Below are 144179 nucleotides of genomic sequence, written 5' to 3'. Positions count from 1 at the left end.
GCCTCCCTAATACTTAACTGAGCTCCCTCTCAATCCAGCGATGTTGCATGAGAGCTATGAAGTCCGGGGACTCTTCCCCCTGATTGGCTAAGATACAGCAGGGGGCACCATTGGCTCCCGCTGCTGGCAGTCAAAGTCAGTGAGCCAATAAGGAGAGAGAGGGGGCGGGGACAATCTATGGCTCCATGTCTTTAAATGGACACACAGAGCAGCGGCTCAGGTGCCCCCAAAGCAAGATGCTTAATATGGGGCCACTCGGCAGGAAGAAGGTGCCAGGAGACCTGAGAAAAGGAGAATCTGGGCGGCTGTTTGCAAAACCATTACATAGAGCAGGTAAGTATAACATGTTTGTTATTTTTACACAACAAAAATAAAGAATTTAATATCACTTTGAGCTAACAGTGAATGCCAACCCCCAATTTCTATTCGAATAGATTTTCCACTCTGAAAAATAATCTTTCTGGTTTAACTTTTCATGTACAGTAAAAACACAGTTCTAACAGGGAATCAAGATTATCTAGTTTCCCTTGTAGTATTGATATATCTGAAGTCTGCTACAGCATACTGCTCATGCCAATATAACTATATTACTATATAAGCATTGTTATGTAGTAATCCTATACACTAGTGTAATAAACAATGACCCAAGGCCTATAATGGTAATACAATTGCAGGTGGGTGGTTACCCTCTTACAGTACATTCCAAATTAAGGTTTATTTTTCCCAACATCTTGTAAGTTGTCTGGTTTTGGTTCAATAGTCATAAAGTAGGAAGCAAGAATCCCTGAGCAAGAATACAAATGTTGTGAATGCAATAATGACCCCAAGTTAAGAACTTTACCATTGTACTGCAAGATAGCAGCACAGCTCAGTTGCTGTGCTTCCATAGGTACCTACATACTAATACTATGAGTATAAATAGAAATTATCAGAAGTTTCCTGTGCACCACTAGACATCACCGATGTATCCCCTCCAGCTTCTTTCTCTGTGCTGTGCCTATGCCTACATTTTTACTTTTCTATACACCTTGAATTAAACTGATGCAACCTACAAGCAATTAAATGTTATTTCCATCTGTAGTCACGCTTAAACAAGTGGAAATCAAGAAATTTGGTTCAACCTTGAATCTTAGGGCTCGTTCACACAAGTATTCAGCTCCGTGTTTTGTGCAGAGGCATTTGTTTACTTATTTTTACTACCACTTATATTAACTTGCTGTCAACAACGTACTGCAGGCAAGTGGCCACTGTAAGCAAAGTGCCGTATCTGTACATTGCTGCCGGGTTCAGGGGCATGGGCATGCGCCACCCCCGATCGGCAACCACAGTGGGAGCCTGTCAGCAAGTCACGGACAATGATTCACAGCTGGAACCTGCTGATCGGCTGTGTGCAATCACAGCCCATAGCCCTGTGTTGATAAACAACACAGAGCCTAGTACAGAAGGAGTGAACTGTCAGTTTTCTATCCCTGCAAAGCAGGGGGGAGAAACTGAGAGATCTAGTAGTAAAAGCAGCCCTTGATTGCCCTAGTTGTTAACCCCTTCACAGTCAGTGTCATTAGTACAGCGAAAGCGTATAGTATGATCATTGTATTAAAGCCACTGGGGATGTCAGTGGCAGTTAGTCAGTTCTCCCCCAGCATCCATTTGTGTCAGTGTCAGATTGTCTGCCACACTATCGCAGTCTCATTAAGTTGCTGATCACCCTCATTAGTAGTATAAAAAATAAAAAAAGTAGTAGTAGTATAAAAAAATAAAAAATTCCATCGTTTGTAGGCACTCTATCTTTCTTGCAAACCAATCAATCTACACTATTGGGATTTTTTTATCAAAGAGATGTAGCAGAATACATTTTGGCCAAAATTTATGAAGAAATTTGTTTTTTTAAATTATTTTTTTTTTTCAAACTTCTTTTCCTTTTTTTGTTTATATAAAAAAAAAAGCCAGTGGTGATCAAATACCAGCAAAATACAACTTTATTTGTGAGCTTAAAAAATGTAACATTTGGGTATAGTACTGCATGACTGCACAATTTACGAGTTAAAGTAGCGCAGTGCCAAATAAAAAAAAATGGCCTGGTCAGTAAGGGGGTAAAATCTTCCAGAGCTTAAGTGGATGTAGGCTGTCTACACACAGCCCAGCTTTAGGATAGAAAAGTAGCAAATGGCGCTTCATGCTCTCAGGGGCTGCGTGCATGTGTGAATTAACCTTAAAGCAAGCCACAGGTGGAAGGGAAAAAAATCACTCAATCCCCCCCCCCCCCCCATCTGATATTGATATCTGTCTACTGGCTGTATGTGGTGGCATCTACAGGCATCAAATCCAGTCACAACTGTCATCCGATGTCTATGGGTGCCTTTAGGTTGGCCATGGGTGGGCAGATGTCTTATTAAGAACAGTAGGCCCATTTTTGCATGTCCTTATTTACATTGACAAACTGCTAGGATGTCTTTGTAACCTCCTCTACTTAACAGATGTATGGATGTGTCTCACAAGATATGAGACTTATACCTCTTCCACCACTGAAGACAAAACAAAAAATTTTTGCATAGGGCATGTTGCAAAATCTCTGGAAATATTGGTGCTTCTGAAATCTATAGAGGTATTTCCTTTAGCTGTTGTGGTAGGTTTCAGCATGCCTTGTCAGTAGATTGGTCTTACTGCTAAAAAAGAGGTCCTGTCACCATACAAAAATACCCAGTAGGGTGCCCAGCAAAAGAAGAAGTAAATACCTACCTTTTAGGTAAATACCTTCCTTACCTACCCACACTGCCCTGATGCTGTGAAATCTTCCTCTGAAGTTCCAGGTTTGTTGATCTTTAAAGTCCTCCCACGACTTTCACTGCTGCATCCTGCACATTACTGGATACAGTATTGACGTGGAGATCACCAAGAAGAATCAAAGGAGTGCTGTGTATAGCGACAGAGTCACTTTATATAAAGTGTATAATGGCGCTTTTCCACTGCATAGAACCGTACCGGCTCGGCACGCTTTTGTGCTTTTCCACTGCGGTACCGCATGGTATAGGGTCGGAACAGTTCGGTATAGGTTTGCTTTTCCACTGCATGGAACCGAACGGTACGGTACGGTACGGCTCTGAAAAAACAGTACCTACTCGATTGTGGTTCCAACAGGTACCAAACTGGTACCATATCCCACAATCCTTTGCATGCAGTCACTACTAGCCACTGATTGGTCAGAGAATCACACCCACCCCGTTGTTATCCCACCCACTTAACTTTAGTACTACTTTAGTGGAAAAGCAAACCTATACCGTACCGTACCGAACCGTTCCGACACTATACCATGCGGTACCGCAGTGGAAAAGCAAACCGGGCCAAGCAGGGCCGAGTAGAGCCGAGCCGGTACTAGCCAGTACTTGCAGTGGAAAAGTGCCATAAAATGTAATTTTGTGTTATATGATATTTTCAATTATGTTGCCTAAATTAGGCAAAGAATATTAAAACTGTGGAAGACTTTCTCCACTGTAGAAAATTGGTTATTATGAAATGGCTACATGTGTGTTATCTCATATGTCGGTATGATAGGAAATCTAAATCCAGTGTCAAGAACTTTTCTCCAGCGTTTCACTTTTACAAGGCCTAGCTGGAAACATGGCAACAAGGCCTAGTTGTACAAATTCTGCGCAAATCAAAGTGCCATCATAGTTGATGCGGAAACCTCTTGTTAAAGGTTAATTAGTAAGCTGTAACCCTTTGACATCTTTTATATGTTTTATGGCGTGTGACGCCAGTAGCTTGCAGGCAAAGAATAATGGGAAAGATTGTAAATACATAAAATAGCAGGGATGTTCTTTAACTACATAGAAGTAACTACTAGAAGTAATTCTGCAACACAAATTGTTTATTTGAGCTCAGAGGTTGAGAGATGATATAGCATATATGCCATAATAAATCATTTTACTCCGAGTACAAACAAATATTACATTGGTCAAAATTCACAATGCCATATACGATATCATTTTACTTCGGGTACCAACAAATATTACATTGGTCAAAATTCACATTGCCATATACGATATCATTTTACTTCGGATACCAACAAATATTACATTGGTCAAAATGTTCTAAACCACTAGCAATTCATCTAAAAGTAATTAAAATATGAAATATAAAATATAATATAAATAAAAACTACAGTATATGCATGGTTTCAGAATTTTAAAGAAATTTTGTGATAATACCCAAAATATTATGTAATCTCATAATAATAATGCCATTTTTATGTATTATATAATCTAAAATAATATTAAATAAAAACACATAGGTTTTGCTACTGATTTGGATTAGGACCAGAACAGTCCTCAAATATATATATATCTGCTCCTTCCTAATGTCGTTTGCGCGCAAAAATGAATCAACCACGTTGACACAGACAGTTCAGTCAAAAAGTTAATTCTATTTTAATTGTTCCTCTTTTGTCCTTATAAAGACTGAGGAAAATCCATTACAGGAAATAGTCATATATAATACGTATAAGCTAGCGATTGGAGTATCTATGTATCTAAGATTTTCTTCCAGGATATGACAGCCTTCTCTTGGGAGTGGAGTCTTTCTCTGGAGTCACCATCTTGCTTCTCCGAAGGGAGGGGTGATCTAACAATCATTTTTGAGTAAGGAATAAAATGCAGCGGTAACATATATATACAAATTGAGTATGCATCACAAACTGAGATAGGCATTTCACTTTAACCATCAATTTCAGGATTACATCCATTACACTACTGGCAAGAGACTTCAAATTCCCTTAGAACAGCCATTCTCAACTAGGGTTCCTCGAGAATTTTAAAGAAACCAAACTGGTATAAGTGGAATCCCAATGTTTCTCAATCCCCAATTATGTACACAAAGACAGAAACTAAGGGCCCATGGGATTTTGAAGAGACACAAAACTGATAAAATACATTAATTTATTACATAAAAAACTACATACAAAAATGCAAAGAAAAAAAGATCCACAATATCAAAGGTGATCATCAGTAAAAAGGAGTATAAATACAGTCAGGTCCATAAATATTGGGACATCAACACAATTCTAATCTTTTGGGCTCTATACACCACCACAATGGATTTGAAATGAAACAAACAAGATGTGCTTTAACTGCAGACTTTTAGCTTTAATTTGAGGGTATGTACATCCAAATCAGGGGAAAGGTGTAGGAATTACAATAGTTTGTATATGTGCCTCACACTTTTTAAGGGACCAAAAGTAATGGGACAATTGGCTGCTCAGCTGTTCCATGGCCAGGTGTGTGTTATTCCCTCATTATCCTATTTACAAGGAGCAGATAAAAGGTCCAGAGTTCATTTCAAGTGTGCTATTTGCATTTGGAATCTGTTGCTGTCAACTCTCAATATGAGATCCAAAAAGCTGTCACTATCAGTGAAGCAAGCCATCATTAGGCTGAAAAAACTAAACAAACCCATCAGAGAGATAGCAAAAACATTAGGTGTGGCCAAATCAACTGTTTGGAACATCCTTAAAAAGAAAGAACGCAACGGTGAACTCAGCAACAGCAAAAGATCCAGAAGACCACGGAAAACAACTGTGGTGGAAGACCGAAGAATTCTTTCCCTGGTGAAGAAAACACCCTTCACAACAGTTGGCCAGATCAAGAACACTCTCCAGGAGGTAGGTGTATGTGTGTCAAAGTCAACAATCAAGAGAAGACTTCACCAGAGTGAATACAGAGGGTTCCCCACAAGATATAAACCATTGGTGAGCCTCAAAAACAGGAAGGCCAGATTAGAGTTTGCCAAACAACATCTAAAAAAGCCTTCACAGTTCTGGAACAACATCCTATGGACAGATGAGGCTAAGATCAACTTGTACCAGAGTGATGGGAAGAGAAGAGTATGGAGAAGGAAAGGAACTGCTCATGATCCAAAGCATACCACCTCATCAGTGAAGCATGGTGGTGGTAGTGTCATGGCGTGGGCATGTATGGCTGCTAATGGAACTGGTTCTCTTGTATTTATTGATGATGTGACTGCTGACAAAAGCAGCAGGATGAATTCTGAAGTGTTTCGGGCAATATTATCTGCTCATATTCATCCAAATGCTTCAGAACTCATTGGACGGCGCTTCACAGTGCAGATGGACAATGACCCGAAGCATACTGCAAAAGCAACCAAAGAGTTTTTTAAGGGAAAGAAGTGGAATGTGATGCAATGGCCAAGCCAATTACCTGACCTGAATCCGATTGAGCACGCATTTCACTTGCTGAAGACAAAACAGAAGGGAAAATGCCCCAAGAACAAGCAGGAACTGAAGACAGTTGCAGTAGAGGCCTGGCAGAGCCTCACCAGGGATGAAACCCAACGTCTGGTGATGTCTATGCATTCCAGACTTCAGGCTGTAATTGACTGCAAAGGATTTGCAACCAAGTATTAAAAAGTAAAAGTTTGATTTATGATTGTTAATCTGTCCCATTACTTTTGGTCCCTTAAAAAGTGGGAGGCACATATACAAACTGTTGTAATTCCTACACCATTCACCTGGTTTGGATGTAAATACCCTCAAATTAAAGCTGAAAGTCTGCAGTTAATGCATGTCTTGTTTGTTTCATTTCAAATCCACTGTGGTGGTGTATAGAGCCAAAAAGATTAGAATTCTGTTGATGTCCCAATATTTATGGAACTGACTGTACATACAAATAGTCACTTGTATACAATATCAATGGTGATCATCAGTAAAAAGGAGTATAAATACATACAAATAGTCACTTGTATATTATAGCATGTCAGAAAATCTTTCTCTGCAGACATGTGTTCTCAAGAAATGTTATCAATACAAACAATTTAGTAGCAATATACTGGTACTGTTTAACCACTTAAGGACCCCCGCCGCAGATTTACTGCGGCAGGCAGCTCCTCCTGCCCAAACCGACGTAGCTGTACATTGGTCGCGCGCCTGCAGCTAGGGGACAGCCCGAATTGCCACTGGGCACCTGCGATCATTCCCCGCTAAGAGAGATGGATGGTCAGCTGTTGTAAACACAGCTGACTGTTCTTCTCTCTGGAATGATCACAGAGCTCCTATGATCCTTCTATATAGGATCACAGGTCTCTGTGATCATTTCACAAGCCCAACCCCCATACAGTTAGAAACACTCCCCTAGGCTTACAATTAACCCCTTGATCACCCACTGTTTTAACCCCTTCCCTGCCAGTGTCATTATTACAGTAACAGTGCATATTTTTAGCATTGATTACTGTAGTAATGTCACTGGTCCTCCCAAAAGTGTCAAAAATGTCAGTTAGGGGTCCGATCTGTTTGTCGCAGTCCCACTAAAAATTGCAGATTGCCGCCATTACTAGTAAAAAAGAAAAAAAAACAATAAAAATTACAAATATTTCCCGTAGTTAGTAGACACGATAACTTATGCACAAACCAATCAAAATACACTTATTGCAATTTTTTTACCAAAGATATGTAGCAGAAAACAAATTGGTCTAAAATGTTAAAAAATGTACATTTAAAACATTTTTTTTTTTTTTTTTTGGGAATGTTATATAGCAGAATGGGAAAATTATTTTATTTATTTATTTTTTTTTTTTCAGAATTTACGCTCTTTTTTTGTTTATAGCGCAAAAAATAAAAATTTCAGAGGTGATCAAATACCACCAAAAGAAATCTCTATTTGTGGGAAAAAAGGACAACAATTTTATTTCGGTACAGCGTCGCACGACCGCACAATTGTCCGTTAAAATAACGCAGTGCCGCATCGCAAAAAATGGCCCGGTCATTAAGGGGGCAAGTCCTTCCGGTCCAGAACTGGTTAAAGGGCAAATTAAAAAAAAAATAAATAAATAAAAACCTTAAACCACAAAAGCTGCATTAAACATGCACAAAACTGGGCTTGAGATCTGTTCACTTACAATCAATTGGATAAAAATGATTTGTTAAATGTTTAAATATTTGTGTATATATTATCCAGTGCAACAAATGAAGGCCACACAATGCCCTAGATAACTGTATTCATTGTCATGTAAGCCCAGGTTCATACTGGGGCTGTTTTGAAATTGTGCGAGTTCAGCTGAACTCACACGATCTCAAGCCGGCATTTTAGTCTGATTTCGGGGGTGATTTCACAGATATCTGCGTGGGTTCCTGCACAGATGTCTATGGAAATCGCCTGCAAATCGCCAAAAGTAGTACAGAAACTACTTTTGGGAATCAGTGCGGAGCCGCAAAGTGGGCATCGCACCGATTCGGACACTGCCATTGCTGGCAATCGCCTCTGATTTGACATGCGATTTGACATGTCAAATCACATGTCAAATCGCACCAGTGTGAACATGGGCTAACTCATACACTGATCTGTTTCACTCAGATTTAACATGGAGCAGGCAGATAGGAGAAATGTATATAGTATAACCTTGGATTGCTAGTAACTTGGTCTGTGAGTATTTTTGAAGACAAACTAATTATTTTTTTATAAATTTTAACTTGATAAACAAGCGAGGTCTTGCAATACGAGTAGCGTCATGTCACAACTAGTATAAAAGAGAAGAGAAATCCCATTTTAGTTAGTAAGAGCTGTCTTAACCCCTTAAGCCCTGGAAGATTTTACCCCCTTCCTGACCAGGGCCTATTTTGCAATTCGGCACTGCGTGAGTTTAACGGACAATTGTGCGGTCGTACGATGCTGTACCCAAATGAAATTGGCGTCCTTTTTTCCCCACAAACAGAGCTTTCTTTTGGTGGTAATTGATCACCTGTGCGATTTTTACTTTTTGCGCTATAAAGAAAAAAAGAGCGTCAATTTTGAAAAAACATCAATTTTTTTCACATTTTTTTATTTGAAATTCCCCAAAAAAAATGTAAAAATCAAAATTTTTTAACATTTTTGGCCAATTTGTTTTCTGCATATGTTTGGTAAAAAAAAATCGCAATAAGCGTACTTTGATTGGTTTGCCCAAAAGTTATTGCGTTTACTAACTAAGGGAAAGATTTTTGTCATTTTTGTTGTTTTTTCTTTTTTCGAGTCATGGCAGCGATCTGCGATTTTTTTTTTGCGGGACTGCGACATTGCGGCAGACAGATCGGACCCTTGACTGACATTTTTGACACTTTTGGGGGTACCAGTGACATTACTACAGTAATCAGTGCTATACATATGCACTGTTACTGTAAAAATTACACTGGCAGGGAAGGGGTTAACTTTATTGGAGAAGGAGGGGTTAAGTGTGTCCCTAGGGGCGTGCTTCTAACTGTATAGGGATGTGGCTTGTTGTGTAACAACAGAGAAATATGATCCTGCATAGCAGGACTGTATGATCTCTGTTATTACACAGGGGAGAATGACAGGCGGCTGTGTTTACATCAGCCGCCTCCCTTTCTCCCTCTCCACGGGGAGATCGCGAGTGACCGGCGGACATCGGGTCCGCTGGTCACTCGCGCGGATGTGTTAGGGAACGAGCGGGGGCTGGAGCGCGCCTCCGGCGGTGCGCGCTCGCCCCCTAGGGGCTCACAGACTAGCGACGTAGATCTATGTCACTTTGCCTGTGAGGGGCTGACTGCCGACGTAGATAGTTGTGCCGCGGTCGGCAAGTGGTTAAAAAGCACTAATGAAGTTCTTCCGACTTTAGAAGTTTCTTGTATTACTTCAAGGCGACTTTTATCTGAATTATGCCCATAGACTTTAAGGAGGGTTTGTAGAAAGAAAAACCACTTATGCTCAAAAAAGCTCAAAGAAGCTCAGTAAAAAAGTGCACAAGAGCACAAAAAAGCACAAGCTTCTTCAAGCTGAAATAAAAGCTCAAATGCCTGTAAAAGCAGCCTTTTTCTTTTAGCTACAGTGTGCACAAGCCCTAAGTCGGATCCTCATCTTAATTGATGTGATTTGGATCCGACATTAAAGTAATAAGCAATATTACCCAGGCATTTTGAAAGTTGCCCTGAAGTTACATTGCTATAATCTTTTTATATGGACTATAGACTGAAGGACTTAGGGCTCTTTCACACGGGCGGTCCGATCAGATCCGCCTGTCAGTTTTTTAGGCAGATCTGATCGGATGCCCCATTCAGCCCTATGGAGCAGCGGATGTCAGCGGTGACATGTCCGCTGACACCCACTGCCATCCGCATCCGATCCTGTCCGTGAAATCCGGACGGATGGAAACCCTATTTTACATCCGTCCTGGGGATCGGATGGGATCGGATGAGAGCGGATAGGCGGTCCGCTCTCATCCGATTCCCCATAGAGAGTAGCGGGGGCTGTGACACCTCCCTCTCCGCTCTGCAAGCGGAGACGGAGCTGTCATCCGCCGGCTCAGCGGGGATCGCGGATCGATCCCCGCTGAGCAGCACGGATCCGCCTACGGAGGCGGACCGTGTGAAAGAGCCCTTATGAATAAATGGTTATGGAACAAATCATCTGAGTTTCCTGGGAAATGGGGAAATTTGCTTTGATATACGATTGCTTTGGATTACAAACACATTTCCAGAACGAATCATGCTTGCAATCCGGAGGTTTTACCGTATATTGCTATAGTAAGAAGTACTCTTGTCATATCTTCCCAGAAATTATGCCATCCATAGGCAGTCTATATTTCCCCGATGAAAAACACAACTTTACTCACAGGTAATGATATATTACACTTTGCAGTGATGCTTAGTAAGATGAAAGTTCAGTGTTTTAGACATTTAGACATAAACAAGTAACTCCTCTGGAAACCAATTAAATCAGAGATAGCCAGGGCAATGAACTGCATATATATATATATATATATATATATATATATATATATATATATATATACACTGTATATATATATATATATATATATATATATATGTATGTATATATGTATATATATATATATATATATATATATATATATATATATACATTTACACTCACACACACACATATATATATATAATATAATTTGCACTGATGCGAATGGACTTCAGTCTATTTTCTCTAGCTAAAGAATAAAATAGGCTCAACTGGGACCCCTAGTGCCCAATAGTGTCATTGCTTTCAAGTACCAGCATTACCTTTACTCGAGCATCAACATAAGTGGACATTTTCCAGACTTCCAAGTAAAAGTAAAGCACAAGTGTCATATATATTAAAGTTTTATAGAATGTCATTAATTGTTTCATGCATAGTTCAAGATGGCCATAAATTGTCAGATTCCTCCATCCACACAAGTGGTGCGGATGGAGGAATCCCCCTCCACCGGAACATTGTATTCTGACACTGGGACATGCCGCTGTCAGAATACACCAAACAGTGGCTACAGATAGCATGTTTTCCCATCAAAAGGATTCAATCAAACGATCAAACTGATTCAAAGTAGAGACTACTTCATTTTGTTCGGTGTACGGTCAGTTTTAGTGAAGTGATAAAAAAAATATCTATGTGCACTCGGTTTACTTTAAAACAATCAGTTCTCTGCAGATCATTTTAAACAATAGGAATGGCTTCTGCATACAATCGGATGAATGAACTAACCCACTTTGGCATTAGAGCAAGTTTTTTCATTTTTTGCACACATGTAAAAATCTGCCTTTTTGGTCATAAAATTATTCAAAAACCCCCATAACATTATATATTTTCAGAAAACAGAGACTCTGTAGAATAAAAAATTGCATTTTTGTATGGTGCATGATATTTGCGCAACTGTTTAATAAACATATACAATATTATTAGGAAAATATATATTAAAATGAATGTTAATATTTGCACAACTGTTTAATAAACATATACAGTATTTTTAGGAAAATATATATTAAAATGATTGTTAGTGCCCACAAACACAATATAATACCAAATCTTTAGTAAAATATAAAAGATGGGGTTGCGTTGAGTAAATAGATACCAAACATGTTAAGTCTTAAAATTATGTGCGCCTGCGATATTGCAAAAAACTATGGTAACCGAAGATGTCCATAGGTGACTCTTTAAAAGCCTTTACCCGTCATCATTTTGGAGTTAACCTTAAGCTCTGATGCTAGAATTATTGCTTTTACTCTGATTTTCACGATTCCGGTTTACATATATGTTCACACCTTGAGCACATATTTGCATTTGAGGGTGTATGCAAAGAATGTGGTTTATGTTTAATTTTTTTTTTTTTAATTATTATATTGCTTTTTTTATTTAGCATTTTTTGCTAATACAAAGAGTTAACAAACCCCCATGTAATGGCATTGGGCAGACGACAGGTACTTTATATGGAGACACTTGGGTTCTAAAATCATCTCCAAATCATCTGAGCACAGTTATGCTACGCTTGTACTACATATACTATATTACCAAAAGTATTGGGACGCCTGCCTTTACACGCACATGAACTTTAATGGCATTCCAGTCTTAGTCCGTAGGGTTTCATTTTTGAGTTGGCCCAAAGGTGTTCTATCGGGGTTGAGGTCAGGAATCTGTGCAGGCCAGTCAAGTTCCTCCACCCCAAACTCGCTCATTCATGTCTTTATGAACCTTGCTTTGTGCACCGGTCCAAATCATTTGGTGGAAGGGGGATTATGGTGTAGGGTTATTTTTCAGGGGTTGGGCTTGGACCCTTAGTTCCAGTGAAGGAAACTCTTAAGGCGTCAGCATACCAATACATTTTGGACAATTTCATGCTCCCAACATTGTGGGAACAGTTTGGGGATGGCCCCTTCCTGTTCCAACATAACTGTGCACCAAGTGCACAAAGCAAGAGCCATAAAACCATGGATGAGTGAGTTTGGGGTGGAGGAACGTGACTGGCCTGCACAATGCTGACCTCAATGCGATAGAGCGGAGGCTACGAGCCAGGCCTTCTAGCCCAACATCAGTGCCTGACCTCACAAATGTGTTCTGGAAGAATGGTCAAACATTCCCATAGACACACTCCTAAACCTTGTGGACAGCCTTCCCAGAAGAGTTGAAGCTGCTATATCTGCAAAGGGTGGGCCAACTTAATGTTGAACCCTACGGACTAAGACTGGGATGCAATTAAAGTTCATGTGTATGTAAAGGCAGGCGTCCTAATACTTTTGACAATGTAGGGTATGTCCAAAGAGCAGAATTAGTTAAACATGGGTTTGTTTTCACTGTACTTAATTTTTCTTTAGTGATTTGTGTTGGTCTTTGTCTGGAGGGACCAGAGCTTATTACAGCTGTCATCAAATACTGACCCAGTTAACCTGGCCATACAATGAGGAATCTTGTCACTACGTTTGATAATGCCATTAGAAACTTGACAAAGTCTTTTGAAAATGCTTCAAAATTTTGTTTGCGTTTACATTTAATTTTAAAATGAAAGAATGTCCCAATCAAAACTATATTTACTATTAAAATTTTATTTGTTGGAGAAAAAATTCTCATCACTATAGTCAAAAACAAAAGTCGTTTTGACCCACTAACCATTAAAAAATAAAGGAAGTGTTCCAATGAAAAAAACGAATTAAACAACTTTCTACTGATATATGGCCACCTTTACATTGGTAAATTGATCAGAATCAAGGTGTACTTCCAGCTATAAGAATAGATATCAGTAAGGTATTTTAATAGCCCAAGGCTGATCTGCTTTCTAGATAGCAGGGGGGCAATGCCACAGCCCAAATGGAAGCAAATTTAGCATTGGGACAAGTTGTTTTTTAAATGATTTTCCTAAAATATTTTGTTATCTACATATATTAAATATTGGCCAGAACAGCACCGCTTTAGGCTGGGTTCACACATATGCGATGCGGAGACCAGTGCGATTCCTGTGCCGGTTCCTGCATTGCATCTAACTCACAGGTAGTTCACACTTCACTCTGCGAACCACTGCGAGTGTAAATAGAAAGTTAATGACACCCCAAACCGGTTTGCAGATCGCAGCACGAACTGTGAAACGGACAGGAATCAGAACGCATGGGTGTGAACACCCATGCGATCCAATTCCAGTGCGGACCAAAAAAAGGGTCCTGCACCATTTTGGTCCGAATGCGATGCAAATTCAGCCATACAAACTGTATGGTTAAAATCACATCGCACATACATCGCATATGATCTGCACAGCAATGTGGTGCGAATCACATGCAATGTCTGTCATCACAATAGTGTGAACCCAGCCTTAAGGCTCTTTTCACACTTGTGTGACTTGGGATCCCTGCTCCTGGGTACTCTCCGCCATATAGGAGAAGCCTTGTACTTTTAGCATTGAATGAAAGGCTTCCTCTGATTGGTTGGAATGGAGAGGCAGGTGGATGACGGTATGATGTCCACCTCAGCCAATCAGAGACAGCCTTGTATTAATTTTAAAAAAGTGAAAACAAAGTGCAAGGCTTTTCCTGTATGGTGGAGATGTGGTTTAGGCAACTCTCCCTATATCCAGGAATAGAAGGGAAGTCTCTGGTACTGCTGCCAGAACATAGCGCCACTTACCGTATGTAGCACAAGCTACTACAGTATACTACAGCCTAAGTGGTGGCAAGTCCATTCTAGCCTACATTTAATTGGTTTGTTACGAGCGGGCCAAACAAATTATTTAAAATGTCAGGAAAGCTAGAATCATTTTTAATAAAAATACAGTACATGAAGAAAAGTATTAACCACTTGCCGACCGCCCGCCGCACTTTTACTGCGGCAGGCTAGCTTGGCTGCACATAACCACGTAGGGGTACGTCAGTTCATGGGAGTGGTGCAGGGGTGCGAGCGTGCGCTGCCGGCGGCACGCTCCCGCCCCCACTAGGCAGCGGGGATGGCGATCCACCGGACCGAATTGCCGCCGGGCACCCGCGATCACTCCCCACTGACAGAGAAGAACGGTCAGCTGTTTAATAACACAGCTGATCATTCTTCTCTCTGAAATGATCACAGAATGCCTGTGATCCTTCTATACAGGATCACAGGTCTCTATGGTCATTTCACAAGCCCATCCCCCAAACAGTTAGAAAACACTCCCCTAGGCTCACACTTAACCCTTTGATCACCCCTAGGTTAACCCCTTCCCTGCCAGTGTCATTATTACCGTAACAATGCATAGTTTTAGCACTGATTACTGTAGTAATGTCACTGGTCCTCCCAAAAATGTCCGTTAGGGGTCCGATCTGCCCGTCGCAATGTTGCAGTCCCGCTAAAAATCACAGATCCCGACATTACTGGTAAAAAATAAATAAATAAAAAATACATAAATCTTTCCCCGAGATTGTAGTCACGATAACTTTTGCACAAACCAATCAAAATACACTTATTGCAATTTTTTTTACCAAAAATATGTAGCAGAATACAAATTGGCCTAAAAGGATGAAAAAATTTGATGTTTAATTTTTTTGGGGGGGGGGGGGGGGGAATGTTATATAGCAGAATGTGAATTTCTTTTTTTTTTTTTTCAGAATTGTTGCGCTTTTTTGTTTTCAGCGCAAAAATATAAAAATCACAGAGGTGATTAAATACTAGTGATCAACCGATATTGTTTTTTTTAATGCAGATGCCGATACCAATATTTTGGTCATCGGATATCGGTATCGGCCGATATCTGCCGATATTTTCGGACATGTAAAAAAAAATGTATCTATTTTTTTTTTTCTAAAGGTACTCTTGTGGAGGAATCTGGGGGACCCCAAACCCCTCCTCGGCACCAAAAAGCATTTAAAACGCCATGTTTGGCTGTTTTGAATGCTGACAGTTTTTTTAATTCGGCGCCGAGTACCGAGCTTTTTACATGGAGATGCAGTACACCGGGTCTTCTCTTCGGCAGCGGCGGCGGTGGAGGTAGGATGCCCGGGTCTCCCGTCCCACCAAACTATAGAAGGCGGCGGGAGGGGGGGGGGACATCCCCTCCCACTCCTTGTAATGACAGTCGAGCGACTTCTCAGCCGCATCGGTTGTCATTACAAGTAAGCCGACGATCGGCTTTGGACACCGGTACCGGGGTGATGCCTCTAGCTGCAGGCATCACCCCGGTACAAGCACTTTCACTAAATATCGGCAATATCGGTAAATCCAAAGGCCGATTCCGATATATCGGGGAAAGTGCATATCAGCCCCCGATATATCGGTGTTGCTGATAATCGGTCGATCCCTATCAAATATCACCAAAAGAAATCTCTATTTGTGGGAAAAAAAGAACATCAATTTCATTTTGGTACAGCATTACACGACCATGTAATGTTCTGTTAAAGTAACGCAGTACCGAATCGTAAAAAATTACCTGGTCAATAAGGGGGCAAATCCTTCCGGTCCAGAAGTAGTTAATAAATACAGAGATGCAATAATGTGTATCTTTTATTCCTGTCTGGAGTTCAGCTTTAAATTATAGTGATTGATTCACCAGCAGAGAATGTTTGGTGAATGTCACATTCACTGCTATATAAAAATCCTGCATACATACTTTTAGTCGTAAAGGGCTAATATCGCTATGTCATATGTAAGAGTATAAGAAAAAGGTTGACATTTTTACCAAAAAAAAGGTGAACTAACACCTTACAACTTTCCTACCCCACCCCTGGTTAATGCTGCACTTACCTCCATAGGTAATTGTCGGTGCCAGAGCAGTGGTCCAGGGATTTGGAATCTCAGCTATCCTTTGCCTACTTTTCAGGATGGATCAGAGGAGCGATTCCAATTGGTCAAAGTGGTCACGTGTCAGTACAAGACCAGTCAGAATCACTCTGATCCATCCTGGAAGCCCTAAGAAAAGGAGGGGAAGAGAAGCTGGGTTTTCAAACCTCTGAACTGGTGCATCAACTGCAAGGGCAGTGACTGCTCATCACCCACAGAGGTAAGTACAGTGGGGACCAGGGGTGGGGTGGGGAAGATGTTAGTTCACCTTTTAACGTTTTAAATATTAATAATCATTTACTTGCTGACCTCAAATGGATGTCCTTCTTATACCACCCAGATTCTTCTACAGCCTGTACCCTTGTATTGTTTATAGACCAACTCCATGTTTACATTTTTAAGTCTTTACATTTTCCATTTGTTTTCAAAACCTTCATACTGGTACACTTAAAAGAGCAGTACATGGATGTCATGGTGATATAAAACATACCTCAATATGAATTTACTAAATAAGGAATTCTGTATATATGCTTCATCAAGCATAACACTTTCCAAAAATGAAATTGTTCATTTTGCCATGAATGTAAAACAGTGCACCCATCCCTTTAAATCAAATACCAGCGTCTCCACTGCCTATTGACTCTGGAATTTAACAGCTGAATGGCACGGCGTGGCTTTGCCTTATGTTTACGCATGGTTTTAGTCTTCAGGGGGCTTTATAAGGACACTGGGGTTGGTGTAAATATTTTCAGAATAGAAATGTTTTAGATGAGATGAATCTGTCATAACCATAATGCTTCGTTTCCACTGAGCTGTACAGTTCGGTACAGTTCAGTAGGGTTCGGATCGGTACAGTTCAGTACGGTTCGGAACGGTACACCTTGATCAGGCTTGCGTTTCCACCGCCAACAGTACCTAAGCTCAACAGTACCTTAACAGTGTAGCTCCACCCTGTTGGTATGGTACTAATGTGCTTGGTACCCCAACGAAAGGGTCCCAAAAATGTGGTACGGTTCGGAATTAGGGTACCATTCACAACTTTTGACAATGGAAACAGCAAAAATTGCGTTCTGTACCGAACCGAGCCGTACTGCTTAGTGGAAGGGAGGCATAAGTGACCTGAACAGGATGCAACAGTACAGTGAGTCTGCCTTTATCCTTACACTACCCCAGGGGTGTATCTACGGAAACTTGCATCTATGGCAAACTCTGAAATTGCTCCCCTGTCCAAACATCTGACACCCATATTTCAGATAACTGAACCCAAAAATGAAAGTCAAAATAAATAGTCTTTTATTTAAGAATTTAGCCATAACAAACTGGTTGATACAAAAATGTACTTTTCCGACTTTTTCTTCTGCCGTTGCCAGGGGCAACCGGCCCAGTAACCAATGGCAAAATCCCGGATGAGCCCCCAAAGTGAATTTAAACAATCACCTTGTAAAACAACTCATTCAGTTTAATATAAAAATGAAAAGCAAAACATTTTTGTATAGATATAAAGAAAAAAACATTATAAATACCTTTTTTTCCCCTTTTTTTTATAAATTATCTTATTCCCTCTGTTTTTAGCTGCACAAGAGCTGGGGGAGGAGAAGCAGCAGTACATTGAGCTTCCCAGTGAATGGTTGTGCAGGGGAGGCTTGTCAGGACAAGTCTGATCATTGCAGGAGAGTACACTGAGTTCCCAGTGAACTGACCATGTTGTGCTTTCCTGCTTAGTATGGTCAGTTTAATAGGAAAGCAATAGAACTAGCAGGAACACCAGGGATTTCACATAAATGAAGCAATACCAAAAGAACAGGATACTTTCTCATACAAGTACTTGGTACAGAAAGCACACATCAGGAATATGAAGTGTTGGGGTAAAAAACACTTCAACTCAGTGTACTGTAAAAGCATTCTGATGTGACAGTGCAGTCCCTGCAGACTTCAGTTGGTTGCCTGAGCAATGCTCAGATGAATTACTCTATGCATCACAGTGTCAGTCTCCTCAGTCTCTGTAATCTCCACAAGTAGGCAAACTTTTACATCAGAATCTAACCTTTTACATCTAAAGCCCCCTTTTCATGAAATGCCCACCCTTCTCATCAGGAGCCCCATTCACATCAGATCCCCCCTTTCACAGCAAGAACCCCCTTCATATCAAATCCCCCACTCTTTCACATCAGATTCCCCTCTTTCACATCAGAAGCACCCTTAACATCAAATCCCCCCCCCCTTTTTTCACCTCAAGTAACCTCTTTACATCAGATTCCCCCCTTTCACATCAGAAGCACCCTTAACATCAGATTCTCCCTTTCATATCAGAAGCCCCCTTCACATCAGATTCTCCCTTTCATATCAGAAGCCCCCTTCACATCAGATTCTCCCTTTCATATCAGAAGCCCACTTCGCATCAGATTCTCCCTTTCATATCAGAAGCCCGCTTCACATCAGAATCCCCCCTTTCACATCAGGAGGGGCCTTCATGTTAGAATCCCCCCTTTCACATCGGAAGCCCCGTTCACACTAGATTCCCCCTTTCACATCAGGAACCCCCTTCATATCTGATTTCTCTCTTTCACATCGGGAGCCCCCTCCCCTTTCCCTTCAGGGACCCCCTTCACATCAGATCCCCCTTCCCTTTCACATCAGGAACTCCCTTCACATCAGATCCCCCTTCCCTTTCACATCAGGAACCCCCTTCACATCAGATCCCCCTTCCCTTTCACATCAGGAACCCCCTTAACATCAGATTCCTCCCTTTCACATGAGGAACCCCTTCACCTAGATTCCTCTATTTCACATAAAGAACCCCCTTCACATCAGATTATTCCATTTCACATAAAGAACCCCCTTCACATCAGATTATTCCATTTCACATAAAGAACCCCCTTCGCATCAGATTCCTCCCTTTCACATCAGGAATCCCCTTAACATCAGATTCCTCCCTTTCCCATCAGGAACCCCCTAGACATCAGATCCCCCCTTTTACATCAGGAATCCCCTTCACATGGGATCCCCCTCCTCTTTCACATAAGGGACCCCCTTAACATCAGATTCCTCCCTTTCCCATCAGGAACCCCCTAGACATCAGATCCTCCCTTTCACATCAGGAATCCCCTTCACATGGGATCCCCCTCCTCTTTCACATAAGGAACCCCCTTAACATCAGATTCCTCCCTTTCCCATCAGGAACCCCCTAGACATCAGATCCCCCCTTTTACATCAGAAGCCCACTTCACATCAGAATCCTCTCTTTCACATCAGGAGGACAGGTCACTTTAGAATCCCCCTTTCACATTGGAAGCCCCCTTCACACCAGATTCCCCCTTTCCCATCAGGAACCCCCTAGACATCAGATTCCCCCTTTCACATCAGGATCTCCCTAGACATCAGATCCCCCCTTTCACACCAGGAACCTCCTTCACATCAGATCCCCTTCCCCTTTCACATCAGGAACCCCTTTATATCTGATTTCTCTCTTTCACATCAGGAACCCCCTTCACATCAGATCCCCCTCCCCTTTCACATCAGGAACCCCCTTCACATCAGATCCCCCTCCCCTTTCACATCAGGAACCCCCTTCACATCAGATCCCCCTCCCCTTTCACATCAGGAACCCCTTTCACACCAGATCCCCCTCCCTTTTAAATTAGAAACCCCCTTAACATCAGATTCCTCCCTTTAACATCAGCAAGCCCCTTCCCCTTTCACATCAGGACCCCCAATCATATTTGATTTCTCTCTTTCACATCAAGAGCCCCCTTCACATCAAATCCCCATTCACATCATGAACCTCCTTCACATCAGATTCCTCCCTTTCTCATCAGGAACCCCCTTCACATCAGATCCCCCTCCCATTTCACATCAGGAACCCCTTTCACATCAGATTCCTCCCTTTCACATAAAGAACCAGCTTCACATCAGATTCCCCCCTTTCACATCAGAATCCCCCTTTATATCTGATTCCCCCCCGATCTCACTGTCCTCAGAGCTCTCCTCACACCACTGCCCTCAGAGTCCTCAGGCCCCTGACATCAGAGCACTCAGAGCCCACTGACATCAGTGTTCTACTTTATAAACAATACAGCAGCATGGGAAAAACTGGGAAGTGAAACAGGTCTAGATGGAGGTGGACTTCTTTCCGCTTCTGAATGCTAGGGGAGAGGCTGAATGCCACCTGCACTGGATTAGCACCAAGCATTTCCATGGTGCATGCAGGCCAGTCATGTCACACCACGAAAACACATGATTCTGTTTGGCACTGTTACATAGAGGACTCTGGAAAATCTTGGATTTCACAATATAATATGGCTATTTTGATCTGCTGATCAGATGGGGGTGCTTTGTGGGTGCTAGCAGAATGTTGAAGGGGGGGGGGAGTTTATCCAAGCACCCCTACACACGCTCCCCTTTTAAATGGTGCCCAGGGTGCATTACATACCCTGGATACACCACTGCACTACCCATCTACCAGCAGTATTTCTTTAGGCGCAGGCCCCCTAGAGCCTTAAAGCAAAATCACATGTACGTGATGTTGCGCTAAAGGGCCGCCGTGCCACAATATATGTACGGTTGGCAGTCTTTAAGTGGTTAAAAGACAAATTTTAATGTGAACCTGACATCTATGGTTGGTATTGGGTACATTACATTAACCACTTCCCGCAAACCGACGTACCTGTACGTCAGCTTGAAGAAGTGGTTGTACCGTGGTGATGCCTGCAGCTAGAGGCATCACCCCAGTACCGTTTTTTAGAGCCGGCGGTCGCCTTTCTGATGATAACAACTAATGTGGCTCAGTAGCCGCTAGGCCGTTATCATAAGGAGCGGGAGGGGACATCCGCCACTCTGCCTGGGTCTCCCGTCCCACCGGGAGACTCAAGCGACTAGCCGGCACGTCCCCCGGCTGGTCAGAGTCCCGAACGATGCCGGATTTGGCTTTGATCGAGTCTCCGATGAAGTAACCCAGGAGGAAAGTCACTTCCAGGTTTACTCGGCTGCCAATCGCTGATTTTAAAAAAATGACAGTATTCAACTATTTTTTTAAGTGCAAAGGAGGGATTTGGGGTCTTTTAGACTCCAGATTCCTCCCTAAAGAGTACCTGTCACTGCCTATTACTGTAACAAGGGATAGTTACATTATTGTACACGGTGTTCAAATCACACATGTGAGGTATCACCACGATCGTCAGAGTGAGAGTAATAATTCTAGCAAAAGACTTCCTCTCTAACTCTAAACTGGTAACTGGTAAAAGTTTTTAAAGCGTAGCCTATGGAGATTTTTAAATACCGTAATTTGTCGCTATTCCACGAGTGTGCACAATTTTAAACCGTAACATGTTAGGTATCGATTTACTCAGCGTGACATCGTCTTTCACAATATACCAAAAAAATTGAGCTAACTTTACTTTTTAGTTTTTTTTAATTCAGTGAAGTGTATTTAATCCCAAAAAATTGCGTTTGAAAGACCTCAAATACTGTGTGACATAAAATATTGCAATGACCGCATTAATTTCTCCAGAGTCTTTGCTAAAATATATATATGTATATATATATAAATAATGTTTGGGGGTTCTAAGTAATTTTTTAGCAAAAAATACTGATTTTAACTTGTAAACAACACGTGTCATAAATATACTTGGTCCTTAGATGGTTAATACAGTATTTTCTCTATACAGTCTTTAATTTCATGTTTTAGTTTATTCGAGCAGATTCATTTTTCTATTTTTTTTAACATCAATATTACATTCATCCATTGTTGTGGGGCCCTACTATTTGGTAATCCTGCACTAAAGGACAGGTAAACTGTAATATTATCAATTTTTGTCCTTGAGTTTATATACGCTTTAAATTGGAAGAAATGCCTAACTATAACTATTTTTAAAAAAATTCCTTCCCCTCAACCTACCTATCCTACCTATCCTGTATTAAAAAGATATGTGTACTTACCTATTTTTAAACCAATTCAGGCCATTCACATGATCCTGCAACTCCAGCTCCCCTGTGCTAGTGAGCTGCTGCAGGATTAGAGGAGGTAGCACCAACAATGGCTGGGGCATGGGAGCTAATAGGTGACGTCACCGTTCCCAGAATTCTCGGCCGTTGTTGAGAGCTCTGTCACACAGAGGAGGAGACTGAGCTGCAGGATCATGTGACTAGACTGGAGGGGAGTAAAAAAAAAGGTAAGTATACGGATCTTTTTTATGCAGGGTAGGCAGAATAGGTAGGAGAAGGAGGGGGGAATATTTTTAAGAACAGGTATAATTTGTTTTTTTTGTTCCACTTTAACCACCCGCCGTACAGTAAAACTACGGCAGAATCCCCTCTAGTTTTTGTCATATGATATAGTCCCTGTCTCACTGCTCTCACACATCTGGGAAATGGCGCAACCCTGACCTTAGTAAAGAGCTGATGACAATCTGTGCACATCAGTGATGCCAGTCAGTGCTGCCTTTCAGTGTTCATCAGTGCCTGCTCATCAGTGCCCCCAATCAGTGCCGCCTATCTGTGCCCATTGAAGACATCGTAGTGATGAAACGCGTTGGGAGGAGCTTGCCAGCGTCATTACGTCACACCCGGAAGTCGGAGGTCGGCCATCTTTTTGGTGGAAACCGAGGAACGTTCCCTACAGAGTGTTTTTACACGCTTTCTGCCTACTGTACCTTTGTTGGTACAGTAGGCAGAAAGGTACCAGGACAAGGTGAGTGGTGGCCTTTGTTTTTATAATAAAGCTGTTTTAAACATACTGCACTATGGGCGCATTCTCTTTAATATTTTCCCCATGCATGAGGTTGGTTGCCTGCCTGGAGATTTAAGGTGGACCGTTTCTGCCTATCATCTTATGTTGAGTACTGATACCTAAGGATTGGTTCTGCTTTGGCTGACTGGATTATGGATGTCCCCAGTCTTTTTTCCAAGAGAACGGAGTATAGTGGTCCCATAACCACTTACTGCTGTTTTGATCTCCACCAGTCGGTAAGAGTCAGTGTGTGGTGGATGGTATGTGTCTCCTTTCTGCTGTATCAAGCACTTGGGTGAAGAGTCCATAATCATGATTTTATCTGCTTAACCACCATTTCTATGGGACTTTTAAAAATTGGCCTGGGCAGGAAGGGGATGAAAGTGCTCAGCGTTGAAATGGTAACACACTGAGGGAAAAGTTTAATTTAAGGCACAACTAAAGGCTCCTGCGTGCCAGTACAAATAAGTACCAAATCCAGTTACTATGTGATGGACAAGCCTCAAAAAGAACACAAAAATCGTAATTTTCCTTTCCTGATTGAGCCCGATCTTCCTTCATTTGTGTCTCATATGCACTCCTACCGAGCCACTGCAGCCCACAGTGGGAGGGTTTCAGCAACAGAGGCAGTCCTGTCAATCTAAAAAGCAATGGACAGGACTGGATGTGGTCTGGTGCTGATTAACAAGCTACAGGTTTCTGAATCCGCAGTGACAACTGTTTGGGATAAAACGACAAGGTGCACAGGACATAGGACAAGGTGCACAGGACACAGGACAAGGTGCACAGAACAATGTGCAGAGGACACAGGACAAGGTGCAGAGGACACAGGACAAGGTGCACAGGACAAGGTGCACAGGACACAGGACAAGGTGCACAGGACACAGGACAAGGTGCACAGGACATAGGACAAGGTGCACAGGACACAGGACAAGGTGCACAGGACACAGGACAAGGTGCACAGAACAATGTGCACAGAAAACAGGATAAGGTGCACAGGACACAGGACAAGGTGCACAGGACAAGGTGCAGAGGACACAGGACAAGGTGCACAGGACACAGGACAGGCTGCACAGGACACAGGACAAGGTGCACTGGACAAGGTGCACAGGACACAGGACAAGGTGCAGAGGACAAGGTGCACAGGACACAGGACAAGGTGCACAGGACACAGGACAAGGTGCACGGGACACAGGATAAGCTGCACAGGACACAGGACAAGGTGCACTGGACAAGGTGCACAGGACAAGGTGCAGAGGACAAGGTGCACAGGACACAGGACAAGGTGCACAGGACACAGGACAAGGTGCACTGGACAAGGTGCACAGGACAAGGTGCAGAGGACAAGGTGCACAGGACACAGGACAAGGTGCACTGGACAAGGTGCACAGGACACAGGACAAGGTGCAGAGGACAAGGTGCACAGGACAAGGTGCACTGGACAAGGTGCACAGGACACAGGACAAGGTGCAGAGGACAAGGTGCACAGGACACAGGACAAGGTGCACAGGACAAGGACAAGGTGCACAGGACACAGGACAAGGTGCACAGGACACAGGACAAGGTGCAGAGGACAAGGTGCACAGGACAAGGTGCAGAGGACAAGGTGCACAGGACACAGGACAAGGTGCACAGGACAAGGACAAGGTGCACAGGACACAGGACAAGGTGCACAGGACACAGGACAAGGTGCACAGGACGCAGGATAGCATTGCTTTTAGGCAGTATCAACAAGTATTATTTGCACTTATTAAACAGGTGAAACAAAACATTTTTTAACATACATTTAACAAACCAAAGGGAAACAAATAGGGAAACGTGTTGTTAGAATTTACGTACTCTTTATTGTAAAGGTCATTTCTAACAGAATTACATTTTCTTTGCTATTTTTGTTTTGTTTTTTTGGTTAGCACTATGTCATAAACAATGGCCATACATTTTTTAAAATTAAAAACTGCTTTGGCTTTTTTAATCCTTTGTTGCATATCAGTGCTGCTGATCTCCTACAGCCTCTTTGCAACAGTCTGCTTGCATACACTTGTCTGACATCTGCATGCCATTTCTCAAGCAGGGGTTTTCTGATGGTAACAGAGATCCTTCCCTTGGAAAAGCATTTGACTGGATGACACTGGGGAGGCAGGAGCACACTTGGGAGACCTGGCACTATGTTATTATAAGCTGCAAGATTAAAAATTTTAAAATTACATTAACATGGTAAACCTTAAATGCAATTTTAGCACTTGCATTTGCTGCAAACTTCCCCAAAGAAACAAGTTTTGCTTTTTTTGTACAAAGCACCCATATACAGACTTGAAGCAATAAAGATTAAAGATGTTTTTTTAATACATAAGATGGTGGTTGTCAGATTCCTGAACTGATATTTTTTAGGTGGATTGTGGCATGATCTGGCATGCATACTTTTTTGCTCAAGATCAGTGTTGGTGTTGGGAGAAGAATCTCACCCTGGTAATGGGTTTATCCCTGTAATTGGTCAGTTAGGGAGCATCTTCAAAGGTTGTAAGGTCATTTAAAGCTTAACTTCAAGAAATAAATAAAATGTAAATAGTGCATTGTGTATTAATTCCTTACTTCTCAGTGTTGATTCCAAACACCTTTTCCTAAGACATCTTGCAGTGTAATGGATGAAAGTCACAGTTTATTCTATAATAATAATAATATCCTGCCCTGGGGACCACGAGGCATTTTCCCCTGCTTCTTAAGTTCTTGGGCATTGGTTCCCCCACCTCTAAAGCCTATGGGAGAGGACCTGGCCATTGGAAGCATTACCTCCACCAACAGGAGGTGTTCATATCACGCAGTCAGTAATGTAGACACTTAGGATTTATTTACACTTGCCTCCACCTCAACACACAATAAAGCGCCTACCACTTTAACATGCTTTTTGATGTACTTTTGATGCTTCTGCAATGATGATCAGTGATGTTTTGGTGGTTTCGATGATGCTTCGGTGGTGCTTTTTTGAAACTTTAATGAAGCTTGGCAGATGCCCTGTCTGTGTGTTAATATGTCATACCTGCAAAACCTCCAAAACAAAGCAAAGCTAAAGCTGAATAATAGCCTCTCAAAAGCTTCAAGTGCTTCAATTGAGCTTTGTCAAAGACTTCTATGGAGGCTTTGAAGACGCTTTAAAGCACCACTAAAGTGACATGGGCTATAATATTTGAAGCAAAGCAAAAATAATGTGTGAACAGGACTGTAAGTTAACCATTTTATTTAGTGCCAGGTGCTTTGATTGGAGTGCTTTATAAAAGTGTGTCTGAAGCCATATTTTGAAGCAAGTGTAAACGAGCCTTTAAAGAAGGACCCTAGAAAATAAACATAAGAAGAGAGATGGATCACATGACTGTGGGTTCAAGCAAGTAAAGTGGGCACCTGGATAGTTTTTTTTTTTTTTTTATACCAGCAGTTAGTTAGAGAGGTATGGGGTTTGCTAATATCATAGAGTTGGGCCTTAAAAATTTTAGCATAACTGGCTGGATAGGGCAGTGGTCATTCTCATGGCAATGAGTAGTTTTGGTGTCACAGTTCCAGCTATTACTGCAGCACTTCATCCCATATCCTCTTCTGACTGCCCTCTCCACAAAGCCAGAAGACAGAATACAATAAAAGCTTTCAGGTGAAAAGTCCAAAGTATATTTAATGGGTTTGTAGCTGTGTGAAGATGCTGTTTGATCTGGAGAGCTATTATGCTTTCATAACCAGACTCCTGTCTTAATCTTGCAGACAATCAAAGGAGCTTTTTCATATGGCAGTTTCTTGTGTGTTCAAGGTACTTATTTATTATTAATTAAATGTGAATGATCTGCAGTGGTTGTTGCTTGTAATAATATGCAACAGGTTATTTTTTATTGTCTTTTATTTTATTTTAGTCCAGTTGTCTTGTACATAGGACTGAGCCATGGAACCTGCTACCATATATGCTGTCATTTGATCTTTTAAAGGGTATCTGAATTTAGGCATAGCTATGTGAATATATATATATATATATATATATATATATATATATATATATATATCAGAGTGAAAGAAGCTAGATCCCCTGTCAACTTTTTATTTGTGTCCTTGTTTACTATGTGGCAAATCATTGCAAACCAGGGAAAATATTTCTAACAGTGGCCCCAGAAAGAAATAAAAACACATGAGAGGTTCTGATCCCTCCCCACGCTAGCTAAAACAAAATCAAAAACAGTTTTGGATAGACAGAAACCTTAATTACGTAAAATATTAATTACCTAAAATAATGCAGTGGAATGAAAAACTGAGAAAAAGACTGTCAGTTGCATCTCAATTCTGGTAAATTTACAGTATATATATATATATATATATATATATATATATATATATATATATATATATATATATATATATGTGTGTGTTATAGATAAAATATGAAAAGGGCCAACCTACTAGTGAAGAAAGTGCAAAATTGCAGATGTCACTGCAGTGGGTGGCTAATCTCTGGTATGTCTTACTTTGTATCTTTTGTTCTTTGTATCTGTTACACTCTTTGCTACTGTTTTGTATCATGCTTTACTGTTACTATGTATACATATGATACTTTGCATTTGTTTTTTATCCCTGTTTACTTTTGTACAATATATAACATATTTGGTGCACCTTTACTATAGTGGGTTTGCTTACTCTACCAATGATATACAGTATCTCACAAAAGTGAGTACACCCCTCACAGGTTTTTAAATATTTTATTATATCTTTTCATGTGACAACACTGAAGAAATGACACTTTGCTACAATGTAAAGTAGTGAATGTACAGCTTGTATAATAGCGTACATTTTTCTGTGCCCTCAAAATAACTCAACACACAGCCATTAATGTCTAAACCACTGGCAAAAGTGAGTACACACCAAAGTGAAAATGTCCAAATTGGACCCAATTAGCCATTTTCCCTCCCCAGTGCATTTGACTTGTTAGTATTACAAAGTCACAGGTGTGAATGGGAGCATCTGTGTTAAATTTGATGTAATCACTCTCACTCTATCATACTGGTCACTGGAAGTTCAACATGGCACCTCATGGCAAATAACTCTCTGAGGATCTAAAAAAAAAGGCATGTTGCTCTACATAAAGATGGCCTAGGCTATAAGATTGCCAAGACCCTGAAACTGAGCTGCAGCACGGTGGCCAAGACCATACAGCGGTTTAACAGGACAGGTTCCACTCAGAACAGGCCTTCACCATGGTCCACCAAAAGAGTTGAGTGCATGTGCTCAGCATCATATCCAGAGGTTGTCTTTGGGAAATAGACGTATGAGTGCTGTCAGTATTGCTGCAGAGGTTGAAGGGGTGGGGGGTCAGCCTGTCAGTGCTCAGACCATATGCCGCACACTGCATCAAATTAGTATCCATGGCTGTCGTCCCAGAAGGAAGCCTCTTCTAAAGATGTTGCACAAGAAGGCCCACAAACAGTTTATGAAGACAAGCAGACTAAGGACATGGATTACTAGGACCATGCCCTGTGGTCTGATGAGACCAAGATAAACGTATTTGGTTCAGATGGTGTTAAGCATGTGTGGTGGCAACCAGGTGAGGAGAACAAAGACAAGTGTGTCTTGTCTACAGTCAAGCATGTTGGTGGAAGTTTCATGGTCTGGGGCTGCATGAGTGCTGCCGACACTGGGGAGCTACAGTTCATTGGGGAAACCATGAACCCTTCAGAGACTGGGCAACAGATCAGTATTCCAACAAGATAATGACCCCAAACACACCTCCAAGATGACCACTGCCTTGCTAAAGAAACTGAGGGTAAAGGTGATGGACTGGCCAAGCATGTCTCCAGACCCAAACCCTATTGAGCATCTGTGGAGCATCCTCAAATGGAAGGTGGAGACTTTGGGCCCAATTTGGACATTTTCACTTAGGGGTGTACTCACTTTTGTTGCGAGCGGTTTAGACATTAATGGCTGTGTGTTGAGTTATTTTGAGGGGACAGCAAATTTACACTTTTATACAAGCTGTACACTCACTACTAGTGTCATTACTTCAGTGTTATCACATAAAAGGATATAATAAAATATTTACAAAAATGTGAGGGGCGTACTCACCTTTGTGAGATACTGTATGTATATATATATATATATATATATATATATATATACAGATTGTCAAAAGTATTGGGAAGCCTGCACATGAACTTTAATGGCATATCCCAGTCCTAGTTCGTAGGGTTCAATATTGAGTTGGCTCAGCCTTTGCAGCTATAACAGCTTCAACTCTTCTGGGAAGGCTGTCCGCAAGGTTTAGGCTCTGTTCACACCTGGAGGATTTAAATCGCAGACAGAATCGCTGTGATACTGCCCACGATTCCAAATTGCAGCAAATCACTGGTTGCGTTTGCGATGCCATTACTTCACTGCAAATTGCAACGTGCACTGCAATTCCGCCCATGAATCAAATTTCCCAGGTGTCAACGGAGCCTTAGGAGTGTGTCTATGGGAATGTTTGACCATTCCTCCAGAAGAATGTGAGGTCAGGCACTGATGTTGGGCAAGAAGGCCTGGTTTCCAGTCTTTGCTCTAATTTATACCAAAGGTGTTCTATCGGGTGGAGGTCAGGACTCTGTGCAGGCCAGTCAAGTTCCTCCACCCCAAACTCGCTCATCCATGTCTTTATGGACCTTACGGACTTGGCCACAAATGCCTCGTTTCCACTGAGCGGAACGGTTCGGGTCGGTACAGTTTGGAAGGGTTAGAATGGTCCGGTCTATTCAGGTGAGCGTTTCCACTGCAAGTCGAGCCACCAGGGGCCATGCAGCGTTTACACCAAATGAGGTGTTTGTTTTGCTCTTTCATTTGACGTGAGCATTGAAGGTTTCCTGTTCGCCAATCAGTGGAATCTATCGTGTGACGCCAGTAGCTCCGCCCTAACCGTACCGTACCATTTCCTATGGCCCTACATCTGAAGCAGGACCAGGAATGGTGCGGTTTGGTTTGGTTGTATGGGCCACTTTCATAATGGAAACACTCAAATTAGCGTACCGTACCGAACCGACCCGAACCGATCTGCTCAGTGAAAACGAGGCATTAGTTCATGTGAAGGGAACTCTTAAGGCGTCAGCATACCAAGACATTTTGGTCCATTTCAGGCTCTCAGCTTTGTGGGAACGCTCTTCCTGTTCCAACATGACTGCACACCAGTGCACAAAGCAAGGTCAATAAAGACATGGATGAGCGAGTTTGGGGTGGAGGAACTTGACTGGCCTGCACAGAGCCCTGACCTCAACCAAACAGAACAACTTTGGGATGAATTACAGTGGAGACTGCGAGCCAGACCTTTTCATCCAACATCAGTGCCTGACATCCCAAATGTTCTTCTGGAAGAAAGGGCAAACATTTCCATAGACACACTCCTAAGCCTTGTGGACAGCTACTGGGATTTGAGTATAGGAACTGTATATCTAATTTCTATTGCATATTGGGATGTGGGCTGTGCTGGAAGTTATTCAGAAACAGTTTTATAATAAAAGATGTGTTAATGATTATGAAGAGAACATTTAGTAGATGACATGTTAGGATGTGGGCTGTGCTGGGAGTTCCTAGATTGCAAAAAAAGTTTTATAATATAAGATATAAGTATCACTGTGTAGAGAACATTTAGTAGATGACATATCGGGATGTGAGGCTGTGCTAGGAGTTCCTAGATTGCAAAAAAAGTTTTATAATATAAGATATAAGTATCAATATGTAGAGAACCTTTAGTAGATGACATATCGGGATGTGAGGCTGTGCTGGGAGTTCCTAGGATCCAGAGAAGATGTATGTATGATTATGCAGAGAACATTTAGTAGGTGATAGATATGGACCTGGGCTATGCCGGGAGTTCCTAGGATCCAGAGACAGTTTATAATAGTATGTATGTATGATTATGAAGAGAACATTTAGTAGATGACATATCGGGATGTGGGCAGTGCTGGGAGTTCCTAGGATCCAGAGACAATTTATAATATAAGATGTATGTATGATTATGCAGAGAACATTTAGTAGATGACATGTAGGCATGTGGGCAATGATGGGAGTTCCTAGGATCCAGAGACAGTTTATCATATAAGATGTACATCTATGATTATAGAGAACATTTAGTAGATGCAGTGCTGTATTTTGGCCTAGGCCAACAAGGCCCAGGCCTAGGGCGGCACTTTTCAGGGGGGCAGCAAAAAAAGCCGCCCCCCCCCCCACCTGAGACTCTATTGGCCACTGGTTGCTAGACCCGCCTCTCTCACCCCCTCTCTATCACCCCCTCTCTCTCTCTCTCTCTCTCTCTCTCATCCCCCCCTCTCACTCTTTATTTCCCCCTCTCTCTCTCACCCCCTTCTCTCTCTCCCACCCCCTCTCATCCCCCCCCCTCCTCTCATGAGATCTCAGGAGTTAATGCTGGGACTTGCAGTCCTTCAATTTTGGAGGGAACAACATCAGTTAAAAAAGGAGTTGGGCATATTTACATAGGGGGGGGGGGCAGGGAGCCCAATTTTAGTCTTGCCTAGGGCAGCACAAAACCAAAATACACCACTGAGTAGATGATATATCGGGATGTGGGCTTTACTCTGAGTTCCTAGGATCCACAGGCAGTTTATATGATAAGATGTATGTTTGGTTATGAAGAGAAGGTAATAAATTGGTATCAAGGCTGTGCTGGGAGTTCCTAGGATCCACAGACAGTTTATAATATCAGATGTATGTATGATTATGAAGGGAAGGTAATATATTGGGATGTGTTCCTATGATCCAGATACAGTTTATATTATAAGATGCATGTATAATTATGTAGAGTGCCGGTTCACATTTCTGCGATGCGGGAACGCTGCGAATATACAGCGTGTTCCCGCATCGCATCTGCACCCCTGGCAGTTCACACTGCCATATGCGATATGCTGGGGGTGTCAATTAAAAGTTAACAACACCCCCAGATCAGATCGCATATCGTAGTGCGATCTGAAAGTTTGCACAGAATTGGATCGCACTAGTGTGAACCACCATGCGATCCGATTCTGCTGCGGACCAAAAAAAAGGGTCCTGTGCGTGTTTCAGTGCGATTGCAGTGCGAATTCTGCCATACAAACTGTATGGCTGAATTTGCACCGCACAGAGATCGCATGTAATTTTAGGAGCAATTACATGCAATCTCTGTGATCGCACAAATGTGAACCGGCACTTAGTAGATGGCATGTTGGGATGTGGACTGTGCTGGGAGTTCCTAGATTGCAGAAAAAGTTTTATAATATAAGATATAAGTATGACTATGTAGAGAACTTTTAGTAGATGACACATTGGGATGTGAGGCTGTGCTGGGGAGTTCCTAGGATCCAGAGATAGTTTATATATAAATATGTATGTATGATTATGAAGGGAAGGTAATATATTGGGATGTGGGCAGTGCTGGGAGTTCCTAGGATCCACAGACAGTTTATAATATAAGATGTATAATGAAGGGAATGTAATATATTGGGATGTGGGCTGTGCTGGGAGTTCCTATGATCCAGAGATAGTTTATAATATAAGATGTATAATGAAGGGAATATAATATATTGGGATGTGGGCAGTGCTGGGAGTTCCTAGGATCCACAGACAGTTTATAATATAAGATGTATAATGAAGGGAATGTAATATATTGGGATGTGCTGGGAGTTCCTAGGATCCACAGACAGTTTATAATATAAGATGTATAATGAAGGGAATGTAATATATTGGGATGTGGGCTGTGCTGGGAGTTCCTATGATCCAGAGATAGTTTATAATATAAGATGTATAATGAAGGGAATATAATATATTGGGATGTGGGCAGTGCTGGGAGTTCCTAGGATCCACAGACAGTTTATAATATAAGATGTATAATGAAGGGAATGTAATATATTGGGATGTGCTGGGAGTTCCTAGGATCCACAGACAGTTTATAATATAAGATGTATAATGAAGGGAATGTAATATATTGGGATGTGGGCTGTGCTGGGAGTTCCTATGATCCAGAGATAGTTTATAATATAAGATGTATAATGAAGGGAATATAATATATTGGGATGTGCTGGTAGTTCCTAGGATCCAGAGACAGTTTATAATATAAGATGTATAATGAAGGGGATGTAATATATTGGGATGTGCTGGGAGTTCCTAGGATCCAGAGACAGTTTATAATATAAGATGTATAATGAAGGGGATGTAATATATTGGGATGTGGGATGTGCTGGGAGTTCCTATCATCCAGAGACAGTTTATAATATGAGATGTATAATGAAGGGGATGTAATATATTGGGATGTGCTGGGAGTTCCTAGGATCCAGAGATAGTTTATAATATAAGATGTATAATGAAGGGAATGTAATATATTGGGATGTGCTGGGAGTTCCTATCATCCAGAGACAGTTTATAATATAAGATGTATAATGAAGGGGATGTAATATATTGGGATGTGGGCTGTGCTGGGAGTTCCTATCATCCAGAGACAGTTTATAATATAAGATGCATGTATGATAATGAAGGGAATGTAATATATTGGGATGTGGGATGTGCTGGGAGTTCCTAGGATCCAGAGACAGTTTATAATATAAGATGTATAATGAAGGGAATATAATATATTGGGATGTGCTGGGAGTTCCTAGGATCCAGAGACAGTTTATAATATGAGATGTATAATGAAGGGAATATAATATATTGGGATGTGCTGGGAGTTCCTATGATCCAGAGACAGTTTATAATATAAGATGTATAATGAAGGGAATATAATATATTGGGATGTGCTGGGAGTTCCTATGATCCAGAGACAGTTTATAATATAAGATGTATAATGAAGGGAATATAATATATTGGGATGTGCTGGGAGTTCCTATCATCCAGAGACAGTTTATAATATGAGATGTATAATGAAGGGAATATAATATATTGGGATGTGCTGGGAGTTCCTATGATCCAGAGACAGTTTATAATATGAGATGTATAATGAAGGGAATATAATATATTGAGATGTGCTGGGAGTTCCTATGATCCAGAGACAGTTTATAATATAAGATGTATGTATGATAATGAAGGGGATGTAATATATTGGGGTGTGGGCTGTGCTGGGAGTTCCTAGGATCCAGAGATAGTTTATAATATAAGATGTATGTATGATTATGGGAATGTAATATATTGGGGTGTGGGCTGTGCTGGGAGTTCCTAGGATCCAGAGACAGTTTATAAGATGTATAATGAAGGGAATGTAATGTATTGGGATGTGGGCTGTGCAGGGAGTTCCTATGATCCAGAGACAGGGGTCAGAGAGGGCTGTACATTATGTATGGGCGAGGACTATAGGGGATGTATAAATTGCAGGCAGCCCCTCCTAGCTGTACTAATACCTGCACTGCCCCTGATCCCCCCGGCACTCATCTCTCCGGATCTTAGCAGCTCTGTGTCCTGATCTCACCTGCAGCACCGATCCCAGCGCTGTCATTGTACTCCTCGCTGTGCTGGGACATCGCAGCCCCTTACAGGGCATTAGGATGGCCCGCCGGCTCGTGGTGACCCCAGGCGGATTCAGAGGACCTCCGATTGTCATCTGCTTGATCCATGCTTTCCTGACCTGTGTGCGGGCACAGCTGGCATCCCGAACCCTCAGTACCGATCACATCATTGTGGCCAACCAAGGACTCCGTGTCCCCTTCGGACGATCGGTGAGTGTGGACCCCGTGCAGGATCTGCTCATCCAAGTGCAGCCCGGAGACAAGTGTGTGCTGAATGTGCTGGACAATGACCCTTTATCCCAGAGACCGGGCTGGCTGTCCCCTAAGAGGTTCCCCTGTGACTTCGGTCCTGGAGAGGTGAAGTATACTCACCTGGGCTCCCGCAGTCCCCCCCGGGATAAAGTAAGACTACAGCTTAAATATGACTCTCCTACAGAGACTCTCATCATCCCTTTTGTCTTGGAGGTGGAGGTGATATTCCAGCAGTTGGAGATAGTCACTCGCAATCTGCCACTAGTAGTGGAAAAGCTGCATGGACTCAGTGTCCCCATTGACAAGAAAGTCTTGGGTTTCACCTATGACCCTGCCAAGGAGACCTGCAAGATCACCCCCCTCCTTGGCACAGGTGGCATACCAAGGTATGGACAGCTTGTCAACTTGACTTCCACCTCCCAGCAGGGCATTGACTGCCAAAGTTTTACTAGTTCAGGGTTTCGGTACCAGCACACAGCCCCTCACAACTCACCCAACAGAGACTACTTGCCCATGCTGGTGGAACTGACAAGTGGCAGTGGTCCTCCTAGACAGGAGCACTTCCATCTGACTGTCAGGATTAAGGAGGGGGTTGAGAACACCCCACCACATCCTAGTTTTGTTTCCATGCTTATGATGGAGGTGGACCAGTTTGTACTTACTGCCCTGACCCCTGAGATGTTGGCAGCTGAGGATCTGGAATCTGACCTTGATGATCTCATCTTCAACCTAACAAATCCTCTAGACCCAGACACCTCTGGGTACCTGGTGAGCACAGATGATCAGAACTTACCCATCACCTCCTTTTTCCAAAGAGATGTAACAGAGCTAAAGATTGCCTACCAGCCCCCATCCAGTGAATCCTGGCTAGAGAGGATCCTCCAACTAGAGATGCAGGTGATTGATACTGAGGGTGCCTCCTCTGAAACCTTTGCCTTTATGATTGTGGTCAAGCCTATGAACACTTTGGCTCCCCTGGCAACACGGAATTCTGGTCTCTGGCTCCTGGAGGGCCAGTCCAGACCTCTGTCTGGGCCAGGTTCTGGATTGAACAATCTGATCATCAGCGATGAGGACAATCTAGAGGAGGTGAAACTGAGTGTGGTGGGGGGGCTCAGACATGGACAGCTTATTCTAGCACATGGGAGCACTGCTAGTGACAGTGGGAGCAAAGGCTTTACTTTCTCACCTCAAGAATTGCACTCTGGTGTGGTTGTCTACCAACATGATGGCAGTGACACATATAGTGATAATCTCATTCTAAGAATGGATGATGGCAAGCATCGTGTGGAATTACTCTATCCCATCACTGTATCGCCTACTGATGATGAACCCCCTGTGCTCAATGCAAACACTGGTCTAAATCTACCAGAAAAAAGTATAGCCCTTATTTCACCTTTTATGCTCAGTGCTACAGACATTGATTCAGAAGATTCCACAATCCTTTTTGTGCTGCAGGAGCCCCACAGTCAACTTGGGGAAATAGTTCTTAGGCAGGTGGAAGAACCTGCTGGGGAGGAAGGTTGGAGATACCTTACTGAGGAAGCGGTGTATGAAAGAGTGGTAAGCCAATGGTACCAACAAGATATTGTGGATGGAAAACTGTATTACAAACATGTAGGACCACATAGTACTGAGACTGTATTAGATAAGATACTGTTCATGGTAATGGATGACAATGACCCACCTAACCAGTCTGTACAACAGGTGTTCACTGTACGAATAGAGCCTATAGATGACATTCCACCAGAGCTATTTCAAGGGACAACTTTACATATTACCGTTAAAGAATATGAACTAACGCCTTTCAAAAGAAAGCATCTACGCTACACAGATTTGGATACAGATGACAGAAACCTCAAGTACACTATACACAGTCACCCGAGAGACTCTGATCCCAATCACCCTGTTCTGACCGGCCACATAGTGCTTAGCGACCTCCCAGAGATTCCAATCATATCCTTCACGCAAGCCCAGGTCAACCACCATAAAATTTCCTACAGACCCCCAGAAAAAGAGCTTGGAATAGCCCCCAAAGTTTTGCAGTTTAATTTCACTGTAGAGGACGCTGCAGGAAATTCTGTTCAAGGAACATTCACTATCTTCTTACAGCCTGTAAACAACAAACCACCAGAGATAACCAACACTGGATTTACTGTCTCAGAGAGAGGTTCTTTTACCATTACTAAAAATGAACTTGATGCAACAGACCAGGATACAGAAACTAAGAACATTAGGCTTACATTATCTCAAGCACCTTTGCATGGTAATTTGCAATTTCACGGTGACTCCCTATCACCAGGAGAGTCGTTTGGCTTATCTGACATACAGCAGGGCCATTTAACCTATGTGCACAATGGAGATGAATCAATAGGGGACACTTGTTCATTAGTTGTCAGTGATGGCATACATGAAGTTCCCATAACAATGCGGATTAATGTTAAACCAGTGGATGATGAAGCGCCTACTCTCATGCTTCCTGGAGGACTTTTAGGATCTTCCTTAGAAGTCCTGGAGAGGGGAGAAACAGAGATTACCACCAATGTCATCCAAGGCACTGACCCTGATACCGATGATTTAATGCTGACATTTATTGTAGAAGAACCTCCCAAAAGAGGGGAAATATTAGTCGGTGGTGTACCTGCTGAAAGGTTTACTCAGCAGGACCTCCTTAATGGTGATGTGGTGTATGCACATACCTCAGGAGAGATAGGACTTCAGAGGCAGCAAGACTTATTCAACTTAACAATATCAGACCTTTCTAATGAGTGGGTCGTTGGAGGCAACAAAGTAAATGGTGTAACGGTTCATGTGACCATTCTGCCAGTAGACACTGAAGCCCCCATTGTAAAATTAGGAGAACAATTCTCTGTACTGGAAGGTAGCAAAAACCTGATTACCCCTGATCACCTAGATGCAGAAGACTTTGATACACCAAAAGATGACATATTGTGCACTATAATTGTGCAGCCAACATCAGGGTATGTAGAAAATATCTCCCCAGCCCCTGGTTCTGAAAGATCCAGATCTGGAACTCCAATCAGTGCATTTAGTATAAGAGATATTCGTCTTGGACATATATATTATGTTCAAAGTATCCACCAGGAAGTAGAACCTGTAGAGGATAGGTTTACCTTCCGCTGTTCTGATGGCATCAGCTTCTCTGAACGCCTCTTCTTCCCAATCGTAATTATACCAACAAATGATGAGAAACCAGAAATCTTTACCCGAGAGTTTATTGTTATGGAGGGTATGAGTCTGGTTATTGATACTCCAATCCTCAATGCTGCTGATGCAGATCAACCACCAGATGAACTTCTCTTTATTATTACACAACCCCCACAACATGGTAGAGTAGTATTGCAGCAATCTCCTTTTCCCATCCTTAACTTCACATTGGAGGATATTAAAGAGAGCTCCAGCATTGTATATGAGCATGATGACTCAGAGACAAAGGAGGACAGTTTTAACATTCTCCTAACTGATGGAGAACACAGTGTAGAAAAGAAAATCCTTGTAATGGTTATCCCTGTAGACGATGAGACACCAAGACTGACAATCAACGATGGTTTAGAGGTTGAAATTGGAGAAACAAAGTTAATTACCAATAAGGTTCTTAAAGCCACTGATTTAGATTCTGATGATTCATCTCTCATATTTGTCGTTAGATTTGGCCCCAATCAAGGCCTGTTGCAGCGGCTTGACCTAGATGGTTCAGTTGTGAGTAACATAACAGTAGGAATGAATTTTACTCAGGATGACATTGACAAAGAACTCATCCAGTACACTCACTTAGGCCAAGAAGGTATCCGTGATCTCATCAAGTTTGACATCACAGATGGGACTAACCCATTCATTGACAGATATTTTTACATCAGTATTGGTAGTATTGACATTGCTTTTCCAGATGTTATTAATAAAGGAGTCACTCTAAAAGAGGGTGGAAAGGTAACCTTAACCACTGACCTTCTGAGTACCAGTGACATCAACAGTCCAGATGAAAACTTGAAATTTAGCATTACAAGGGCACCTAGTCGTGGTCACTTAGAGAGCACAGATAAGCCAGGAGTCCCAATCACTACTTTCACTCAGCTACAACTAGCTGGAAATAAAATCTATTACATTCACACTTCAGAAGATGAGATGAAGATGGACAGCTTTGAGTTTGAAGTTACCGATGGCTACAATCCTGTTTTCCGTACCTTTAGAGTCTCAATAACTGATGTGGACAATAAGAAGCCAATTCTTACAATTCACGACCTCACAGTCAATGAGGGAGAGAACAAGCTTATCACTCCTTTTGAACTCACAGCTGAAGACCTGGACTCTCCTGACCATTTGTTGAGATTTACCATCACTCAAGTACCAGTTCATGGTCACATTTTGCTCAACAACAGTCGTCAGGTATCCACATTTACCAAACAAGACCTTAACGAAAATCTCATCAGTTACAAGCATGATGGTAGTGAGACAACTGAAGACAGCTTTTCTTTCACTGTCACTGATGGAACTCACACTGAGTTTTATGTTTTCCCTGACACCTCCTTTGAAACACGAAAGCCTCAGATGATGAAGATTAGAATTAACTCCCTTGATAACGGTATTCCCCAAATTGTTGTTAATAAAGGGGGTTCAGCTTTAAGAAGTCTTCCCTCTGGCCTTCATGGTTTTCTAATAACCAGTAAATTCTTAAGAGCAGAAGATCGCGACAGTTCCAACAAACTTCTCAAATACCGAATCACAGATGGACCAAAACATGGCGTTATTATCAACTTGGCACATGGCAATGCCTCAGTGAGGACATTCACACAGGGTGAGTCCATTTGACCATGAACTGAATTTATAGGTACAATACAAATGTTATAACATTATTTACATTCTAGTTTAGCTAGGTTTGTGTAGGTACATAAAAAAATGCGAAAAGTACTCTAACCTCTAGCAACCAATCAAAATTATTTTTTTAGCTTTACTAAACTTAAAGGTAATCTTTCAGAATAGGAAAATGGGGTACTTGTTTTTGAAGGGGGTATGCTCAATGGCTATCAGTTTGACCTGTCTTTCATTACTTACTGATTCTCTAACCTTCAGCATTCATGTGCATATTATGTGTCCCTACATCCAATATGATCATGCTTGTTCCTAGAAGTGACTCAAATTAGCAGAGCCAGGATCAGGGTGACAGCCCCAGAGCATTCATCTTCAAAAAGATGTTAGCTTGTTAGCTATCGCAGTTCATAATTACATAGAATTAGAATTAGAATCATTACCATCATTGAAAAATGATACACGTCCTTCAAGTTAGAAATTAATAAATAAATGTTTCCTATTTTTTTCCTAATAATCTTCTTTTTATAGTTTTTATTTTTTATTTTACTATAGAATACAGCACTTTGTATATTATTCTTACTTTTATAAAATATTATGCAGAGTTTACATAGTGTTGTAATTGAATGTAACAATTACTTTCTTTCAATATCTTTGCATGTCAAAAGGACAAGGAATGACTTTTACTTTTTTCTTTAGCTGACATCGATGACCTGAAAGTCTGCTATGTTCTTAAAAACGGTGACAATGCTACCAGTGATATCTTTCACTTCTCAGTAGAGGACAATGGTAAGTTTTTAATCTCATATTTTTCTACAAAATGTAATGAATTACAATTTAGCATATGTAAAAGACCCATTTATAAACTGTAAGACTCATAAATATTTGTATCATAGGTTTAGCCAGGGCTTTTTTTCTCAGAGAATAGGTGCAGGAACTCCCCCTTCTAAGTTACTTTGTGTCTCTGCCCTCTACCCACCTCCGAGCAACTAACCCTTGGTTCCACCCCTTCCAACCTCCGAGCACTGACCCTTGGTTCCACCCCTTCCAACCTCCAAGCACTGACCCTTGGTTCCACCCCCTACCCAGCTTCCAGTACAGTCCCTTTTAGAGAATATAGAGCCAAGTATAAATTTGTATTGGAATGTATCGGATTAGGTTATGATAACAAGAAAAGCAATAAAATAGATCCCCCACAGCCAGCAGCAATAGACCCCCAGCAGCAGCAAAAGATCTCCCAGCAGCCAACATCAATAGACTCCCTAGCCGCCAGCAACAGTGGACCCCTCCATAAACAGTAGATCCCTCCTAGCAACAATTAACCCTCAGTATCAAAAGATCCTCCATCAGCAACAATAGATTTCCATGCAAAAATAGATCCCCTCCAGCAACAATAGATCTCCCAGCAGCCAGCATCAGTAGACCTTCCAGCACCCATTGGAGGTGCCGGACCTGCGTTCCCCTGCGTTCCCGCTGAAAAAAAGCCCTGGGTTTAGCAAAATTATAAAATAATATGAATACTGTTACTATTATTATTACAGTAAACCCCCCTCCATTGCGGGGGTTACGTTCCGGACCCAGTCGCGAAAAGTGAAATTCCGCGAAATAGAAAAACCCTATTAAAATGCATTGTAGGCATGTTTTTTTACTGTCACTGTACGTGTAGAAGCATTTTAAGGTCTTTTAACACACTTTTAAAACAATAGAAACTCATTTAAACACATAAAAGATACTAAGAGACATAGCAAGAGCTATGGAAAACACAAAAATATTTAATTTTTAATGATTTATATAGTAAAATAACATTACAAAAAAAAACCGCGAATTACCGGGACCGCAAAAACTGAACCGCGATGTAGCGGGGGATTACTGTATTATTATTATTATTATTATTAATAATGATAATAATAATAATAATAATAGCTGTTATTTGTATTGTTGTTATTATTATCATTACTATTATAATCATCAGAATTGATTGTGAAGTAAGACATTTACTTAGGCTAGCAAACTTCTTGTTAAAGTAGACCTCCAACCAAAAATGTTTTTAATAGAACAATGAAGGGCTAGAACCTCTGTAACACTTTGATTGCAATCTATGCATGTTCTGGGATAATTTTCCCAAACATCTACTTGTGTCACTGGGACATTAGTAGAGTAGGTGGAGGTTAGAAGCTTTGTCATTTTTTTGCTGTGTTTTTCCTGGTTCCTGTTTTGTCTGCGAGAGGAAGTGAGGGGAGATCTCCCCAATGGGATGCAAATCGCCTTCCTTACCCCACCCCATCCTATTCTAAACACAAGAGAAAAAAAACAATCCAGCATTTCCACTTAAAAAATTATACCATGCAGCCAGTTTTTGTAATGTTTGAAAAATCAGAACTATTACGGAAAAGTGTATTGTATCTCATGTTTGGTATATGTGTAAGATATTGTGACTGGTCAGTAAACCTAAAATATAACTCATTTTATGTAAAGAAGCTGGTTAGAAATCTGCAGTTATGTAGATATGCAATGTCTATGAATATGTTTTCCAATGTAAGAACTGTAGTAGGGAATTCTTACTTATAGTTGATGGCCCACATTTAATCAGGCATTTCTCATATACATGGCATGATCTTCGGTTGGTTTCTATGGGTTAGTTGGCACTGTAGCTGTATTTATTCAATTAACAATCTGATTTTTTTTTTCAAGACACCAAGGCTGGCATGTCTAAATAGTTCATCCATGGTGTCTGAATGTGCACTCTCTAGCAACAGAGATTGCACTGATTATTCCAACAGAGCCAAGTAGCTTACAGAAAAACTATAACATATCAAATAGTTATTTGAAGACTTCCCGCTTTTAACTCTCTTAAGGTGGGATGTGTTAATGGTGCAGCGCTTTTTTTTTTTTAATTTTTTGGCAAGTTTAGGAAATTTCCCATTAGCAATTCTCTATGAAAGTGATAAGCTGAATAACTGCAAGGCACAACAGACATGGAAGTTACATCTGAAAATGAAGCACTCCCTGTGATCTGTTAAGTGTCCATTTACATCCGACAGCTTAATTGGAATGCAAGCATTACAAAAGACAAGAATATGTCCTCTGAAGTGTAGTATACCAGCCAGCTACAGGTCTGAACAAGTGCAGGGTCACACATTCACTTGACTAGTGACCGAACTGCTCTGAACTGTGCTCTGTTTGGTAATAACTAGTTCGCTGATGAAGGATATGGTTGAATGGCTTCTTTGCGTCACATTATTTGTGTGACTCTGTAGCAATCTAATATTCACTAATCTATAGTGTTATCAACCCAATTCTACTAAATATACCTCAAAACAAAGTAATAAATATACACCTTACATTACACTTTATTGATTTTTGTTATTTTTGAACCTTATTTTTGACTGTTATCTATAGGACAGGTAAGTAATCCACATTATTGATAATATACTGTATTTATATTTCTATTTACGATTATCATAAAGCAGCTACAAATAACTTTAATGCACTGCTTTGTAACTGTTAGGCCTCATGCACACAGGACATTTTGCTAACTCTCCTAGACTCCTTTCCTCCTGGCAGCAGAGTTTTTGCAAAAAAAAAAAAACGCTTGACGCTTGTAAACTCATATGTTGAGGCGCATCAAGTGCTTAGGCATTAATTCATTTCATTGACCAGAATAATATTTTTTTCTGGCAGATGAAATTAATTTATTCTCAAGGGCTAAAAACACCTAGCACTTAGGCACATTTAGGTGCGTTTAGGTGCATCAAGCTTTTTTTCTGCCAAGACTCTCCTGCTCCTGGACATACTGGCAGTGGTTTTTTTTTTTTTCTGCCTCTAAACTCCTCTAAACACCTTTGTGTGCATGGATACATAGGCCAACAAGCAGAGGCATTTTCTGGCAAGGAGAAAAAAAAAGCCAAATGCCCCTAGGAGCAGCAGAAGTATAGCACCCTCCTAGGTAGAAGCTAGTGAGAGAGTATCGTTTTTGGCTCTGTCTGCCTATCAGAGGAGCAGCAGGGAAATCTATATTGCTTTCTGCCTACCAGAGAGCAGGATCTGTGAGTTAGGTGGGCTCGGGGTGCTCAGTGTGTGATTCATTGGGTCTAGAGAGTGTTTCACACTGGTGCAATAGGGAGGAATTTTGGACAGTGGGAGGAAACCTGACCAATGGGTACACAGGCTTTAATACAGTCCGAGTGATTGGTAGAGACTGGCTGTCTTGGTGTATTGTGGGATACTGTATAAAAGCCAGGAGCACATGTGCTGCGGGGTCTTTGGCTGGTGAGTAGAGTCCCGAAGGGCAGCAGAGGAAAGGAACTGAACCCAGAGGTCCAGGAGAACTGACCGGAGGGGTAGAGACACTGGAGACCCTTGAAAAACAGTATAGTGAGTACAGGAGATCGTGTCTAGGGGCCTGACCTGAGGAGGGCCACCCCGGTGTAGGATAGTCAGAGGATGGGTGTCAGTCTGTGGAGTGAAAGGGGATACTAGGCAGGTATCCCGAAGATAATCTACCTAACTAAGTTGTCTGAACAGAGACTTGACCTAAATTTATCTAGTGGCAAGGTGAATCTGCAGCCTGGCTGCATCTCCAGATAGTAGTCCTCATCCATTGTGAATAGTTCCATTTGGAGTATCCCACTCTTCCCTTCTCCAATCCCTATTTAAAATAAAACAACAAAATCAACTACATCCCTCTGGACTGATCATTGACTGAGCAAAAAAAGTGAAGTGTTAATCTGTGGATGCCAATCTTGCTAACGGTAACCCAGGGGGACCCAAGAGTGTATTATCCAGCAGTCCTCAAGGGGGCAGTGCTACAGAAGAAACATCCAGGGTACTTCAGGCCTTAAAATGAAGACTCTGTTAATTGGAATATGGAGTCTGGATGACTGACATCCTCGCAGGATCGCTAGTTGCCTCACCATATTGTTGATTCGCTGACTTCAATACTTTCCGACTCACTGACCTGAAATAAGCTTGTAGTAAATGATGTCAGAACTCCTAGACTACACACATATTCTAGATCAGTAACTCAGAAATTACTGGATTATTTGCATTAGATTAGCATGACAGCCAGGGTGCTAACAGTTTTAGAAGGGATACGCAATGGCTGGCTCTATGAGTCTCTAAAAACATGTTTTCCAAATATACAATGATATTATAGAGAACAATGGTATAATAAAACAAAAAAGAATACTAACAGTTGGTCCCAAGTTGTTCTTGCATATGTGGTGCAGTTCTCATGAGGTAGTTGGCTACAAGTTTGATATTGGAGAGTTGCTGTTTGCTCAATACTCTACTGCTTTTGTACTTTACTGCCATTATCTTCCCTTGGCTTGTGTTTTTTTTCATGTGCCCCAGTGTACATATGCTACTTTTACATTTAGGCGTGCTGTAAATGTTGGCATATAGACATGCACATCTGTTATGTTGTGTGTAAGCATATTTAGTAATTGGCTGGTGTGCCTTTAAAAAGGTACTAGACCTTACAGTCTGTTTTTCTGATGCTAAATATATAATTGGCTCCTTGGTGCACTTGTGTAGTTTTTTTGAATTCCTATAGCCCACCCAGCCTGCTTTTATTGAACTCTGTATTTTCTAACCTTTGCTTGTCTTTTGTTTCTCATTCCTGTCCTAATGCCTGAATTTTGGATATCCTGGTTCTGGCATTAGGATTAACCTCCAACGATATTTCTGCCCAACCCCTTGGCTGTGCATCTATTGGCCTGCTCAATGGAGAGATCATTGCAATGCATAGGTGTTCACAGCCTGTTGCATTAAGGTGTGTACCCCAGAGCTCACACACACATGTGTGTGTGTGTGTGTGTGTGTGTATATTGTTACAGTGTCAGTCAGTAGGGCAGTGGACTTTGTCAGTAGGGGAGAGAACGGAGTCAGTAGTTTTTTATTGTTTTTTTTACAATTTAATTAAATTTTTATTTTTTTTTACAATATTATTAATATTTTTTTTTTTTTACAATTTGTTAGGAGCCTCGTTGAGGGGAGGCTTTGGTGAAATATCAGGGGTCTAAACAAACTTCAGCCACTCAGGTCTGTGCTGAACAGGTTCCTGTTCTTCACAAACTGAAGTTGAGTAGCCGGCAGGAGAGGAGAGGAGAAAAGGCAGCTGCGCTGTGGGGGAAGGTGGCAAAGGGGAGGCCAGGCAGTAGGGGGAATCAGTAATGCACGCAGTACTTAGGGTGTGTAACGGAACCGCAAGCCACACTGTACTTGTGGACTTGCCTCAGTATACGGCTTCCTCCCAGTCGTGAACATAGATATCAGATTTTCCCAGCCGCCCCATACAAAGCAAGCCGACAACTTAGCTTGTACTGGAATCTCCGTTTATTGAACAGTGACACAAAATTTATATACAGCATGGACCTCCCCCTCCTGATCAGATTACCACACACAGGTCAGGGGGTTGCCTGATTACATTATCCTATGCAGATGAAATTGTATACAGAAATAGAATTAACCTGAACTAATTATCTAGCCATCTGGACAGAAACAATGTGAGGTTATTAACATTCAACAATGGAACAGACAGACTTATCCACATCACACCTCAATAGACAGACAAAAGGAAAAGACTGTCAGTGACAGTCTGTCCGTCTCCTACATTGAAGTACATGGAATACACATCTAAGCATTGCTTTGATTATTTAGGAGTCACAGACTTCATGGCAACAGGCTATAGGTCTCACAGTGTAAAGTGGGATTAAATGTTCATATTTCTTGAGAGATAGTGTTGATAAATATTATCCTCCCATTTGAAGTTATCCAAACCATTTTCTCAGTGTCCATTAAGCATCTGTCTTTCACTCCCAGTGACGGTGAGTACCATCACAGGGTGTGCCTAGGCACATCTGGCACAGCCTTGTTTGCATGCCTATGCTGCAAAGGATAGTAATGAATCTCCTGTTGGAGAATGGTATTTGAGAAGCACTTAGGCCAGAGGTCAGATAATCCAAGCCTCAATAAAGCAGAGGTCATCAAGTCTGAACATGCAGTCATCTCCTTCTTATTCATTAGAGCTCTATTTATGAATATGTATATTAATTATTTAGTATACACATGAAAAGTTGACCTGTGTGAAGAATTTAAACAGAAGTAGCCTCCTGCAAGTAATGGCATACACACCATTACACATACCTAATATGTATGGTGCTGTGTCGAAAAAAAAAAATGAGTAAACTTCAGCTTTAAGGAAAACAACTGGCACAGTTTTTTAGAATACTACCTGTATTTAGTAACCTGGAGGTATTTGAACAAAGGACAACATATTTCATTCACTAAAAGGAAAAAGTGAAGGGAGCAGATTAGTGCTGCAAGTTGAAGAATGCACTAAGCATACCTATATGAAAGGACTGGTTTTCCTGATTACAAATCAGCTGGATAGTCTTCTCTTCTAGAAGATGGTAAGCATTGCAATCTGCAACCCCGAGGCAACATTAGGAGTCTCTGACTTTAGAACTGAATGACAACAATTAATAAAAGTGTTGCCCTACCCCAGTTCATTAGAAAGGTTAAAAGGCTAAAGGCTCGAAGTTATGTCACATTTAGTTGCTTTTCTGTTTGTGTCAGAACTGCTAACGATTTAAAGCACTGTAGGTATGTAGGTAGGTACCTTATGTGTGTTGTGCTTTCACCCGGCAAAGCAATACAGATGCTAGTTGTGATGGCGATCTGAGGAGTTCAGGGATTATGCGCAAAAAATCAAAAATCGTAGAGGTGATCAAAGTACCAAAAGAAAGCTCTGAAGCCCTGGCAACAGTGGTGGTTTTGAATACTACACCATGATGGCCCTCTATGTTTAATGAGCCCTAAGATCGCGCTAGGAGATTAGGATACCCGAGGACTAAAGCACCCTGATACGAATCCTGAGAAGGACCCCGGGACCACGAGTAGGACTCTGCAGACAGTATACCCAGGCCAACAACCACCCAATCGGGGGATAAATATACACATTCAGGCGATTTATATACTCCATGAAGGTGAGAGTTTAGAACACCTAGAGGTGACACCTGGTGGAGGAACAAGTCACTGCACCTTATTTTGCACAGAAGCACTTTGTGATATAAGTTGAAGATACACAGTTGGATTTATCATATTAATTGTTTGTGGTGGAAAGAAAAAAATGGACATTCACTGGAATTTGCACTTTATTAATTTAATGAGTTTTTCAGACATTTATTGATATATTTTTTTGAAGATTGTAAGCACTCAGCAAATTATAGTTTGAAATACCTGGATTAACACCTTACAGATTTTATTGAATTATTTAAATGTCGGTTTGATTGAAGTTTTATTTTTATTTACAAATCATGAGGATAAGGAATTGGAAAATAATAGCACATTTTACCACCCATATATTTTAATTAACTTAATTACTTTATTTAAATTTTCTTCACTTCTGAAGCGCGCCACACACCCTCATATTTAACATTTCATTGACACCCCCTGCGTATCGCATATGGCAGTGTGAACTGCCAGGGGTGCGTTTGCGATGCGGGAACAGGCTGCGAATTTGCAGCCTTCCCGCATCGCACAAGTGTGAACCGGGACTTAAAATCATGATTAACCAGATTATAAAGGTATAGGAGCAAATTATTATTAGCATTGTTTATTTACTTTCCTCTCAGAATAAGGCAACATTTCAGATCAGCAGAGCAGTGTAGTTCTGCTAGAGAAGCACAGAAACAAAAAAGGCGTTATCACTGCAAAACTAGAAAGAACATCTTGGTAATGCCATGTTTTAAAGTGGATCTGAACTACAGCTGTACAAAACTGTAGGTTTACTATCTTGTGGGAAAAATCCAGAAATGTTAATTGTGCCGAATCAGTACTGTAACCTTATAGTTGTATATCTGCAGTGTGAGATCATCTAAGCAATGGCTGCATCTGGCTACTAATCTCAGGAGATTTGGCGATCGTGCAGCTGCAGCTGGTGCATGATTATTCCTTTATCAGTCATAAGGTCACCAGTTATCAGGAGTTGAGGAAAGTGGAAAAATAGCACTGGACTCATAGGGTTATCTCACTGGTATTGCTATCTTAAAGTATTGATGTTAATGTAAAAGATCTGGTACCTGGCCAGGAAGCTTCTTTACCCCAGAGAACCTCCATGGTCTGCTTGGCTTGTAGTGTAATGTAACAAAAATGGAAAGTGAAGCACCACACTACTGCTAAGAGGTCCAGATACAACTTTATTCCAATAAAAATCCAAATTGGATTCTTCCCCTGACTTTTACTGGAATAAAGTTGTATCTGGACCTCTTAGCATTGGTTTAGAGCTTCTACTCCTATTTTGTTATACTGCGCCAGTTTGAGGAGGGCAGCTGTAAAATCAGGAAGCAAAGTACTGCCTCTGCCAAGATGACTATCTCCAAACAGACATAGACATGGAAAAACATGGAAATGATCAGCTGCAGGGGGACTGGTCATTACTAGTGACTAATCCTTTGCCCTTTGTCTGCCTTTTTGGCCACATTTCTTAAAGCTAGATGGATATTCCAATTAAATTCACATTCCCCTAACTGATTGAATTAAGGCTTCACCTACTAACCTTTCGAGTGCGATTGACCAGCTCTGAGGCAAAGAGTTCAATGTCTCATTCTTTTATATGTATATAGACTATATACAGTATCTCACAAAGTGAGTACACCCCTCAGATTTTTGTAAATATTTTATTATATCTTTTTATGTGACAACACTGTAATAATTACACTTTGCTACAATGTAAAACAGTGAGTGTACAGCTTGTATAACAGTGTAAATTTGATGTCCCCTCAAAATAACTCAACACACAGCCAATAATGTCTAAACCGCTGGCAACAAAAGTGAGTACACCCCTAAGTTAAAATTTCCAAATGGGGCCCAAAGTGTCAAAAGTTTGTGTGGCCACCATTATTTTCCACCACTGCCTTAACCCTCTTGGGCATGGAGTTCACCGAAGCATCACAGATTGCAACTGGAGTCCTTTTACACTCTTTCATGACAACATCACGGAGCTGGTGGATGTTAGAGACCTTGCGCTCCTCCACCTTCAGTTTGAAGATGCTCCAAATATGCTCAATAGGGCTTACGTTTGGAGACATGCTTGGTCAGTCCATCATCTTTACCCCCAGCTTCTTAACAAAGAAAGTGGTCATCTTGAAGGTGTTTTTAGGTTCATTATTATGTTGGAATACTGCCCTGCGACCCAGTCTCTGAACAGAGGGGATCATGCTATGCTTCAGTATGTCACAGTACATGTATGATTCATGGTTCTCTCAATGAACTGTAGCTCCCCAGTGCCGGCAGCACTCATGCAGCCGCAGACCATGACACTCCCAACACCATGCTTGACTGTACAGTAGACAAGACACACTTGTTTTTGTACTCTTCACCTGGTTGCTGACACCCATGCTTGACACCATCTGAACCAAATACGTTTATCTTGGTCTCATCAGACCACAGGACATAGTTCCAGTAATCCATGTCCTTAGTCTGCTTGTCTTCAGCAAACCGTTTTCAGGCTTTCTTGTGCATCATCTTTAGAAGAGGCATCCTTCTGGGATGACAGCCATGCAGACCAATTTGATGTAGTGTGCGGTGTATGGTCTGAGCAATGACAGGCAGACCCCCCCACCCCTTCAACCTCTGCAGCAATGCTGGGAGCACTCACACGTCTATTTCCCAAAGACAACCTCTGGATATAATGCTGAGCACGTGCACTCAACTGCTTTGGTCAACCATGGCGAGGCCTGTTCTGAGTGCAACCTGTCCTGTTAAACCGCTGTATGGTCTTGGCTACCGTGCTGTAGCTCAGTTTCAGGGCCTTGGCATTCTTCTTATAGCCTAGGTCATCTTTATGTAGAGCAACATCGAATCGAATCCTCAGTGAATTCTCTGCCATGAGGTGCCATGTTGAAAATCCAGTGACAAGTATGAGAGAGTGAGAGCAATAACGCCAAATTTAACACACCTGCTCCCCATTTCCACCTGAGATCTTGTAACACTAACGAGTCATATGACATCTGGTAGGGAAAATGGCTAATTGGGCCAAATGTGGAAATTTTCACTTAGGGTGTACTCACTTTTGTTGCCAGCGGTTTAGATATTAATGACTGTGTGTTGAGGGCACAGAAGAATGTACACTGTTATACAAGCTGTACACTCACTACTTAACATTGTAGCAAAGTGTAGTTTCTTCAGTATTATCACATGAAAAGATATAATAAAATATTTGCATAAATGTGAGAGGTGTACTCACTTTTGTGAGATACTGTATATAAAAATGGTGTTAGAGAGGGCATATGCCATTAGCTGTTATGAGGACCTTTTAGAATATGGAGACTAATATGTGGGGATATCATGCAAAGAACTCTGTAGTATCTGGGCTTGTTAAATGCTCCTTAGCTTCCCTTAAAGATGTACCACTTAGTTTAAATAATGACAATGGCTTTTGAGGTGTTTATTTACACTTGTTTTGCTTATTGCTTTCTTGCTTTCCCCTTTAGATGGTGACAATTACAATGCTTAGCTTGTGTGTCGTGATGTCATCACGCCGCACATTGACATCATAGTGCAGGGAGTGTGGCAGTCAACTTTAAACGAATAATATATATAGGGGAACAATTGAAAGAGCCGCCATTTTCATCATGTGGCTCTAGCTTGCACTTTAGCACATTTTTCATTTGGTTGCTTCTCCTTACTATTTTTATGCACCCCTGGTGAAGCTCTGTCTTTGTAGAGCAAAACATGTTGGGTTTTTTAGGAAGTACTTTTTTAATTATTATTTTTCAAAGTATTACTTTGTGGGAACATATTGTTCCTTTTGGGGAGGGGGCTGGGGACTCTTGATATACTATTGGGAGTTTTTTTCTGTCCGTAAAAACTGCAGTTGGTGAATTTTTTCCCCATTTTGTGTTCTGGACATCAACCAATTGGTTATATAATTTTGGAATTTTTAATAGTACCTCTTTTCAGTCTAGCTCTCCCCTCTAAGTTGCAAAAGCACAAACATAGCCATTTATATATATTTTATTAAAATCCTAAGTATTATCCAGTGGTCTATTGGTGCATAGGGAGAACGCACCCTCATCCTGTAGTAATAGATTATTGCCACATTGGATCAATAATGTGTATGTAACAGTGAAGGCTTTTGTCAGTTGACACATACTCTAACTGTACAGACCACAAAACAAGAGAAATAAGAGATAAGTTCATGTTTCCAGAACAACGGTGCATCTGCGACTCCTCTCAACATCTCTTGCACATGCTTTACCCTATAGTTCAATTGCTGAATTTATCTGAAAATGTGGCCAACAAAGTGAAACAAAATAAATGTTAAAAAAAATCCTTTTTCCTCACAATTTGTAAATTAAGAAGCCTGGTGCTGATAACCTAGGCACTGGCCCATAAGTGTTATTATGACTAAAACAGCCCCCACAATAAAAAATGGTGTCTAGTCAAGGGAGTAACTCACTAGAAAACATAATACCATTGTGATTTGTCACAATTGATGTCATCACAAGTCTTGTGTTCCCCGGCCCCCAAAAATGTGATTTGTGATGAAATGCGTTTCATAGAGCATATTATCTGACCTCACCACACACGCACACCAATCTGCGTGGATGTTTTCTCATGTTTATGCTTGTTTATTTCTCCACTTGTGAGCATCATTTTATAAAAATAAAACCGAGGAGTTTTTACGCTGAATGTGGCCATTTCTTTCTTTTAATATCGTCATGATAGAATATGGCTTTATTACCATAGATTTTGTACCATTGAGCTGGGGAAGCGTTTTGACCTCCTATAACTAAGGGGTCTTGTTGTCTGGTAAGAGGCCTGTGGTTCATGTTAGTGGAGGAGGGTGTCACTGGCTGCACCATATAGCACATCTGTTTATATAGACTTATTATTAATTTTAGTTATATTTATTTTGCACGTGTCACTTTTTGTACTGTTTTTGTACAATTGTATTTTTTTTTTTTTGCACAATAGATATTATATGCTTATGATTTGAGATTAAATATTTAAAGAGCTAGCACAACACATTTTGTTTATATGATTCCTATCCCTATAAGAGAGTATTCAAAAAAAAAATAAAATAAAAAAAAAAGAGAGTATTCACTGACAGGGGACCCAGGAATTTATGGGTTGACTTTCACAAACTGTGATCTCATTGACTTAAAAATAAATTATTTTTCTTCCATTAATAGGCCCTTTTCCTATTAGGTAGTAGTGACATCACAGTGATGGGGAAATCTCAAAACAAAATCTAATGTTCCCTATTTCAGTCAGTAAAAGAGGGACTTGTTGGGATCTGTATCAGCACTGTAAGGTAGGGCTCTGCAATGTGGGATAGAGCACAGGCCCCCCAAGTGAACAAGTAGGCAGCCCAAAAACATGCTGAGCAGGTTTTAATATGAGAAGAAAATTTCAGCTTCCATTATGCCAGATCACTAGCAGAGCAGCTTTTTATATTTATCATCTCTGTAGCAATATAAGAAGCTGGAGACTAATTCCTACTGGCATGTGAAATATTTAACACTTTTAAGTACTTTTTATAACTTTTTATATTTTATTATTTTTTTAAAGAAACTAAATGTAGCAAGCCAAACAAATCTTTGCTCAGAGCTCACTGCATACATCTAATCAAACTGGAAACATTTTTATTTCTCTTCTTCTAATTGGCCTGGATCTGTACAGCAACAGCCGCGTTTGCATAAAATGTATACTGTATTAATAATCACCCTCTTAGGCTCGATTCACATATGTCCGGCCGCAGTTTCCCTACATTTTTTAAAAGGAGTCCAGTGCAATTTTGTAATTTGGTTCACCGATTCAGGTGTAATTCAGGAGCAAATTTTTACTTGAAATTGCACCTGAACCAGACTGAAAAACATACAGGACTCTTTTTAAAAATGGACCACGGCTGGCTCACAGAAATGTGAACCAGCTCCATAGAGAAGGCTGCTGGTTCACATGTAATGCGAATTAGACGCGGTGCACAATGCATCCAAATTGCATATATGTGAACCCAGCCTTAGTGTTCATGCTTCTCTGTCTCTTAAACCTTGCATATATTATAGCATTCCAGGTGCCATTTAATTGCTTGTATTTTAAAACAGGAAAACAGTCTGAAAACACCTGAGGGCCTCACCTATTATTTAGAATGTAGGCAATCATAACACTAAGGCAACTCTTCTCAAACCTATTAACATAGAAGAAACCTACGAATATTTTTAGGAACCCTCCGCTAAAAATGGTAATATCTACACCTCACTGAACATTAGCATGGTCAAAAAGTTTTAGATAATAATATTAAATTAATATTATATTAATAATAAATGCAAGAATGTAGCATATTAAGCATAGACCACAGGGGTAATTGCTTTACACATCCACACTATACAACAAAATTATTAAATATTAATGGACAGAAAATTAATGTAAACAGTGAATATTAATGTGCTTCTTTTACATTGGTGGTCAATGGAGGAGTATCCCCTTACATTTGAGCAAAGTGGAGAAGCCTCTCCTTTACACTGAAGTTCATTGAAGAGCACCTTTCATGGTTGTTGAACGTAGTGGTCTCCTACATTGGTGGTCCGAGAAGTACCCCTTACATTGGTGGGCATTTTAATGGTTCCTTACATTCGTGGCTAGTAAAGTGCTCAGTTATATTGATGGTCACTGTAGTGGTCAGTAGGAAAAGACCCCTTTTAATGGTGATCTGTGGGAAAAGAATCCCCTTAGATCGGTGGTCGGTGGGAGGAGGACACTTTTATGTTGGCAACTACTTGGAAATGGTCCTCCTCTTATAGTTGTTCATTGGAAAGTATTCCCTGTTATATTAGTGGTCAGGAGAAAACAAACCCCTTACTTAGTGGTTAGTGGAGTCCCCTCCGATAATGGTCAGGGAGAAGAATTACCACTACTGCCCATATTATCCATCATGCTTTTCCTTAGATCTGCTATCCTCTTCAGTAATTTCAGAATACAATGTAAAACCCTTTCCGAATTGCCTTACGTCCTTTTTACAAGAAAGGTGACTAGAACTGCCAATTATTTAAGATGTGGCTTAAAAAGTGATTTCAACAGGAGCAATGCCATACTTTCATCAGATGTTTACAAATGTAATTTTATACATCTCACTTTATTTGCTTTGATTTGAATCTTAGTGCCAGTTCACACTGTTCCGACTTGTCAGGCGACTTGGTCGCCTGACAAGTCGCGGGCCGTGCTGTGCAATTGGAACCGTTCTAATAGGAGTGACTCAAGTCGCTCCGACTTGGAAAAAGGTTCCTGCACTACTTTTGGACAAAGTCGGAGAGACTTGCATTGACTTCCATTATGTGAAGTCCGTGCAAGTCGCGCCGAAGTTGCGGTGCACGGCGACTTCATTAAGTCGCCCCGAAGTCGTGTCGCCATAGTGTGAACTGACAAACCTTACTTTGTCTAAATTATTTTATTTGTCATTTAGAGCTGTTTACATTTTTATACATGAACTACACTCCGATTATTTCTTATGAACAAGTTCTATGATAAGGCAATTAATGTTGATATATACTTATACTCTGTAGTCCTAGCTGTTCATTCATTAAAATGAATAAATCCATAATACAAAGAATGTGAAAACTAGTAGCACTACATTATGGCCTTCAGTCATCATTCCTATCATGAGACTTTGAAAGAGTATTTTTTGTGCTTGTAATTTTGTTGTATCCACAAGGCCTAGTCTGAGGAGTAAAAGAAAGGACTTATCGGCTCTGTGTATGTACATCTCTGTTTCACATGTAATCTGATTGTCAGTCAGGATTTGTTATACTGCTGTGAGCACAGAAAAAATGCGGCTTAAATGTGATCTCTTACCGTAAAACAAGATGAAAGGTGAACTGAAGAAGGAAAAAGTAGGATGTTTTTTTGGGGGGTTTAAAATCATCACCGTGCAAAGTAAACTGTACCTTAAGTACATGGTAGATAATTAAGTATTAAAGTAAAACTACACCATTTTAACAGTGTGTGCAACCTGAGTTTTTATTCTTCATGAACAAAACAACAAAAAAAGTGCTGAGCATATATTACCAATGTTTAGTCTTTTTCTGCCATGGCAATTTCTCTAATTTTGACACATTGATGTTAAAATGTAAAATTTTAGCCTGAAGATTGCATAAAAATCCTGATAATTAAATATTTTATGAAAACAGAGGACCTGAAAAAAAAAGAAATCAGTTGCATGCAATTTGCACAACCTTCAGTCAAATTGCTGCCCTGTAAAAATGATTGCATTCATTTATAGCCCCTAGATCACTTTTATATTGAGGACCAGAGGCTACTGCACAATTTTAAAGTATATTTCCACTTTTGCAGTCAAATTTTCTCATTCATACAGCATACAAAAAAATTTAAATACATATTTCCTTCTTTTTAAATATTTCTTAGGAGGTGCCATGGCAGACTACAAGCAATTCTGAACAAATTCAGAGTCTGCTACTTAATCCCTAACACTTTAGGACAAACGGTGGTCAAATCTAGTTCACAACTGACAATGCGATCTGCCAGGGCAGAAGTAGAAAAATATGTATTGGCACAAGTATAAAACCTTTGTTAAATCATCCAGGGGACCCAGTGCACAATAGCACTTTTCCTGTTTAAATCTGTGTTTTGATTCCTGAGCAATATTGATGGATCTTGGGCCCTTCTTCCATTCCACTCTGACAACACTGGATGAAAGAGACAGCTCAGAGGAGAGGAAGGTAACACAGAGTGCACACAGAGCTTGCACAGCCCCTGTCTATCCTTCTCTGCAAACTGCCAGCTCCAATGCCATCTTAAGAGCATTATAGACTCCTGGGCAATGCAGTGCACTGGGGCCCCGCCTACACAATCACCCACAAGAAAAATGCTAATTATCGATATGGCGATATTTATTGGTACAGCAGTGCCAGGCTAATGACAGCTTCCAAGTTCGGCGGCTGGGTCCCGCGAACACACATACACAGATGGGAGTCAGACTAAACTGTCCTGTGTGTGCCTGTTCCCCTGGAGGCGGACAGGCACTCCTGCAGTTGTGGGCTCCCCCTCCATGGCTGACAGCAGCGCAGGGCTGACAGGCGCTTGCCACCTGCTAAGTTCGGCGACAGGATGCACACGGGAATCGGGACTAATGCTTGGCTGGGGCTTGGTCGCTGGGCAGTTGGGGCCCCCCGGGCAAGTGGGGCCACTGGGTAGCTGCCCAGTGTGCCCATTCGGTAAGATGGCCCTGGACAGCTCTCCTTCTAATCATGCAGCCTTGCCTGTGCCTCCTCTTCCCCACTACTTAAAACACCAGTATGATTAAGCAAAGACCCTCCTGCTATTTTAGAGATAGATTATCAATAAGATGTTAGCTTCTGTTTTCTTGTGAATTCTACAGCTGCTTTAATTCACACAAAAAACAAGTTGATAATCTATATCTTCCAAATTAGCAGAATGGTCTAGGTTCAGTTAAACTAGTCTTTTATGTACAAGTAAGGTAGCTGAGGAGACAATATTACACGGAGGGCTGCAAAGTGTAGAGGGGGAGGATGGCTTCAGTGCTGGCGTTCCACCCATTATATTGACTTCAACCTGGGGAAGAGCTACAACCAGCGCTGACTGTTATAAGAATTTAATAAGATTGGAGCAGGGATGAGTGGGATGTGCACTGGGTCTCCTGTGGGATTTAACAAGCATTTTATATATTTGGTAGTACATCTTCTTTAATTCTGGCAAACAGTAATTGATCATACCTGATTCTAATACCATACTATACAAATTTAGAGACATAGTCAAATTTTTCTTTTATTTTATTCACCTTCTCTATTTGTCCTGGAGACCATTGTCACTGGACTCAAATTGAAGAAAAATCCAGAACTTGGGATGTTACCAGAAGAGGAATAAAATGCTAATCTTCAAACGGGGACAGTTTTTGTGGTGACACCTGTCTAAAAGAGGATTGTCCTCACTTTGGAGAAATTCATTTCTTCTTGTGTCTAAAGGAAAAAAAACGTAAAGTGGTTTTAATCCCTCTCTATTTTATTAAAAAAAAAAAATGTTTTGGCTTTAGATACACTTTACCTACCCCCAGAATTTTAATCTATAGAACCTTTCCACAAACTTAGCACTATTGGGCTCCTACAAGATTCTGCCTATTGATTTTTCCACTTCCAATATTGTTTCTGCGTTCGTACATTTATAAAACATTGCATTCAATAGTGCTTATCAGAAGCAACTACTGTACTGTACATACAGTAGAGGAGGCAAGCATATTCTTCCTTCCACTGTCAGTCACTGTGCTTCGCACATAATGACAGTAGGTAGAATGATTTATATATAGAATGTGCTGTACAAGTTCCAGTTTCCTTCATACGGAAGCCATTGGTTGTGAACTAAAATGAGTGATTGCATAGACATGGTGATGTTTGAATGAATGCAGGTTGAGTGAAAATTGGAAGATCGGAAACATTAATGTTTTTTCCTCCAACTTTTCCTGATAATAAATACATGGGGGTTAAGGGACACAATAGACCTGTGCCTCACAGATATAACACTAATGGCATGCAGAAGTGACTCCAACTATGAAAGTAAGGCAAAAAACCTCCTTGAGAAAATCCAAGATAAACACACATGTACAATACAGAGCTAAATCATCTGTTTTAGTATTGTTGCAATTATGATTACAGTCCAGACTAGTAATCTCCAAACTGTGGCCCGGGGACAGGATACAGCCCTCTGCTTACTTTTATCAGGCCCTTGCGGCACTATTTCATTTGCTGACACCATTGAAGGGGCACAGATTCTCCCAATAACACCATAGATAGGGCACAATTCCTCCCAATGACACCAACAATGGGGCCCAATGATACCAATGATGGGGCACAAGTCTTCCCAGTGACACCAATCATGGACATAATGCCTACCAATGATACCAACTATAGGGCACACATCCTCCCAATGACACCAACGATCGGGCCCAAGGACACCAATGATGGGGCCTAATTCCTACCAAAGACACTAAACATGGGACATTGTTTACTCCAACTTATGCTGGGACATTTCCTACTCCCGACAGTCTGGCCCCCCTAAAGTCTGAAAGACAGTAAACTGGCCCTTTGTTTGAAGTAAATCTTTCATGGCCTAGTGGTGCCTGCACATGATGTATTTCATCATATATGATTACCTGTACTTTAATATTTTGTCACTATATATGATTTTATTTGCTACCATCTACAGATATTTTGTACTTAGAGAACATCTCCGTAGTAAGTCATGATGCTTTGGGGCTAAAAGAAGGTGTGACTTGTTGAATACTTACAATGGCAATGCTGCAAGTTTTGGGGAAGCACAGGATCACATCCCTTTTCTCACCAATTGTGGATTTGTACTCTTGCCCATCATGCTCAGTGTATAGGTAAATGCATTCTCCTTCCTTAATCTGGTGCTTCAACGCTCTCTACGGAAACCAATCAAATGTATGATTTTTATTTTCTAGCCATTAGTTCATAAATGAAGTGTTGGATTTTCTTTCGGCCACTTTTATTTATAAATGGCCAGCTTGGTATTATTTGTATGCCATTGTGCCATTGTATATGTTACACACCATACTTAATGCATTCGATTTTTATTTTATTTTCCTTACCTACATTCTCAAAGCCTATACCAATGGGCTCTTTAAGAAGAAAAACAAAAGATGAGCATAGGAAAACATCCAACATATTTTTTTAACATTACTAAACCCACCTGATGCTGTAAAGAACATGAGACTTTAAGAGCCTTTGTTTTCTGTGAGCCTGATGACATTCCTCGATGTGAGATACAAAGATCATGGCTTTGTGTCAGCAGGCAGACTGGCTGTCTGGAGGTAAATATTTCTTGGTTTTAAATTATTGCGATCATCACATTTCTTTTGAAAATTAATCCACAGCAAGGATGTTTTAAGTCTTTCGATGTAACACCCAGATTAGGTCTGTCAGTGTATCGATTACATGTCATAGACTAAAAGGCCTATATTTGACATATTGAATAAAAAATATATTTAAGAATATATGATTTTGTGGCACCTCTTCCATTCAAAAATATAGTTGTGTATTATAATAATATAGTAGTAGTGTGTATATTAGGAACATATAGTAAATTGTATAGTAAAATATAAAAAAAACAGTATAAAAGAAAGTAAAACCACAGAAAATAAGCAAGTCTTATGGAGCTGTTGATTAATATAGCCCTATGCTCCAAGTCTTCTTAACCAATCTAGAATAATTATGAGCTGTTTATTGGGATCAGAAATTAAAGGCTTGACTTAATTTCAATGGCCCATGATTCAAAATGTGAACTAGGGACCCCATGATATATGTAACACCTACCATATCTACAAATAATCTTGTGAATATAAAAGCATCTTCTAAGAAGACAAGCATTTGATAAATAAGTTACATATGAGGCCCTTCTGTGGCTACAGCTAGTCAATGTAGAAAGTAGTGTGTCTACCAGGGAAAGCTTTCTTGTTAAGTGCTTACTTTACAAAATAATTATGGATAATTGCGGATAATGAATTTTCTTGACCATCTCCATGCTGGCAGTGAAGATGAGCAAATTGATTCATACCAATTGTTCCTAGGTGGAGTTTTCTCAATTGTTGGGAAAAAAATGGTGGCCTTCTTGTGTTTCCTACATTTTCCCAAAGCCAATCAAAAGGGCTGTGTCATCAGACACAAACACCCAATATGAAAGCATTGTACAGTAGAAGCATGTTCAGTAGCATCAAACACATGTCCTACTTTTGCTCACTGGAGTCTTTGCCAGTATCCATACCGCCCCTTAGTCTTCATCATCCTCAGACCACATTTCATTCCCAATGCAGGAAGGAGCATTCACCCTATTAGTTAAGGTGCTTTTTTTTTAATGTCTGTTCTTGCTCCTCTTCTTCAACAAACTATTATGTTTGACCATGTTTGTGTGACAGCAGCAAGTTTACGGTGGGAGTTGGGGAGTGCAGTTGACCCAAATGTACAAATCAGGTCCTGATGATATTATACAATACTTCTGCTAAGGGGCAGTGGTAAAATGATAGCGATAAGACTAATAACCAAATTATATCTAAATTTAAAATAATTTTACATTATTAAGAATAGTAATTCAAATAATTATTGAATATACAGTATATATATATATATATTATTAACATTATTTTTAGCATTAATCCATTTTCATTAGAATTTATGACCACTAGGTGTTTTTAGTTTATGTCCACGAATATATTATAACACCACATACAAACAACATATGATCACATACATATAGTGCTCATGTGGAGAAATAGTTCTGTATTATGACTGGATAAGGTACATTTTAACTCCTCTGGAAGGTATAAGAATGTTATTTACTGAAGTAATTATTTTGGAAAGGAATTACGTTCCCATCACTCCAATTAATCCATTACACTTGGCTGCAAGCTCATTAGCATTTCAAATTAATCCTATACCCCTGTCAAACTGAAATCAAGTTTAAGAAGATTATTTCACCACTGGCCACCCAGCAATGAATACACAGACATAATTAGGCACAAATATAATGAGTTGTGAAGTGTCACTGGGACGCAGGAATAGTAAAACCATTAATTCCCATGTAATTCTTTCTCATTTTTTCTCACACACTCATTAATATAGCGGTCTATTTTTATCAGAAAAAAAAATACATATTAAACCCATTCAAATTTAAATGATTACATAGAAGATAAAATACCTATTACGAATAAACATGATTTTTCACATTCATTTATTCATTCATTGAGTATTCATTTTCAGTGGCCTGTTTGTTTTAAAAAAATAAGATTTAGTCTTTTTACTTTCATTAGATGTACAAAATTTTACCTTTTTATGGCATATAATAGTGATCAGAATAACCTGATGCCTTCAGCCTATCAGCTATACAAATAATGATTAATAGACAGGTCCTATCCTGAATCAAATGCATGTATCAGGCTCCATTTTTGTTGGCCAGATCAGAGTGCAACTGTGGGTGAAATTGCAGCAAGGACCTAATCATCACCAAAAGGAAGTATGGGATCCTAAACCACACTTGCAACTTTGTAAACATGACTTGTAGCAGTTACAGAATTTGCTTCCTTCGAGTTTTGTTCTTTCAAGGAACAAATTAACTTCAGTCAATTAAAGATCTGTGCCGCAGAAATTTCAACTGATGATAGCTTATTCTGTGACTTTTTTGCAGAACGTGAAGCTATCTACAAAATGGACATAGTCAGTAGCTATTCATTTTATTAAAAGCAACTGCTGATGATATTGGAACACCAAGGAATTTTAGTTGCATAAACCAATCTACAAAAACCACTCTTGGTATCTACAAATTACCAGAGAAAAGTATCTCTATTTCAATGCTAGTGTGACATGGCTAGGGCTGAATTTACCCTTAGGCACAGTGGGTACATTCCTATGGGTGGCAAAGGCAAAGAGGAAGATTACTTTCTGTATAACCATCACCAGTCAGAATGTCAACTCTTGTAAGAATATTTACACACTGCCACTATATTCTAGACCATGGTATGACTAGAAAGCCTGACAATGACCTGCGTAAAAAGGTGTTACTCATAGCAACAAAACTTAGGAGCCTATAGACACTAGAGATGAAAATCAAGCCAAGGTCATTGGTGGGGGGGGGGGGGGGTTGATGCTACAGCATTGGGGAAATGTGTTTATTGGGGAGCCTGTATAAGGTACTTCTTTATAAATTATTTCCTTATTAGGGTAATTATGTCACTCAGGAATTGCCCCCTGTGTGACATTACTGCCCTAATAAGACAGTTCTATCTTCTTTTTTAGGATGATACCTAATCTAATAAAAAAGAATTTTACTTCATTATTAAGTCAAAGGACTCACAGAGGGTAAGGATTGTCGCTCCATAACCCAATGAATCATGCCATGTGAACAGCTCTATTTTAAAATTTATATTAAAAAAAACCTAAGCCTAAAACAATATCACCATTGCTACTGTTCATAAATAATAACTGCTAAATCACAAACCACAAAGCAAAACAGTGCCAATAAAAAAAATTGCACTTAAAGCGGAGTTCCGGCCTCAAAAACAACTTTGCATCATCCGCTTGCTGTTTCTTAACCTGAAAAAGAATTGGATAATTTAACCACTTCAGCCCCGGAAGATTTTACCACCTTCCTGACCAGGGGGTATTTTGCGATTCGGCACTGTGTGACTTTAACGGACAATTGCGCGGTCGTGCGATGCTGTATCTAAACGAATTTGGCGTCCTTTTTTTCCCACAAACAGAGCTTTCTTTTGGTGGTATTTGATCACCTGTGCGATTTTTTGATCACGCGCTATAAACAAAAAAAGAGAGTAAATTTTGCAAAAATAACAATATTTTTCACATTTTTTAATATGAAATTCCCCCCAAAAAAATGTAAAAATCAAAATTTTTTAACATTTTTGGCCAATTTGTTTTATGCTACCTATGTTTGGTAAAAAAAATCGCAAAAAGCGTATTTTGATTGGTTTGCGCAAAAGTTATCGTGTTTACTAACAAAGGGAAAGATTTTTGTCATTTTTGTTGTTTTTTTTTAACGCGTAATGGCGGCGATCTGCGATTTTTTTTGCGGTACTGTGACATTGCGGCGGACAGATCGGACCCTTGACTGACATTTTTGCCACTTTTGGGGTTACCAGTGACATTTCTACAGTAATCAGTGCTATACATATGCACTGTTACTGTAAAAATACACTGGCAGTGAAGGGGTTAACTTTTTTTTAAAGGGAGGGGCTATGTGTGTCCCTAGGGGCGTGCTTTCTACTGTGATTGGCTGTGGCTTCAGATGTATGAAGAGTGATCAACGGTTCTACATAGTAGAACCGTATGATCATCCTTCATACACAGGGGAGAATGACAGGCAGCTTGTTTACACAAGCCGCCTGACTTTCTCCCTCTCCCCCGCTGATCGCAGAGTGACCGGCGGACATTGGGTCCACCGGTCACACGCGCGGGGGGGTCCGTGACCATGCGGGAGCGGGAGTGTGCCTCCGGCGGCGCGCGCTCGCTCCCTAGACCCTCACAAGCTAGTGACGTAGCCCTATGTCACTTTGCCTGTGAGGGGCTGACCGCCGACGTAGATAGTCGTGCGGCGGTCGGCAAGTGGTTACATTTTTTTTTTTATTTACTTACCTTGTTTTTAAAGAAAATATACTTACCTTCCTTCCTCTTCCTCCCTCTGCGGCCGTGGCCCGCGCCGTCTCTTCCTGCTTACATTGACTCCTGGGAGATGAGCGTCATCGCTCCCAGGAGTCAATGCGTCTGCACCGGCCCTGCTCGTCACTTTCAGTGCAGGCGCGTCAATCCCTGCTGAACAGCTCCTGGGCATGTGCAGGGACGTCACCGAAGAGGACGCTCCGGCTTCAGCTGCTTACACCTGAGATGGCAGCGCTGGACAAGACATTTTCAAGGTAAATATTTCTTCTAAAAGGTAAGTGAAACAGGGGACCGTTCAGAGGCTATCGTTGCTGAAATGCACTAGCCCTGACTGTCCCGGGGGTATTTTTATCTAAAAAATGTTTTTCAGGGTGGAACTCTGCTTTAAATGAAAAATAGAAATCAGCATAAAAACAAGTGACAAGTGAAAAATTATCATTCTACATCATCTATTTTATTTGGCTTCTGGTGAGAGAAGAGAAAGCTTGGCCAATCAGGTAATAAACTAAGCCCAAAAAAAACTGGCAGTACATTGCAACCATCGTGATTATCGCAAAAAATGTTTCGTCACCGATAGAAATATGTGCTATGTTTCAAGCAAGATCAGCCTTTTATCAAGTGCTGAACACAGTGAAAAAAACATCACCCCTATACAGTATATGCCACTAACACCCCCATTAAACGGGGTAGGCAAATCTGTCGAAGCAATCTAAGGTCATTGTGTGGAAGCAAAGGCATAAAAGAATTTTAGTAATTAGCAAAATTTAAAAAAAGAGCAACTTTTTGTTAAACTTGGGAACAACTGTGGAATGACTAAATTCAATCCTTATTCATCACGATAACAACTATTCCCCTCCTCCAGAATTTTGCATATCCCTGTAATATGATTTGTCTGGATGAAACATGAGATGTGCATTATTCTTTTCATTGTAAGTGGCTGCCACTTACATATGACATAGCTGTGTTATTATAAGACACAAAAGTGAGCCTGGAAAATTGTGGCAAAAGACAATTTCACAGTTGAGTTATCGTAACCCTGGCCCTTCCTGTGCTTTGCTTGCCTCTAAAAATAAAGCAATGCATTTAAACTATAATAATAAGTGTACTGAACTAACCCATGTAATAAATATGCTGTGTTCGGAGACTCAGGGCTTGACCTCGTTGCAGGATAAAATATAAACTGGGAAAGGGAGGTAAAAGTCTCTTTCTGTTGAAATTTAGACAAGTTCTAGGCAATGAAACATGCCAGTTTATGCTTCTAGAGCTGCTTTTGCAATGTGCACAACATAACTGTGAATGTTAAAATATTCTTTGCCTCTCTGGTGGGAACCCCCTGTGTTTTTGACATCTGTTTTATAATTTTTGTAATGGATTTTAACATGTCTCTCTACCCGTGTAATATTATTTTTACTCGATAATAAGGACATGCAATATACTGTGATTTTTTACATTGTTTATTTAGCCATGGTTATAAAAACCTGCATTTTAATTAAGATAGTTTTTTTAGTTTTAGATTAGGAAATGGTTAAATTCCCAGTATAGTCTTTTTTGCTTTCTATGTCTCAATAGGGAGATTTCCCTTCTGGTCTGAGAAATCCCCTCTTGGACAGTTATCCCTCTTTTATTTTGCCTCACCACATTTTCCAATGACAATGGTCACCAATAGTTGTTTGTGAATGGGTCCAGTTGTATTGATCAACACCACATCCTAAAGCTATAAAGAGAAAATCCTTTAGACAAAAACATGGTTTTTAAAGTTGTCCTTCTCACAGAATGAATTTGCACATACATTTACATTCTTAAAAAGGTATACATTTTATTACAAATTCTTTAAAAAAATAAAAAAATAAAAAAGATGATTGGAGTAAACAATCCCCTAAAAGCCTTAAATGTAATTCAGCAAACCATGTTTAATACTGCAACCCCTCATAAGGAGGCAACCCCACCTCCCAATAAATATTGTCATAAACCATAGATAATAACTCAACATACTAAGCAATATAACAAATTCCAGTGTAGAGAGAGGGAGTGCCTCGTCCTGACACATTTCACACTAGAGGCTTCCTCAGGGGTTTGTGTGGTGCAGTCGAGTATGGTTGAAATGCACTGATAAACAGACTCCACCAAAAGGGATGTAGATAGAAACAATATTGAACTAATAATGATCTATAGATTACAGTTTGGTGCGCTAATGACGCAGATAAAGGTAGCGTGGAGGCGGAACCTCAGCGTTAGTCCATGGGGAGTCACAGATGGTCCACGTAAGGGGGAATCACAGTGAATCATCCACCCCTGTAAGGTTTGAGGTGTGCAGCCACAACAGACTCCCAGAATCAAGCTTGAGCACCATATAACAAAGCAGGTGCTTGACTATTCTCCAACTGCAGCAGATCTGAGCTCCATGCCACAATCAATGTACCCCCCTGAAGAGCATGACTAATAGTCACTAATACTAATAAAGAGGGTGAATCTCTCCAGGGATGACAGCACTAAAGACCTCAGATGGGGTTTTAAAACTGCCCCACGCCATCCAAAAGAAAAGAAAACTTGGCTTTTGCTATACCTTAAAGTGACCTTGTTGCTATAGAAAGTTTCCACCTGCACAAGGTACAGTAGTGACGTAGAGGTTAGAAAGAGGAACCATTGAGAGCTGTGGGGTACCCAGGAGTTAGGTACTCCTGAAAGTGCCAGTTTCCCTTCAGACTTCAGCACAAGATTTCTCAGCAACGAAGTAGTATTCAACTGCATGGACAACAGGAAAGGTGAGTATGTCCTGTTTTCTTCTACAGGTTTCGCTTGCTTTTGACGTTTTTCTTTAGCAACAGGGTTACTTTAACTTTTTTGCACAACGTTCTGTATGTTTTACCTATCATGGCAGTTGGCTGGGAATTGCTCTACAGGAAGCTCTATGTGTGTGTGTGTGGGAACATATCATCCTCACTATATTATTGATCCCTTATATACCTTGGGTTTAGAGAAGTACCTGAATTCAACAAGTCAGCAAGAAGCATTTGCTAAATAAAGATCTGTATGGATCCCTACCTTGAGAAGCAGGACTTATTATTATTATACAGGATTTATATAGCGCCAACAGTTTGCGCAGCGCTTTACAATGTGGGGGAAGACAATACAGTTACAATACAATTCAATACAGGACGAATTAGCCCTGCTTGTTAGAGCTTACAATCTAGAAGGGAGGGTCAAGGGAAACAAAAGGCAATAACCGAGGGGGAAGGCAGATGGATAAAATGGAGTTAGAGTTGTTAGGTGTGGGTAGGATAGGCTTCTCTGAAGAGGAGGGTTTTCATAGATCACCTAAAAGCTAATAGGTTTTATCTTATCCTGCACAATAAAGCTTGAGGCAGGATGCCATACACTACTGGAGAAAGTAAAACAAAAAACAAATTGAATTATTTTTTAAAGAAAACTGGAGAAAGAAATCCCAAGACAGTCAATCAGATTTCTTGCTTGATTTTCCCAGAGTGTAAAGTAAAAAACTGGCTGATTGCCATAGGCAGCAACATCATGTGTGCTCCAACACCGTTAGATTGTTTCTGTAGTTAAGACTTCTGTATAACCAAATAAATGTACATTAACAAAAACTAAACGTGTCCATTTCTGCTACAGTTACATAACTCCTTAGGAACTCACATTGACCTGTAAATGTAGTAGAATTTCTTTGGTGTAGATGCCACACAAAGAATGCAGCATATGTTGGGCAAAAATAGAACGTTTAGCCAGACAGCTAATCCGGCCCCACACATACTCTGGACAATGTGCACTGATAGTCAGAATCAGCAATATTAGTCTGTAGTTTGATCTTCATATCCAGTGCTTTTTTATTTTTTATTAAAGGCCAATAAACATATTACTTATACTTTAAAAACGTATACACATCAAAGGACATATACATGAGTGCTAGCAATGTTTAAGAGGGAATAAACTCAGTTAAAAGAAAAATAATACATCTATTGAAGAATATATTCATAACCATATTAGTACCTTCTCTTGCTCTCAGCCTCCTCCAAACCTCTAAATTCTTTTTTTGTTGCTGTTGTGATCTGACTTCTAGTTGGAGGTGGATACATTCCTTCTCCATGGTTCCATTGTATGTGGAAACGTAGCCACTTTCTCTTGCTTGCTCCTAAAATAGACTATGGACTTTAAATTATGGACTATAGGATTTGTGGTGTTCATAAAACAGTGCACATAACTACAATAAACGGGCACTACTTGTTCCAAACAACAGGAAGTGTGGAGGAAAGGAGGGGTTCAGGAGCTCATGGAGGACATTACAAGGAGGCAGAAAACACAGTAAAGGCCCGTACACACGTGCAGATTGATGGCCGAAAATGTTCGGCCGCCGAACGATCTGCCGATTTTCGGCTTGTTAGTATGATGCTTCCGACAGCCGACCAGCGCACTTTCGGCCGAAAAGAATCTGTCGTGCAAGCATTAAAATTTTTGTATGCCGACACCAGAGCGGCCGATTGTTCGCCAGTCAATACAGAATTCGGCCGACAGACAGCAGATTTGCAAGACTGGGCATGCTCAGAAAAGAAAAAACACAGGGAAAGTTAACCATCACATGACATCACTTCTGCAGTCGGCTGTAGTTGGCGGACAAAATTCTTGTGCAGTCTTTTGCACTTTTCAACAGACACGACAGCCCGGGGACAAAAGACGGCCGATCGTTCGGCCGACGATCTGCACGTGTGTACAGGGCATTAGGAAAAGTTTCATGAAAAATACATTACAGGGCCATTAATTACTGGATGTTTGACTGTTTTTAGAGAATAAGGATATAATTTAGTGTCCCTTGAAGCCAAAGCAAGGAGAACTGCTGTACAAGTTCTCAATGGCAATGCAGTTTAAAGCCAAAGTTTTCCAGCCAAAACATTGTTAATTGTTTTTGGTTAATGGCAAAACCTCTGTTAGGTTTTGATTGTCACCTGCGTTCCTGTGATTCCACCTCACTTCTGGTCTTGTTGACCAGACCAGAATAGGACACATCCTTATTCTTAGTGACCACACAGAAAGTGTGGGCAAAATCTCTGCAATATGTACAGAAAAGCAATAGAAACCTGACAATGGTTCAATTCCTTCCCATTAGGCCCCAAACCAGTAATAAACATTTGGCTGGAGACATTTTAGTGATGCAACAATATTAATATATATTTAATTGACTGACTTTTTTTTTTTTTGTTAAAAGGTATTGAATGCAATGTAGGCAGTATCACAGTGTCCATATGCAGTATGTATGTGGTCACTGTGCAATTTCTTTGCAACTTTTTTTTTTGCAATTTTTTTGCAACTATAAATTCCCCCACAATATATATAGAAGAGAACTATACCATATAAATTAAGTCCATATTCATAGTAAACAATTTAAAATAAAAATAAAAGTGCAATACTCTAAAAACCACTTAATGTGCTGATGATGCTTTAGTGACAAATAAGGTGCTCGAGTGCATATATATAAAACCAAAGTGTCCTCAGTGCTTCACAAACATATTATATAACGGGTGTAAACAAAGTCCAAAATAAATAAAAAAATGAATAAACAGATGTGTTCAAGTGGGTAAGTTAAATCCACAGGTGCTACTCCTTCACCAAACACCGTGCTGCAAATAGTGGGGTGCTTCTCCTTATCCCCTCAGGGTGTTCTAGCCGCTCACCTTAAAGACTAAGGGTAAAAAGCCTTATCACTAATCCAGGGGGACGCTATCCTTTTTGCGCTTTGTGTACTCAGCAAATGTGAGTAGTTTTAATGATATTTTAATAAAGTACCCGTTATCCAGACATACTGCACTATTTTGAGTATTCTGTTTTGAGAGCCATTGTGACTGTGGAGAGTCTGGAGAGGGAGAGGGAGCCAAATCATCCGCAGCAGCCCAGATATCTGACCCTAGTGGAGTACGGCATATAATTGGAGAGGAGCCCCCTGGATTAGTGATAAGGCTTTTTACCCTTAGTCTTAAAGGTGAGCGGCTAGAACACCCTGAGGGGATAAGGAGAAGCACCCCACTATTTGCAGCACGGTGTTTGGTGAAGGAGTAGCACCTGTGGATTTAACTTACCCACTTGAACACATCTGTTTATTAATTTTTTTATTTATTTTGGACTTTGTTTACACCCAGACCGTTATATACAGTGGGTACGGAAAGTATTCAGACCCCCTTAAATTTTTCACTCTTTGTTATATTGCAGCCATTTGCTAAAATCATTTAGGTTCATTCTTCTTCCTCATGAATGTACACATAGCACCCCATACTGACAGAAAAACACAGAATTGTTGACATTGTTGCAGATTTATTAAAAAAGAAAAACTGAAATATCAAATGGTCCTAAGTATTCAGACCCTTTGCTCAGTATTTAGTAGAAGCCCCCTTTTGATCTAATACAGCCAGGAGTCTTTTTGGGAAAGATGCAACAAGTCTTTCACACCTGGATTTGGGGATCCTCTGCCATTCCTCCTTGCAGATCCTCTCCAGTTCTGTCAGGTTGGATGGTAAACGTTGGTGGACAGCCATTTTTAGGTCTCTCCAGAGATGCTCAATTGGGTTTAAGTCAGGGCTCTGGCTGGGCCATTCAAGAACAGTCACGGAGATGTTGTGAAGCCACTCCTTCGTTATTTTAGCTGTGTGCTTAGGGTCATTGTCTTGTTGGAAGGTAAACCTTCGGCCCAGTCTGAGGTCCAGAGCACTCTGGAGAAGGTTTTTGTCCAGGATATCCCTGTACTTGGCCGCATTCATCTTTCCCTCGATTGCAACCAGTCGTCCTGTCCCTGCAGCTGAAAAACACCCCCACAGCATGATGCTGCCACCACCATGCTTCACTGTTGGGACTGTATTGGACAGGTGATGAGCAGTGCCTGGTTTTCTCCACACATACCGCTTAGAATTAAGGCCAAAAAGTTCTATTTTGGTCTCATCAGACCAGAGAATCTTATTTCTCACCATCTTGGAGTCCTTCAGGTGTTTTTTAGCAAACTCCATGCAGGCTTTCGTGTGTCTTACACTGAGGAGAGGCATCCGTCGGGCCACTCTGCCATAAAGCCCCGACTGGTGGAGGGCTGCAGTGATGGTTGACTTTCTACAACTTTCTCCCATCTCCTGACTGCATCTCTGGAGCTCAGCCACAGTGATCTTTGGGTTCTTCTTTACCTCTCTCACCAAGGCTCTTCTCCCCCGATAGCTCAGTTTGGCCGGACGGCCAGCTCTAGGAAGGGTTCTGGTCGTCCCAAACGTCTTCCATTTGAGGATTATGGAGGCCACTGTGCTCTTAGGAACCTTAAGTGCAGCAGAAATCTTTTTGTAACCTTGGCCAGATCTGTGCCTTGCCACAATTCTGTCTCTGAGCTCTTCAGGCAGTTCCTTTGACCTCATGATTCTCATTTGCTCTGACATGCATTGTGAGCTGGAAGATCTTATATAGACAGGTGTGTGGCTTTCCTAATCAAGTCCAATCAGTATAATCAAACACAGCTGGACTCAAATGAAGGTGTAGAACCATCTCAAGGATGATCAGAAGAAATGGAAAGCACCTGAGTTAAATATATGAGTGTCACAGCAAAGGGTCTGAATACTTAGGACCATGTGATATTTCAGTTTTTCTTTTTTAATAAATCTGCAACAATGTCAACAATTCTGTGTTTTTCCGTCAATATGGGGTGCTATGTGTACATTCATGAGGAAGAAGAATGAACTTAAATGATTTTAGCAAATGGCTGCAATATAACAAAGAGTGAAAAATTTAAGGGGGTCTGAATACTTTCCGTACCCACTGTAATATGTTTGTGAAGCACTGAGGACACTTTGGTTTTATATATATGCACTCGAGCACCTTATTTCTCACTAAAGCATCATCAGCACATTAAGTGGTTTTTAGAGTATTGCACTTTTATTTCTATTTTAAATTGTTTACTATGAATATGGACTTAATTTATATGGTATAGTTCTCTTCTATATATATTGTGATAGGCACACACACCAGATATAGTTTATTTATTTATTTAATATTGTTCACCTACCCAGAAGCGCAGTACCCCCCACCGTTTATATATCTTACACTGTTTGGTCACCAGTTCCGGTACTAGCAGCATCTGGGGTCTCCTTTAAACCCCTGCAATCGCTCTAGTTTAGACAGCGCAGGACTCACTACACCATACCTATAAATTCCCCCACATCATTTAAATTAGACGTATAACAAAATATGAAATTGGAGCATTGGGTCATCAGAAACTGGGTTATTGGTGAAGTGAGGTATAAACAAATGCTGTATTCTTCTGTCACTTTGGATTATATCCTGCACTGTTTGTCAAAGAGAACCTGTAGTGACAAGGCAGTAAACAATCGGAACTGAAGATTATTCAACACCCTATTAACTATAACTTCTCAGGAGTGTATTACACATTCATCTTGAGCTCAGGATCTGTCAGCCACCCTAATACAAGATATACCTTTACAAGCCTCTGCTTGCTGCTTGCTTATTCTTAGATTGTGTTGAAATCCTGTAGAGCAACAAGGAGCAAAAAAGCAGATTGGGCTTTGACATTTCCACCAGAGCTAAACACACTTCCGAAGATCCCATTTTCAGTGCCATTAACACAAAACAATATATCACTCAAGGGCTAAGTTATCATCTGCCAGCCTTCGCATGGGTGGCCAGTATTAGCATGCTGTAAATCACAAGTGACTACAGACTACGAAATAGTGAGTTCGAAGGGGGGTCTTCTTAGTTTGTTTTAAATTTAGACATGTACTAGGCAATGAAGTATGCTAATTATATGCTTCTACAGCAGCAAGATCAATATACACAATGTTGCAATGAATGATAAAACTCTCTTCTCTACGTAGAGATAAGAGAACACTCACTGTACCTAACTTTATTGCACAATGCTTGTTCTAGGACACATGCTATTTTAAGCTAAAATTGACAAAACAATTGGCAGTTTGTGGTATTACTGAATGGGGCATTATGTGTGAGAGTATACTGTATCTACATATAGTTTTACCTGCCAACTGACTCATTATTTTATACAGCCAATGTACACCTGCAACACTATTTCCTGTTTCAACTTTGCTATTTGCCAGCTCACCCTTCTGCTAGCAGAGATTCCTGAGCTGGTGGAAAGTGCACCTTTTAAGCAAAAGACCCCCATTTGTTTTATGGGACAGCTTACTTTTTAGAATAATGATTTATATGATTCTAACATAAAGTAATTCCTTGGTTGTACTACTCTGAACATCTTTATGCACATTTGTTACAGGAGGCAATAAGCTAAAAAGTCAGCCATTCCGTCTCAACTGGGCATGGATTTCCTTGGAGAGAAATCAGTATACTATAGATGAAGACTCCAAGTTCTTGGAAGTTACCCTGAAACGAAGAGGATACCTTGGTGAAACTTCCTTTGTCAGTAAGTAATTGCTTAAATTGGGACTTGGAGGCAAAGGTGGACAGATACGCTGGGCATCAGAGGAAGAGTGTTTAGATGTATTGAATCATTAGTATTTGTACATCCTTTGTGCCCCTTGGTGTGCAAAACTTGTGTGCCAAAATCTTTTGCCGTATACCTACAGCATTAGAAGAGGTAAGAAAAAAAAAAGGAGTAATTCACATTTTTTAATGTCTCATTTTTTTAATGGACAGGGAGATTACAGGTCTCACATTTCTGAAAGAAAGCATCCTAGGGCCCAAGTGTGCCATGATGTGCATGTATGCCTGAAAGCTAGGAAAGAAGTACATTTTGAACTGTCTGCACTGGATTTGTTCAGAAAAAGTGCAGGGCAGTAGAGATGTCCCGAACTGTTCGCCGGCGAACAGTTCCCGGCGAACTTCGCATGTTCGTGTTCGCCGCTGCGGGCGAACATATGCGATGTTCGGTCCGCCTCCTATACATCATCATTGAGGCAAACTTTGACCCTGAATCTCACAGTCAGCAGACACATTCCAGGCCAATCAGCATACCTCCCTCCCACACCCTCCCACCTCCTATAAATAAGCAAGGGCAGCATCCATCTTAGATCATTTCTGTGTTACTGAGAGCAGGGAAAGTGCTGCTGCTGCTGCTGTTATAGGTAGGGACAGTTAGTCAGTGTTCCCGGTCTTGTTAGCCAGTGTTCTTGGTACACTCCTGCTGTAAGGACAGCACCCCAAAAAGCCCTTCCTAGGGCTGGTATTTGAGGTTTTTTTGGATATATATATATATATCTATTGTCCCCAAAAGCCCTTTTGAGGGCTGGTATTTGAGTATTTTATATATATTTATATATATATATATATTGTGCACTGCAGTTCCCCCTCCGGCATGCCACAGTCCAGGTGTTTGTCCCCTTGAAACAACTTTTCCATTACTATTGTGGCCAGAAAGAGTCCCTGTGGGTTTTAAAATTCGCCTGCCTATTAAGTCTATGGCGGTTCGCAATGTTCGCCGGTTCGCGAACATTCGCCGGTGTTCGCGTTCGCCGTTCGCGAACGGCGAATTTTATGTTCGCGACAGCACTACAGGGCAGTAGTGTTGGACGAACGTTTCCGTCCGAGCATGAGTTCAGGCCAAACATTGTCCTATTTGTCCAACACCTGAATTTGCAGGGCGTTCCGTGCGTGTTCACCCCGCCATACGCCCTGCAATGCACTGCGCACTGCACAGGGCATTTTGCGTCCTGATTGGGCAAAGCTTTGCCTAATCAGGGTGCAGTGTAAGCTGGTTGTTAAGGAGCAGGGCTAGGAAGCCGGCCATGGTGTCCTTAAAAACCGATGAGTCATCAGCTGTCAATAGGTTTCTCTGCTGAAAGCTGAAAAAAAAATGCCAAAAGAAAGTAATTCGCCAAACTTTTAAACAGATGGTGTAGGGTCCCCCCCAAGATCCATACTAGACCCTTATTCGGGCATGCAGCCTGGACGAGTGAGTGCCCTCCCCCCTCCTGAACCATGCCAGGCCACATGCTCTCAACATGGGTGGGTGGGAGCTTTGGGGCAAGGGTGGCTCTGCCCCCCTACCCCAAAGCACCTTGTTCTCATGTTGATGGGGATAAGGGCCTCATCCCCACAACTATGGCCGGTGGTTGTGGGTGTCTGTGGAAGGGGGGGCTTATTAGAATCTAGAAGCTCCCATTTAATAAGGGCCCCCCAGATCTCGCCCCCTCCCCCATAAATGAGTATGGGGTACATGGTATCCCTACCCATTCACCAAAAAAGTAGAAAAATTAAAAAAAAAACACAGAGACCATTTTTAAAAATGTCTTTATCAAAAAAAAAAAGCACTGTACCCCCATGTAAATCCATCGTCAATCACAATGCCCGCCACTCACGAAAAATTAAAAAAACCCTCCCGCTGTCTATGAAGGCTGGCCTCCTACAGCAGGCTCCACCGTTTGACATTTCTTATATAGGTAAGGGGTGGAGCCACCTGACAACATCACCTGGTGGCACCACCTCCTTGTGACGTTGCCGACTCTACATGCATTAGTCCATGACGTCCCAGCGGCGGGCGGCATGATTGACGATGGATTTACATCAAGGTTCACAGTTTTTTTTTTTTTTAAAGGAATTGTCAAAAACTGTCTGTCTTTTTATTACTTTTTAACACTTTTTTGGTAAATGGGTAGGGGTATTATGTACCCCATACTCATTCAAATGGGGGGCGGGATTTGGGGGCTACCTTGGTAAAGAGGGCTTCCAGATTCTGATAAGCCCCCCACCCTCAGACCCCCACAACCTGCCAGGCTGCATGCCCGGATAAGGGTCTGGTATGGATTTATTTTTTTGGGCGGGGGGGCCCACACTGTTCTTTCCTTTATTTTTTCAACAGCCGGCTACAGCATGTTCTATGCATGCTACAGAAGTGCCACTTTACAGGCAGACTAAAGGGACCCCTCAGGCACCATATTTAAAGGAATTTTTTTGTCTAATTTTTACATTTTAAGCATCATTAAAATCACTGCTCCTAAAAAAAAAACAATTCTTTTATGGCCAATTACTTGCATATAAGCCTTCAAAATTGGCACTTTGATTTTTCCTGTTCAGCTCCCATAGACTTCAATGGGGTTCACCGTTCAGGTTAGAACTTTTCCCCTGTTCAGGGGGGGTGTTCGGCCCATCTCTACAGGGCAGATATCAGAGGTCTAATAGACAGCAACACTCCCAGCTTAATATACACATTTTACGTGTGTGTGAAAATAAATTAAACTTTTTGCACATTTTTCTGCAAGGAGCCCCAACATGGATGAAGTTAAAGATATTATTCTTAGTTACTTTTGCTACTGAATTCAATCTTTTTTGAATTTTTGGGAGAGGAAATTTAATTCCAAGGAAGTTAAAGATATTATTGTTAGTTACTTTTGATATTAGGGCCAATAGTATTTTTTGGTGTGATATGGGTGTTGAGTATTATATTAGTACTGTTGGTCGTTGTTTGTCGTCAATATCATACTGTATGTCTTGTGAGTTTTCAGTTCTATGTTTGCTTGGACACTGCAATTAAACATTTCAGTTTTCATTAGATTATCCTGTCTTCACATTAATAAGCAAAGATTGAACTTTACCGCATTTGTACTCCTAAAGAGGAGCTACAGAAGCTCCTTTTTGATCTCCAGAGTCAAGATCCTATATCATGAAAAGCGTTCAGTTATTTCCCAGACAATTTTCAGTAATCCAATACTAAAGGAAGTTTACATAGCTGCTTAAAATGTATCCACTGACATACCATAAAGAATGATGATGCAAAAAAGATTTCTTTTAAGTATGACGAGATACTTAAATGTAAATATGAAGAGCAACCTGTATAGTTAAAGTAGCATAAATATTACAATTCCAACAACATAATACAGTATATATTTGCATATGGCTGTAGCTAATTAGAGCACTTAAGTACTTTAAATCTGATCTTGCAAGATATTTTTCCCAGTGCCTATCTAATGTCCCAACATCCCAACATACTGAATTGGTATGTGTAATAAAAAAAAGACTCCTGCACTGTGCAAGATCTTGAAAATGGTAACCTGAAAAATGTAAAAGGGCTTTGGGTAAATTAATCCAATGGTGTCGATCTATAAAGGAAATATCAGATTTGAGTGGCAAGGGTCTAATGGCCACAACATATTTACAAGTAATGTAATGTGAGCTACCCCTTTAAAAGCAATATATTCTGTTCTATGCGCTTCTCAATTCATAAAATATGACTAGTAGTGACATATTCTTGTAAAATTCTGGCAGCTGTTATAAAGCAGTTGTAAAATATCACTTGCATAGTATTTTCATGTATTCAAGACAGAGAAGGACTATCAGCCTGTGTGAGTGGTTGGAATGATGGTCAGTTATGTTCAGCTTATTCCCAAACGTTATAGATCCTAAACGCTGCTACACATTGGCCACACAGGGAGGCTTTTATCCTTCTAATTTGTTCTTTAAAAGGATGACCCCTTTTAATTTTTCTCATTAAGGTATCAGTACAAAGGATGGTGCAGCAATTAAAGATAAAGACTTTAAAGGGAAAGCACAGAAGCAAGTGCAGTTTAACCCCGGACAAACAACAGCCACATGGAAGGTCAAGATAATAGATGATGATGAATACGAGGAATCTGAAACCTTCCAGATTAGCCTCTCTGAGCCTGTTATGGCAGCACTAGAGTTCCCTCATGAAGCAATTGTGGAGATTGTTGACCCGGGTGATGGTATGTATTACTATACAACAATAATAATTCAGCTAATGAGAGTTGCCAACATAATCACAATTGTCAATGGACTCTTCAATGATTTATCTGCAATAAAAAAAAAAAAAAAACTAATTTTAAGTGATATTTGTATTACATCACCATAGTATAGAGACAATGAAACAACATAGAACTTCTTTTTATGCTGTTTAGCTGCCCACAATTCTACCCCCTTGTATTGCATACTATAATATGTATTGAAACTCTTGAAAATATTGAGGAGTAGGGATAGATAGGCAAATATTTTTTCAAGAAACAAGGGCACTTAACCTCTGAATGGGGGGGGGGGTAGTTGTACCAGCAAGCATGGTCCAACTGCACTTAGGACAGCATATTTACTGACTGCATCAAAGTGCAACATAAGCTTTTGTCAACCTGCATAAGAGGAGGCAATTGATGCAGGCAGATGCTGTTGGAGCCACGTATCTGTCAACCCAGAGAGCAGGAGGTATGTGATGCTGGCAGATGCTGCTGGAGCCACATACCTTTCAGCCCAGAGAAGAGGAGGTAAGTGATGCAGGCATATGCTAGAAGAACCACTTATTTTTGGTCAAAAATTAATGTTTGGGAAAGGTTTTTCAATGAGCTTGAATAAGGTTTCTGCAGAAAGATTTAAAATGGCAGACAACATTTTGCTATTTGAAAAAACAGTCTCACTTTTAGGGACTAATGAAAAGACAATGTATCTATTAGGAAAATTGTCCTTTACAGTGTCCATTACACCCCTTAGTGTAACCTAACAAGAAAATCACTTACCTTCAGCTCTGCTCTGGAGACACTTAGCCACGGGAATGAATGGGGTGAGCAACATGCATGGGCAGAAGGAGAAGAATGTGGCCAGGACAATCTTCCTACAAAGGCTTCCTAACACTGACCAGGGTAGCACAGTGAAGGTGTTCAGATTGAGGCTAAAGGTAAGTATGCTGCTATTGTAAGTTATCCTGGTTGAGGGGGGGGGCAGTAAAAGAGATGTCCGCTGGTCACTCGCGATCTCCCCCGTGGAGAGGGAGAAAGGCAGGCGGCTGATGTAAACAAAGCCGCCTGTCATTCTCCCTGATCTAACTGCAGAGATCATACGATCCTGCTATGTAGGATCGTATGTCTCTGTGGTTACATCACTAGCCACACCCCTTTGCAGTTAGAAGCACGCCCCTAGGGACACACTTAACCCCTGCATCACCAATAAAGTTAACCCCTTCCCTGCCAGTGTAATTTTTACAGTAACAGTGGATATGTATAGCACTGATTACTGTAGTAATGTCACTGGTACCCCCAAAAGTGTCAAAAATGTCAGTCAAGGGTCCGATCCGTCCGTCGCAATGTCGCAGTCCCGCAAAAAAAATCGCAGATCGCCGATATTACTCGTTAAAAAAAAAACACCAAAAATGACAGAAATCTTTCCCTTAGTTAGTAAACGCAATAACTTTTGCGCAAACCAATCAAAATAAGCTTATTGTGATTTTTTTACCAAAAATATGTAGCAGAAAACAAATTGGCCTAATATTTTAAAAAATTTTGATTTTTACTTTTCATATAAAATTTCATATAAAAAAATGTGAAAAATATTGTTATTTTTTCAAAATTTTTCAAAATTTTTGCTCTTTTTTTGTTTATAGCGCAAAAAGTAAAAATTGCACAGGTGATCAAATACCACCAAAAGAAAGCTCTGTTTGTGGGAAAAAAAGGACGTAAATTTTATTTGGGTACAGCGTTGCACGACCACGCAATTGTCCGTTAAATTCACGCAGTGCCGAATCGCAAAATAGGGCCTGGTCAGGAAGGGGGTAAAACCTTTCGGGGCTTAAGTGGTTAAAGGAGTTGTTAAGTCAGAAGGTTTTTTATCTTAATGCATTCTATGCATTAAGATAAAAAACCTTCTGTGTGCAGAAGCCCCCCTCGGCCCCCTAACACTTACCTAAGGTCCCTCTCTGTCTAGCGATGTCCATGAGTGTCTCAGCTGCCCAAGATTTTCCCTCCTGATTGGCACAGCAGCGGCACAATTGGCTGCCGCTGGTGTCAATCTAAGTCAGCTAGCCAATCAAGAGAGAGAAGGGACGGGGCCAGGGCCGGACCAGGGCAGGACTCCATGTCTGAATGGAGAAATGTGACTCTACTCAGTTGCCCTCATAGCAAGCGGCTTGCTGTGGGGGCACTGAACAGGGGGAGGGGCCAGGAGCACCGAAGTGGGACCTGAGAAGAGAAGGATCTGGGCTGCTCTGTGCAAATCCACTGCAACAGAGCAGGTAAGTATAACGTGTTTGTTATTTTTATAGGAAAAAAAAGGAGACTGTACAATTGCTTTAAAATAAACTTACAAAACTGATCAAAGTAAATCATGCTGTTCGGAATTCTACCTACTGTAATTTGTACATTGACTGCACTAATATCAATTCTGTTTTTTTTTTTTTCTTTAGAATCTACTGTATACATACCACAAGCAGAATATAAAGTTGAGGAAGATGTAGGTGAATTATTAATACCAGTTAAAAGATGGGGGGATGTTAGTCAAGAATTTATGGTGGTCTGTTCAACTCACCAAGGTAAGTCGTAACCAATTTGACATTTTCTCAGTTCTTGAATACAGTGTGATTGAGCTTTCCTTGAACGAATACAGTAAAAACCATGAAACTTCTATAACAACGTTCCCCCTAAAAAAATTTCTATCATCACACTTCGAAGCCTTTTAAGTGGACATCATTACAGCCTCCATATTCTCCTGAATGTTGCTCAGCTTACAAAGCTTTACACAAGGATAAGGATTTTTATTTTCAGTCATGTGACTGTAGTATTTAAATCTCAGACTTGTGAAAATAATAATTCTTCTCCTGGTCTCAGAACCACTGTACTTTTTCTTTAAAGCTGAATGCACAGTTTGCCACAAAGACTTAAAGTTTTACCTAAAAGCAGAATTTTTTTTTTCTGGTTTTGAATAGAGTGGAGAGGGATTAGAACACCTGTCCGTTTTTAATGCTTGATAAAGGAAAAGGAATTGGCAGCACTCCAGGTTGAGTCAAAATCCAGATTTATTGACTGGACATCCAAATATGACAATCGTGACAAGGTAGACGCGTTTCACACACTGACTGTATGCTTAACCACTTCCATACCGAGTCATGTAAAATGACGTCGGCAAAGTGGTTGTAAGGATCCGGGCCGCCGTCATATGACGTCGCCCGGATCTCCCCTCTACTGCGCGCCCCCGGGGGCGCGCAGCGCGGCGATCGGGGGTGAGGGTCATCCCTCGGACATAGCCCATCCCTGATCAAGGTAAACAGCCAATAGAAATTGGCTGTTTACCATGTGATCGGCTGTGTCAATCACAGCCGATCACATGAGCGGCTCCAGCACGAGCCGCTCGTTCTCTCTGCAATGCGCGCCCCCGGGGGCAGCGATCGGGGACGAGGCTCGTCCCTCGGACAGAGTCGATCCCCGATCTAGGTAAAGAGCCAATGAAATTGGCTCTTTACCACGTGACCGGCTGTGTCCAATCACAGCCGGTCACAAATGTCAACAGAGAACACGGTAACTAGCTGTCACCGTGTTCTCCTCCTCACACACTGATCCTGTGTGAGGAAGAGAGTGTGGTAACAGCTAGTTACCAATTACAGTGCACCCCAAACACACTGATTGCCCCCCCCAATAAAGAGCACCTGTCACTAGCCCATCAAAGTACCCGAGTACCTGTCACCAGCCCATCAGGTACTCAGATGACAGGTACTCGGGTACTCTGATGGGCTGATGACAGGTACTCGGGTACTCTGATGACAGGTACTCGGGTACTCTGATGACAGGTACTCGGGTACTCTGATGACGGGTACTCGGGTACTCTGATGACGGGTACTCGGGTACTCTGATGATGGGTACTCTGATGACAGGTACTCGGGTACTCTGATGACGGGTACTCGGGTACTCTGATGACAGGTACTCGGGTACTCTGATGACGGGTACTCGGGTACTCTGATGACAGGTACTCGGGTACTCTGATGACAGGTACTCGGGTACTTTGAGTACCTGTCAACGGAGTACCCGTCATCAGAGTACCTGAGTACCTGTCACCTACCCATCAGAGTACCCGAGTGCCTTCCACCTGCTCATCGGAGTACCTGACGCCTGAAGTACCCGAGTACTTGCCGCCTGCTCATCAGTACCCATCACTACTCATCAGTACTCATCAGTACCTATCACGTATCAGTACTGATCATCAGTACCCATCAGTACAGTATCACCTATCAGTATCAGTACTACTCATCAGTACCTATCACCTGCCTGTCACCTGCCCATCAGAGTACCCGAGTTCCTGTCACCTGCCTATCGGAGTACCCGAGTACCTGCCACCTGCTCATCAGTACCAGAGTACCTGTCACCTGCCCAACAAAGTACCCGAGTACCTGTCACCCTTCATACAGCCACCATGTCCAAGTCCAAAAAGGTTTATATACGTCCTCCGTTTAAACCTAAATACCGGTGTTATGGCAGCAGATAGCTGCCATAACCCTGGTATTTTTTTAAATGGTGGACGGTTGGCTTTCCGATAAGGGTGGTCCCAGCGGCGGATTCACCGTGGGATCACCCTTCCGGGATGGCGGAAGAGGCGCCCCCCCCCTCCCACCGCGTTCTGGTCCTTTTCCCTGCTTACCGGACCCGCCGGCAGCGGGGAAAACGATCCGGTCCCAGATCCTCACAGACAGGATGTCGAGTGAGGGCAAGCTTGCCCTCACTTGACTCTATGGTCTTGGAGGACCGGAGCTACGGAAAATGTTGTTGCCTAGCAACCGGTTTAAAGGTCCTTTTTTTTTTTCTATCTTTTAGTGTACTTGTGAGATCTGAGGACTTTTTGACCCCAGATCTCACAAAAAAGAGGTCCTGTCGTGCCTATTTCTATTACGAGGAATGTTTACATTCCTTTTAATAGAAATAAAAATGATCAATTTTTTTTTTTTTAAACGGTGTAAAAATAAAAAATAATAAATAAAATAAATAGTAGAAAAAAAAAAAAATTAAAGCGCCCTGTCCCCGTGAGCTCGCGCGCAGAAGCGAACGCATACAGAAACCCCGCCCACATATGTAAACGGTGTTCAAACCACACATGTGAGGTATCGCCACGATCGTTAGAGCAAGGGGAATAATTTGAGCCCTAGACCTCCTCTGTAACTCAAAGATGGCAACCTGTAGAAATTTTTAAATTGTCGCCTATGGGGATTTTTAAGTACCAAAGTTTGTCGCCATTTACCTTGTTGGCACTGTTAATTTATTATTTGTTTTAAATCAATAAAACGTTTCTGTTTAAAAAAAAAAAAAAAAAGTTTGTCGCCATTCCGTGATCGTGCGCAATTTTGAAACATGACATGTTGGGTATCTATTTACTCGGCGTAACATTATCTTTCACATTATGGAAAAAAATTGGGCTAACTTTACTGGTTTCTTATTTTTTAATTAAAAAAAGTGAATTTTTTCCAAAAAAATTGCGTTTGGAAGACCGCTGCGCAAATAAAAAAAATTGCAATAATCTCCATTTTATTCTCTAGGGTCTCTGCTAAAAAAAAATATATAATGTTTGGGGGTTCTAAGCAGTTTTCTAGCAAAACAACTGATTTTAGCTTGTAAACACCAAATGTCAAAAATAGGCCTAGGCAAGTGGCTAGGATGCATGATGATGCTCCTTGGATGTTAGGCCCCTCTATATGGCTAGGCTGTGAAAAAGTCTCACACATGTGGTATTGCCATACTCAGGAGGAGTGGCAGAATGTATTTTGGGGTGTAATTTTTGCTATTTACATGCTATGTGTTAGAAATATCCTATAAATTGACAACTTTGTGTAAAAAAAAAAGGTTTTCATTTGTTTCCCACATTTTCCAAAAACTTGTGGAAAAAAATGACACGTTCAAACGACCCATAATGCCTCATAGAATATACGTTGGAGTGTTTGCTTTCCAAAATTGGGTCATTTTGTGGACTTTTCCATTGTATTGGTGCTCTAGGGCCTTGAAAAGTGTGATAGGTAGTAAGAAAGTTTTATGTGTATTTATGCTCCTAGAACGCCTGAAGGTGCTTCTTGGACGTGGAGTCTCTTTTTGTGGCCAGGCTGTGTAAAAGTCTCACACATGTTTTATCAACATACTCGGAAGGAGTAGCAGAATGTATTTTTGGGTGTAATATTTGCTGTGTACATGCTATGTGTTAGAAATAGCTTATAAATTGACAACTTTGTGGGAAAAAAAAGAAAAAAAAAATTTTTTTCTTCATTTTCCCAAGAATTGTGGGAAAAAATTACAACTTCAAAAAACCCACCATGCCTCTTACTAAATACCTTGGACTGTCTACTTTACAAAAAGGGGTCATTTGGGCGGTCTTTGTACTGTCCTGACATTTCAGGGCCTCAAGAAAGGAGATAGGCAGTCAGTACATCTGGTGTGATCAATTTTCAGTAATTGGTACCATAGCTTCTAGACCCAATAACTTTCACACAGACTAAATAATATACACTAATTTGGGTTAATTTTACCAGAGACATGTAGCAGTATACATTTTGGCCCAAATGTATGAAGAAAAATTAATTTTTTGCAAAATTTTATAATTGAAACTAAAAAAAAGTGTTTTTTTTTTCAAAATTTTTGCTCTTTTTTTGCATATATCACGAAAAAAAAAAAACCCCAGTTGTGATCAAATACCACCAAAAGAAAGCTCTATTTGTGTGAAACAAATGATAAAAATTTTGTTTGGTTACAGTGTAGCATGACTGAGCAATTGTCATTCAAAATGTGAGAGTGCTGAAAGCTGAAAATTGGTCTGGGCAGGAAGTGTGTCTAACTGCTCTGTATGGAAGTGGTTAATCATTAAGCACACAGTCAGTGTGTGAAACGCGTCTACCTTGTCATATTTGGATGTCCAGTCAATAAATCTGGATTTTGACTCAACCTGGAGTGCTGCCAATTCCTTTTCCTTTATCAAGTTTCCATGGAGGCGAGCCGGGGCATGCACCGGTGTGAGTCATCAGGCAATTACACCACCTCAAGCAGTCCTTGTCTCTTCAGTTTTTAATGCTGTCTGTGCCCCCATTAGGGAGATTCACCCCCTCTATTTGTCCTGTTTACAATTATAATTTAAAATATAAGTAGCAGAAAAATACCCAATTTTGGGTTTTCCCCAGAAAAGTAATAGGGGGGAAATCTTCCAATGGGGACACTAGTTCTGGGGACCTGGGGGGCCCAAGGGATTCCCTTAATTTAAAGATATTCCCTTTCACTTCCTGTTTTGGCTACGGGACAGGAAGTGAAGGTAAATCTCCCCAATGGGACACGGATGGCAAAAGAGAAACTGACAGGGTCTATAACCCTTCCTTACGCTATCCAAAATACTTTTTGTTCCATGAGGAAGTAATGATGTGTAAATTATTATTTTTTTTGGTGGTTAAAAGTAATATTCTGTAATGGAGTACTATTATTAGTAGCCAATCTCCCAATAAATGTATTATATGTATCACATATGAAGGAGTGTTGCACATGAAGGCCTTTACTTTCCCTTTTCCCAGTGGTTTCCCTTAAAATGAGCAGCATTTCAGCACTCTGAAATCTATCTCCTAGAGTAGACATATACATAGATTTCACTTCATAATATCTAGGATGAAGTTGCTCTACAGGAGAAATGTATAATGTGAAAAAGACAAAAGAACATACAGTATGTGAAACATTTCTAATCTGTCTTGCTTATACTTAAAACTAATGCTGATTTAGGGCATCATTTTGTTTGTTGAACTATGAACAGGGTGTTCTAAAGCATGTAATTTATAATATGTAGTAATTTTTTTTCACTAGTCTTGTTTTTAATCAGGATATAGATAACACAAGAGTGTACTGGAAGGCTTTCCATTCTTTAAATGATAACGTAACTCTGCAGATAAGGCATGCCTTCATGCGTCTGCATGCGTTTATGGTCTTCTTTTGTGATCTTCTGATTATCGACCATATATTTTCTTTTTTCAGGTCTGTTATTTTCCTAGCCCTAACTTTTAACTGTTTTAGAAAAGCTTAGTAGACATTAACACCACTGAGGTGTTTGACAGAGAGAACTTGTTATTTTGCAATACCTTCTCTTTCAAAACACCTGCTAGGTGCTACTTGCAGTCATTCCGCTGGTGATATTAGTTCTTAGGCCTGGTATATAGCTTGTACCATTTCTGGGGTGAGTTTTCAAAACAAATTTTTAAAAGACAGCAAAGAATAATCCTGGCAGACTGGGTGATGTCCACAGAAATCTGCTCTCCCCTACCAAAGTGAAGGATAGAACCACTACAACCTTTTAAGCAGAGATAAATTAACCTGCAGAAGTATGATTTCCATATATCCTTAAAATTTCCAATCCTGCATAATACTGTAGGTGCAGCAGGTCCGCTTAAAGTGGTTGTTAACCCACACTGCTAAGTTGATATAATCCTCTTTCTTTCCCAATGCTAGGTGATTCTGTCACTGCTTTTTTTTTAAAAAAATGTTCTTTCCACCTGTTTTCAGAGCACTGATCGGCCATCACGTGATCTGCTGCCTCTTTCCTCTCCTTGCCTGACAGCTGCACCAGGCGGGGCTGAGATTCCCCCACTGACGTTAGTCAGGAGCGGAGGCGGCCGAGTGGCGTGACAGCCACGTGAAAGCCGAGCTGCGCTCTGAAAACAGTTGGGAACTGCATTTTTTAAATAAAACACAGTGACAGGAGCACCTAGCATTGGAAAAGAAACAGTATTATATAAGATATAAAAGGTTTTTCAGCAGCAGGAGGGGAGGGGAGGGAAGGGGAGGGGGCAGGCACCTGACACTGGAGCAAAAAGCAGGGAGGGGAGAGGGGAGGAGGACAGAGGGAAACAGAGGAGGACAGGAGAGCTGCGGGTGACTGAGATTCGTACACTGACCTCGGTTGTCAGGGCTCAGCAGCCATGATACAGCATGGTCAGTGTACAGAGGGTAGGGTAGAAACTGGCAGGATCAGCCAGGATTTTTTAGGTGATATGGGGGGCCAAATTACACAGCACAAGCATTGCACTATATAACATGCTTTAAAGGAACAGGATCTTTTTTTTTATTGTTTTTTTTGGGGGGAGGTAACAAGCGCTTTAAGCATTTCTTGTGTAATCTAAATTAGGTAAAAGGTAACAATAGGTGAGGGGGATCTTCCAATGGGGACATCTGTTCAGGTAACAATTGTCTAAGATTGGAATTCCCTTTACTTTGTAGAGATTTCCTTCCCTATCCTGTTGCGTCTTCAGAATAGGAAGTAAAGGGAGGTTTGTCCAACAGGACACAAACAGCACACAAAAGCTGAGAGTTTTTAACCTTTTCTACATGCACTTTCCTTTCTAGGATTTGGATATCAGTTTTGGAGGATTGTTGTTGCTTAGTTGTGTAGCATTATTTCTTGTTTGGGCTTCTTCATTATTGAACAAACTTCCTTTTTGTTAAATATGTGTTGTAGCCTCTCTGTAATAGTCTAAGACCATATTTTATATATTGTTTGTCTTTATCTAGGTGTTTCTACAGATTACCTAATAAACCTTAATTAAAATGTTCTGGTCTGTCACTCAGGTTCAGCTACAGGTACTGTCCCCACATCAGTTTTGTCTTATTCCGATTATATCACTCGCCCAGATGACCATACCAGCATTATCCGATTTGATAAGGATGAAACTGAAAAATTCTGTCGCATTATCATAATCGATGATTCCCTTTATGAAGAAGATGAGATGTTCAATGTCACATTAAGTATGCCAATGGGTGGCCAAGTAGGAGCTGAATTCTCCAGTGCCAAAGTAGTTATTATGGCAGATAAAGATGATGGTAAGTAAACCATTTAGGTTTATTACATATTTTTTATAGTTTATAAACACAAAGTAGTTGAGTAGTACCAGGCATACCTAAATTACTTTTTGGGGAGATCAATAGTGGAATGTATGAAACAGATGTCCTGAGCACACTGCAGACTCCCAAAAGAAGAGGTCCTTGGAAAGGTAATTAGAACTTTGGACCTATTCAGCCTGTTTCTTGATGACCCCACAGCTGAGCAGCTAAAATATTCATAAATTATTCTGCCCTAAAGTGTATTTCCACATTTCTAGTCCAATTTGAGAAATCTCCACTATATGTTTATTATGGGTTTCCATTCACACAACATACCTAAGAAAAATTAAAAATATGTCTTACGTTTCTATTTTTTTCTTTTTTTCCTTTTTTTTTTGGGGGGGGGGGGCAGGGTTATACATGGTACTCTGTAGGCAACTTCATTTGTTTAGAATAGATTGCAACGTACAATTAGGAGACAGACTTTTTAAAAGTGAACTAAAATACAATGTACCACCCATGCCTGGGATTGTTCAACTTTTTGTTAGAACAGAAAGTGTGCAAAGCTATTCTACAACTGATAAAGAAGATCTGCCAGCACACTACAGACAGGGTTATTTATGGTAAATCTATTTCCCCAGCAAGGTAGAATTTTTAAACATTTTGAAAGCTAAGCAGCCATTTTTAAATATTAAGTAATGCTACATGAATAATAACTTATAACAAAAATAAAGTAGGTGTTATCCCAAATAGGCTGCAAAAAGAAATATACTTCAAAGTATGTGGTCCTGTTGAGAACACCCACCTTCATGATTTGTCATGCCACCACAACAGAAAGTCATGAGAAATCTCTAATTTTACAGCTGTCAATGAAACACAAGTGGAGGAGATATCAAGATATCTGTTGGCAACTGTCAAGGGTGAGATGTCCCCTTACTTTCTGGGGATTGCCACATGTCAGTGTCAGGAAAATTTCCCCATTTTGTAGAATACATAGATAGGGCACCTTTTTTTGCATATGATTGTGATTTGCACTATGCTAATACAAATTTGCACTTCAAAAGATGGAGGTTTACTGCTCCTATGCCACAAGGTTGTGACAAGAATGGTGTGCAATAGACATAAAGTAACATCTTAAAGTGATTGTAAAGTCTATTAAAAAAAATAATAAATAACAAACATGTCATACTTACCTCCCCTGTGCAGTTGGATTTGCACAGAGCAGCCCAGATCCTCCTCCTCTTCTCCAGTCCCCGGTTACTGCTCCTGGCCCCTCCCTCCTGTCGAGTGCCCCCACAGCAAGCAGCTTGCTATGTGGGTGCCCTCAAGCTGAGCTGCAGCTCCCAGTGTCCATTCAGACACAAAGCTGTCGTTCGGCCCTGCCCCTCTCTCTCCTGATTGGCTAACTGACTTTAATTGACAGCAGCAGGAGCCAATGGCGCCACGGCTGTGTCTCAGTCAATCAGGAGAGAGAGTCCCAGACGGCCAAAGCACTTATGGACATTACTGGACAGAGATGGGGCTCAGGTAAGTATTAGGAGGTGCTGGGGAGGCTGCTACAACCAGAAAGTTGTTTTATCTTAATGCATAGAATGCATTAAGATAAAAAAAACCTTCTGACTTTACAACTCATTTAAAATGTGCACTTCTCCACTCAATCCAAAATGATAAAAATTAGAATGTACTAGGATACTTTATTAGAATACTGAAATCAGCTATGTAGGTGTTCTGGGGGAGCAGTGATGTCCTGCCCTTGGTCATGTGACAGTGCTCAGTCTTGCTGCTAGGCCCAAGCACTATCACATGGGAGGAGGTCACATTCTCAACCATATCGGGAAGCACCAGATAGTGTTGGCAGCTGCAGTAATAGAAGGAGCAGCTGGGGATCTCTGGTAAGGTCAATATATAAGGTTGGGAAAAGGGCCAATTTACTATCCTTCAGGCTTTAGAGGGGCCAATCTTTGGCTAGTGGGTGTAGAAAATGCCCCGGCACCAGTGCCCCATTATTGGTTTTAAAAGGAGAAACAGTGCCCCAGTAAGAGTATCAGTAGGGGGGGAATGGTGCCCTATCATTGGTGTCAATTGTTCAAATAGTGCCCCAAGGGCCAGATAAAGGCAAGCAAAGGGCCACATTTGGTTCCCGGGCCACAGCATTTTCTACACCCACTAGCCAAAGATTGGCCCCTCTAAAGCCTGAAGGATAGTAAATTGGCCCTTTGGTTTGAAAGTTTGGACACCCCTGTTGTAAAAAATAATTAGCTCCATCATGCATAGTTTTCTTATATTCAAAGGCTTGTCACAGTTAAATATGCAGAAGAGGTGACTGGCATCTGATTAGACCTTTTTAAAACTTCTTCATGTAGCTAACTTCTCAAAAAGAACAGGAAATAGGAATACAAGAAGATTTAATAGAATGAAAGAGCTTTTTTTCCCCTTGAGCCTGATTTTGTGTTACTTTGTTGAAATGAGAAATCCACTTAGCAGATCAGGAACTTTTCCAAACAGAGTCAGCTTTCCATAGCCAGTCTTAATGTTATGAGAAATTAGATCACAGAATTACTGCTGTTCTCTGATGTGCGTCCCAGGGCTGTGCGTAATTAGACATTAATTATTTCTTTCAGCACTGGAACTCTTATAGGCATCAAGGCTCGGGCTTATTACCATTATTCATCAAAGTAAACATATTGGCAGTGTTTTTATACCCCTGCAGTATCTCACTTTCACTTTTATGGATGCACTTTTTTTGAATTGATGATGTGTATCACACAGTACACAGACATTTATATTTACTTTTGTGGCTATACATAGTTCTACATCTTTAAGAGGTAGCGCTTCACTACATTTAACATTGAACACATCACTGGCTAAGCATAAGCTATAAAGTGATAGCACCAACCTCACCCATACACTTATTTATGTTGGATTTTGTGATAGCAAGGGAGGTATTTCTTTTTCATTTCATGTTACAATCAATATAATGAAGTGTATGTTAAAGCAGTTCAGGTAGTGAGACAGTAATCAATGAAAAATGTCCACAATTTACAGTTAAGCAACATATGTGAGTCAGCAGGCATTGAAACAAAAAGTAGAGAATTAAATTGCATGTATCACACGGGGGGGTTCATAGGACATAGTCTATGGTTGCCAGACCTTTTCATATTTTTCGAGGACACTCCCTGTTGATGTATGCCAATTTATACATGGGTAACACTGCAGCAATAGAAGATTCCCAGGATTCCACTGTGGGGGGTCCATTTATTTCTTTTTTGGCATAGTATAATAAAAATTAGATCAAAAGCTTAGTATAGGGAGGTCGCTGTTCATCGTCCTGAATGCCCAATAAGCCTAATTCAGCCGAATTAAGGAATTAATGCAGGCAAAGATCGCAGTCCACCACCATAGGGCAGGTCCAAAGCATGTGAAAAAATGTACCAACGGAGGACTGGCACTGAGGCTAATTCGGAGAACGCTGTGGGTATATCTCATGAAGTCTCTGGCGTAAAATAAATTCTATGCAAAAATTTGGTTTGTATTAATTTTTTTAACAAGAGGAAATCATTCGTTTGGAAGCATCCTCAAAACACTCCTCCCAGGTCTTCCTATGCAGACACGGGACATCAGCCCTCCATCTTCCCCATAGCGTATTCATTTTAGGTGAGTCCACATTGAGAAGTGCTAAATATAGGAGAGGGGTTTGGCAAGGGATTCCTGTGCCAGAAGCTCTTCTATGGAGTTGGCCTTAAGGCTAGGAACAGTAGGAAACTGTGCTCTTGCAGTGTGGCTCAGCTGAAGGTAGCAGAAGAGCATCCATCTAGGGAGTCTATATTTAAGGGTGAGGTCCAGAAAGATAGTAGTACTTCTGCAGGCGTAACGTCCCCAAGTGTTCTTACTCCAAACTGCGCCCAAATCTGAGCATCTGGTATCATTCTGAAAGGGGGGATGGATGGGTTTCCCCACAGTGGGTGGTAGGGGGACCACTGGTTAGGGTGCAGAAACTGCTTTCTAGCAACTGCCCACACTTGTAATGTCACTTCAGTGGGATCAGGAAGGGATGGATATGCTTTGGGGCCTCTATAAATAAAGTTAGTAAGTTCCATGAGAGAACCAAGAATGAACGTCTCCAGACAAACAGCAGCATTGGCTTTGGACCGCACGAACCACCATCTAACAGGTACTAAGATAGCCGCCTAGAAATATACTATCAGGGTAGGTTGTTCTCAACTTGGAGCTCACTGGAAGTTGAAGGTTTGATCTAGCTAGGCAAGGAAGGGATCCTTGCCATAAGGAACGAATATAGCCAACAATTTCTGGACTATTTCAAAAGACATAATTCAATTTGGGGAGGAAATCATCTTTAAGTATATTTATGCAGCCTAGGAGGTTAAGTGGTAGGTTCGCACATCCAGAGCAATGCTCCTCAAGTCGCACAACTATGGGGTGAAGATTGAGATGGTGAAAGGACCGCAGATCTCGCGTGACCCTGATCTCTAGATATTTGAACTCCTCCACCCATAGCAGGGGGGTCTGAATCGCAGACTCCCTAGCCTGGAAGTCCACAGGAAAAAGGACCAACTTAGTCCAGTTAATGCGGACGACTGAGAAGCGTACAACTACATCAAAGGCCTTGAGAGCTGCCTGTAAGTTCGCATTATGCAGGTATAGCAGGGAGTCATCCGCATAGAGCAAAATTTTTTCCTCCAAGGAGCCAACCCGGAGACCCTTAATGTGCTGGGAGCCACAAACTAATATGGCTAAGGGCTCCAGTGCTAAAGCAAATAGGCTGTACAATAGGGGACATGCCGGGTCCCTCTGTGAAGGGGGAAGGGGGGTGAAGGGGGAAGAAATCAGAAATAGTGTCATTAGTGTGGATCTTTGCTCTAGGGGAGTTGTATAGCATGCCCAGACACTGTCAAAATCTAGAACTAAATCCAAATCTCCTCAGGACCTCCAATAGATACTCCTATTCCATAGCGTCAAAAGCTTTCTCCGCGTCTAGTGAAGCAATGACTCTCATATCCCCATTAGAATTAGTAGTATCAAGATTAAGAAAGTCAGCGGATATTAATGTCTGTGCCCTTCCCAGGCTTGAATGCAGTCTGATCTACATGAATGAGCTCTTCCATCACCTTAGTGAGGCGAAGGGCAAGTTTTTTTAGCCAAGATTTTGGCATTGGCGTTAATCAGGGAGATTGGCCTATAGAAGGCACAGTGTTCAGGTTCCTTAACTGATTTGGGCACCAACACCACTATAGCCTCCGACATTGAGTCTGGAAGGGAGTCCAGGGAGGTAAACTGAGCTAGGAGGAATGTGAGTGTGGGGGCCAGCAGATCTTGGTATAGAGAATAGAATTCAACCGGAATTCCATCCGGACCAGGAGCTTTACAGGTGTCCCAACACTTCCTGTACTTCCTCAAGGGAGATGTTCTGATCCAGTTCTCTCCGTCTCTCAGAGTCAAGAGTGGAAAATTAAATCTGATCCAAGTATTATTGGGTCAGCTCAGCAGTGCTTTATGCAACTCTAGAGGAGTACAATGCCCAATAATACTGCAAGAATCTATCACTAATATCTGCAGAGGCTGTTAACAACTCCTTATCTGAACTTTTGATTCTACCAATGTCAGTTACCATATATTGCCCTTTGGCAAGCCAAGCCAAAAGTCATTTTTGTCCTTGTACTCAAAAATCTTTTGGGTAGTAGCAAGCATGGATTTTTTGGTTAGTTCAACCCTGAGTAGGGACGATTTTCGTAGGGGTCTGCTGCCACGACAGATAAGTAAAATGTATTTAACCGCTTGCCGACCGCCGCAAGTAGATATACTGTACTATACTATATATACGTCACTAGCCTGTGACCAGTTTGTGAGCCAATAGCTCGTTCACGGAGGAGTCCACGCGTGTGACCGGCAGACCCGATGTCCGCCGGTCACACTACGATCGTCGGTAGAGCGGGAGAAAGGCGGGCGGCTTATGTAAACAAGCCGCCTGTCATTCTCCCCTGTGTAAAAATGGAGATCAAACGGATGGAGATATACTATGTAGAACCGTTGATCTCTGTTTTTACAATAGGAGACCTGTCCCACTACAGTTAGAAACACGCCCCTAGGACACACTTAACCCCTCCCTCTCCAATACAGTTAACCCCTTCCCTGCCAGTGTCATTTTTACAGTAACAGTGCATATTTTTAGCACTGATTACTGTAGTAATGTCACTGGTAACCCCAAAAGTGTCAAAAATGTCAGTCAAGGGTCCGATCTGTCCGCCGCAATGTCGCAGTCCCGCAAAATAATCGCAGATCGCCGCCATTACTCGTTAAAAAAAACACCAAAAATGACAAAAATCTTTCCCTTTGTTAGTAAACGCGATAACTTTTGCGCAAACCAATCAAAATACCCTTTTTGCGATTTTTTTTTAACCAAACATATGTAGCATAAAACAAATTGGCCGAAAATGTTAAAAATTTTTACATTTTTTTTTTGGGGAATTTCATATAAAAAAATGTGAAAAATATTATTTTTGCAAAATTTACGCTCTTTTTTTTATTTATAGCGCATGATCAAAAAATCGCACAGGTGATCAAATACCACCAAAAGAAAGCTCTGTTTGTGGGAAAAAAAGGACATGAAATTTGTTTAGGTACGACTGCGCAATTGTCCGTTAAAGTCACGCAGTAAAAAATCTAAAAAAAAACCCTGTTTGGAATGGAGGTAAAATCTTCTGGGGCTTAAGTGGTTAATAAATCAAGTTTAAAATCACTCACACTTTAACTCACACGTTAAGATCCTTGCAGAGCTTTCATAAAGGCATCAGCTCTCTACCTTTTGACCTTCTGGAAAGGTAACAGGCAGAAGTGGAGCAACAGAACTAGAGCTGGGGTGCACACAACACCCTTTCCAGCAGTTGTATTAATGAAAAGTCCCCTGTTTGGTTAAGGAGCGGCAAGGCTGATTAATGGTTGTCCTTTCCTAAGCGTATATGAAAAAATATGCTTAGGAAAATATATGTGAACTGTGAATCTGTGAAAAAAAAAAACATGCACTATGCTGTCGTAGAAATAAAGGCTGTGTGTGTACATTGGTATCTTTATTCCAAACGCCAGTATTTGATATCTTGTATGACAAATAGTGCTCAAATATCTGTGCATTGGCACTTCCTTTTTACAAGACTTTCCTGACTTCAGTTTGCTGAGGTTTTTTATTATTTACATTTTTTTACAGTCCAAGTTAATGATTGCCATGCACACTTGATGCAGTTTTATATTTTCATGGTAAGTATATTTCAAAATGTAGTTTATATAGACCCAAACACATTAGGGAAAAATCAAATTTTTTACTGCCACGCTAGGGCTAAACTGGTTGGCATGCGTACCCATTTAGCATTCATTCCATAGCAATTCACATTTGTTAGTAAGTTCCACGTAAATACACTATAACTTGTACACACAGATGCATAGTAAATTTTATGACGGCACTTTCTGCGTGACTATGCGCGATCAAGGTGCTGACATATGCAGATATCCTTTATTAAACATGTTAATAAGGGATTCATTCATTTTAAGTGAATATATACAGTTATTTTGCTCTGAGGTTGTAATACACTCCACATTGTGTGAATGTACTTTACATAGGTGGATTGCAAAAAAATTGCCAATTATTGACATTACACTTTTTTTTTTTTTGTGTGAATATGGATTATTTGACATGTAAATTAATGATGCATTTATACTGGTTTATTAAAGAAAAATTATCCAAAATATATTTTTTAAAAATTTATGATTAGAATATGGAAGATAAGAAGCCCTGTTAAATTTATATAACTTGCAAAATGATAGAATTTTAAGAAAACAGCTAATATGGAAATTAAAAATAATTTTACAGACAACCTTTAACAGATTAGATTAGAATAGATAGATAGATAGATAGATAGATAGATAGATAGATAGATAGATAGATAGATAGATAGATAGATAGATAGATAGATAGATAGATAGATAGATAGATAGATAGATAGATAGATAGATAGATAGATAGATTCTTTTTTCTATTTTGTAGCTGAAAACATTTCTCTGTGGTTAAAAATGAAAATGCTAGAAGCAAAATTTGATAACCTGGTACACATGTCCTTAAGCTGTAGTCTACATATAAAAACAGACCACAAAATTGAGCTGAGCTTCTATGCAGGTTCTACATGAATTGTTTTCATGCAAACACATATTATATAGTAGAGGGGAAGTAAGTTGACTGGTGCCATTGTTCAACTATTGTATATTTTATTTGGGGTATCTAAGGTTCAGGCCTTTTCATATCCTTTAAGAGAGAGCAAGAAGCACCTGGGCTTGGGAACATGATCTCATGAATTGTGGGTCTAATCGTAAATTTTCTGCTCATGCTCTATGCCACACACTCAATCAGCGTACAAAGACTTACTTGAAGGGCAAGGTAAAAAGAAAAGGTTTGCATCCCCTGTAGACACACAACAAAGGTAAGCTTTCTTAGGCCACTTTCACAGACTCCTTTGAGGATTAGTGTAAATGACTCTTTTTCAGAAACAACAAAGTAAAATGAGAATGTGTGTAGATGGTGGATATGTCTGAGGCAGATTAAAAAGCAGAATAGTCAACTGCATTCAACAGTTGGATAGATAACTAGAAATTGACATTATACCAAGACAGGTTCATAAGTTGTATATGTGCAAATAATTTTTTATAATAATTTTTATTTACAAGTGTTACAAGCTTTTGGACATCATCCATGGTATTTATTCAAGTTACTAACCATTTCTTGATATATAACTAGCAATTCTTTAGATGACAATTATTTATTTTAATATACAATATTATCTTATGCATAGTAGTGATGTCATGAACTATTGTGATTTATAGTGATAACATTGGTTATTTTTTGGCAAGCAATGATCCCCTAAATGTAAAAATATACTTTATATATATATATATATATATATATATATATATATATATATATATATATATATATGTATGTAGTGTTGATGTCATGATATCTATACAGTGACAAAATGCAGGGCTTTTTTTCTCAGAGAATAGGTGCAGAAACCCTTTCGGAGTTACCCCTTGTCTCCGCCTGACATACCTCCAAGCACCGATCCTTGCTTCCATCCCCTACCCACCTCCAAGTACTGCCCCTTTTAGAGAATACAGAACAAAGTAACATTTGCGGTACTAAGTAATTTGTATGCAATGTATTAATGATAACAAGAAAAGCAGTAAAATAGATCCCCTGCAGCCAACAACAATAGACCCCCCAGCAATAGTAGATCCCACCACCAACAATGGACCACCTCCAACAAAATACTCCCAGCAACAATAGACTCCCAGCAACAATAGACCCCAGCAACAACAACAGATCTGTCCACAGACAGCATCAATAGACCCTCCAGCAGCCAGCTACAATAGACGTCTCCCTCAACAGTAGGTATCTCCCAGCAACAACTGAACCCCCAGCAACATAAAGCCAACCCCAGCAACAATATACCTCCCCAGAAACAATAGTCTTCCCCCTGTAAAAAGAGATCCCTGCCAGAGATAATAGGTCCCCCAGCAACAACAACAGACCTCCTCAACAACAATAAACCCCGGCAAAAATAAATCTCCTCCCACAACAATAGGTCTCACAGCAGCCAGCATCAATAGACACTGTAGCAAAACCCAGCACTCCTGGCCTCTACATTAATTTAGTGCTGGGGGTGCCGGAATTGCATTCCCCCATGTTCCCGCTGAAAAAAAAAGCCCTGACTATATGTATATATTACAACAGGAGGTGAAGCTTAGCTTGATATAGATAGACGGATGGACAGAGAAGGCTACTGAGCCAAGGTCTGACACTGCAAGGACTGTAATAGGAGTTTATTTTACATGCAGGAGCTTAAAGTATATGTATAGCCAAAACTTTTTTTTTTTTACTTTATGGTAGAGTGGTAAGGAGTTACGAATCTCTGTCATTTTGTATTGCGGTCTTTGTCTCAGTTAAGCAGATTTACTATCTTAGGCTGACCATACACGGTTCAAATCTGCTGAACCTGCAGAGATTTGAACCATTAATGGGCAGGCTGGATTTAACAAGTTGATTGATTGATCAACTTGGGTACAACCAGTCTGCCAGATTCACTTCAGATTACCGCAAGCGGCTGCTTCCCAGCCTGGAGAACACAGTGTCTCGGCAGGAGGGATCTACCTGTCTGCACTGTCTGTGTTGATGGGGGAATCTTGCAAATTTCTTTCCTGAAACCCGTAGCTGCAGGAAAGAAATTTGCACTGTCTATGGTCTGCCTAAAGACCTCTACACACGATAAGAAAATTGGAAGTAAAATTTCATCCGACAATCTGATTTTCGGATCGTTAGTATGGTACTTTCGACAGCCAATTACGAATTTTCATACAACAAAAGCTGAATGTGCAGGCTATAAGTTTTTTATCGTATGTGAACACAATGTCCAATGTTCGTTTAATTAGTACCGTTTTCAACCAAAAAAAATCGTAAGAGCAAGACTACGCATGCTCGGAAACAATAGAATACATACAAAACAATTCAACACATTACATCACTTCTGAAGTTGAATTCTGTCGTACGAGAATTTTCGTATGAAAGTAACCGCTTCACTTTCCATATGAGACTAGTATGCAACAGAACTAAAATGCTTTCAATAATCTGATCGTATGAACGAGGCTTAAGACAGAAAGTGCTGGGAGGTTCAACATTTTTCACTTGTCACCAGAACACAAGATGGAAAATATTTAAACTGAGACACTTTTTCTGGTGACAAATGACTCAGAGGGCAATTTCCATACTTTGCAGAGATTTCATTCATTTTCTGTTACATCTCCAGGATAGGAGGTGAAGGACAATCTCCCCAAAGGGACACAGACAGCCAATAATTAAATGTGACTTCTTAACCTCTCCCCATCCCAACACATCTAAAAACTAAAAAAATATGATATTTCTCAAACCTAGCTAATGCTTCTAAAGTTTATCATAGAGCAGCACGAGAAAAGAAAGAGAGGGAAATCAAGAGGGATTGGACCTGTTTTAGGCATCAGTCAATATACAGGTTTAGCACACAAGATACATTAAAGTGTGTGTATTGCAAAAGGTCTTTCTCCTCCGTTGGCTGGAACATCATATAAATACAAAGATTACTTGAGAAGTATCTAGTTTATTATCTTTACAGATTGATCCTTCCACATTGAGAGAAACCTTTTATCTATTGTAGTTGTTTGGATAAGCACAAATTACAGCATCAAAAGCAAGGCAATGGCTAAGAGAACATTGTGCTAAGAGATGTGTTTACTGGCAGAAGGAATAAAAGGAAAGAAGGATATGTAACCGATAATTGGAAAAATGCAGTTCCTTTCCTTTTGTGTGAAATGCCTGAGAGCTAATAGAAGATGAGGATTTAATCATTAAACTTCTGGGTGGGCTACAACATAATACTTTTATTGTATATGTTTCTTTTGTTATGGTATTAATGGAAAAAAAAAATAATGGTATTGGGGTCAATTTTATTTAAAACTTTATGTGCATGATTTATGTTTTTTTAAACTACTATATGTTTACACTCTTTATTTTATAATTAAACATTTAATACATGGCAAATAATTTCCAAAGCAGTGGTGGTTTTCTAAAGAGATATTATCTCCTTTTGGACACCTGTATCTGAGATAAAGCCATTTTGAAGAAAGATGAGAGAGTTAGTGAGTCACTGCTTTGACTCATTAACTTGTTTGCAATTATTCAGCTTGAGCTGTTGAGCTCTGTAAACAGTACGCTTTTACAACAAGAGGTAAAGTGAAATGGGAAATGTAAAAAGAAACCTAAAATTCCTTCTGAAGGCTATAAAAATCATTAATAGTCAAATGTAATATGTCATGATTGCATCGCTAAAAAAAATGTTCAGCAGCTTAGCATATTCTTCTCCCTTTTCCAGCAGTATCCTTCCAGCCTAATAATTTCTAATGTAACACATTGCGGGAGTTCTAGGAGGGGGGAGAAGGAAAAGCTGAGCTGAGGATGAGCTAAGCCAAGCTGAGGATGAGATGAGCTGTATTACTAAGGGAATGACTTGAATGACTTCAGTGCTTCCACTATTTGAAAGTCTGTAGCTTGGCCACAGATTGACTTTAAGACATCAACACTATTGCTTAATTTGCTTAATTTTTGGAATGACTACAAACTATGCTTTAAAGCTGGCCATTAATGGATCACATCTCTGCCATCGGCAGGGACTAAGATTTGATCCATTTATGGGCAGGATGATTGAACCCAAGTTGATCCACCGATCGACTTGGGTATACCCAGCATGTCAGATTTCTAGCATGCTATTATTGCCAGCGGCAATATAGTCATTGTGTTCTAGCTGCAGGGATAGTTCTTGGCACGACCCCCCTACCTAGAGGACACAATAACAATAGCTCTGCGGGAGGGATTCCCCAAGGAATCAAGCCATTTTCTTTCCTTTCTTTTTCATGGTTGCATGAAAGAAAATAGCATAATCTTTGGCCGGAATATTTTCATCTCTACATCTCAACTCTACATTTGAATAATGGCCATTTTTTAGAATGGCAGAATGTTTATGAGATTGACACAATTTTTGTTCCTTCAGTACCCTAACTGTCAGTAACTACCACTATATGTGTTTTTATAATTGCTTCTTGGTTAATCTCTTTTAACCACTGTTTGTAGTGAAGTACTACACAGTCGGCCAATTAGAATATTTAACTTGGTCTTGTGATGCATAATGATTTCTTCAAAACAAAAAAAAAAGTGACCTTCCCTGATCTGCTCCTCATTACGACTTTTTCCCAGACTTGAAGTGCAAGGCTCTTACTAATTATCTGTTAAAACATTTGGCTTAGTTTACAGCAACAGAATATAAAATTAGGAGATTTAAGCCACTCTCTTTAACTGTATCCTTGCCAATAGAAATAATTAACACACCAGTAGTAGTGATTGACACTAACAGTGTGTCTGTATCTACACAATATACTATTTTATTTTAATTATATTGTAATGTATACTTTAAAGTATAACAAACCAAAGTCTTTGATTTCCACAATACTTTTTCATCAATCCAATGCAAAATGATTTTTTCAGTGGTCTCACTCTCCAACAACTTTGGAAGGGGATTTTTCTGCACAAGCGCTGTTTAAAGATAAATGGAAGGAAAACATTGGGAGGCTCCACTATGATGAAAATATTTTTTAAAACCTTTGAAAATTAGGGATCTCCCCTGTAATTTCAAAGTCTTACATTCATTGAAGTTGGGGTATTAAAACTCTATTGTCTTAAATATCATTGCTATTTCCCTATCCCTCTACCAACACCACCACCTTAAATATGTCTACCTGCCTAATAGCTTATTCTCTATCTGGCAGTTGTAAATCTTTGAGAGAGTGGCTAATAGTTTTATTTCCCCCTAAATTCAGGGCTTTTTTTTAGTGGGAATGTGCAGGGAAACAAATTTCGGGCACCTACAGCACTGAATGTATATAATAAAAAGAGGTGATGGGGCATGTTGGAGGGCATATTAATGATGGCTAATAGGGGATCTATTGTAGCTGGGGGATCTATTTTTGTGAGGGTGGAGTCTTATGATGCTGGGGAACAGTTGTTGCTGGGAGGGATCTACTGTTGAGGGAGAGATCTATTGTTCTGGCCGCTGAAGGTCTATTGATGCTGGCTGCTGGGAGATCTGTTGTTGCTGCTGGGTGGATCTAAATTTGCTTGGGTGGATCTTTTGTTGCTGGTGGTATTTTGTTGTGGGTGGTCTATTGTTGGGTGGGGGGATCTATTGTTGGCGGGGAGTCTATTGTTGCTGAGGTGAGGTTTATTGTTAGATGGGGACTATTGTTGCTGGGGTGGTATCCATTGTTCCTTGGGAGGTTTGTTGCTGGGTGGTCTATTGTTGCTGGCTGCAGGAGATCGATTTCCAGCTTTTCTGGTTATCATTAACAAATTCCATACAAATTATTTAGCACCACAAAATGATACTTGGTGTCATTTTGTGTATTCTTCAAAAGGGGCGGTACTGAGAGATGGGTAGGGGTGGAACCAAGTGATGGTGCTCGGAGGTAGGTGGGTGGAGACAAGGGGTGGCTCAGAAGTTCCTGTACCTATTCTCTGAGAAAAAGAGCCCTGCCTAAAGCATATAGTTGTGTTTCATTTTCCAGCCCTCTCTTGAAAAATAGTTTAAATCTAATTTTGTTTAAGTATAATTTATGTATATCAGTCACATCTATAATCAGAGAAATGTGGACCACATGTTTATGTTACCATCATATTTTATAGATTTCATATAACAATTAATTTGCCTGTGTAGGATAACTAGTATTAAAGTAACAGAATGTGCTTCCCCTTGTCCATAGAGCCTGCTTTCTACTTTGCTGACACCGATTACCATGTGGATGAAAGTGCTGGTTATGTGGACGTTCGAGTCTGGAGAACAGGAACAGATCTCTCCAAAGCAGCCACTGTCACAGTACGCTCCAGAAAAACAGAGCCACTGTCTGCTGATGGTGCGTAGAAATATACTTGGTACTACAGTAATACTTTGTGTGAAATTAGCAGTTATTGAGTGATATTTGTAAATTGTTGTAGCATTACAGAAATGTAAAAGTATTTTATACTGTTTTTTTTTTTTTTTTTCATCTAGCTGGCACAGACTATGTTGGAATAAGCAGAAACTTGGATTTTGCTCCTGGGGTGAACATGCAAAGCTTTCGAGTGACCATCCTTGATGACTTGGGCCAACCAGCTTTAGAAGGTTTAGAAAAGTTTGAACTGGTCCTTCGAATGCCTGTAAATGCTGTTCTGGGGGAACCAAGCAAAACAACCATCACCATTAATGACACCATCTCTGACTGTGAGTTATTTAAAAATGAGTCATCTGGAGAATGTTAAGACAAATTATGTACGGTATATTTTCACAAAGTCATTTTTAAAACATTTTCTGTTCAATGGCTCAGCAACAAGGATCAGAGTGGTTTTTAACTACATCAGACTACAGAAGCCCATGCTGCAAGTCTATTGCTGGTCCACTGCACCTAAAATGTTCCTATATCCTCATAGTTGCTACTGCAATAGTTAACATTTGTAGATATGTAGCCAGGGAATTGTAGATGAATTTTATTCATGAGCTGGGCTAGCCACACCGAGCAAAAGGCTTACAGGAATGTCTGATTATCTGTTGACTTGAGCAAGTGCTTGGGTCAATTGGTTGACATAAAATAGCATAACCTAGATGTAAGTGTAGCAGGAATTATCTGTGTATATTGGGAAAAAGATAATTAAGGCTTGAAATATACAGGATGCATCTGTTTCAGCTATGATAACATTGCAGAACAAATTGTTAAAACCATGTGTTATGTATTGGGTGAAAAGGCTTTATAGGGACACAATTATTGTTATAAACCTAGATCCCTGGAACTCTGGGCTTCCACAAGTAACTGTGAAATATAAATCTTCAAATAATTCCACCCTCTATCATAACAAAACACATTAACTTAACTACCATAAAAAGCCTTTGTTATACTGTATATAGAGTCCAACCTTTAAATAGGCTACCTATTGAACATATATAATGTGTTGTTTCTAGTACCCAAGGTTCAGTTCAAGGAGCCTGTTTACATTGTGAATGAGAAGGACAAGCAAGTGACAGCAATCATATACCGAAGTGGAGATGTCAGTCATAAATCTACAGTGCGATGCTACACTCGCCAGGGTTCTGCACAGGTTACATTGGATTATGAAGAAAGGCCAAACACTGATGACTCTGCAGTAGTATTCTTGCCGGGTACGTTTATAAGTGCATCACATGTACTTCTAAATCTTTGTAAAGAATTATATTATTATCATGATTACATCATCAATGCATCACTTTTAGAATTATTACCTAGAATTTAGACCATGATCTGTTGTAAAGCTATACACCTTGCAAGATAAGTTCCCAATATGAATAATTCTTCTCCTCAAGGTCCCTTTGCACTATACATTGTGTTAATGCATGTGGATTATTGGTTTGCATTACACATTGATTGTGTTATGGAGTGCTTCTTTAAGGCACTTGGGCTTTAGTTTTGGGTGCCCGCAATAGAAATCCATATTGCTGTTCAACATTCTATTAATGAGTCTGAAAAGAGACTATAAAGTGTGGTTGATTTTGAAATGTACATATTACATTGAAGAATGTACCATATGATGTATCTCAGGAACCTTTAAAGTGACAAAATAGATTGGCAATATAATCTGTTCTTCTGTGACAATACATTATAAGATGATTTGTAACCACAGGTGAGAGTGAAAAGCCATGTGTGGTGACTCTTGTGGATGATAGTATTTATGAGGAAGAAGAAGAATTCCGTCTGCTTCTTGGGACACCGAAGAGTGAGTCGCCCTTTGGAGCTTCAATTGGAGAACAGAAGGAGACACTGATGAAAATAAAGGATCTGGAAGACAGTGAGTTGCTGAACTTGTTATTCCACCAAATGGCTAAATTATCTCCAATTCATGGAAAATATACTCATCAATTGTGAAGAAAATAAACTGTGTACAACTGCTGATAATGACTAGATATTTAAGTCAAAATATGAACTGTAGATATAGGTTTGTAATATGTTAAAATGAAGTGCGTATGGAGCTTACATCCTTGTTTATGAATGTCATGGAGGACAGCAAGTACTTAAATAATTAGCTCTAAAGCAGTGGCATGTATTTCAACATTCATAGTACCAAAATGACCAGTTTTACTCAGAATATTTCTATACATGAAACCATACATTTACTTAAAGGAGAATTACAGCCAAAGCTCATTTGACTGTCCTTCTCCTTTGGATCACAGGAGTGCAGTTGGTTCGTTTTTAGCAGAAAGCGGGGCCGAAGCCTGCTGTCGGCTAACATCACAGAGCTGGTCAAGGCTTGGGCAAAATCACAACAATAAAGTCAGGATCTGCCCACATGCCTGGACTGGAACCTGGCTCTGCCTCTCAGCAAGCTGCTGAGAGCCTGAGCCGGCCGCTCTCGCCCCCCTCCATAGCCCAGCGCTCCAGTGAGCTCAGGTGGAGGGCAGAGCAGAGGGCTGGTGACTGACAGTCAGAAGCTCTGCTCACGAAGCTGTAAAAACTGAGTGATTGGTGGTCTTCGATCGCTCGGTTCTCAGTGTTAGAGGCACCGGGGGACAGTTGCAGCATCAGAGTGATGCTGCATCCACCTAGGTAAATGTGATTCTCGAAAAAAAAAAAAAAAAAAAACATACATGCCTTTTAACATGAATGACTCTTTATTTATCAGTTACAGAAGAGTCCCTCTAAAAACTATACAAGTGTATATAAAGTCATTTTTTTTACTTTTGTCACTAAGACAAAAGTGGGAGGAAATAAGTAAAATGTGAGTTGCCGTAAGAGCAAGAGATAATGAAAAATCTTCAAATATAATCTTCAAATATAATCTTTAAAAAGATTTCTAAGGCCGGCCATAGATGAAGCAGTTCTCTTTTCTGCAACCACGGGTTGATTGGGGAATCCCTCCCGTCGAGCCATTGTGTTCTCCTGGCAGAGGGCAGGGGAAGTCCCCCCCCCCCAGGAAGAACACAGTGATTATTGCTAGCAGCTATAACAGTCGCTAGCAATAATTGTATGTAAAATCCAACAGGCTAATCGTACCTAAGTTGCTTGATCGATAAACTTGGGTACACTCAGCCTGCCCATACATGGTTCAAATCACAGCCGTTTCAGCAGGATTCAAACTGTCTGCGTCCGGCTTTAGTTCCTCCAAGTTCCTGTTGTATTGCCAGGAGCACAAGTAAAGGGAAATTCCCTACTGGGATGCTGAGAGCAAAAAAATTACTTATAATACGGGTTTAACCATTCCCTACTTTTATCTAAAATGAAAAAAACAGAAAAGAAAATGTACATACACTTTAAGGTGCAACTTACTGGATCAGTCCCCCTTGCTCCATTCTGACTGTAATCTTTTGATCTGGAAACTTATTTTTGTTACCTGTTTGTAAAGCAGGAGACAAATTCTGAAACGGGCCCACTGCAGTCTCTTTACTATAGAACATCTGGTGACCCAAGTTGGTAACAAGGGTTTTTTTTCACTAATACCAATTATATTAAAATCAATCTTGGAAGTATGAATCTGACTGGAGATACATCAGGGAGAGAGAGGAAATTGCACAGCACAGTTACAGGAAGTAGACCCTCCCACAACACATGATGGTAGCTGTGTGATATCTGACAGCGCTGAATTAGAGGGAGCTCAATGTAAATTTAAAGGACTTTGTGAGTAAGGCACAGTTGTGGTGTTTACTGGATCGCATTGACAATTTACTGATTGGTTTCACTTGCTGCCTGGCAATGATATAACAATATCTGCATAATATAATTTATTTTCACAGAGCCTATCATTAGATTTTCAGAAGTTAAATACAGTATAAAAGAGCCTCAGGATGCTGGGGAAACCAGTGTGGTGAAGATACCTGTACTGCGCATGGGTGACAGCTCTAAAGTGTCCATTGTAAGAATCCACACAAAGGATGGCTCAGCCACCTCTGGTGAAGACTACAATCCACTCTCTGAAGGTATGAGATATTTCTGTTTCCAATAGTTACTTCAGACAGATGAAGTAAAAGTGGAGGTGTAACTCATAGCAACCATTCAGCTGTAATTTGCTAGGAACGACAACTTATATTTGTTTTTTGTGTATAGCTGTCTGTCTTCTCCAGTTAGCTTTGTACAACCTTCAGCTTATCTCCTTTTTCAACAGATATTGAATTTAAAGAAGGGGATACAGAACACTTTGTTGAAATAGAAATATTGTATGATGGCAAACGGGAGATGCGTGAAGCTTTCACTGTTCATCTGAAGCCTGATGACAACATGGTAGCAGAAACTCAGGTATTTCCCTTTTATTGGTTGAACTGGATGAACTTGTGTCTTTTTTTCCACCAGACTAATTGTGTAATTATGTAACTATGTATTAGAAAGAAGAGTGCCTTTGCATCTGCATGGCAGAATAATACAATCCATTACAAAGATAAATGATCAGAATGTGTTTAAAAGCCTTAAAAAAATGTTAGAAACTTAACATTGCCAAATTGTGGCAACTTAGACCATATCTAGACACCATAGTACTTCCCCATGTATACGTTTTGTACAAACCCTGCCCTTTGTGTCATGTGATTATTTTAGTAAAATCTATGAATTGAAAGCTACTTTTTAAACTCACCAAAACAAGAAAAAGGAGAGAGCCTTCTGACTCCTCTCAACAACCCCTGCACCCTGTTCCCCCTGAATTTAGCCTTAACCACTAGACCTTTCAGAAGATTTATCCCCTTAATGACCAGACCAAGATTTAGCGTTACTTAGATAATAACGCGGGCATGCGACACTGTACCCAAATACAATTTTTGTAATTTTTATCCTAAAAATAGAGCTTTCTTTTGGTGGTATTTTTTTTTCTACAAACAAAAAAAGACTGACAATTATAAAAATGCTACAAAACATATCCAATAAAATTTTTTTTCAAAAAATCTATATTTTTTATCAATTTAGTCCAATATGTATTCTGCTTTATACTGTACTTTTGGTTAAAAAAAATTCCAATAAGCGTACATTGATTGGTTTGGGCAAAAGGTATAGCATCTACAAACTATGGAATATTTTTTAAAAAATGTTTTACTAGTAAAGGCAGCAATTGCAGGACTGCAATATTGCAGCGGACAAACAGTACACCTAACTCACACTTTTGACACTTTTAGGGGACCATAGACACAAATACAGTGATCAGTGCTAAAACGTATGCTTTGTCATTGTACTAATGACACTGGCTGGGAAATAGTTAACATCAGGGGCTATCAAAAGGTTCACTGTGTGCATAGCTGGTGCTTGCTCACTGTGGGGGAGATGCTTTGACTAGAGGAAGGCAAGGATCCATATTCCTGCTTTACCTGCTCCTGCCTTCCACGCTGACAGAACGACAATCTGCCTTATTTATTTTACATAGTACAGTTACAGTGCATATTTTTAGCACTGATTACTGTAGTAATGTCACTGGTTCCCCCCAAAAGTGTCCAAAAAGTCAGTAAGGTGTCCGATCTGTCCGCCGCAATGTCGCAGTCCAGCTAAAATCACTGATCTCCACCATTACTAGTAAAAAAAAAGAAAATGAAACAAAAATGACATAAATCTTTCCCCTAGTTTGTAGGTGTGATAACTTTTGCGCAAACCAATCAATATACACTTATTGGAATTTGTTTTACCAAAATGATGTGGCAGAATACAAATTGGAAAAACATGAATGAAAAATAATAGTAGCGCAAAAAGTCACTTATGATGTAACTCACAAATTGCATAAAATACAACCATAAATAGGGGGTGTTTAAAAACACTTCAATATAGGATACAAATTGGCCTAAAATGATGAAAAAAATTGATTTTCTCATTTTTTTATTGGGAATGTTTTATAGCAGAAAGTAAAAAATATTGTTTTTATTTCAAAATTGTCGCTCTTTTTTTGTTTATAGTGCAAAAAAAAAAAATCTCAGAGGTGATCAAATACCACCAAAAGAAAGCGCTATTTGTGGGAAAAAATGGACATTAATTTTATTTGGATACAGTGTCCCATGACCACGCAATTGTCCGTTAAATTACTGCAGTGCCGAATCGCAAAAAATGGCCTGGTCATTTAGGGCAGTGGTCCTCAACCCTGGTCCTCAGGGCACACTAAAGGCGCTTTTCCACTGCATGGAACCGTACCGGTTCGGCACGCTTTTGTGCTTTTCCACTGCTGGTACCGCATGGTATAGGGTCGGAACGGTTTGGTACGGTACGGTATAGGTTTCCTTTTCCACTGCATGGAACCGAATGGTACGGTACGGTACGGCTCTGAAAAAACAGTACCTACTCGATTGTGGTTCCAACAGGTACCAAACTGGTACCATATCCCACAATCCTTTGCATGCAGTCACTACTAGCCACTGATTGGTCACAGAATCCCACCCACCCCGTTGTTATCCCACCCACTTAACTTTAGTACTACTTTAGTGGAAAAGCAAACCTATACCGAACCGTTCCGACACTATACCATGCGGTACCAGCAGTGGAAAAGCAAACCGGGCCAAGCAGGGCCGAGTAGAGCCGAGCCGGTACGAGCCGGTACTTGCAGTGGAAAAGTGCCATAAGGCCAGGTTTTTACTGAGACCAACAATTGGCTTAGGTGCATGACACCATACCGTGGTAATTAGCCAGTCAAATTGTTTAAGAGAGAGAGGCTTCCTTGTAGATAGTGACCATCTATCTGATACTCCTATATTATAGGGACAGGCTAAAAAAGACTAGCAGATTAGCACTACTTGCATATCTTTCTACTTTCTGCTCTCCTACAGAATTAATATGCTTTCCATCCTATAAGTACACACATATAGATATATACGCATTTGCTTTTTTCATGATATACTTTATAATCAGCAAAGGTTGATTTTTTTTGTCTCCCTTATTGGTCATTGGTGCGTTGGCATGCGCACTCCCGTTTCTAGTTTTTTCAGTATATAATGTATACTGTACCAAGTTGCAAGAGATTCCTAGACCACAGATATAAAACTTATCAACTTTACTCATTTTGGTTGTTTTTTATTAATGTGTCTAGTTCCAAAACAGCATAAAAAGCTTGTATGTATAAAATATATATATATGGCATATTTTATAAAATTAACATTTTATAATTTTTAGATTTGTTTGCAAATAGTGTAACATGCTAGTCTGTAAGAATCTCAAGCATAGGTGCCATCAGTATGTGGCTCCTTGTTCTTCCATTACAGATAAGTTGTAGTGATTGAAATGTTCAATAAGTACAACTTATCTGTGATGGAAGAACAAGGAGCCACATACTGATGGCATCTATGCATGAGATTCTTCTGATTACTGTAGTAATACTGTACCATAGTCATATACAACATAAAACTTATATTTTCAGATGAACAAAGCTATTGTGTACATTGAAGAAATGGACAGCGTTGCAGATGTCACCTTTCCAGCAGTACCCCAAGTTGTCTCACTTTTGTTATATGATGATACTTCAAAAGCTAAGGAAAGCCCACAGCCTCCAACTGGATACCCTGTAGTGTGTGTGACGGTAAGTTTTAAATATTACTTTAAACAATGGCAAAATAATAATAAAGGTGTAAGCTCAATTTACAAAATGTCAAAGCAACACAAACAAAAAATTGCATGCAGGCAGCCTTTCTATTGCAGAATAGAAGTCTCTTATGTAATAAAATAATAGCATACTTGCGGTCTTCTTTACAATGTACACTGAACTGAGCATACACAGTCCAGGGTTCATTCCCAGCACAGTGCCTGCGTGCCTGGCTGAAGAAACTCCTGCGTATGCATGGGAGTTATGTCATCCCATCTGGCCAATCAAGATGGCCAAAGCTTCAGCTTGTAGAAGAAGCCAAGTAGAAGATGTTAATGCCAGTAAGGGATATTGTTGATGTTGGATCACAGAGGTGAGTATCTGCCAATTTAGTTCATATGCATATGCAGGGCCGGTGCTACCACTAGGAGAACTAGGCAGCTGCATAGGGCGCACTGCTACCTAGGGCGCAGCCATGGCCAGTGCTACATTCCTCTCCTGTCACCTCCTCATCCCCAGTGGATGTCACCTCTAGAGAGGGGGGCAGTGTGTACAGGAAGGGTTGTGTAGGGTTAAAGGGGGACAGTGTGTAGAGGAAGGGGGGTGTAGGGTTAAAGGGGGTAAAGCATTAAAGGAGGGCAACGTGTGCAGAGAGAGGGTGTAGCATTAAAGGGGGGGCACTTTGTGCAGGAAGGGGGGGCAGTGTGTTCAGGAAGGGAGGTGTAGGGTTAAAGGAGAGCAGTGGGTAGAGGAAGAGGGGTGTAGGATTACAGAGAGCAGAGTATACAGGAGTGTATGCAGGAAGAGGGTGTTGCGTTAAAGGGGGGGCACTGTGTGCAGGAAGGGGGGGCAGTGTGTTCAGGAAGGGAGTGTAGGGTTAAAGGGGGGGCATTATGTGCAGGAAGGGGGGCAATGTGTACAGTTTTTTAGGGGGGGGGTGCAAGTAGCTGGTCTTGCCTAGGGCGCAAAATATTCTAGCACCGGCCCTGTGCATACGTATCTTTAATTTTCAGCAATCTGTTTAAAGCTGGTCATATACTGCAAATATTGGCCTTAAGAAACAGCCGAGAATTATTTAGTGCGTGTCCCTGTCAGCTCCCTTCAGCCCAACATCCTTCTAGTGAAAAATGAAAAAGCAGTCTGACTGTCAGTATAAAATAGACAACCATCCATCTCCAATGTATAGTGTGGATGCAGGAATCTGTTAGATTTTACTGTTCATCCCACAGGTGTATGGCCAACTTCTTCAAACCTTATTTGATTCAGTTAAAAATATCTACAGTATCACTTTTTTGAAAACAAGGAATAATATCTTGATGTGTTAGCTTTGTGAATTGAGCCTATTGCCTGTCTGCAGTAATAGTGTCTGAGAACTTTGATCTCCCTTTTCACCTTCTGCGCTGTCATTTAATGAAAGACATGTGCAAATCTCTTTAGAGAAACAATTGTACTTACTATTATTGGCATTAAAATGCTTAACAGTTTACACTTTAAATTAGGTTCTGTATTAAACATTTAAAATCATGGCCATTGTAATTGTATGCTTTGAGCATGAATCATTGCTGTTCAAACTTCACACTTTATGTACAGTATTTTTGTTTTTTAAATCTTTTTCAGGCATGCAATCCTAAATATTCAGAATTTGACAAGACCGGTTCCATCTGTGCTGCTGAGAATATCAATGACACACTCACTCAGTACCGCTGGTTGGTCAGTGCTCCAAGTGGCAGCGATGGGGTGACCAGTCCAATGCGAGAGGTGGATTCCAATACATTTTTCACTGATACAAAGTCAATCACATTAGACTCCATCTATTTTCATGCTGGATCCAGGGTACAGTGTGCGGCCAGGGCAGTCACCGCCAATGGGGATTCTGGCTTAGAGCTGATGAGTCCTATATTGACTGTCAGCAGAGAAGAAGGTTAGTTTTGCACAATATCATAGTAACTTCTGTAAAATGTTATGGTACATACAAAGGAGAGGCTCGGTTTGTCTGCCTCCTGCCCCCTCCACTGATACATTTGGCACCTTTTGTGAGGGGGGGAGCAGGTACCTGGTTTGGACAGGTATCCTCTCCCACTTTCAGCTCAGCTCGCCACAGCCGGCCAATTTGCAAAGCACAGTGTGCTTCACATACGCACAATAGGAAACCGGCTGCGAAGCCGCAAGGCTTCACTGCCGGTTTCCCTTAGTCAAGATGGCTGCACGAGCACCCAATAGCCAAGTGAAAAATCAGCTTGGGTGAGGACACCACTGGATTCCTGGACAGGTAAGTGCCCTAATATTAAAAGTCAAAAGCTACAGTATTAGCTGTGACCAAGGCTTATCGTCGAAACGCGTTAGCCACTACTTTTTTATTCACTGGGATGTGCCATAAAAGAATTCGAAAGAGTACAGAGTTGTCGACTGTCCTTTTCTTTCTGACTATTTGTCTTATGGTGTTTGAGAGGACATCTCAGCTTGAGCACCCGGAACACAGCTTCCATCCACATACCATGGCTCCCCTGTTCTGAGCGATGCATTTTCCTTGTTTTGTATTAGCTGCCGTATTGTAATTTTTCTGAAGGAGCCTGGAGCTCCTCTTTAAGTATATGGGAAAAGTATGAATTACTCTGTTGCTTTTTGTAATCAAAAATATTAATTTGTGAGCCCCCATTCACACTAGGGCGACTCACGAGGCGACTTGTGTCGCCCCAGGTCGCCCCAGGTCGCTTGACATGACCAAACCAATGTAAATGAATCAGTGCCGTCTTAATTGCCGCTATTAAGGTCGCTCCGACTTCAGAAAAGGGTCCTGTACTACTTTCAGGCGACCAGTGATCCGACCTGTCCCATATACTTCAATGGGAGTCGCCTCCTTATCTTAATTGAAGCGACCTGTAATCCGACTTGTCATCCGACTTTGCTAAAAAATGGCAGTGAACAAGAAAAGAGCATAATTTTCTTGCAGGCATTAGCGGTCATTTTTTGTAGTGTCTTTACCAGCTGTCTTTTATACTTGCAGGCATTCATCAGCGGTCATTTTTTTAGGCAGGCATGTCATTTTTTGGATTTCGTTTCTGGGGGGTCTACAAAGTGTCCCTGTCAAGTTTCAGCTCTGTAGCATGTCCAGAACCCCTAAAAAAAATCATTTTTCTTTTAATTTTTTGTAGTGTCTTACCAGCTGTCTTTTTTTCTTGCAGGCATTTAGCGGGCATTTTTTTAAGCAGGCATGTCATTTTTGGGATTTCGTTTCTGGGGGGTCTAAAAAGTGTCCCTGTCAAGTTTCAGCTCTGTAGCATGTCCAGAACCCCTAAAAAACAGCATTTTTACTATATTTTCAGGAATACGGCTTCTCTGCGGCTGGCTTTTTTTCTTGCAGGCATTTAGCGGGCATTTTTTTAGGCAGGCATGTCATTTTTTGGATTTCGTTTCTGGGGGGTCTAAAAAGTGTCCCTGTCAAGTTTCAGCTCTGTAGCATGTCCAGAACCCCTAAAAAAAAACATTTTTCTTTTAATTTTTTGTAGTGTCTTTACCAGTTGTCTTTTATACTTGCAGGCATTCATCAGCGGTCATTTTTTTAGGCAGGCATGTCATTTTTTGGATTTCGTTTCTGGGGGGTCTACAAAGTGTCCCTGTCAAGTTTCAGCTCTGTAGCATGTCCAGAACCCCTAAAAAAAATCATTTTTCTTTTAATTTTTTGTAGTGTCTTACCAGCTGTCTTTTTTTCTTGCAGGCATTTAGCGGGCATTTTTTTAGGCAGGCATGTCATTTTTTTTATTTAGTGTCTGGGGGGTCTAAAAAGTGTACCTGTCAATTTTCAGCTCTGTAGCATGTCCAGAACCCCTAAAAAACAGCATTTTTACTATATTTTCAGGAATACGGCTTCTCTGCGGCTGGCTTTTTTTCTTGCAGACATTTAGCGGGCATTTTTTTAGGCAGGCATGTCATTTTCTGGATTTAGTGTCTGGGGGGTCAAAAAAGTGTCCCTGTCAAGTTTCAGCTATGTAGCATGTCCAGAACCCCTAAAAAAAAATCATTTTTCTTATAATTTTTTGTAGTGTCTTACCAGCTGTCTTTTTTTCTTGCAGGCATTTAGCGGGCATTTTTTTAGGCAGGCATGTCATTTTTTTTATTTAGTGTCTGGGGGGTCTAAAAAGTGTACCTGTCAATTTTCAGCTCTGTAGCATGTCCAGAACCCCTAAAAAACAGCATTTTTACTATATTTTCAGGAATACGGCTTCTCTGCGGCTGGCTTTTTTTCTTGCAGACATTTTACGGGCATTTTTTGGGTGTCTTTGGAGGCATGTGCTTCTTAAAAATTATAGGAAAAAAGCTCTTTTTTTTTTTTTTACGTTTCTGGACAGACAAACAAAGCTATGTGAGACACACAACACTGCACACATGGGAAAAAGGAAATATGTAAAAAAAAAACACAGGAAAAGGAAATTAGGTCACAAGACATCAGATTGTGATTGGCCAAATAAAAAGTTGCCTCGCGATTAGGTCGCGTCAAAGTCGCGCTAAGTCGCGCCAAAGTCGCGTCAAAGTCGCGCCAAAGTCGCGTCAAAATCGCGTCAAAGTCGCGCTGGAAGCGACGCTACTTTAGTGGTAGCGGCAGTGTGAACCAGCACTAAGAGTTAGACAATTAAAATGTAACTTTACTTTTGTTTAGAAAAAAAAAAAAACAATCCTCCCCTTGTCAGTTTTAACAGAATAAGTAACTGTCTGAATGATCAGACAAATTATTACCTATAACTTGCAGTTTAATAAACAGGAGCCAAGTTAGGAACAAGAATGCAAAACAGTTTCAGAATGGTAAAAATCATGCATACATTGAAGAATATTACAAAACAGATTATGAAAGCTGCACAAACATGGACCCTTCACAGCAGTGTCCCTGCAACTCTATCAGTGTACCATGTGCCGCATAGCATTGTCTCTATAAGACTCTATAAAAAAAAACAGTCAGGCCAAGGATCAATACTTCGATAAAACAGTTCAGAACACAAACAGCTATTTGCACTTTTAAGCAACTGAGCTTGCAATCTGCACATAGGGAAATGTATTCTTGGCTGAGGAAAGGCCTGAATAAAACACATGACCATTACTTTACAGCTTAAAATAGGTTATTTAGACAAAAATAGATTTTATCATTTTTAATTGTGATTCTCAGCACTGTGGGGATGAAACATAGTGATGGCATTTTTGCAGCTTTGAGTGGTCCTTGAAAACTACAGCAGTGCTGCCTACTAGAAATTTTAAATTATTGGATGTCTCTCAAAGCGCTATCTTTGAGGCCTCATTTAAAGTCTAAGTGCAGCCAAAATAAAAAATAAAAAAAAAACTTGCAATATAAACTCAAGGGATATTATTTACAGTAAGTAAGATGTGTTCCTTGTGTGGATGCCTTTTCTTTTAGCTGAAATTCCCCTCCATCTATGTTCATGGACAGTAATCTTCCGGTGTGTTGCCAATTAAAGTATAACTAAAGGCAAATCTTTTTTTTTTTTTTAGTTTTGGATAAAGCGGAGATGGATTAGAACTCCAAATGGATTTTATTGCTTGCTGTGGGGGCCCCCTTAAGCAAATTTACCCTCTCTATTTGTCCTGTTTACTATTATCATTGAAAGTGAAAATAAAAGAAAACCCCAAATGTTGGGTTGTCCCCAGAAGAGTAATAGAGTAATAGAGGGGAAATCTTCCAATGGGGATGCTAGTTCTGGTGATCTGGCGGTCCCCAAAGAAATCCCTTTATTTGCAAGGATTTCCTTTCACTTCCTGTTTGGCTATGGGACAGGAAGTGAAGGGAAATCTCTGCAATGGGATACAGATGGTGAAAAAAAATCTGACGGGTTATAACCCTTCCTTTACTCTATCCAAAATGAAAAAAAAAACAAACAGCTTTGCCTATAGTTCTGCTTTAATACAACTAAGGGGCTTTCACAGGCACTCATCAGTAGAGACCAACTATGCTTGCCCTTTCCATCCAGCTGCCATTCTTAGAAGCATACTACAGTTTCCTTGAATGAAGCGTGATCTGTGAATGGAGAGGGTGAACCTAATAATCATTCATTTATCCTCAATTTATAGATCCTGTTTCATTTATAGAAGCTGTAGTACGGCTCCTATAAATGGAGCAGCTGGACAGAAATGGAGACATAGTTGGGCTCTTTTGAAAAAAGCCCATAACAGCCAATTCGTTTTATTAATCGCCTCCACACCAGAATATTATGGGTTGAGGGTGGTGTTGGCCTGGATGGAGGAGGATTTCAACTAAACAAAGAGGCATCAGTACAAGGGACACATACTACTGACTGGCAATTATGTCTCTTATGCTGATTGTTCTGTTTTTTATTTTAGCTGCACTATTAGGTTTTCATAGGGTGGTCACCAGCTCCCTAAGCTCACCCTGTTGTGTGAACTACGTGCAGTTCTGCTTTTTCCTGTCCACTACAGTAAGCCCCGGTTCACACTTCTGCGAGTGCCGGGTTCGCATGTAATGTCGGAGCGCACTGCTCCGACATTACATGCGATCAGCTGTGCGGTGCGAGTTTAGCCATACAGTTTGTATGGCTAAATTCGCATCGCACCCGGAGCAAACACGCACAGGAGGCATTTTTGCAGCCGCATCAGGATCGGATCGCACAGCGGTTCACACTTGTGCGATCCGCTCCTGTGCGAACTGCACGATCGCACTGCGATATGCGATCAAACTGGGGGTGTCGTTAAGATTACATTGACACCCCCAGCATATCGCATATGGCAGTGTGAACTGCCGGGGGTGCGTGTGCGATGCGGGAACAGGCTGCGAATTCGCAGCCTTCCCGCATCGCATAAATGTGAACCGAGCCTTAATGCCCTCTGCTAGTTGATTGACAGCTTGACTGTTTAACAGCTAAGACTGAGACTGGATAGCTTGTTCTGATAAAGCAAGTGGAGAAATAATGGATCTAGTGTCCGTTTCAACTGGTAATAAAACAATTAATATATATATATATATATTACATATATATATATATATATATATATATATATATTATTTTGTCCATTATACTGTATTTGCTAATAAATCCATTTGACTTTTGTGTGGTACCACTTTTAATTTTAAAAAATCCTACTTGCTGCATCCTTAGTGCGAATATTAGCAAGTTCTTATTTTCATAGGGATAAACCAGATATAAAACCATTTTATTATGTATCAAAAATGCCAGGTGTGACTGGGCCCTTAAAGGAAATCAGTACGTAAATTTAAAAGCTACTATTGCTGACTCCCTTTTCTAAATATAATATTCATAAACTGCTATATTAATATAATGGCTTCAATAATTGTTGACTCTCTGTCCCAAAACAATTATGCAGATAAAATGTTATAACGTCACTCTGACTTGATTTGCTGCATGCTTTTTTTAAAGTCAGTGACTCAAAGTATTGTGAAAGAGAAGTTGGTTTTGTTTATTTGTGGATTTCCAGCCATGATAACACAATTAAAAGTAAAAGAGCAAAGGTTTAAAAAAATATTACATAGCTCAAATAGTTTGAGTTTTCCTTAAATATTTTATTTAGGAGAACATTTATTTATAGTATAATGTTCTATTTAAAGTATATTGTTACAATATTATTGCATTTTTTTTTTTCAGGATTGTGTCAGCCACGGGTTCCAGGGACAGTCGGTGCTGAGCCTTTTTCTGCAAAAATCCGTTATACGGGTCCGGAGGAGCCTGACTATCCCAATTTGATAAAGCTGACAGTGACCATGCCACATATGGATGGTAAGAGTTCTCATGACCTCTGGTAATAATAAATACTACAATGTGGATGCAAAATCACTATACATGTATGGGGATGAATTAAATGCCTTATGCTATAGTAAAGTGAATATTATTAAAATAAACATGATCTTGCATTCCAGGTATGCTTCCTGTTATATCAACCAGACATATGTCCAACTTTGAACTCACACTCAGTCCAGATGGCACTCGAGTTGGCAACCACAAGTGTTCTAACCTCCTTGACTACAATGAGATTCCAACCAAGCATGGTTTCATCACAGACAACACCAAGAATGATGAAGTGATAGGTGAAACATCCCCATACCAGTACAGTGCAGCTCTGAGGTCATCCAGGACATTGCGTTTCTACCGTAATCTCAACCTAGAGGCCTGTTTGTGGGAATTCAACAGCTACTACGATATGTCTGAACTCCTGACTGATTGCAGTGGCTCGATAGGAACAGATGGACAGGTGAGCATTTATATATATACAAAATGAAACCAAAGTGACATGAACGTAAAACAAAATAAAATGCACTGGCCCTGTGAAGTATTTAGGCACTTGTTTAATATAATGGAATACAAACACTCACAAACCTAAATAGTAGGAAAGAGAAATCCGTCCATTTTAGCAGCCTTGTCTGTAATCAAAAAGATGCTCTATGTTGCTTGTGCCAACCAATAAGTGTGAATTTTTTAAATTCCATATAACAGCTGGATGTGAGTGACACAGATAGCACCACAGCAAGTCAGAACCACACACACACAAGCGCTACTCTACACATACTAAGGCCCCTTTCATATTGCTTTGCTGTGGTTTCCCCCTAGTGTGGGTGCAGCCCGGTGTAACCATGGTTTTTGTGTGGGTTACCTGCGCTTTGCCATAGACTTCCATTCGTTTAGGAGGTTTTGGTGCATATCTTGAAAGCACATGGGCGTTCTTGTCAAACCAATCTCTTAACATTCTACGAGGAGGTGAGCTGTGAGCTAGATAGGGGCAGACCAGTGGATGTGGTGTACTTAGATTTCGCTAAGGCGTTTGATACAGTTCCCCATAAGCACTTAATTTATAAAATAAGGTCTGCAGGTATCGACAGCAGGGTTTGCTCTTGGATATGGAACTGGCTAAAAGGGCGTGTCCAAAGGGTGGTGATAAACAGCGCATACTCAGACTGGTCTGAGGTGGCAAGCGGGGTGCCCCAAGGCTCAGTCCTGGGACCAACCTTGTTCAATTTATTCATAAACAGCATTGAGGGCGGGATCAGTAATTCAATATCAGTTTTTGCAGATGACACAAAATTGGGCAGGGCAATAACTGCACAGCATGAAGCAGATATCCTACAGGATGACCTGGACAAAATAACGGAGTGGGCAACGACTTGGCAAATGAGGTTTAAAGTGGAGAAGTGTAAGGTTTTGCACTTGGGGACTAGAAACATAAAAGCACAATACATGTTAGGGGGGGAACCCTTGGGGGAATCAAAAATGGAGAAAGATCTGGGAGTCTTGGTTGATGATAGACTAGGCAATAGCATGCAATGTCAAGCGGCAGCTGCCAAAGCCAACAGAATATTAGCATGCATAAAGAAAGGGATGTATTCCAGAGATAAGTCTATAATCCTTCCACTTTATAAAACTCTGGTCCGACCGCATCTGAAGTATTCTGTCAAGTTCTGGTCGCCAGTCCTCAGGAGGTATGTGTTGGAGCTGGAGAGAGTCCAGAGAAGGGCAACTAAACTAATTTGGGGATTGAAGGACCTTAATTATGAAGAGCGTCTGCAAACGCTTGATTTATTCTCCCTGGAGAAGAGACGCCTGAGGGGGGACATGATAGCAATTTTTAAATATCTCAATGGGGATCTCAGCTTAGAAAAAAAGCTGTTCAGTCGAAGGGATTGCATGAGGACTCGAGGGCATACAATGCAATTAGAGGAGAAGCGTTTTAACCTCAGGCAACGTGGGGGGTTCTTTACTGTTAGGGCTACAAGATTGTGGAATTCTCTACCACAAGAGGTGGTTTCTGCAGGTAGTATGGTGGCTTTCAAAAGACTCTTAGATGTACAGTGGGTACGGAAAGTATTCAGACCCCCGTAAATTTTTCACTCTTTGTTATATTGCAGCCATTTGCTAAAATCATTTAGGTTCATTCTTCTTCCTCATTAATGTACACATAGCACCCCATACTGACAGAAAAACACAGAATTGTTGACATTGTTGCAGATTTATTAAAAAAGAAAAACTGAAATATCACATGGTCCTCCTAAGTATTCAGACCCTTTGCTCAGTATTTAGTAGAAGCCCCCTTTTGATCTAATACAGCCAGGAGTCTTTTTGGGAAAGATGCAACAAGTCTTTCACACCTGGATTTGGGGATCCTCTGCCATTCCTCCTTGCAGATCCTCTCCAGTTCTGTCAGGTTGGATGGTAAACGTTGGTGGACAGCCATTTTTAGGTCTCTCCAGAGATGCTCAATTGGGTTTAAGTCAGGGCTCTTGCTGGGCCATTCAAGAACAGTCACGGAGTTGTTGTGAAGCCACTCCTTCGTTATTTTAGCTGTGTGCTTAGGGTCATTGTCTTGTTGGAAGGTAAACCTTCGGCCCAGTCTGAGGTCCAGAGCACTCTGGAGAAGGTTTTTGTCCAGGATATCCCTGTACTTGGCCGCATTCATCTTTCCCTCGATTGCAACCAGTCGTCCTGTCTCTGCAGCTGAAAAACACCCCCACAGCATGATGCTGCCACCACCATGCTTCACTGTTGGGACTGTATTGGACAGGTGATGAGCAGTGCCTGGTTTTCTCCACACATACCGCTTAGAATTAAGGCCAAAAAGTTCTATTTTGGTCTCATCAGACCAGAGAATCTTATTTCTCACCATCTTGGAGTCCTTCAGGTGTTTTTTAGCAAACTCCATGCGGGCTTTCATGTGTCTTACACTGAGGAGAGGCTTCCGTCGGGCCACTCTGCCATAAAGCCCCGACTGGTAGAGGGCTGCAGTGATGGTTGACTTTCTACAACTTTCTCCCATCTCCTGACTGCATCTCTGGAGCTCAGCCACAGTGATCTTTGGGTTCTTCTTTACCTCTCTCACCAAGGCTCTTCTCCCCCGATAGCTCAGTTTGGCCGGACGGCCAGCTCTAGGAAGGGTTCTGGTCGTCCCAAACGTCTTCCATTTGAGGATTATGGAGGCCACTGTGCTCTTAGGAACCTTAAGTGCAGCAGAAATCTTTTTGTAACCTTGGCCAGATCTGTGCCTTGCCACAATTCTGTCTCTGAGCTCTTCAGGCAGTTCCTTTGACCTCATGATTCTCATTTGCTCTGACATGCATTGTGATCTGGAAGGTCTTATATAGACAGGTGTGTGGCTTTCCTAATCAAGTCCAATCAGTATAATCAAACACAGCTGCACTCAAATGAAGGTGTAGAACCATCTCAAGGATGATCAGAAGAAATGGAAAGCACCTGAGTTAAATATATGAGTGTCACAGCAAAGGGTCTGAATACTTAGGACCATGTGATATTTCAGTTTTTCTTTTTAATAAATCTGCAACAATGTCAACAATTCTGTGTTTTTCTGTCAGTATGGGGTGCTATGTGTACATTCATGAGGAAGAAGAATGAACCTAAATGATTTTAGCAAATGGCTGCAATATAACAAAGAGTGAAAAATTTAAGGGGGTCTGAATACTTTCCGTACCCACTGTATATCTTAAGGATCAGATTCAGGGCTATGTGAGATGATTACGGCCACACACACCTACACAGGTTGAACTGGATGGACTATTGTCTTTTTTTTTTGAAAATTTGTTTTTATTGAATTTTTGCACAAGAAAACAGACAAGACACTGCCACGCAGGGCAACAAACACAAACAGTGACAACAGGTCAAACCCACCCCCCCCCCCCCCCCCCACTCCAGGCTCCATCCAGCATGTCCAGTGCAAAAACAAAGCTTCTATCAGCAATAAAGATACCCCTCAAGTCTGCTCCAGTTATCCAGTAGTAAGGTCATAGAACATATAGATTAGTTCAGCACAGAGCCCACAATCAGCAACCCCATGGCTTAGTCAAAAAATAGAGAGACTTCTATACATGTAGTAAGAACACAATGAACATGAAAATATCACCGACCGGCATGTCCACCCCCCCCCCCCCAAACAATCCCGAACAATAGCACACAGAACACTAAAGCTGATCAACGGAGGTCGAGGCCGGAGAGTCTATCCATGTTTTCCACACTTTATCAAACTTGCGGGGGCATCCCCTACTGAGATACGCGGCCTTATAGAGCGGAGTCACTTTATTAACCAAGCCCTTCCAAAAAAGGATCGTGGGAGCCAAGGGACTCCTCCAGTGTAAGAGCAGAGCCTTGCGAGCATAGAAAAGTAGCAAACTGACCAAAGTACGAACGGCCCTCGCAGGGGCCAAGCCATCCACCAACCCCAAGAGGCAAACCTCCACGGAGCTGGGGACCGGAATCTTAACCACCTCCACAATACAAGCTAATACGGATGCCCAATAGTCCTTGACCACCGGGCACCCCCAGAAGACGTGACTGAAGTCCGCCGGTGAATGTAAACAACGCCAACACTCCGCCGAGGCCGTCCGATAAATACGTGCCAGCCTCGCCGGCGTGTAATAAATCCGGTGCAGAAATTTAAAGTGAATCAGACGGTCCCTCGCAGAGACCAGGTAGGCGAAGGGTGAACTCCACATATCATCCCAGTCATCACCATCCAGGTCAGGCACCTCCTCCACCCAGCGTTCCCGACACCTACGTACAGCAGGTGGAGTGATAGCGAACAATTCCCTGTACAATTCCGAGAGAGGCTTCCGCATATCCGCCGCTTGTATCGCCGTTTCAAGAGCTGTAGCTTTAATCACAACACGAGAGGAACCGAACTGTGCCACAAACGCATGGCGAAGTTGAAGATAGCGAAAAAAATACCCATTTGGAAGATCATAACGCGCCTTCAGGGCATCAAAGGTGCACAGCTCCCCACCAGAGACAATATCCCCCAGCAACTTCACCCCCTTAATGGCCCAGATGGCAGGGTCAGGGATCGAGGCAAAATGAGGAAACTTGGGGTTCCACCACAATGGGGAGGCTGGGGAAACACCAGTGGCTTCTGGCTCCACCAGCACCTGCATCTGTTCCCAGGCTTTGATGGTAGAACGCATCGTTCCCGTCAGCTCAAATTTAGCCCTGGACCCCCGATGCAGTAAAAGGCGAAGACTCTCGTAGGAGCCCAAAACAGCCGCCTCCAGCACCGTGGCAGAGTCCCCATCGTCCCCCGCAAGCCAGCGTCACGCCACCACTCCCTGCCCAGCCAGGAAATATTTATAAAGATCAGGTAAAGCCAATCCCCCCTGACCCCAGGGCTCCTGCAACACCTGCATACCAATTCTAGGAGGAGAGGTACCCCAAATAAAGGAACCTATCAGGCCATGAACGCGGCGGAAGAAAGAACGCGGGACCCACACCGGGGAATTTCTAAGGAAATACAGAAAGACAGGGAGAAGTTTCATTTTCACCAAGTTAATGCGCCCCAGAACCGACAAAGGTAAGTAGCGCCACACCTCCGCCCTGCGTTTGAAGACCTCCAGCAATGGGTGAAGATTCAGATTAAGATAGTCCGCCACCCTCGCCGATACCCTGACTCCCAGGTAGGTGAACTCAGTCACCCATTTCAATGGCAGCGCCCCATCAGCTGCAGCAATGGCACCAGGATCAATAGGGAGCATAGTGGATTTATCCCAATTTACCCTTAGGCCGGAAAACTTTGCAAAAGTGTCCAGGATATTGAATACCGCCCGCAGGGAAGCATTGGGATCCTTCAAAAATAAAAGCATATCATCCGCATAAAGTGCCAGGCACTCCTTAATGGAGCCCACTTCCAGCACCCCCACCTCCGGAGATGCACGCAATGCAATAGCCAAGGGTTCAATCATCAGGGAGAACAAAAAGGGTGAAAGAGGGCAACCCTGCCTAGTCCCCCTACCCACTGCAAAAAAGGGAGACAGGGAGGATCCAATCTTCAACGCCATATGCGGGGAGGAGTACAAGAGGGAAATCCACTTGCAAAATTTAGGACCAAACCCCATGCGCCTCAGCACCACCCCCATGTACCCCCAATCCACCGTGTCGAAGGCCTTGGCAATGTCCAAGGACACCACCACCCTAGTGCCAACAGAGGCATGGGACACCTGCAAATGAGTAAACAGACGTCGAAGGTTCGTGTCTGTGGACTTGCCTGGCATAAACCCGGTCTGATCAATGTCCACCAGGGAAGGCAAGACCACTGCCAGCCTAGTAGCCAAGACCTTCGTGAGTATCTTGAGATCCACATTGAGCAAGGCAATGGGGCGGTAGGAGGAACACAGGGTGTGATCCTTCCCCGGCTTGGGCAGGAGAACAACATACGCCTCGAGCATGGAACCCGGCAGGGCCCCCTGATCGAAACACGCCGCATACAATGCCTGGAGCCTGGGAGCCAAGGAGTCTGAGTACTGCCGATACCACTCCACCGGGAACCCATCAGGGCCCGGCGATTTATTGGAGGGAAAGGATGAGATGGCTCTCTCTATTTCCTTCAGCGTGATGTCATTGTCCAGCCACGCACTGTCCTCACCCTCCAAGACCGGAACCGGCAAGCCAGACAAAAGGCGCTCCAACTCCTCCAGGTCATATGCAGGCAGGGGGGAATAGGTGTCAGAGTAGTAATCCATAAAGACCCGGGAGATCTCCCCCGGGTCCCTAACCAGTTCCCCTGAACTAGATGCACGGAACACTTACCGAAGCCCTCTGATCTGCCACCAAAAAGGCCAATAGCTTACCATTCTTGTCTCCCTTCTCAAAAAGTGACTCCGCTCTATGTTTAAGGTTGGCATGCGCAAAATTAGTATCCAACAAAGCCAAACGCCTCCTGGCCTCCTCCAGGGCCGCATAGGCTGCCGGTCCCGGAGCAGCTGAGTATTCATCCTCCAACCTACGGACCTCCAGCAGAACAGCTTCTCTGTCAGCATTAGCCTCCCTACGGGATGTCTTAATCGCAGAGATGTAATGACCCCGCATAACCGATTTGAAAGCATCCCACAGGACTACCCCTGCCGTGGACGAGGCATGATCTTCCCAATATGCAGGCATCTGGGGCTCCACCTGCTGCATCACCTTTTCAGTCTGCAGCCAACCCGGCGAAAGGCGCCATGCACCCCTAGTTCCACCCGCTCCCACCCGCAGAGTCAGCAGCAGTGGGTTGTGATCGGAGAGGCCACCCGCCAAATATGTAGCATCCTGGACCAAAGCAAGACAAGGCCCATTAGCAAAAGCCAGATCTATCCTGGACGCCGTTCTGTGCACCCCAGACCAACAGGAGTAGCCACGTACCCCAGGGTTTTTCCAGCGCCACAGCTCCGTAAGCTGAGCCGCGGAAGACCAGGACACCAGTTCAGGAGACGACAGTCTACCCGGGTTAGAGGAGTCCAGCCCGCCGTCCAGAACAGCATTGAAATCCCCCGCCATGATTAGAGGAAGGTGCATATAAGGGGCCAAGGTCACCAGGAGATCCACCAGAATCTGGGAGTGGAACGGGGGAGGTAAGTAGACACTCACCAGTACCACCTGCCGGTGAAAAATCTCCAGGAGAACAATAACATACCGTCCGCCAGGATCCGTAATTACCTTTTGAATCGAGCAGGGTGCATTTCTACCCAGCAAAATAGACACCCCACGGGCATACGTGGAGTACGTGGCGTTGAAGATCCTCTGAATCCAAGGCCTCTTCAAGGCAAGCACCCTGCTCCCATCCAAATGCGTCTCCTGGAGGAGGATAACATGCGGTTGAACAGATTTAATACCTAAAAATGGCTGTGCGCTTCACCTTGTCATTGAGACCCCGCACATTCCATGACATGATTTTAAGTAGCTCAGCCATAGAACAGCAGAGGGGCACATAGCAGGAGGGAGCCGGAGGACCAAGCACAGCCCGAGGACCAACCCGATCCCCCAACTCCATCCAGACATTCAGCAATACAGACACATAAGTAAAAAAGAACAGTGACCACCGGATGGAGCCTGGAGCCAAGAACAAAAAAACATCCCTGCTGTGATACCCAAACCTGGAACAAAAAAAAGTGCAACAGGGTACCCAGCCTAATCCCAAAACCCAGCAAAAATTTTAAAGGCATTGCTGCAACATAAAAACCGCAGCCTGCGTTAAAAATAGAGTCAAAACAAAAAAGAAAAAAATCGTTAGTTCAACAACGTGTAGCACACAGAGCTCCAATGATCTGTAGACCACTTCACAGCCCCAGGGATAGAAGCATGGATCCAGCCCAGGGCAACCCAGGAAACTTCAGGGCAGGATCAGCAATACAGGAACCATAGATGTCCCCCCATCAGCAATTGAGGAGGCGGACCGTGCGTAGACAGGAGCTGCAAATAGGGAGTACAGTGCAGCAGGGCCCCAATAGCCCCATACCATCCATGAGAGCAGGTGCATCAGAGGAAATTAAATGGATTCCAACCAGTCTGCAGCCTCCCCCGCCGAATTGAAGAAAAGGACAGATCCCTTGTAATCCACACGCAGGCGGCTCGGGTACATCATGCCATATTTCAGGCCCTTGGTTCTCAGGAGTTTGCGCACTTCAGTAAAGGATCTGCGTTTTTTCTGCGTTTCCACAGAGAAGTCAGGAAATAACATTATCTTGCTGTTCTCAAACTGCAATTCCTCCTGTTTCCTGGCCTCAGAGAGGATACGATCCCTGTCACGGAAGTTCAAAAAACGGACCAGAAACGGGCGCGGGGGGGGGGGGGGCCCCGGGTGGCCGAGGTCCTGTGGGAACCCTATGGGCCCTTTCCACCACATATGTCGGGGGAGGGGGAGGCAATTTGAGTAGATCACAGAAGAACTTCTCAGCAAACAATGTAGAATTAGATCCCTCAGCCTTCTCTGGCAAGCCGACCACCCTGATATTGTTGCGACGCTGTCGGTTCTCAGCATCCTCCATCTTGTCTGCCAAAGCATTCACCTGGGCCTGCATGGCAATGATTTGTGCCGAATGGGAAGCGGTGACATCCTCCACCTCAGACACCCTGCCCTCAGTCTCAGTCAGGCGCTCCCTGATTTTATCCAGATCATGGCGGATCAGGGTACATTCAGAGGCCAGGTGGTCAATCCGGAGCATCAGGGCAGTTTTTGAGGCGTCTATAGCAGCCAGTATGGGAGCAGTAATATCCCCCCCTCCAGGTGACCCCCCAGTCTGTCCAGTGGTCCCCAGTAGTGACCCCTCGGTACCTGAGTCCATAGGCTGTGCCAGAGGAGGGTTCCCGGCCCCCGCAGACATCTTTCCCGACTTCAAGAAGGCCTGGGCGCCTGTGGCTGCAGAGGAAGAAGATAAGGCCTGGACCTGCAAGATGGCGGCGGCCGCTTTCGCGCCTCACGGCGGGACCGCTCGTTTAGGCCACGGGGTCGGTGCTGAAACCCGGGATTTTCTCCCCGGCATCCGTGCCCCACCCGTGCCCGATGCGGAGGAGGGCAAAACCGCCACGATCTGAGGCACAGGGGCCGTGGATGGAGCCGGATAAGTTCAGGATGGTGAAGAGCTCTGCTAGAACACGTCCGGCGCCGTCTACATCCCGGCCACGCCCCCCGGACTATTGTCTTTAATCAACCTCACCTACTATGTAACTATGTAAAAAAAGTCCTGCATGCAAACGCACCAAAACCGTCCAATCTAATGGAAGACTACGGCAAAGACTGGGTAAACCTATTGTACAAGTACTGTAAGAGACTGATACCAGGTCAAAATCATAGAAACATAAAAAAGTGACAGCAGAAAAAGACCGAATCGGTCAGGTCTGCCCATTTTTTTTTTTGTTTTTTGTTTTGTTTTGTTTTTTTCATTAACCTTATTGTCTGACTGTAGATCTATGTTTGTCCCGGGCATGTTTGAGGCCATTTACTGTTGACTTTCTCACTACCTCTGCTAGTAGTTTATTCCAAGCATCAAACTACTCTTTCAGTAAAACAATACTTTCTAAGATTAGTTTTGAACTTTCCTCCAGTTAGTTTGAGGTCATGTCCCCGTGTTCTTGGTTTTGGTTTCATATTAAAAAAAACTGCCCTCCTGAACCTTATTCACCCCGTTGATGTATTTAAAGGTTTCAGTCGTGTCTTCTCTTTCCCTTCTTTCCTCCAGACTGTAAATATTAATTTCCTGAAGTCGCTCTTGATATGTTTTGTTGTTACCCGTCTCTGCACTCATTCTATTTTATCAATATCTTTCTGTAAGAAAGGTCTCCAGAACTGGACACAGTATTCTAAATGAGGTCCCAGTAAAGATCTATATAGGGGAATCCGAACCTCCTTCCTCCAGCTGGTGACCCATCTAGTGATACATTCTAGAATTCTATTTGCTTTTCCCATTGCTTGTTCACACGGTTTGCTCATTTTGCAATCATCAGAAATAAGTTCCCCCAAATCTTTTTCCTCTGTAGTGCTGGCCAACACTGTACCTCCAATTTTGTACACTCCCAGTGGATTATTTTTCCCAAGGTGCATTATTTTACATTTAGAAATATTGAATTGCAGTCTCCACTGCTTTGACCAATCTTCCAGCAATGCCAAATCATGTTCCATGTCACAGACACCTCCAGGGATATTAACCCTATTACACACCTTTGTGTCATCAGCAGAAGGACATACCTTGCCCAACAAACCTTTAGATATAATACTTAAATATAGATTAAATAGAACAGGACCTAGTACAGAGCCTTGTGATACACTCAGACAGTGTGACCCACGATAAATGCTTAAGGGTCCCCGCACAGGCTGTCAAGGTCCGATGAGTTGGATGCCGCTGATCAGTGAGGGTACAGGCTGAGGAAAAGTCCAAGCGCTGCACAAACTGTTGGCGCTATATATCCAGACCCAAAGCATACTTCAGAAATAGGAAGAGATAACCTGGCCACCGCACACCTCACCCTGCCTGAGTGGTTAGCAGGTAAAAGCAGCCTCAGCCTGATTCATCCAGATCACGACTCTTTGCCCTGCCCTGTCATGATTAAGCCCTGGGGGTGGGGTGAAACATGTTGGAGTCGTGGTCTGGATGAAACAAGCTGAGGCTGCTTTTACCTGCTAACCACTCGGGACGGGTGAAGTGTGTGGCGGCCGAGCTATCTTTTCCTGTTTCGTCAACATCAGACACTTATTGTATTAAAAAAATAAATGTATTATGTGTAATGATTACAGAACTACATTCATTGGTGTCTGTTATATTTAAAGTGTAAGTCTGGGTTCACACTGATACGAATTGGGTGCGGGTTTCCCCGCATCCAATTCGCATGACAGGAGACTGTGACCGGCTCTCAATGGAGCTGGTTCACACATCTCTGGGGCAGCTGGGGAGTGCATTGCACAAGGGTCCTGTGCATCTTTGGTTCCGTTTCAGGTCTGAATTCAGGCAAAAATTGGGGCCTGATTCCTCCCTGAAGTGGAGAACAGGGACGCACCAGCCCCCTGCTGTGAGCCACGTCAGCACACAGTGTGAACCGAGCCTACATGTATTTTTAGTGTAGTGACACTTTTTGGGCTCTCACCCCTATCCCCAGCCATTTTTTCAAATTCTTCACAGTTAGGGACGGCTCCTCCCACACATGGTCTATACAGTCTTATGAAGATTTTGTACTCCACTTGCCCTCATGGGGTAGAACTATCCATAGGATTGGAAATCATTTAACTATTCAATAAAGGGTACTTGTATAGAGCATAAAACTTGAATGATGACCAACAAATATGTTGTTACAGAAAAAGAAGCCTGTGATATTCTTACAAATCTTTGCAGGATGTGAATAAAAATAGAACTGAATAGAGCTAAATATAATTCTTTTTTCCCAGGTACTGAACTTGGTTCAATCTTATGTCACTCTGCGGGTGCCTCTGTACGTCTCCTATGTGTTTCATTCACCAGCTGCAGTTGGTGGTTGGCAGCACTTTGACTTGCAATCGGAGCTAAGACTGACATTCGTGTATGACACAGCCATCCTATGGAATGAAGGCATAGGCAGCCCACCAGAATCTGAACTTCAGGGTAAGCCATCAATTTAATGATTAAGCACAAGATGTATGTGTGAAACGCATCGATGTGACCCTATGTTGGTGTCTTTGGCGTCATCGCTTTGTTATTACTTTGGAAATTAAAGGCAATTGGAATTCCTAGATGCCCAGCCGTTTCTTTTCTTACTACCTTAAATATTGCTATATATCTATGTACATAGACATCTATATGGGTTTTTGATAAGAGCTGGGAAAGCCAAGCCTGGAGCATAGATGTTAATATAGCAACTAGTCAGACTGCTGCCTTTGTAAGATGTAACCTGATTGCCTCAGAGAAAACAGAAAGTAAGAAACATCTACATGTAAGGAAACAAATAAATCACTATATTTTTATTTGACTCAAGAACGATTAGAGATCGGCATGCAGAGATGCATGCACCTTGGATTAAAGGATAAATGTTACAACAATAAAGTAGTCACTTGGTGCATTTGTAATTTTTAACTATGTACCAAATTATTTGATGTTTTACTATGCATTTCAGGATCCCTTTACCCAACCAGTATGCGCATTAATGATGAGGGGCGTCTTGTTGTGAATTTTAAGACTGAAATTCGCTTCCGTGGACAGTTTGTGCATTCGCATCCAGGTAAGACCTAAATACCTGCTAGGCTAATTTTTTAGGGCAGAGTTTATGTATTTATTTTTGCGCTTAAAGGTAAATATATTATAATAATTGATTGATCCCAATAATACCAAACATACATACATTCACTTTAAGAGTAAGCAAGCAGAAAAACGCAGCAAATACATTTTAAGATGGAAAAATAATCAAAAATATAAACCAATTTGCTCTTTAAGGTTAGGGTCACACTTTTGTTGTGCATGGACCTATGCATGTCAATGCGCGTTGTGTTAAGGCAGCTTAACTATTATGAATAGGCAGCTAGCACACCAGCATCACCAAAACTGTTCTTGACCCCTTTTCAGGAGCACAACACACAGCAGCACACTACCAAAGCATTATGGGCCACTAAAGCAAAGATGTCTTGTCTTAAAACGCTATATACGAGACATTTAAAATAAAAGGCACTGGTACCATGTGTTAAGCAGTGCAATAGTGTGATCCTGGGCTAAAACTTTGGAGGGGATGCCTGTAACAACCAGTCATATTCTAACTGACATTCTTGCAGGTTAGAAAGCTGGAGAAACAAGTCAATGGTTGAAATAGACAACACTTGGAATTTAAAATTTCCCTTGCCTTTGTAGATCAGTCACAGCATCATAATATACTGTATATAGAAATTGCTCATTGCCTAAGGAACCCCTGGTAACCTTTGGAAGAACCCTAAGATTCTGTGCAACCCTGGTTGAGAAACCCTGGCCTAGACTCACTGGCATTTCCCCTTGTTTGTGGAACAGTTAAAGCGGAGTTCCACCCACAAGTGGAACTTCCGCTGATCTGCTTCTACCCCCGCTCCAATGCCACATTTGGCACCTTTCAGGGGGGAATGGGTACCTGCTTTTGACAGGTACCCTTTCCCACTTCCGGAAGACAGCGGCGCAGTGCCATCCCTCAGAAGTTCAGCCCCCCTTCTCCGCCCCCTGCCACCGGGCCAATTAGAAAGAGCTTCACTGCCAGTTTCCCTTACAACAAATGGCGGCGAGAGCACCTGGCAGACGATCCAAAAATCAGCTGGGGTGCTGACATCGTGGGCTCCCTGGACAGGTAAGTGTCTATATATTAAAAATCGTCAGCTACAGTATTTGTAGCTACTGACTTTTAATTATTTTTTTCCCAGCTGGAATACCGATTTAAATAATGCAAACATTTGGATAGGAACTGTGCTGGGAAGACAACCTATACAGATAGAGTGGGGGAGGGTTTAAACCACTGTCAGTTTTTTTTTTTCTGCCATTCCTTTCTTTAGGGAAATTTCTGTTAACTTTTCTTTCTCTAGACTTAACAGCATGAGGGTATCCTGTCATAGTCAGTTACCTTGGAATATTTTTCCTTCTATTCCTTCTCTGGTGGTAACTCAAAAATGTACCCTCATTTCCATTCCCAGCGACAATGGCAAGCAGGACAATTAGAGAAAGTGAATTTCCCTAACAGGGACACAGTGGTTCTAAACTTTCACCACTCCATCCAGATCTTTAAAAAAATTGTTTCATTTAGTTATACTTTAAAGATAAGAGAATTCGCTACTCTTTAAATATACCACATAGAGAATTCCCTGAAAGTATGTTAGTTCTGTAGCAGTGAAGCTGTAGCGGTTCAGATATATTGGGATTTATGTCGCTTACCTAAAACAATTGTGCAGCTTGGAAGTCAAAGAATGACAAGCCCCATTTGAGACTTAATTTGTACCAATTTTGGTTACATACCTAGACAGCCAATTTAGGTTATTCTGTGAAATAATTATAGTATATAACCAATAATAATAGTCAAGATTTTTCTCAAATGCAGATTTTTGCTGATTTAAGTGAATGATAATACATTTTGTTCTGTCTCAGGTACCTCTCTGTCCTCCATGGTTATGTCTGCTGACCACCCTGAACTCACTTTCACGCTGAGCCTTATCCGCAGTGAACCCAGCTTCAGACAGCCCGTGCAGCAGTGGAGTTTTGTCTCAGATTTTGCTGTAGGTGTTTATTGCATGGAGACTATCGTTTTCTACAAATTCTACCAAACATTTGATTTTCCTAATTTTACAAGAAATTACCTTGCAGAAAGTGTGGTATTAAAATAGTTTGGCGAATAGCATTATACCCAGGGCAGGAACTTATCACAACCAGTTGGTTAAAATAATTTAGTTGTCCTGACTGTTCTACACCTGGTTGGTTTCTTTGGTTGCAGAAATAATAATCATGATTGTTATAGCTCTTAGCATTATAAATAACAATAGTACAGTTATATAAATATATTTACAGTATTCCTAATGTATCCACAATTTTCATAGGTACGAGACTACTCTGGAACGTACACAGTAAAGCTTATTCCATGTAGTGCATCACCGAACCAAGAATACACTGTTCCTCCTATATGCAACCCACGTGAGCCCATCACATTTGACATCGATATTAGGTTTCAACAGGTAAGAAATGGCTGACTATTATTATTATTATTATTATTATTCAGGATTTCTATAGCGCCAGCAGTTTACGCAGCGCTTTACAATGTTAAAGGGAGACAATACAGTTACAATACAATAAAATACAAGAGGATTAATAGGACCCTGCTCAGAAAAGCTTACAATCTAATAGGGTGGGGCAGGTGGTACAAGAGGTTGAAACAGTAGGGAATGAGTTGATGGAAGATTAGTTGGAGGTGTGATAGGCTTCCCTGAAGAGATGAGTTTTCAGGGATCGCCTGAAAGCAGCTAGAGTAGGAGATAGCCTTACAGGTTGAGGTAGAGCATTCCAGAGGATGGGAGAGGCCCTGGAGAATTCCTGGAGACGAGAATGAGAGGAGGAGACAAGGGAGCTTGAGAGTAGGAGGTCTTGAGAGGAGCGGAGAGGACGGTTTTGAAGATATGTGGAGACAAGATTGGTGATGTAGCTCGGGGCAGAGTTGTGAATGGCTTTGTATGACTATAAGCTATGGTATGCACGATTTTATACATTGTTGTATATTTACAAACCAATAATGCTTAAATTGTAGGTCAGTGATCCAGTATCAACTGAATTCAGTCTAAACACTCAAATGTACCTACTATCCAAGAAAGAACTATGGCTATCTGATGGCTCAATGGGATTTGGTGAAGGAACAGATGTTGCATTTACTGAAGGTAAGAAAACGTGGTATCTGAAAGTAATGTATACGCAGGGGTGGGTAAGGGAAGGGAATATTGTATACCAAACTGGGACCCTGGACAAAATAAAAATGGCATATATAATACAGTGTCACTAGCATTGACACAACAGTTGGTCTTTTGTATTTCTGAGTCCCCTGTAACATAGTTTTATTATCTGTTGATCCTGCCAGTAGATCCATTCTTTTCCAATTTTTTTAACAGTGTGACGATGCTGTTTCTTTGTAGCAAAATTGTACAGTGACATTGTCACATTCTGGGCCCTGACGACACCACCTGGCTTGACAAACTTTGATTGCAAAATTAAAAGAGCTAGGCAGAAAAAAATCGGCTGAACAGTCACTTCCGCCACTCAGCAGCAATTGCTGTTCAGAAATTCTAATTCATCAGGTGCCGGCAGTGGGAGACTTGTGCATTCATGCTGTATAGCTTGGAGGGGGGAATTCTTGGATTTCTTTGAAAGTAAAGAAATCTAAAGAAATCGCTACAAATTTATATGGACATACTGTTTCAGGTCGGGTTCACACTAGCTGCGGCCGAGGGCGTGGCTCACAACAGGGGGTCTCTTGCATCCCTGTTCTCCTTTTCAGGTGTGAATCAAATCCAAATTTTTGCCTGAATTTGGACCTGAAATGGAGCCAAAAATGCACCAGACCCTTTTCCAGTGCGGACCGCGGCCGCTATGTGAACCAGCTCAACTGTGAGCCGGTCACAATCTCCTGTCATGCAAATTGGATGCGGGGAAATCTGCATTCAATTCGTAAACCCAGCCTTACAAAAAAAACTTCAAGTAACCAACAACAAACAATAAATAATTTCTAATAATCTTCACTAATCTAATTTCAGTTATCACTTTTCAACTGCTAAAGCTATAGCTGAAAGATAGCTACAGTGCGGGCTTAAAATGCCAGGAGGGCATCCATGGATGTCCCCCCGTTCTCGTTCTGCTTGCGCGCCCTCTGTGCTAGGCTCTGTGATCATCCTTGGGACTCAGCTGATCACAGATCGGGGTAAAGGGCCCTTTATCATGTGATCAGCTGTCAGCCAATGACAGCTGATCACGGAAGTAAACAGAAGAAAGTCATCGGCTTTTTCAGCGTGAGGAAAAAAAAAGAAAGCCGTTAACCGGCTTCTGTTAGACAGACATCGGTCCCCGCAGTGCCCACCAGTGCTGCTAATCAATGACCACTAGTGCCATCTATCAATGCCCATCAGTACTGCTAAAGACTGCCCACCAGTGCCACCTATCAGTTCCCATCAGTGCTGCCTACCACTGCCCATCAGTGCCTCATAATTAGTGCTGCCTATTAGTGCCCATTAGTGCTGACTATCAATGCCACCTATCAGTCACCTCTCAGTGCCCTTCAGTGCCGCCTATGTGTGCCCATCAGTGCTACCATTCAGTGCCCACCAGTGCCACCCATCAGTGCCCATCAATGCCACCCTATCAGTGCCAATCAGTGCCGCCTATCAGTGCAGCCTCATCAGTGCACATTAATGAAGGAGAAAAATTACCTGTTTGCAAAAGTTTATAACAAACATTAAAAAACACTTTGTTTTTTTTTGTTTTGTTTTTTTAATTTTTGTTTTTTATTCGTTTGTTTAGCAAAAAGTAAAAAACCCAGCAGTGATTTAATACCACCAAAAGAAAGAGCAATTTGTGTGAAAAAAAATAATAAAAATTTCATATAGGTACAGTGTTGCAAAACCTGTGAACTTAAAAAGGACTTCACATACTGAGCACTATCATTCAATCAGTGTATGTTGCTTTTCTTAAAAAAAAAAAAACTTAACCTGTAGAAACACTGGGGGGAGATTTACAAAATCTGGATCTCACAGCTGGAGCTGAGGTTAGAAGCTGATTGGTTACTATGCACAGCTGCAGCGGATTCTGTGTACACCAGTTTTAGTAAATCTCCCCCACTGGGTCTAATGTATCAGAAGTGTATGTAGTATATTTTTAAACTTAAATCTTATATAAACCTAATATAACAAATTGAATTTATTTTTATTTTGTTTAAAGGATCTTCAATTTATGGGCGTGTAATGGTGGATCCTGTTCAGAACCTTGGGGACTCCTTCATCTGTAACATTGAGAAAGTATTTTTATGTACTGGTGCAGATGGCTATGTACCCAAATACAACCCAGACAAAAGAGAATATGGATGCCTCGCAGATTCACCTACTTTGCTCTATAGATTTAAAATATTGGTACGTAACTTAAGATGTAATTGAGTGTATACTCATGCTAGCTATTGTTCTCATGACATACAGGCACTAAAAATGTATATTTCCCAAATGTAAAACTCAGCAATTGTGAGTAGGGCAAGCTTCTGGGTGAAAATGTTCAATCTGGTAACAGATGCCACACGTAAGTCCGCATATAGAGTGCTTGTGGGCATTTTGTAAATATATTTGTTCCAAGGGCCCATTTACACTACACAGAACCAGTAACTGTGTGCATAACGCGCAGGAAGGTGTGTGTGTGTTGTGAATGCGAATTTCCATGTTCTGCAATCCATTGTTAAAATGCATTGCATTGCTTGTTTTTTTTTTTTTTTCAACTTGTATGTGATTCTTATTTGGTACAGTGGGTTGCGATGTGTTACAGCAGCATGATGGAATGTACTGTAAAGCTCAATGCAAAATGGTGCAGACCAATGCAGCATGTAGGTCTGAAATAGGACATAAGGCAGATTGCCTTGTTTTTTGAGTCGGGACTGTGTTGGGCAACGCTGCCCTGTTCTTCTAGTGCAGTGGTCTCCAAACTGCAGCCCGAGGGCCGGATGCAGCCCTTTCCTTGCCTTTATCAGGACCTCAGGGAAATATTTAATTCACTGACACTGATGAAGGGCACAATTCTTCCCAATGACACCAACGATGGGGCACAATCCCTATTAATGACATTAACAATGGAGCACAGTTCTCCCAATGACACCAAAAATGGGGCCAAATGAGACCAATGATTGGGCACAATTCCTCCCAATGACACCAATGATGGGCCCTTTTGTACTCCCGATGGCCAAAGCCCAGCCCCCATGAAGTCTGAAGGACAGTAAACCTGTCCTTTGTTTAGAAAGTTTGGAGACCCCTGTTCTAGTGTGTATGAGTCCTGAATGAATTCTAAAGGTATTAAATCAGATTGTCAAATAGACAGTGAGGAGTATAAGCATAGGAGGCTGGACAAGACAGGGCTGCCACCTAGTGGCTGCAAAATGTTTTACATATAAAAAATGTTATCTACTGTTTCTTATGTACATAAAAAAAAAAAGGAACTATAATAATCTTTTCCAAAAATGTGAATGTAATAAATAAAGAAAATATTGAGAAAATATGTATTCATTAAAAAGAGAATACTTGAATAACTTATAAAAAAATGAAATGCTTGAGTTTCTTTAAAATATTGGATTAGAAAGTGACATGTAGAATAGAACTAATTGCTGTGAACAGCGTGTCAATTTTCGTGTTAAACTAGTTAATAGAATTTTAGTTGAATTTGAGTTTGAATGTTACTGCTCTATGTTAAGAGCTAAACATTTTTTGAATATTATTTATATTATATATTATATATAAATACAACCTTTTTTCATTTTCCTTCTATTACATAGGACAAAGCTCAGCCAGAAACTCAAGCCAGGATGTTTGGGAATGTTCCATTTGAAGCTAATTTGGCAGCTGACATCACAGAAGCTCTACCATTGGTAAAGCAGCCAGGATCTGATGGCTTCAGTCTCTTATCAAATGCCCTATTCCAGGTATGCCTCACCGAAAACAGACTTGCAATAAACGGTTTGGTTTGATAACTGCATTTACAAATGGAAGGGGCTTTATGGCAACTTAAACTTCAAATATTTTTAACATTGTGCTGTTTATCTCCTACTCACCTTCCTGCCTGTCTAATGCACCGTGCCCGGGGACTAGCCGGGAGGGGAGAGACCTTGCAGTGTGATGAGCACTGATTGGGTGCTCGTCAGGAAAGGGGGGTGTCAGGCTCTTGTAAAGCTCAGCAGAAGTACATTTGCTGAGCAAGTAAATGAGGCACCGGCCCCAATGAGAAAAAAAAATCTTTTCCTTCAGGTTACCCTCACACACGGAAGCACTTGGATGCTCAGTACAAGGGCATGCTAAGCAGCCTAATCAAGGTGAACCTATCCTTTAACTTGTTCCCTGCCAAAGTAGTTTTTGTGGGGTTTTTTTGCACAAAATTTTTAAAAATAATTTTAGACCTAAAGTTTACATAAAACCCCCGAAAACTTATATGTATTTTCCAATTTTTTATGTAACACGATATTACCGCAAAGGTAAAAATTTCAGTAAAAAACACACTAAAGTTAATTTTAGGGGGCGCAAAAACGCAATAAATTAACAATTTTTTTGGTAAAACTTAAAAGCCAAAGTTGCACCAAGTAAATAGATACCCAACATGTCAAACTTTACATTTGCGTGTGCCCGTGAAATGGCAACAGACTTCAGTATCCTATATTTTCTACAGGCGACGCATTAAAAGCCCCCCCATAGGTCATCAGTTTAGTATTAAGGAAGAGATCTGGTGCTAGAAATTATGCTCTTATTCTGGTATACGCGGCGATATGTAATGTGTAATGCAATTGATGTTTTCCTATGTAGGCGCCCCAACACGTGTGTTTACGTTTGTATGTGCGTATATGTGGCTATGAAGGACCTCAAAAAGTCTCATACGTGATGATTTCTTAATGACAAGCTCTCTTTATTGAGACATGCAGGGTCTAAAAGACCCTGCGTGTCTCCTCTGTGCTCTACTGAATGTAATGCAGTGCCATAAGGCACTGCACTACATTCTTTCCCAGGCTTGATGGCTGGGGAAACTATCAACAGGGACCCGGAAGTGACATCATGCACATTGCTTCTGGGTCAAAGATGGGGAGGTGAGTGAACGTGTGTCCACTCTCCTAGCACCCCTCTACCCAGTGGCACCCGCTATGCCGGTCCTGGGCCTGAAGATGGGCAAGCAGAGCTTGGGATACATAGCAGGGGCACAGTTTACCAGGGTATGTGGACTGCGCCCAAATGCTTCCATCTGACAAGTAAACCCTGCTGCTTGCCCGGAGCAGGGCTACATGTTAAAAAAAATAAATACCTGCCCAGCGCCTGGAACTGCATGTCCCATGCGTCAGGTGATATTAATTGGGCATCCCTGAAGCGTTTTTTTTTCTGCCAAAACACCACTGCCAGGAGGAAAGGCATCTAGAAGAAATGGCAAAACATCCAGTGTGCATGAGGACTTATCCTCCTCCCCACCCCTTTTGAGGGGGGGGTTGATATTTTTTTTTTTACAGGGAGTGGGTTTCTTTTTTTGACAGGTATCTGCTCCTATTTCCTCAATTCTTGCCTAGGTGAGAAAGACATTGCTCATCCAGCCCCCTGCCTGCCCTCGCCCTCCTGGGACATGTCACATGTCTTAGGAGGCTGCAGGACCAGTACCACTGTGCCACACAATCTCACACATGGCCAGTTGGGAGCTGGCTGTGATTCCTCAGGGAGTTACAGCTGGCTCCCAAACCAAAGACAATGGCACCAGGGACCTCAGCTGCCAAAAGAAAATGCTGGACTCCAGGAACTGGTAAGTACCTGATATTTAAAAGTCAGCATCTACAGTAGTTGTAGCTACTGCCTACTAACTTTTATTTATTTTTTTAAAAGAGGGTTAAGGTCTTTAAGATTTTGTTACATTGACATTATTGGTTATGGCCTGTGAAGAGGTATTCTAGCTTATTGCTCTCCATCCAAAACTAAAGTAGCTGTAAAACAACCAGGAGAATGTATTATGTGATCCTGGTTTTCCCATGGCCTCTCACCTACATGTTTCATGATTCAGCTATTTAGTACAGGCCAAGCTTGACCAATGTAACTATGCAGTCAAAAACATACATAGAGTTCAGCTTCAATAATCAAAAGGCCCATATCTGAAATGTTTAAATTGCTCTGGTCCATAAGCAGTATATGGGTGTGGGAGCTGAAATGGGTATTATTATTATTATTATTATTATTATACAGGATTTATATAGCGCCAACAGTTTGCGCAGCGCTTTACAATTTGAGGGAAGACAATACAGTTACAATACAGTTCAATACAGGAGGAACTAGAGGGCCCTGCTCGTAGAGCTTACAATCTAGAAGGGAGGGTAAAGTGAAACAAAAGGCAATAACCGTGGGGGATGGGTTGATGGAGAAAATGGAGGTACATTTGTTAGGGGCTGGTAGGATAGGCTTCTTTGAAAAGGAGGGTTTTCAGAGATCGCCTAAAAGCCAATAGAGTGGGAGATAATCGCAAAGATAAGGGTAAGGAGTTCCATAGGATTGGAGAGGCTCTGGAAAAGTCCTGGAGGCGGGCATGGGAGGAGGTGACGAGGGGGCTAGAGAGCAGGAGGTTTTGAGAGGAACGAAGAGAGCGTTTAGGTTGGTATTTTGAGATGAGGCTGGTGATGTAGCTGGGAGCTAAGCTGTGGATTGCTTTGTAAGATGTTGTAAGTATTTTGAATTCAATTCGTTGGGTGAGCGGAAGCCAGTGGAGGGCTTGACAGAGGGAAGCAGCGGACACTGAGCGATTGGTAAGGTGGATGAGTCTGGCGGCAGCATTCATGATGGATTGAAGGGGGGATAGCCTGTTTAGAGGTATGCCAACGAGAAGGGAATTGCAGTAGTCGAGGCACAAGATGACCAGGGAGTGAACTAAGAGCTTTGTTGTGTCTTTGGTTAAAAAGGGGCGTATTTTGGAGATGTTGCGGAGGCTGAGGCGGCAAGATTTGGACAGCGATTGGATGTGGGGTTTGAAGGAGAGTTCAGAGTCCAGGACAACACCTAAAACATTGGCATGCGGGGATGGGCTGATAGTAATGCCATCGATATTGACAGAGAAATCAGGGGAAGGGGCACGTGGTGGAGGAAAAATTATAAGCTCGGTTTTGGATGGATTGAGTTTGAGGAAGTGGTGAGACATCCAAACTGATATATCTGATAGTAAATTAGTGATACGTGAGGAGACTGAGGGAGAGAGCTGAGGGGTGGATAGGTAGATTTGGGTATAGTCAGCGTAGAGATGGAAGCCGTGGGAGGCTATCAACTGACCCAGAGAGGAGGTGTAGATTGAAAATAGGAGGGGTCCAAGAACAGAACCTTGGGGAACCCCAACAGAGAAGGGAAGAGGAGAGGAGGAAATAGAATTGTATGCAACGCTAAAGGTGCGGTTGGATAAATAGGAAGAGAACCAGTGAAGAGTAGAGTCACGGAGACCAAAGGCATGGAGTTTTTTGAGGAGGAGGGGATGGTCAACCGTATCAAAGGCAGCAGAAAGGTCCAGAAGTAGGAGTACAGAATAGTGTCCATTGGTTTTGGCCATTAGTAGATCATTTGTCAGTTTTAGGAGAGCAGTTTCAGTGGAGTGTTGAGGCCGAAATCCAGACTGAAGGGGATCAAGGAGGCTATTCTCGGCAAGGTGGTTGCACAGTCGGTTGTAGACTAGACGTTCGAGGAGTTTGGATGAGAAGGGGAGCAAGGAAATAGGACGTAGGTTGTTCAGATCGGTTGGGTCCAGTGAGGGCTTTTTAAGTATGGGGCTGACTAGTGCATGTTTTAGAGAGTTGGGGAAGATGCCAGAAGAGAGGGAGAGATTGAAGATGTGGGTTAGAGAGCATAGAATAGGGCCAGAAGGTGAACGTAGCATTTGCGAGGGAACAGGATCAAGAGGGCAGGTGGTTAAGTGGACGTTAGCAAGTAGTTTAGCAACCTCATCTATAGTGGTGGGGTTGAATGAGGGAAGTAATGATCGCACCTGTGGGCATGAAGCATAAGGCATGGAAGGTATCTGAACAGCAACGATCTCCTTACGAATTGTATCAATCTTCTGTTTGAAGTGGTAGGCGATCTCCTGGGCAGTGAGTGAGTCAGTGGGAGGGGGTAGTGGAGGACAGAGTAGAGAGTTAAAGGTATCGAAGAGTTGCCAGGGGCGTGATGACAGGCTGTTAATGAGAGTGATAAAATAGGTCTGTTTGGCAGTGTGGAGACTGGAATTGTATTTTTGGAGGGCAGATTTATATTGGCTGAAATCCTTCTGAGACCGAGTCTTACGCCATAGGCGCTCCAGAGCACGGCTATGCTTTTTCAGACTTCTAGTGTTATCTGTTTGCCAAGGTTGAAGGGGTCGGGGCCTGATTCGGTGTGTGGTGAGGGGGGCAAGTGTGTCCAGGGAGGCTAAGAGTGAAGCGTTGTAGACAGAAGTGGCTAGGTTGGTGCAGGACAGAGGTGCTATTTTGTCATAGAGGTGGTCGGTAGCAGAGTAGAAAAGAGAAGGGTTGAGATGGTGTAGGTTTCTGCGGGTAACTGTAAGGTAGCTGGAGGGAGAGGAGGTGGAGGAGAGGGAGAGATTGAAACTAATAAGGTAGTGAGAGAGGGAAAGGATTGTTTGAGAGGTTGTGCGGAGTGCATAGGTGGGAGAAAACAAGGTCAAGGATATTGCCTTCAGAGTGAGTAGAAGCATGTATCCATTGCTTCAGGTCAAAGGAGGAGGTTAGACTGAGAAGTTTGGAAGTGGCAGGAGTGTTAGTATTAATAGGGATGTTGAAGTCGCCGAGAATGATTGTGGGGATTTCGGAAGAGAGAAAGTAGGGTAGCCAGGAAGAGAAGTCGTCAAGAAAGGTCGATACTGGACCAGGTGGGCGGTAGATCACAGCTATCCTTAGAGAAACAGGGGAGAAAAGACGAATGCAGTGTACCTCAAATGAGGAGAGTGACAGAGATGGAGGCGGGGGAAGTACCTGAAAGGTGCTATGTGGGTCTAGAAGGATCCCAACACCCCCTCCTTTGCGTCCATTGGGTCTAGGGGAGTGAGTCCATAGAAGACCACCTTGGGATAGGGCAGCAGAAGATGCAGTGTCGGATTCGTGAAGCCAGGTTTCGGTGATGGCGAGTAGATTAAATGAGTTAGCGATGAAAAGGTCATGGAGAAAGGTGAGTTTATTACAGACAGAGCGGGCGTTCCAAAGGGCGCAAGAGAAAGGGAGTCTGGTCTTAGAAAGAAGAGAGATGGGAACTAGATTGCGCTGAGTGCGGCTGCAGCCAGAGGGTGCAGGGTAAGTGGTGTGTTGAGCACGGGTAAATGATGGAGGCCCAGGGTTTGGGGATATGTCTCCAGAGGCTAGGAGAAGCAGAAAGGTGAGGGTGGTAATATGAGAGTGTGATTTATATGAAGGGACATGCCCCTGTATCCTGGAGGATATGTGTGCATGTGGATTTAGAAATAGCAGGAGATGGTGAGTGCAGTAATAAGGTGAGGACAGAAGTGAGGGTGATATATATAAGCTGTCGGGTGGAGAAGTGGGGTGAAGTAGAGAGAGTTTAAGGATAGAGGACAGGGCTGTCAGAAGAAGTGGTAGAGAGTGCATTTTACAAGGAGAGAGAGCTGAAGGGGTTTAAAAAGGTCACCTGCAGTCTATGTGGTGTATATCTCAGCTTTCCTGTGTTCCTTCACTTTGTGCATTCTCTGAAGTGCAGAATCAGAAGTATCCCACTTAGAGAAATCGCCCCCACTTTGAGAAGAGAGCCCCCCAAAAAGCAAACGTGCCCCCCTATATTATTGGTTGTTATCACAAATGAAGGTACTTTTACTACAGAGTCCTGTATATTCAAGTCCAATAATGGCATGTACTGTAACTTTGACAGCAGGCAGTTAACCAAGAACATCATTACTGTCAGATATAATAAAATATTCTTCCCACTTTTAGGTGGCTGCTGGACGTGAATGGTTCATTCATACCATCTATACAGTCCGCTCTAGAGAAAATGCTAACAGAGGTATCGGAAAACGTAGTGTGGAATACCACCACTCAATAAGCAACAGCATAGCTCAAAATGATCAACTGCTTTTGAAGAGAAGTCGGAGAGCTAATCAAGACAATGCAGCCTTGCAAGACATTGGAGCGGAAAAGAACAGAGGGACAAACATTCAGCACATTGCTCTTGGACATTCCCGCAGGGCCTCTGGCAAGGACTCCTTACCTGCAAATGGACAGTACGACAAGCCAGTCCTGGAAATCACCGGCCAGGATGCTCAGGGTTCTTTGTTACCAGTCATCGGTGGGGTAGTTGCCTTACTGCTCCTGATTTGCACTACAGTAATTATTGTTGTGTTTATGAAACACAGAGGACTGTCACATACACATAAAAAGTCTGCCTCTAACAGTCACTGCAATAGCCATGAAACTGTTACCACTCGACATAGTAGCAGTGACAGCTCTGAAGTATAGAACAATGAAAAATAACTTCATGTGTCATGGTGCTTATACATGTTGCTACTGTTCAGCCCTGCCATCCACATGCAGTATCCAACATGTACTAACTTATTTGAAAGCATTAACAATAATTCACAATTAAGAAACAAAATGTATTGATGAAATGTATATTTTTTTGTTAAGATCCTCCAGAACATTACAGTGATTTGTAAATCCCAGCATTTTATACCATGTATAACAGCCTAGCAACACTGTAGACAACCTGTGAACAAAAGTGCTGACCAACTGTTAAATTTAGGAATATCCATGTAGGGATTATTCACCGTGTTTATTTTAAAGCAAATTTCAGGGTGAAAAAGCAAAAAGCAAAAACCCTATGCAGTATGTAGTATATCTTATATTGGTATATATAAGCACATTCCTGGTATTGTATCCTCTTAAAGACCCTGCAAATACAGAAAAATACATGCTGATCCACCAGGAATGTACCTGCATGCCCTATTCTTGGCTCAGATTGTAAGGAGTGGTGTTAGCCGCTTCCAGTTGCCTTAAAGTGTAGGTAAAAATGTTTTTTAAAAAATCAGCACAATAGTCGTTATATAAATTTAATCCCAAGCGTT

The 144179-nt window shown here is 41.4% G+C and overlaps 1 protein-coding gene across 1 annotated transcript; it reads left to right on the top strand.

The window, feature by feature from the left end:
- Nucleotides 1-34702: 34702 nt before the first annotated feature.
- On the top strand, nt 34703-143730 carry FREM3 (FRAS1 related extracellular matrix 3). The gene is made up of 24 exons (XM_082269201.1): nt 34703-39765; nt 40476-40565; nt 73263-73409; nt 77434-77664; nt 80118-80243; nt 87271-87522; nt 101917-102066; nt 102204-102413; nt 103146-103343; nt 103841-104005; nt 105945-106127; nt 106313-106443; nt 109520-109678; nt 111299-111602; nt 117301-117432; nt 117573-117904; nt 129326-129518; nt 130027-130131; nt 132000-132127; nt 132446-132580; nt 133147-133273; nt 135321-135508; nt 136906-137052; nt 143053-143730. The coding sequence occupies exons 1-24, from the start codon at nt 34740-34742 to the stop codon at nt 143572-143574; spliced, it is 9381 nt and encodes a 3126-aa protein (XP_082125327.1). The 5' UTR covers nt 34703-34739; the 3' UTR covers nt 143575-143730.
- Nucleotides 143731-144179: the final 449 nt, after the last annotated feature.

The sequence above is a fragment of the Pelophylax lessonae genome (genome assembly GCF_965119305.1).
Source record: "Pelophylax lessonae genome assembly, chromosome: 1".
NCBI classification, from domain to species: Eukaryota; Metazoa; Chordata; class Amphibia; order Anura; family Ranidae; genus Pelophylax; species Pelophylax lessonae.
The sequence above is the reverse complement of the archived record's forward strand: the minus strand, read 5'-3'. Positions and strand labels throughout refer to the sequence as shown.

What these genes read in the sequence shown, in the direction of transcription:
- FREM3 (XM_082269201.1), top strand. Translation starts at nt 34,740, where the DNA reads ATGGCCCGCCGGCTCGTGGTGACCCCAGGCGGATTCAGAGGACCTCCG. An exon ending in CTTCTCAGTAGAGGACAATG is followed by an intron (nt 40,566 to 73,262) that starts GTAAGTTTTTAA and finishes CATTTGTTACAG; the next exon opens with GAGGCAATAAGCTAAAAAGT. An exon ending in GTTTGTGCATTCGCATCCAG is followed by an intron (nt 130,132 to 131,999) that starts GTAAGACCTAAA and finishes GTTCTGTCTCAG; the next exon opens with GTACCTCTCTGTCCTCCATG.